The sequence below is a fragment of the Bos taurus genome, chromosome 22 (assembly GCF_002263795.3).
Source record: "Bos taurus isolate L1 Dominette 01449 registration number 42190680 breed Hereford chromosome 22, ARS-UCD2.0, whole genome shotgun sequence".
Classification (NCBI taxonomy): domain Eukaryota; kingdom Metazoa; phylum Chordata; class Mammalia; order Artiodactyla; family Bovidae; genus Bos; species Bos taurus.
In genome coordinates, this window is record NC_037349.1 from 34,668,954 (window position 1) to 34,790,849 (window position 121,896).

General features: G+C 40.6%; 3 long non-coding RNA genes across 3 annotated transcripts; 1 reads left to right on the plus strand and 2 right to left on the minus strand.

The window, feature by feature from the left end:
• Positions 1–53,243: 53,243 nt before the first annotated feature.
• Positions 53,244–70,287, minus strand: LOC132343501 (uncharacterized). The gene is made up of 4 exons (XR_009492369.1): positions 69,987–70,287; positions 68,314–68,443; positions 61,133–61,220; positions 53,244–53,585 (listed from the first exon to the last, which is right to left on the minus strand). It is a non-coding gene; the product is annotated as an uncharacterized lncRNA (long non-coding RNA).
• Positions 70,288–76,484: 6,197 nt separating this feature from the next.
• LOC132343502 (uncharacterized) lies at positions 76,485–120,599 on the plus strand. Its single transcript, XR_009492370.1, has 3 exons — positions 76,485–76,860; positions 118,824–118,941; positions 120,103–120,599. It is a non-coding gene; the product is annotated as an uncharacterized lncRNA (long non-coding RNA).
• LOC112443514 (uncharacterized) lies at positions 79,615–86,930 on the minus strand. The gene is made up of 2 exons (XR_003031916.2): positions 86,547–86,930; positions 79,615–79,872 (listed from the first exon to the last, which is right to left on the minus strand). It is a non-coding gene; the product is annotated as an uncharacterized lncRNA (long non-coding RNA).
• Positions 120,600–121,896: the final 1,297 nt, after the last annotated feature.

Genomic DNA, 121,896 nt, shown 5'->3' on the forward strand with positions numbered 1-121,896 from the left:
CTTTGGACTTGTCACATTTATTATCCAATATGGCAGCTACAACTCCAAGCATCTCAACCACATTCAAGGGTAGGAAGCACCATGTAGCTAAGGTGGCAAAGAAAGAGAAGGACCTTTAATGAGTACAGTGTCCTTGCATCTCTGAACAAACTTTCCCCTAGATGCCTTCTAAGAGATTTCTTTTTCTAATTGGCCAGAATTAGATCATAAGCCTTCCCACTGCCTTGACCCAAGGGATGCTGTGAGAGTATGATTTCAGCTAAAGCTGAAACTCCAATACTTTAGCCACCTCATGTGAAGAGTTGACTCATTGGAAAAGACCCTGATGCTGGGAGGGATTGAGGGCAGGAGGAGAAGGGGATGACAGAGGATGAGATGGCTGGATGGCATCACCAACTCGATGGACATGAGTCTGAGTGAACTCTGGGAGTTGGTGATGGACAGGGAGGTCTGGTGTGCTGCGATTCATGGAGTCGCAAAGAGTTGGACATGACTGAGCGATTGAACTGAACTGAAGATAGACAAGCCCCCTGTGCCTGTAGCATTTGCATTCCACTGAGCAGTGGAATAAATAAATAAGATCATTTCAGGAATTTATATGTGGTTTAGAGATAATAATACATTCCTGCAATTGAGAGTAATAGGGAGGAAGATAACTAAGATTCAATGATCAGCAGCTAAGGAAATGAAAAAATATGCTGCAGACAGGGAGAAAGTGTTTACAAACCTTGTATCTGATAAAGAATTTATACCCGGAATATAGAAAGAACTCTCAAAACCTAACCATAAGGAAACAAGTAATCCATTTTTAAAAATGGACAAAAGATTTGGATAGTATGTCATAGAAGATACATAAATGGAAAATAAGTACATGAAAAAATGCTAAGGTTGAAAAGACCATGAGTTATTAGTGAAATGAAAATTAAAAGCACAGTGAGATATACTACTTTTTTTAAAAACTGACAGTACTGCTGAGGAGGATATAGACTAACTGGAACTCTCATATATTGCTGATGGGAATGCAAAATGGCACAATCACTTTGTAAAATACTTTGGCAGTTTCTTATGAAGTTAAACAAACTAACCTTGTAACCCAGCAAATGCACTCCTAGGTGTTTACTTTAGAGAAATAAAAGCAGAGACTTACACAATAACCTATATACAAACAGACATTTGTTATATCCATTTTCTTTATTCACAGTCACTGCATTCATAAAATTGGAATTAATCCCAAATTTTCTTCAACTGGTGAATAGATAAATAAGCTGTGGTATGTCCATACAGTGGAATATTATTCAGCAACCAAAGGAACTAAGTACTATATCTGCAACAACATGGATGAATCTCAAAGACATTATGAAAATGGACAAAGGCTATATTCTGCATGATTTCATTATGATGACATTTCAGAAAAGGCAAGGGCTAGAGGGACAAACAAGGGGTCAGTGATTGCAGGGGTTGAGAAAACTGTTCTATATCTCAACTGTGTTGATGGTTACCTGACTTACACATTTGTCAAAACTCATGGAATCGTACACTGTAATGGTTGAATTTTGCTATACATCAGTGCCATAGACTGAATGTTTGTATCCCTACCCCCAAAATTTATATGTTGAAACCTAATCCCCCAACGTGATGGTGTTTGGAGGTAAGACTGTGGGGAGGTGATTGGGTCATGAGGGTAGAGACCTCATGAGTGGGGTTAATACCCTTTTAGAAAAGGTTCTAGAGAACATCTATGCAGAGAGAATAGCAAGGACAAATTCTGAAGACAGAGAAAGCAAGAAATGTGGGTGAAAGTTCTGTGGATTGGAAGAATAAAGTGATATATGGTGAAAAGAGCTTCATCTCAGAGGCCCTGTTTGGTAGGGCTATCAGTTTCTACTAAATAAATAGACACTCAGATAATTTGAATTTGGCATAAGCAACAAGTCATTTTTAGTATATCATGCAATATTTGGGATATACTTATACTAAAAAATACTATTTCCTGAAATTCAAACTTAACTGAGAGTCTTGCTTTTTATCTGGCAACTCTTCACCTAAAACTTGGTGAGAATTTTGGATTCTCTTCTGGCTACAGTGAGAAACCAATGGTAGGGCTTAAAGACGCACAGTGGCATGTTGTGTGTTCTACTAAGATCATTCCGATTACTGTGGAGAATGGATTATACAGAGGCAAAGGCATGGCCATTGCAGTGGTCCAAGAAAGAAAGGATGGTAGCCTAGTCTAGTTAGTGTTAGAGACTAAGAAGAATAGGTGGATTGAGGAGAGAAAAATCTAAGGACTTGTTTATAGATTATGGGAGAGAGGGATAAAAGGGAAGAGGAAAATGAAGAATGCTCCTAACATTTTGACCTCAGCCACTGGGCAAATTTTCTACTATCTCATAATAAGAAAGTTTTAAATAGTGTTGACAGTGGGCTATGCTCCCTTCTAAGCACTTTACATGTACAAACTCATTGAATATTAACTCATTTAATCTTAAGTATGACTTAGGCACTTGAGAGAGGGAAAGTTGTCCCTAAGGTACTGAAGGGTTCGGTAGTACGCTGAAGATCATGGAGATAATAGTTGTGGAGTTATGTTTCTAACCATGCAGCCTGGCTTGAGTCCATCCTGCTAGTTGCCACACTCTACTGTCTCTTCTGGTATTGAGCACAGCAGAGGTGCTCAGTAAAGAATTATCGAATCCGTGAATGAATGAGGAAATGAAAGGATGGGTTCCCATGTCTTATGTTGATTTTTATACCAGGTGGCTGTGATGTCCTTATGCCTGCCAGGTAGACATTATCTGTATGCTTTTTTCCATTCTCCACACAAATTTTAATTTTCCCTCCATTCTTTTTCTGGACATCATCCCATTATGTTAATGTTGGATATCATTAAAAGAACTCCTGGGAGGTGTTTTTTAAGATTGAAGCTGTTACTAAGTAGAATTGAGAAACACTTTCCAATGCCCCAAGCAAACTGGCACAGGCAATTAAGTCTGACCTCCAAGAAGGCCACGTTGTATCAAATTCACATCCTGTCCATCATCTACTGAATTTTTCCTCCAGATATGTTCTATCCTGCAGGGTATAATGTGCAGTTATCATCTCATCCTGAGGGACTCAGTACATCCAGTGGGAGGTGATCTAGCATGGAGGTTAAGGCTGCTGCTGTCTGAGTAATCAGAGAGACATGCACTCAGATGATGGCTTGGCTCTGTGACCTGAACGTCTTTGTGCTTAGCGTCCTCATCTGTGTAATGGGGATAGTAGCAGGGCCTGTTTCATAGGATGATTGTGAATGATGAGCAGGAAATACTTTTACCAGTACCTGACTGAATAAAATGCCAAATAAAAAATTGGAATCCATTATATCTAATTCTCACTTAGGAAAAAGCTAGTCATACCAGGCCCACTAGAAGTATCCATCAGATCAAATCAGATCAGTAGCTCAGTCATGTCCGACTCTTTGCGACCCCATGAATCGCAGCACGCCAGGCCTCCCTGTCCATCACCAACTCCCGGAGTTCACTCAGACTCACGTCCATCGAGTCAGTGATGCCATTCCGCCATCTCATCCTCTGTCGTCCCCTTCTCCTCCTGCCCCCAATCCCTCCCAGCATCAGAGTCTTTTCCAGTGAGTCAACTCTTCCCATGAGGTGGCCAAAGTACCGGAGTTTCAGCTTTAGCATCATTCCTTCCAAAGAAATCCCAGGGCTGATCTCCTTCAGAATGGACTGGTTGGATCTCCTTGCAGTCCAAGGGACTCTCAAGAGTCTTCTCCAACACCACAGTTCAAAAGCATCAATTCTTCGGCGCCCAGCCTTCTTCACAGTCCAACGCTCAACATCCATACATGACCACAGGAAAAACCATAACCTTGACTAGACGGACCTTTGTTGGCAAAGTAATGTCTCTGCTTTTCAGTATGCTATCTAGGTTGGTCATAACTTTTCTTCCAAGGAGTAAGCATCTTTTAATTTCATGGCTGCAGTCACCATCTGTAGTGATTTTGGAGCCCAGAAAAATAAAGTCTGACACTGTTTCTACTGTTTCCCCATCTATTTCCCATGAAGTAGTGGGACTGGATGTCATGATCTTTGTTTTCTGAATGTTGAGCTTTAAGCCAATTTTTTCACTCTCCACTTTCACTTTCATCAAGAGGCTTTTGAGTTCCTCTTCACTTTCTGCCATAAGCGTAGCTACAAAATAAGTTCCTTATCTGGAATTTGCCTTGGTTCTCACAAGTCCAACTGTGGGCATGAGGAAAGATCTGTGAGCTTGTTCTTACCACTCTCCCCCTTCCCTTGTCTTCAGAAGCCCTCCTATGGAATCATTTCCATTTCTTAAGACAAATGGACAGGTGTCCATCTGAAGTTATTTAATGATCTTCACACCATCTCTCAGTCCTCTTGTGCCCGCTGCTTAGATTCCATCTTGGCTTCAAAGCAAGAGCACACTCAAGAATTCCTAAGCTGATTGCTACTGCAAGCATCAGTCAAGTTCACATTTCCCATTCAGTTCACCAGTGTGTAAGTGAATCAAATGGGCCTCATCAAAGAATATTCAGATATTAAACGCCAAACAAGGACAGGGAATGAAATATATAGGGTATTTTGTCTTATTACTGGGAGATGCTGGCATCTGGCTGGTGAAACCACTAAATAAAACTCCCCAAGGAGACCTGTATCAGTGTTTTGCATGTGCAAATTAGTGGGACATAAATTCTTCTTTATGGCTACGTTATTGAGGAAAATTATTTCAAAGAGTGTGCAATAGCCAACAAAAATAAATCTTTACGAAACAGGTAAACTTAAGAAACCCTCTGTGTCTAAATACAAGCCCTTAAAGTGAAAATTAGGGATGTTTATTCACTTGACAAAAGGCATTTTTAGCTTCAAAGCAAAGTTTTTCCTAGAATTTGTTAAAGTATGAGGTACTGAAACACAGTTAAAATGTTACCTGATTCACATGAAATTTTCTCTTTTACATCCTGTGTTCTATGTGGACCAGCTCAGTCATCTTTTCCCTCTCAGCGTTGTCCTGCTTTGCAAAATAAGGGGTTTGCATGTGTGCTTAGTCACTCAGTTGTGTCCTACTCTTTGTGACCCCATGGACTGTATGTAGCCTGCCAGACCCTTCTGTCCATGGAATTTTTCAGGCAGGAATAGTGGTGTGGTGGTGTGGATTGTCATTTCCTCCTACAGAGGATCTTTCTAGCCCAGGGACTGAGCCTGAGTCTCCTGTGTCTCTTGCACTGGCAGGCAAATTTTTTAACCACTGTGCCACCTGAAAAGCATTGTGTCTTGCTTTGCAGAATAAGGGTTTAGGGTGAATAATTTCAGAGTTTCATCTGGGAGCAAGATCCTCCATTTATGGGACCGGAGAGTAGTTTAACATATTCATTTTGTTCTATAAATATACATTTTTCCTTTACTTTTTCCCTCATTTAAGCAAGTAGCAGGTTCTGGGCCTCTGAGCATCCAACAGAGCTTTGTGGGAAGGCAGAAAGCAGAGAGAGCCTGTCTTCTTGAGGGCAGAGGCAAAGAGGGCAGGGGTTGAGGATGGGCTTGGAGAGGCATGGAGGGAAGAATGCCATGGGCCAGCAAGAAGAGAGACCAGGGTCCACCTTCCTGGCAGTGCCCTGAAGAAATGGCAGAATCCCAGAAAAAAATGACTCAATGCAGCATCTCAGGCAGTCCAGCAAATCAGCCCTATTTCCCAAGCCTCATGCTGAAGCAGCCACAAGCTTTAGAACCAACCCGTGTGGATGGTGGCAGTGGTATTCCCCAGACTACCTCCTTGGTCTGACAACCAGATGGCCACCCCCATTACACCACTTCTGGCACAGAGTTAGACACTAGAAATCAAGAATGAGGAATCTCCACATGACTGAGATTAAGATTCCCACCAGCATGGCAGGATAAGGGCTCAAAATCAAAAATAAATTGGCTTAGTTAAATAAAGAAATGTGATGTTTCAGAAACACCAAATATAAGGACTAAATTCACATTCACTATATGTCTGTGTGTGTGCGTAGTTGCTCAGTCGTGTCCAACTCTTGCAACTCCATAGACTGTAGCCTGCCAGGCTCCTCTGTCCATGGAATTCTCCCAGGAGTAATACTGGAGTGAGTTGCCATTTCCTTCTCCAGGAGATCTTCCCGACCCAGGAATTGAACCTGGGTCTCCAAAATCACTGCAGATGGTGACTGCAGCCATGAAATTAAAAGACACTTACTCCTTGGAAGGAAAGTTATGACCAACCTAGATAGCATATTGAAAAGCAGAGATATTACTTTGCCAACAAAGGTCTGTCTAGTCAAGGCTGTGGTTTTTCCAGTGGTCATGTATGGATATGAGAATTGGACTGTGAAGAAAGCTGAGTGCCGAAGAATTGATGCTTTTGAACTGTGGTGTTGGAGAAGACTCTTGAGAGTCCCCTGGACTGCAAGGAGATCCAACCAGTTCTGAAGGAGCTCAGCCCTGGGTGTTCTTTGGAAGGAATGATGCTAAAGCTGAAACTCCAGTACTTTGGCCACCTCATATGAAGAGCTGACTCATTGGAAAAGACTCTGCTGCTGGGAGGGATTGGGGGCAGGAGGAGAAGGGGACGACAGAGGATGAGATGGCTGGATGGCATCACTGACTCGAATGACGTGAGTCTGAGTGAACTCCAGGAGTTGATGATGGACAGGGAGGCCTGGCGTGCTGCGATTCATGGGATCGCAAAGAGTCGGACACAACTGAGCAACTGAACTGAACTGAACTCCTGCATTGCAGGCAGATTCTTTAGCGACTGAGCTACAAGGGAAGCCACTAGGACTGAGCTGTGAGGGAAGACACTATATGTCTAGGTCACAATATTTGCAATCTTTCATTCTTTCTAAATCTCCATTAAATTTCTCCTTAATTTTGTCCAGTCCTTTTACTTCTGTCTTTTTAAAACTATACATGTTACATGAAGAATATTGAAATGATTCCCTCCAGGGCCTCCCTCTCAAGGGTTTACAAAACACTGTGAGGCGCCTATAGATGCTGCTGTCTGGGAGGCATTTGGACACTGTGACTCCTTGTTGGGTTGAAGAGGCACCATCAGAGAGGGCTGTTAATTCGTCAAGAAGAGCTTTGTGACTGTCTGGCTATGTGACAATCAGTTTGTCTCTGAGCCTCTGTTCTTAGAATTAAGTGGGGGTAGTAGAAAAAAGAAGAATGAATCATATCAGATCTCCCATGAAAGACTGGGCAGACTGTGCCTTCCACAAGTGCAGCCCTGCCATCCACTCATCAGCACTGTGCCCAGTACTCCAGGACCTGGTTATGTCTGCCTTTTCCTCACCCACATAGGAAAGCCACATGAGTTACCCCTGGCACTCATTATACTGCATAATCCAGCTTGGATACTTTGTGATTCCAGTTTGCCAGGCCTTTTCCTCTAAAGCAATGGTCCCCAACCTTTTTGGCATCAGGGACCGGTTTCATGGAAGACAATTTTTCCACCGACCCGGGACAGGGGATGGTTTCAGAATGATTTAAATGCATGACATTTATTATGTACTTCTGTTATTATTACATCATTTCCACTTCAGGTCATCAGGCATTAGATCCCAGAGGTTGGGGACCACTGCTGTAAAGGATTTTGCTTCTAGCAGTCTTTCTGAGGAAAAAAAGGTTTCATAACTATTTTTCCTTTCCCTTCAAAAGCACTTTTAAATATATGTGTATATAGACAGATTGATTTGATAAGAAGAAAATTGTTATGAAGTCAGGCAGAACTTCCAAGGACCCCAAAAATAGCTGCAAATTTTTTTTTTTGCCCAAATTAGTTGATATGATAAATGAACAGTGAAGTTTGTCCAGTTAGTATGGAAAGCAGTCCTTGTTCAGGCTTCTAGTGAGCAGGGCTCGAGGGAAATCAAGAGGACAGGGGAGTTTCAGGTCCAGCTAACAGTTCTCCAGGCGAGTACCATTGTGCTTCTGTTTCTGGAAACCACACTGGGGCTGGGGGCGGAGGTACTGTTGCTGCCTCCCTCCTCCCCGACTTAGAGAAACAGCTCTGAAGTTGCAGCAACTGGGTCCAGCTGGGATTTGTCAGAAGTCCTGCGTTCACCCATGACCCAGTGGTTGCCTAGCTCTCAGTGGGGAAGGCGGGCAGTGAACGCCTCCTGGGGAGAAATATCCGGTTCCCTGCTTGGACCTAGAAGGCAGACCCCCAGCTTCAACGATGTCTTTGTTATCAGCTCAGACTGGAACTCTGGTTTGCGTTTTTGTGAGCGTGGGACACCTGTGTGCTCGCACTTTGGGACCCCATCTCCTCTGCCAGGAGAGCACAGCCTGGACTCTGAGATCCCTTTACAAAGGGGATAGGGGCTGGGAGGAAAGAGCCCTTTCTGGGCCACCTTGCAGGACCAGCAGGATACCCAAGGGTCTCCTTTGCTCTGCCGCACTCTCCTCAATTCTCCCAGGTCCCAGCGGGGAGTGCACACTCCAGGTATTTTTTTCTGTTTTCTGGCTGCAGCTACACAAGGCAGTTGAATTAGAGTCATGATTGTAATTTAATTTCTCCAGACTCAGAGCTATTTTCTTTCCAAATATATGAGGAGCCAGGAAACGTTCAAAGAACTAGGGAAATCAGCCCAAATTCAGAAAGGTTAAAGAGAAAGAAAAGTCACAGGGTGAATACTACTACTAATATAATCTTTCATAATAATTATAATATCTCATGTACAATGTAATATATACATCATATACCATCACATATGTATTCTTATATGTATAATATATAGTAGTAATCTTATAGATATGTTATATGTTGTAGTAATTATAGTATGGCACATATATATACATATACCATGTAACATGACAATACTCAAAATGTTAAAAAATAATTTTAGTAATATAAAAGTGAAGAAGAACTAAAGAGCCTCTTGATGAAAGTGAAAGAGAAGAGTCAAAAGGTGACTTAAAACTCAGCATTCAAATAACAAAGATCATGGCATCCCATCCCATCACTTCATGGCAAACAGATGGGGAAACAATGGCAACAGTAACATATTTTATATTCTTGGGCTCCAAAATCACTGCAGATGGTGACTGCAACCATGAAATTAAAAGACGCTGGCTCCTTGGAAGAAAAGCTATGACCAAACTAGACAGCATACTAAAAAGCAGAGACATTACTTTGCCAACAAAAGTCTGTCTAGTCAAAGCTATGGTTTTTCCACTAGTCTGTATAGATGTGAAAGTTGGAGTCTAAAGAAAGCTGAGCACCAAAGAATTGATGCTTTTGAACTGTGGTGTTGGAGAAGACTCTTGAGAGAGTCCCTTGGACTGCAAGGAGATCAAACCAGTCAGTCTTAAAGGAAATCAGTCCTGAGTATTCATTGGAAGGACTGACGTTGAAGCTGAAACTCCAGTACTTTGGCCAACTGATGCGAAGAACTAATTCATTGGAAAAGACCTGATGCTGGGGAAGATTAAAGGTAGGAGGAGAAGGGGATGACAGAGGATGAGATGTTGGATGGCATCATGGATTCAATGGACATGAGTTTGAGCAAGCTCTGGGAGTTGGTGATGGACAGGGAAGCCTGTGTGCTGCAGTCCGTGGGGTTGCAAAGAGTCAGACACAACCGAGCAGCTGAACTGAACTGAATAAAAAAAATAAATAAAATTGGAGGACCATCCAAATGAGATCAGGCGTGGTCAGTACCGTATGGCTATAGACTGGATAACCATTCCAAGATCAGAAAAGTTTAAGAGAAAGAGGAGACGGTAAAATAATAATTATTTTGTAATTATTTTATGATAATTTATATTTAACACAGTTGCATATACATTCTGTATCATAGTTATTATTTTATATACTATAACGTTATATAAATATAAGTATATAATTGTTGGCATTATTATTATAATAAAAATAATATTTATTGATTGTTTACCAGTACTTACATCCTCAATCACTCAGCTGTGTCCAAATCTTTGAGACCCAATGGATTGTAGCCCGCCAAGCCTCTCTGTCCATGGAATTTTCCAGGCAAGGATACTGGAGTGGGTTGCCATTTCCTTCTCCAGGGGATCCTCCTGGACCCAGGGACCAAACCCAAGTCTCTTGTATCTCCTGCATTGGCAAATGGATTCTTTACCCCTGCACCACCTTGCAGTGTGCTAAATACTTTACAGGCATTATATGACTAAATTTTTATAATAACCGTATGATGTTCGAGGAAATGGCAACCCACTCCAGTATTCTTGCCTGGAGAATCCCATGGACAGAGGAGCCTGGTGGGCCAGAGTCCATGGGGTTGCAAAGAGTCGGACACAACTGAAGGGGCTTAGTATGCATACGTGCATGTGCAGTATTTTAATTCACATACCATACAATTCACTCATTCAAAGTATATAACTCAGTGGTTTTTAGTATATTCAGAGTTTGCCTCCATAACCACAATCAATGTTAGGATATCTTCTTCATCTTCCCCCAAACCTCTACACCCATTAGAAGTCACTCCCCATTCCCCACTTCCACTAGCCCTAGGCAACCACCAGTCTACTTTTTGTCTCTATAGATCTGCATTTTCTGGACATTTCTTAAGAATCATCATATATGGTCATTTGTGCCTGACGTTTTTCACTGAGCATAATGTTTTCAAAGTTTGTCCACATTGGAGCATGTATCACTACCATATTCCTTTTATGTCTGAATAGTATTCCATTTATTAATGTACCACGTTTTGCTTATCCATTCATCAGCTGATAGGCGTTTGGGCTGTTTCTGCTTTGGGGCTATTATGAAGACTTTTGCTCTGGATAGTCATGTGCATGTTTTTGTGTGGATGTATGCTTTCATTTATCTTGGGGGTACCGTGTTTTTAATCCCATTTCATAGATGAAGAAGCTGAGGTACAGAGATGTTAAGTAACTTGCCCAAGGACACACAGCTAGTTAATGCTCTGAGACTCAAAGTGAGTTCTGCCTGATGCTTTTAGCTGCTCTTCTCTGTTTATCAAAGGCTAATATGTGGAAGGTAGAACTCGTGTCCCTCGGGGCCTCTGGAGAGACACTGAAAAGAAATACAGCAGGAAGAGTTTCTATGCAAGCTGAGGATGAACTTTCTCCATCATGGCTGGTTAGTTAAGCTTGGGAGTGATTGCCAAGGGAGGGGTGGATACCCCTTTTGACATGAAGGATCCTCTGTGGGGATCTTTAAGACATAGCAGGGAGGGATGTCTCACTCCTGGGAATGGAATTTGGCTCAAGGCTGTCCAAATGGCAGCCTTCACTCTGCATCTGGTGTCCAAATGGTGTGAGAGGAGCCAGGCCACGATCCAGGCCTTCCTCACCCTTCTCAGCCTGACCTTACCCCAGCTTCTATTCAGACCCCTGTGCCACAGAGCTGGACCTCCCAGACCTCCTCCTTGTCCATCCCCGACCTTGACCGACCCCTCCCTCTGGCTCTCACTTGGGTGTCTGCAGAGGGAACTGACTGAGGCCAGCGAAACCAGGGCCGGCTTTGGGTGGGGAGAAAGGTGATGAAGTTCAGGGAGGGAGGGAAAGAGATGGGGGGAGGCCAGAGGAGCTATTTCAGAACACCCAGGGCAGGGCAGGGTGTGGAGGGCAGGATCCACAAAGTCTCCCCAGGGGAGTTGATGTTGCTCAGAGCACCTGGCCATAACATGACACCTCTGGGCCTGTGTGGCTTACAGAGCTGGGGCCATTTGAAATATTTCTGTAGAATATGGACTTTCTTCTTAATCTTACCAAAGAATAGACCCTGGATTCTGGAATTGTTATTATACTGATCATGGGAAAAACAAGTCCACAGGCTCTTGGCGGGGGTGAGGAGGGTGGGGGTGGGAGTGTCAAGGGGACTTTAGTTATGAAATGTAGTAGACACAGTTTCAGCTCTAAAATCAGAGACAGAATCTCTCTCTCAGTAACAACCCTAAATAATTTTCTTAACCTTCCAGAGCTTCACTTGCTTTCGTGTACAGTATAGGAGTAAAAGCAAGACCTGCCTTGCAGTTCCTGGCAAGAGTGAGTGAGACTGCACTGCTGGCCAGTGCACACACTGCAACCACACTCCTGCAGGTTATTGTGATGTAGAATAAAGAGGCAGATGATCTGGAGGAGCAGGGGTTTCAACAAAGCTAAAAACAGCTTCTATTCTTGAACTGGAAAGGCAATGGCACCCCACTCCAGTACTCTTGCCTGGAAAATCCCATGGATGGAGGGACCTGGTAGGCTGCGGTCCATGGGGTCGCTAAGACTCGGACACAACTAAGCAACTTCACTTTGACTTTTCACTTTCATGCATTGGAGAAGGAAATGGCAACCCACTCCAGTGCTCTTGCCTGGAGAATCCCAGGGACGGGGGAGCCTGGTGGGCTACCGTCTATGGCGTCGCACAAAGTTGGACACAACTGAAGCGACTTAGCAGCAGCATTCTTGAACTGCTTTTCAGGGCATTTAAAATACTGAGTTGCATTAAGAATAAGAAGAACCATTTTCTATTGCATTTCACAAATTTATTCAACCACAGCAATTTTTGGATCTAACATTCAGGGTAGAGGTTACCAACTGGCGGTCCATGGGTCAGATCTGGCTAACAGATGTAGAGATTTTTTGGCCAGTGCATTGTTGCTTTTAAAAATTTCCTCTTCTCAAGTATAGCAAGATTTCACATACAGATGGCAAGATTACACATAAAATTTGACTTTTCGGCTTCTCTTAAAAAGTATAAAGGTTGGGCCAAGCTGGGTCATTTCCGTGTGGTAACACTTGGCGGGAAATTGGGTAGGCAGAGCTGTGCAGCAGCTGCCTACTTTAGATGGGGTGTGAGCTCTCTGCTCAGTCCACAGCCCCCATGATATCCCAGTCTGCAACTCCTGAGAGTCTATTGCTTTTCACATGCTGAGATGTAGAATGTAAAATAATGTTTGTCCACACGCCCCTTCATTTATGAATTGTTAGACATCTGCTTATTAATTATGTCCATGATTTACTGAATCGTCATTAAAAAGTATGAACCAAGAATAATTTAACAGAATGAGATTCAAAATAAATATGAATCAGAAGTTTTACTCTCCACCCTTCACTCTAGGGGCCACTGAGGCAGCTTCTTGTACAGAATTAGCACCTGGTCAGGGCTCACGACTTAACTCTTACATGTCATTATTGATGCTGGGATATGAAGATGTCTAACTTCTTTGTTAAATAAAAGCTGAACACGGAACCACCATGCCTATAGCCAACCCTGAGCTAAATGTCTTGTGTATCTGAACTCCTCCATCCATGCAAGCAGATTGTGAATTAAGCACTATTTTGCTTTCACTTGACTCTTGACGATTATTTTCCTTTGAACTTTTCATGTTCAGTACCATAAAACAACAGTCTTTGGAATCCAGGATCTGCCTGAAATACTTCCTTAGGTAAATGTCCATCTGTACAAAGAGAGAAATCAGTACACAGCATTTTTTTCAAATATTGAAGTCTTGCTTTAACCAGAAAGATCTGGGAAAAAATTAGACAGCTGTGAAGGGACTCAAAGAGTCTCAAAGCAGTCTGTGTTTTAGTTCCTGAGAGAGGAGCATTATAGTAAAGAGTAACTGCTTGTGAAGTCAACTGAGATTTCTAGATGAAAGGCCAGGCAGAAACATGTTTGACAGTATGATTTACTGTGCCAACTTGGGGCTTCCTTTTCCAAGCTTTCAGCCTCATCCTGTAACTAATTTTGAAAATAGTGGAAAGCTGTGTGACTGATTAATCAGTTTTCTTTTTAAAAATCTAGTAAAGAAGTCAAGTGCAACTAGGTGTGAAAGTCCTCCCCACCCCAGCCTTCACTAGGACATTTTTAAGTGCAGCTTCAGGGGGTCATTGAAGACGTAAGGAATCCAAATTTCTTATAATACTGCTACCTCCAGCAGCAAACACTGAGACTTAGGGCACCATAGACTTGGGCAAATGATGCAACCATTCCAGTGCTCTCTATGACATGGACCCAGACAGTGGGACAACCATATTGTCAAAACTTTGGGCTCTGAATCACCCCGGGTTCCAATTCCCACTCTACCACTTACTAGCTGCATGTCCATAGCAAGCGACTCAGCATCTCCGGGCCTCAGCTTTCTGCTCCGAAATAATAGTACCTCCCTCACAGAGCTGAGAAGAGAAAATGCGTGTAAAGTACTTGCCACAGTGTTTAGGCACACGGAAAGTGTCCAGCACATATTACTTATTGTATTGCAAAAAATGAGTTATTTCTCTTGCTTTTCTGCTCTCATGATCAGAAATGTAGATGTCCTCCTTCAACTCTTTGAATCCCCTGTTTTTCAGCTGTTCTGACCCACGTCTCCATTACGTCAGCCAAGTGTTAGAAACCTTTATCTGTGAAGGGCCAGATACATTCCTTAGTGGACTGTAAATTCTCCATCACCATTACTCATGTCTACCTTTGTCACTAGAAAGAAGCCATAGAGGACACAGAAGTAAATGGGTGCAGCCGTGCACCAGTAAAACCTGACTCACAAAAAACAGGCAGCAGCAGGATGCGGCCCTCAGGCCAAAGTTTCTGCCCTCTGATTTAGGCTGTGTTTCTCCTCCAAAGGTGCACAAAGCAGGCAGGAGAGGCCACTGGGAGAACCAAGTGTTTAGCATGTGTGCTCCAGAAGGAACCAGAGAAAGGAGCCTGGGCTTACGTGGATTGAAGGGAAATGGGAGAAATGGAGTCCTTTCTCCCTGCAGAAAGTTAGCTAGCTTCTCTTTGTACAACAGGACAGTCTCAAAGTAGAAGGAACAATGTCACTGTGTGTGTGTTGGGGGGAGGGGTGGAAACGGTGCTTGGTACAGCATCCGATGCCCGAGAGTGCTCCCCTCACCCCGCTCTAGGCTGTTTGCCCACAGTGCTCAAATCCCTGGCAGCTGGGGTCGGGTAGGGGACGCGGAGCCTGCAAATGTCTGCACCAAGGAAGGTTTGAAATGGTTCTATCGTTGGTTATGCCATATGGAAAAGGTCTCAAATATTCCTAGAAGCTTGCTGAAATCATCAGGAAAGGAGTACCTGAAAAAAATACTTTGTAGCATTTTTGCTTGTCCCACTCTGCCTGCCATACACTGCCTGCCATACACTTTCAGATTCCGCCACCTCTTCTGCAGGGGAAAGTATCTTCTCAAATCATCAGTTCCTACTGAGGGAGATCAGTCATGCCTCTCTTCTGTCTCCATCTTTCTCTAGAAGGAGAGAAGTCTCTTCTCCCCGCATCAAGCTCTTGAGTAGAGAAAGAAATACTTTCACAGAGTGAGTCAGGGCAGCTTCTTCTAAAGGAAGGTACTACCTTTAATGCTCTTTTCTGCTCCACCTGCTCTGTTTGTGAGATCAGGAAAACATTAGGAAGCTCTGAGTGCCTGATTTGTAAAAGTTCCTGAGTTGGGCTCTTTGTGTCTGGGAAAAAGGTCACCAAACTGGGTGGAGGCTTCTTGTGGTGAGATCTGCCTTCCTTCCACTCTTTGCTTTCCTCCAACCAATACTGAACATGTGACATATCTCTATAGTAGGATGCTAGACGTAAGCTGGTGGTGATTTGCTTACTTAAATATGAGGATTTTTTTTTTATTATTCTTAGAAGGGTCTGTGCAGTATTGTGCTGACAGTGAAATTTGGATTCCATTTTAAGTGGAGATGTTTTTCTTTTTCCTGCCATCCTAACTGGGGTAGATGTTGAGGAGATTACAAGGACACCTTGGAGCATGGATTCTGCTTTATTTGATGTGAGTTCAGAGCTTCCCTGGTGGCTCAGCTGGTAAAGAATCTGCCTTCAATGCGGGAGACCTGAGTTCAATACCTGGCTTGGGAAGATCCCCTGGAGAAGAGGAAGGTTACCCACTCCAATATTCTGGCCTGAAGAATTCCATGGATTGTATAGTCCATGGGTTCGCAAAGACTCAGACATGACTGAGCAACTTTCACTTTCAGGTGATAATCAAGCTGAGAAATTTTCAGAAAATCATCTTCCCATCATCTGTGCTGCCCAGATAACAGTTCTGCTTCTTCAAACAAAATTGATAATAGATCAATAGATAGATAAAAGTCATTCAGTTGTGTTTGACTCTTTGCGACCTCGTGGACTGTACAGTCCATGGAATTCTCCAGGCCAGAATACTGGAATAGATAGCCTTTCCCTTCTCCAGGGGATCTCCCCAACCCAGGGATCAAACCCAGGTCTCCCGCATTGCAGGCAGATTTCTTTACCATCTGAGCCACAAGGGAGGCCCCAAGATTGATAATAATAGATGCAATTCCCCTTAATCAGGAGGTTTTGAGACTTGGGTGAGGCTTAGAATCATCCAGGAGGTGTTTGAAAAGGAAAAAAAGAGAAAAGGAAAGTCACTTGGGCCCACCTCTAATTTAATAGGGCTCAGACAGGCCCTCGGAGGCTCTGTCTTTACCATGTACACTGCCCACCCTCCCCACCACTCAACCAGTGTGAATGAGCTAGAAACTGTAGCTGGAGACATACTTACTTAACCTGAGCGTAAAGTTTATAATGAACTAACTCTGAGACATGATTCCTCAGTCCTTAGGTGGATATTAACGAGCTGTGTCTTAAGGATCATTCTCCCCCAACCAACTACTGAAAAATTCTTCAAGGTTGAAATTTGGTTGAAATTCTTCAACCAAAAGGGAAGAAGTCTAACGATTCAAGGAAACTTGAATCTGGTGTGCATTTTCACATACATATCTCATTTATATTTATCTTATTTTTCTGATTGGAAGCCCATGGACTCACAAAATATGTAGATAGATTTTGGGGGGGACTACGAACTTTGAATGGGAAAAGGTTTGTTGTTGTTGTTGTTGTTGTTGTTGTTTTACTAACCTCTTACTAAAATTCAGTATTTTCTTCAATTTTGAGTCAAGATAACAAACTGTTATATCAAAGGTACTTGTGACTTGATCACCAGATGAAATCACAGATATGTTTATATTGCATCACTACTGTTGCACATATCTGAACATATCTGGTCTCATCACTAGTCTGAAATCACAGTAGTCTTCAGACCCACTGCTTAGTCTTCTCATTTAATCTTATGGAAACACATTTTTTTCTTTTATTTACTTATCTGGTCCCATCACTTCATGGGAAGTAGATGGGGAAACAGTGGAGACAGTGTCAGACTTTATTTTTTTGGGCTCCAAAATCACTGCAGATGGTGACTGCAGCCATGAAATTAAAAGACACTTACTCCTTGGAAGAAAAGTTATGACCAACCTAGATAGCATATTGAAAAACAGAGACATTACTTTGCCAACAAAGGTCTGTCTAGTCAAGGCTATGGTTTTTCCAGTGGTCCTGTATGGATGTGAGAGTTGGACTCTGAAGAAAGCTGAGCGCTGAAGAATTGATGCTTTTGAACTGTGGTGTTGGAGAAGACTCTTGAGAGTCCCTTGGACTGCAAGGAGATCCAACCAGTCCATTCTAAAGGAGATCAGCCCTAGGATTTCTTTGGAAGGAATGATGCTAAAGCTGAAACTCCAGTACTTTGGCCACCTCATGAGAAGAGTTGACTCATTGGAAAAGACTCTGATGCTGGGAGGGATTGGGGGCAGGAGGAGAAGGGGACGACAGAGGATGAGATGGCTGGATGGCATCACTGACTCGATGGACGTGAGTCTGAGTGAACTCCGGGATTTGGTGATGGACAAGAAGGCCTGGCGTGCTGCGATTCATGGGGTCGCAGAGTCGGACATGACTGAGCGACTGAACTGAACTGAACTGAATTAATATTTGGCTGTGCTGCGTCTTCGTTGCTGTGCCCGAACTTTCTCTAGTTGCAGCAATTGGTGGCTATTCTCGAGTTGGGATGCATGGTCTTCTCATTGTGGTGGCTTCTCTTGCTTTGGCGCATGGATGCTAGGGCGCATGGGCTTCAGTAGTTGTACCTTCCGGGCTCTGTAGTTCAGGCTCAGTAGTTGTGGTACACAGGCTTAGCTGCCTGATGGCATGTGGGATCATCAGGGAAGTCCCACACTTATTTCTATATCGATTGATTTTAATATATTAAAATACATTTAATACAATTTAATACATTGATAATTTTACTTCAACATGGTTGGTTTTGTTTATAATCCTAGGTGTTTTATGCATTTAAAAATGCAGTTCTTTTTCAATTGAGGTTTAGTTGATTTACAGTTTTATTAATTTCCGCTGTACAGCAAAGTAATTCAATTATACATATACATGCATTCTTTTTTAATGTTATTTTCTATTATGATTTACCATAGGGTATTGAATATAGTTCTCTGTGCTATGCAATAGGACCTTGTTATTTATCCATTCTGTATATAAAAGTTTACATTTGCTAATGCCAATCTCCCACTCCATCCTTCCCCCAATCCATCCTTTCCACTTTGCAACCACCAGTCTAATCTCTATATCCACGATTGTGTAAAAAAACTATTCTGATTCCACTCCTGGGTATATATCTGAAGAAAACAAAAACACTAATTTGAAAAGATACATGCACTCCAAGTTCATAACAGCATTGTTTATAATAGCCAAGACATGGAAGCAACTTAAGTGTCCATCGGCAGATGAATGGATAAAGAAGATGTATTTATATACAGTGGAATACTACTCAGCTATAAAAAGGAATGGAAATTTGCTGTTTGGACCAACATGGTTGGACTTGGGAGATATTGTGCTTGATGAAATACGTCAGACAGAGAAAAATAAATAGTATCACTTATATGTAGAAAAAAATAAACCAGTGACTATGACAAAAAATAAGCATACTCACAGATACAGAGAACAAACTAGTGGTACAAGTTGGGAGATGAAAGAAGGGGGTGGCTAGATAGGAGTAAAGGATTCAGAGGCACAGACTACCATGTATAAAGTAAGAAAGCCACAGGATATATTGTACAGCTTAGGAAATGTATCAGATATTTTATAATAAATATAAATGGAGTATAACCTTTCAAAATTGTGAATCACTCACTGTATTGTAGCCCTGAAACTTAACTGTTACTTAACTATAAATTTTAAACTATATTTAAAATAAAAAATAAATAAAATCCAGACAAGGGATTTATAGGTTTCCTGGACTGCAGATGGGATCTCTGGGAAAAAAAAAAAAATACAAAAAGGTTAATACCTGGTGAGATTATCATTATCACAATGAGTCCTAGAAGATGGCAAGGTGTAGTTACTATCGTCCTCTTTCAAAGGATGAGGAAGCTTGGGGAAGTCAAGTGACATGCCCAAGATGGCAGTAGTGGGTAACAGAGCCCGAGCTCCTATGGGATGCTCAGGGTTCCCAACCGACCACAGTCATCAGTGTGGGAGGGAACACTGGCCCCTCTCTGTGCAGGAGCCAGAGTGTGAATTGGAGCAGTGGGAAAGAAAAAAAAACATTGAGGAATTCTTGCATCTGGGGTAGGCTTTGGAATAATCACCAGAACAGCCAGAGTATGAGTAGAAGCAAAGAGCTGGGCCTATCCGACAGGGGTCCAGTGATTAATTGGTACAGGGAGCACAGCCAAGAGCAGAGAAACCACACCAGATCTCCATCCATTTGTCCATGCCCTGGGGTCAGAGATGGAGCAACTGGAATCTTTTATAAAAGAGGAAAGTGTGGAATGTAGCCATTGGGGGAGTTCTGCAAGGAATTCACAGGTGTTTTCTTATTGTGCTTTGCCCTCCCTGAGGACCTCTGGGTGTGCTGTTCGAAATAAAGAGGAGGGGTGGGGGTGCAGCCAGGCTTTGCTCTGCGATCTTTCATACACCTCCCCGCCCCCACAGTCCTGTATTTTTTATAGGCTACAGAGGTTTCTGTTGAAATTTCAGAAGTCATGTTCACACCACAGGGATCTGGGTCACTGGGAAATCCGTTGGGCTCTTCAGCAAACATCATCAGGCAAATCCAGAGGGTCTTTGGGTCTTTGTGGGGGTCAGTCACTAGGGTCACCCCACTCTAGGCCATGAAGCTGACCTCTTCATCCTTCTTTAAGTCACCCCATCGTGGTTATTCTGTAGATTTGGATTCAAGTGAAGATCAGCAAGCTCTTCCCTCTCTTGAGGAAAGAAAGCTCCAGAGGTTGGTTCAGCCCATTTTTTCCTGTTGAAATGCTGATGAGAGTGTGTTGGTAATTGATACTCAGAAGCATTTAGTGACAGGGAAACACAGCTGTTGCGTGTCCAGAGGTCATTTTTTTCCCCTAACACTTACTCAAATTATGAAATGATGGAAGATTTGCAAAAGTTTTTTAAAAAATAAAACAAGAATCACTTTTAACTCATCACCCAGTAAAACCAATGTTAATATTTTGGTGCCTTTTCCTCTGGCTAGAAAGGTAGACAATTAGGAAATTTCTCTACGTCCGTAATGTAGACCATGTAAAAGTACAACCATTGGATGGATACTCCTCCATCAAGCCGTGGGGAGTCTGTGTTCCTCTCCTGGAACTGAGTGAACCATTGTAACTGTCTTGATAATAGAATGCGTTGAAGTGACATTGTCTGATTTTCAAGGCCAAGTTATAAAAGGCAATACAGTTTTTCCCTGCTCTTTTTCTCTCTGGGGACATTTCCTTTTAGAATCAAGTCACCATTTCATGAAAACAAAACCCCTGCTGCGTGGAGAGGCCTTGTATGATGTTCTGGCTAATGGGCCAGTGAAGCCTCAGTCAAGAGTTGGCATCGACCCCCAGACACATGGGTGCATGGGACTGTAGATTAGGGCAGCCCCAGACCTCCTCTTGAGATTGTAGACCACGCAGAGTAGAGATGAGCTATTCTCAGTCTGCCCTGTCTGAATTCCTGACCCACACAAATTGTGAGCAGCAAAAAATGATGACCATTGTTTAATGCCACTGAGTTTTAGGAAATTTGCTATGTAGCCAGAGTAACTGGAATATTGCTCTAACTCTTATAGCAAGACTGGAATAAGATCTCTGGGACTCTCTAAATGAAGTTTCTCAGTCATTTCTGACTCTTTGTGACCCCATGGACTGCAGCCTACCAGCCTCCTCCGCCCATGGGATTTTCCAGGCAAGAGTACTGGAGTGGGGTGCCATTTCCTTTTCCATCCCCACATTTATTCTGATCCACTCTGGTATATCACCAAGCTTGATGTTTCTTGCATAGGTTTTTCTTTATCCAATTGTGTCAGGAGAACTTTTCCCATCAGTCTTTCTATTCTTTAAGTTTTGTATTTTCCTCAGTTTTCCCAGGTCTTTGCTGGGAATTAAGAGGCTGCCTCAGAGACTGCAAGCCAAATGCTATTTTAAGCCAGATGTTAAATTGGCTTCTTTAAGGAAAGATCTAGCCAGTCCTTCAACAATTATGGACTAAGAAATTACTCAGACCAATACTGGGCTTTGTCCAAGTGAGTTTATTAAGTGAAAAGATGCTGTATGAAAGTTTTCTTAAAAAGAAAAACAAGGAAAAGAAAAAAAAGAAATGCCCCCTATGCTTGAAGTTGAGACCCTTTGAGCCTCTCTGTAATGCTGTTCTCCAGAAAAAGAAAGGGAGCTGGGAAGACCAGCAAACCAAGAGAAAGATATAATGGCTTAAATACTAGGTGGAAAAATAGGCTCATGTTGTCTGATGAGAGATTCAGGATGTTTAAGATCTGCGAACCTAGGGTGTCAAGCTAGTCGCCGACACCAGCGCTTTTGTACCTGTTTTTTGACATTCTTTTCTCAGATATGAAGCTGGCTCATTTCTTTTAGCCCTCTGCTTAAGCATCCTTATAAAATGTCCATAAGGTGATGATATAGTTTAGTTTGGTGTGGGAAATGGGGAGAAGACATAAGAACAACTCTCTCCCATTTGTATAAGGAAAATGTATGTGCCCAAACTGGTCCTTTTAGGGGGACATTTATTTTTGTTACATTGTGTAACTTAAATGTTATACCAAACTACCTCCTGAAACTCTATATATGTTTTTTTTTTTCATATTTACAGGCCATAGGGCTAGGAGGAAAAAAGAAAGCACAAATAGAGGAGAAAAAGGGGTAAAAATTAAATATGTGGATACCCAGGTTTGAATTCTAAGAGATTAAATATTGCTGAGTTAGCTCAGAGTCCCAATCAGAACAGATGACACATGCTGAATAAAATCATTTGGTAAGTTTTTATTTACAAAGGGTCTACTTATGGCGGTGTGGGTGGAGGGTACCACAGGGGATGGTGCAGAAACTGGGGCATGTCTGGAGTGAAGTTGTCACTATCATGGCCTAAAAGGGAGGGTGAGGTTGCTGGAGCTGAAAAAAAGAGACGGTCACATACAACTGCTTCCTGGAGAGCACTGTGACTTTCTGTTGAGACACAGTTGAGGAACTCTCAAAGGAGGCCAGAGAAATTAATAGCCAAATCTCACTCCTCCTTCCTTTCCACCTGCTGGAAATTTCCACTGGCTCTACCTCCCTGGACCCCAGAATCATCAGAGGCTATTGCACAAGTCCACATAGGTCAGCTCCTGAGCAGACAGCAGAGTAAAGAGAGTAGTGGCTCTGGAGAGCAAAAGAGAGGTCTCCAGCACACTTGCCACCCTACACACGTAAAAGTTTTCAAATTTGAGAAAATGCTTGCTTGAACTGCTAAGTGTGATTGTTGTTATTTAGTTGCTAAGTAATACCAACTCTTTTGCTACCCCATGGACTGTAGCCTACCAGGCTCCTCTGTCCATGGGATTTCCCAGGCAAGAATACTGTGGTGGGTTGCCATTTCCTTCTCCAGGGTATCATCCAGATCCAGGGATCTAATCATTGTCTCCTGCATTGCAGGCAGATTCTTTACCCTGAGCCACCAGGGAAGCCCACTAAGTATTATTAGTAATGCCTAAAATGTACAAATTCAACGTTAAACCAAATAAAGTTTTCAGAAAGACATTTACAAGAGCCTAAGATTTATCACTCATCTTCTTGGCTCAAATGTAATTGAGTACTCTGAGTGTGCAGCAATAAACTCCACTCCTATTTATCTTTAGGTGACTGCTCTTCACAGTCAGACTCTTGGGTACTGAGCCTCGATGAGTGATCCTTTTAAAACATGAGTCTGATAATGCCTTCCCTCTGTCAACCACCCCCTTCTCTATGTCTTGGATTAAGAATTAGAGTCTTTATAATGGCCTACAAGACCCTGGATAATAGGCCACTGGTTATTCTCTGAATTTACCCCTACTTCCCTTTGCTCACCTGACTTCAGGCATACTATTTCTGATCTATCAATCATAATCTGCCCCAGGGCCTTTGCACTTGTTTTCACTACTGTTTTCCAAATGTAAGCATGACTCATTCCTGTACATTCATATGTTCAAATATCACCTTTAAAGACCCTACCTGGAAGTCCTAGATAAAGTAGTAATTATAGCAAAATGTGTTTTCCAGAAAGAGCCATACCAATAGTTCCTGTCCCACATGATCTTCCAGAAACTTGCCACTGCCCATCTGCCAACAGGTGGAGTCTGTTTTCCCTCTCCTTAGATGGGACTTGTGAGTGCCTCAACAAATTGATTGTAGTGGAAGTAATTCTGTGAATTTCAAAGGCTAGTTCATAAAAGGTAATACATTTCTTTGGGTGCTCTCTGTTCCTAGACATTTGCCTTTGGAACTCTGCTACCATTTTTTAAGAAAAGACTCTATGCACTTACTGTGTACCTTTTCCACCATTGTATGTGTGTGTGTGTGTGTGTGAGCCAAATTGTTTCTCCAATTCACTAGTCTTAAGATCAATGAAACTGCTTCTAGAAGAAACAAAGAGCTTCTAGAAGCTCTATTTGAGGAATCTCAATTGCCTGTGATCATAATCTATATTGCAAGGTCCTAGACTATAAGCTAGAACTTAAAGCTATAATAGAATTAAACCTGGGAGGATAGGGTAGCCTCTTTTTGTCTAATGAGAGGGATTTGAATTACTGCAGCCAGAGGGAAGATTGTGGGCAGTTTTCAAAAATGGCCTTGGCAATATTTATGGTCCCTCATACTCATTCATAACTTTACCACTTCCCATTAAGAGGTGAGGTCTATTATCCTTTGTTTGGGTATAATCTGAGAAATATAGCATCCATATAATAGAAATTATAAAGTTGTTGAAACATTGAAAAGGAACGAAAATAAAAGAGGATATGTTTATGGATAGGAAGACCCCATGTCATACAAAGTATTAATTATACATAAATTAATCTGTACCTTCAAAAACTGTAATTACCATTTTAATATGTGGCACTTTTCATAAAACTGGCCAAGCTGGTTCTAAAATTCATACATGGGAGGAAATGACCGCAAAAAAACTAAGGAAATTATGAATAAAAATAGAGTAAGATTTAGAGGGAAATATTGTATGGATGTGAGAGTTGGACTGTGAAGAAGGCTGAGTGCTGAAGAATTGATGCTTTTGAACTGTGGTGTTGGAGAAGACTCTTGAGAGTCCCTTGGACTGCAAGGAGATCCAACCAGTCCATTCTGAAGGAGATCAGCCCTGGGATTTCTTTGGAAGGAATGATGCTAAAGCTGAAACTCCAGTACTTTGGCCACCTCATGTGAAGAGTTGACTCATTGGAAAAGACTCTGATGCTGGGAGGGATTGGGGGCAGGAGGAGAAGGGGATGACAGAGGATGAGATGGCTGGATGGCATCACCAACTCCATGGACGTGAGTCTGGGTGAACTCCGGGAGTTGGTGATGGACAGGGAGGCCTGGCGTGCTGCGATTCATGGGGTTGCAAAGAGTCGGACATGACTGAGCAACTGATCTGATCTGATCTGATCTGATATTAACATTATAAAGCTATGGCAGTTAAATATTGTGGAATTGTTACATGGATAGTTGGATACCAATAAAACAGACTAGAGAATAAAGAGATACATACTCATGTACATATGCTACTTGACTTATGATAAAGGTAGCCAGACAGAGCAGTGGGGAAATGAAGTACTTTAAGTAAGCGGCACTGATACATTTGGTTATCTACAAAGGAAAAATTACATCAGAATTCTCCATTCCAGTTTCAGGTGGATTTTAGACCTAATTGTGTAAGTTAAACTAAAATTTTCAGAATAGGAGGATGTCTGAATGACCTTAGGGATTTCCTGAGATGAGAAATCAAAAGAAGGATTTTCTAAACAATACACAAAAATCACTATGAAGGGAAAAACTGGATAAAATTGATTACATTAAAATTCATAACTTCTCCTCATCTAAGGACACCAAAAGCAAGATGCAAAGAAACTTACCCACTAAGAGAAAATAATCTGCAGTGTATATAAACCCTCAAAGGATTAGCATCCAAACTACATAAATAACTCCTTCCCATCACTAGTAATTAGCAAAATGCAAATTAAAATAAAATACTGTTCACAGACCACAAATTGGAAAAAATTTAATCTGTTAATATCAAATATGGGTGAGAATGTGGGGAAAAGAAAAAATTCAGATGTGCTAGTGAGATTATAATAAAGTTGAACCACACATTGTAAACAAGCAGCATTTCTATTTCTAGGCACATATATACAAAGAACCATATCCAGGAATATTTGTAGAGGTGTTGTTTGCTATATGAAAGCATTAGAAACTGCCTAAATGTTTATCAGCTGGAAGATGGAAAAACAAAATGTGATTTGTTCATATAGTGGAATATTTTATAGCAGCTAAAATGAGTGAGTTAAATTAGACATGTAAACATGGATAAATTTCTAAAATATGATATTGAGTAAAAAATATCGTGTTGTAAAATGATCCACACAGAATGATCCACTTATGGAAAGTTTTAAAACATGCAAAATAATACTGTTGTTTATAATATTGCATGTGTAATAAAAATATTAAAACAGACTTAGGAATGATAAAAAACAAAATCCATCTGGGGAAGGAGGGAGATAGAAATAGGGGTACTAGGGAGTCTCAAGCATATTTGTGATGTTTCATTTCTCTAAAAGGAGAAAAAGGGCTATTTCAAATTAAGCTTTCTTTAAGTTTTGCTGTGGGTAAGTGGGCGCCCAGTACATCATTCTCTATGCTTTTCTGTTGACATATATTTTTTTAAAGCTTAATAAGAATCAGAAGCCTCAGTGTGTCCATATGGTTTATTGCCTTATTTGTGGATCTAGCTATACATTTGGTACACAACTTTTGCTGATAATGTTCTAAAGGTATGCATGGAATTCTCTTCTTACTGTTCTCCAAAGTCACATCGACACATCATCAGCAAACCTCTTCATTTTTAAGTAAAATGAGCAATTAGGTTATTCTCCCCTTATAGGGATAGGGTTTTCTTTTAAATTTATCATCAGAAAATCCACTTCCAAGGAGTCCAGTCTGCAGAAGAAAGATAAGATGTCAAGAGATTATCCCCCAAATTGCCTGAAGGCCAAAAAGAAAAGACATACTTAGTATGCCTACAATGGTTAGTAAGGCCAAGTTAAAAGCTTTCAATTTTCCAGCATGAGGAGGGAGATTGAATCATCAAAGGGGATGATCAAGACTTGAATTAGGACTGTAGAAATTTTTGGTCATTGAAAAGTATCTAAGAGGTCATCTTATAGTATTTCCATGTCGGTTTCTACATCTGCATTCACCTCATTGTTCTAGGAGCAAGAGTAATATAGGACCAGGCTTGATTAGCTGGAAGTAACAGTTGGAATTAGCTGGATTTCTAGTTGGGTTAGCTGGAAATAAAGTTTCATCTTATTTATTCATTTTTAGATGAAAATCATAGATGTACTCTTTGACTGTATTCCCTAAAAGTAGACCCTAAGAAAAGGATTTAGATGAAGTTATTTTACTGGGAAGAGCACAATGAGGGAGTAGGGGTGAGACCAAGAAAGGGGAGAAGGTCATCAGAGGTGGGTTAATGAGTGGGTTGATGTCCTGGGCCACTGGGGCTACATTTTGCTGGAGACTCTGAGGGTCTGTATAGAAAACCCTTGAAATTGGCTTGGCAAATTATAAGGAAGCAGGAGTACTTTTTCATCAACTATTTAAGGATTATTCCTTGGGAAAATTAACTCCTTGTACCTTGGCCTGCCACCCTGTGAGCTTGTCAAGCAGACTCTTAAAGGCCACAGAAAGCCCCAGGCTGAGTTCAGAAGCCAGCGGCATACAGGGGAACTTAAGAAAATTTCAAGTGACATCTACCCTGGCAGGGCCAAGGGGAAATGCTGACAGCATGTGACAAAGATATCTATCACAGAGCCAGTATTTGTGTTTTCCAGAACATAGGATGAGTATCACCAGTGGTTTAGGAGACAACTTTAGATGGTTTTGGGTCATGGCATTAAATAATATTTATCAAGTGATGAGGGAACTTTTCTTATTATTCCAAGGCGAATGTTTCATTTTGCTGCTGTTATGGACTGACTTGGGCTTCCCTGGTAGCTCAGCTGGTAAAGAATCCGCCTGCAATGCAGGAGATCCTGGTTCAATTCCTGAGACGGGAAGATCCCCTGGAGAAGGAATAGGCTATCTACTCCAGTATCCTTGGGCTTCCCTTGTGGCTCAGATGGTAAAGAATCTTCCTGCAATGCAGGAGACTTGGGTTCAGTCCCTGGGTTGGGAAGCCTCACCTGGAGGAGGTCACAGCGACCCACTCCATTATTCTTGCCTAGAGAACCCCCATGAACAGAGGAGCCTGGTGGACTACAGTCCATGGGGTTGCAAAGAGTCAGACATGACTGAGCGACTAAGCACAGTACACATGGACTGAATTGAGTCCCTCCCAAGATCATAATTTGAAGTCCTAACCCCCAGGAATCTCAGAATGTGACTAAATTTGGAAATAGGGTCATTAAAGTTAAATAAGTTAAATGAGATCCTCGGGGTGGGCCCTGATTCAATATGACTAGTGTCCTTATAAGAGAAGGGGATTTGCACACACTCATAAGTACAGAGGGAAGACCAGGTACAGACACAAGGGGAGGGCCATGTAGAAGCCAAGACAGGTGTCAGAAGAAATCAACCTGCCAACACCTTGACCTTGGACCCCCAGCCTCCAGAATTGTGAGAAAATAAATTTCTGTTGTTTAATCCTTCCAGGCTTTGATACTTTGTTATGGCAACCCAGCAAAGTAATGCAGTCATGATGGCTTTAATCCATCTCCAGCAGTTGCTAGCTTCGGGTTGAGGAGCGTCAGCCTCGGGCTCAGAATGTTTACTAATGACTGCAATTGGATAAAATGTGCCAGCATTGTCCTGTTCTCATTGATTTATTTTTTACAATTACCCTCAATCTGTGACAAGTGGTACTATCTATCAGCAACAATGTAAAGTTTCTTCTTTAATCTTCAAAGCCAATGTAAAGAACAACATAAAGCAAACAATAGAACCGTAAAGATAGTATGAAATGGCTCAAGTCTGGGAAATTCTGTGAGCTCTGGAGCAGCATGTTCTGATGGATGGAAAGAGTGCGACCTTGCGTAGATCACCTAACCCCTCTGAGCTTTGGTTCCCCTGATATTGACCTCTTAAAGTAGCTGGGAAATTCAAATGAAATGTTTGTCAAGCAACAAGCACTCTGCCTAGAAGTAATAAAAAAAATCAATAAATGTTGGTTCTCTTCCCTTGAAATATGTATAAGTAAATAAGAAATCTTTTAATAGGCCTTTAGAAATCTATTAATTAGGTAATAGAACCCTGCCAATCAGGTGTTAATCAAATCTAGTATAGCTTTCTTTAGAAAATTCCCTTTTTTATAATTTTGTCCCATCCTGAGAAACTGGGTCCTTTTCATATGTTTGGAACTGTTCAGCCCATCTTGTCTGGACTTTGGGAAGATCATGTGAGGTAGCAGGTTTGGAAGTGCACTGGGAAGTCTTCACACAGATGGGGTGACAGTGGGGTTTCCACTTAATCCCACTGTGGCTGTGTGAGTTGATTTGTGCATCTTGGTTGCATTCATTGACATGAACTACAATACTTTAAAACTACTTTTTTCCTATGGCTTTTTCTTTTAATATGCAAAATGTTCACAAGTTTCTTGTCCAAATAGTAGAGCACTGGGGGCCTCACAAGGGCCAGCGGTTTTCAGTAGAGAAAAATCCATCACCTCAGAATTCCTCAGACCTTTATGAGAGGAGGTGGTGAGTCAGTATTCCTAAAACAGTGCAAGTGCCAGTTCTGAGTACAGTGTCCTGTATCTTTCATGGGGAAAAAGAGCAACATGGAAATCCCCAAAGTATGAGCTATTACGGGATTTCTTTCTTGTTGTTAGGATATTTTAAGCTTTTTTTTTTAAAAAGTAGGTTTGGCATTGTGTCCTGAAAAACCCTTACCTGTCAGTAGACTCTTCAGGAATGTTATCTCCTGTCACTTCCAAGAGATGCCTTCCTTTCATGAATATGCCACGCCTAGAGAATACGGGGAAGGGTAGCCCTGGGAAAAAGCGAAGAGGTGGATGCCAAGGTGAGAAAAGAATATAAATAATAGAGTCCTGCCTGGCCCTAGCTTATTCTTGAAATTAATCAAGTCCTGCCAAATGGTAGATTCCTGAGCAAAAGAAACGAACAGTTAGAAAAAGTCTCTACCCTCTTGTAACACATTCTAGTTCAGGATTTTAATCTCTTCCTGCACCACAAATTCTATGGTGGTTTGGTAGAGTCTAGAGATCCTTTCTCAGAGTAGTGTTTTCAAATGTAGAAAATAAAAATACACAGAATTCAAAGAAAAGCAATTATATTGAAAGTCAGTAACTTGCGCTGTACTTGACCCCTATTACTGCACACTCTCTTAGCTGTAGGCTACTTTAAATAACTGAGATAATTATCTCAACCATCACATGTATTTGAAGTTATCTGGTCTTTATTCCTAGACTGCATGCCTGTCCTTATTACAGAAGGCCATGCAACCTTATAGAGAGTTAAGAATTCTTGCGTGAACTATGTATTCTTAGACACTTTTAACAAGCAATAGTCTTGCTTGTTAGTCTTGCTTCTCAGTCTTTCTACATATTGATTAACACTGTAAGTGAGAAATACCAGAATGCAAGAAGCTGTGGTTTCACTGGTAGCTGAATGACAGCCAAGCATAGAGTTGCTCTATAATCAGCCATTTTGTGAGCATCTGTATCCAGGAAGACTCTATCATGGGCCACCTAGCTGCAAGCCCATTGACGACCATAATTTCTAAGCAGTGGGCATAAATGCTACTTTAAGATATTGTCAACAGCTGTAACGTCATGGGAAACATACCTGCAATTTCTTGCTGCTAACAAGTCACAGGCACTGCTACACATTCAGTTTGCTGTCTGTACTTATAATTGAAAGAAACGTTAAATTTCAGTTAGAGGGCAGTAAAAATAAGGATATGATTATTTTGTTTTCCAAGGACTCCTAGACTCCCAGTTTGACTCTAGGAAAGAATCCCTGTGGGAAGGCAGGTAATAAGTAAATAATAACATGCCAACTGATGATCAATATTATAGAGGAAAATAGCTCAAAGTAAGGGAGAAAGAGACAGCCAAGCATGTGGAGGGTGATGAGCCACTCTTACCTTAGGACTGACATTCTAGGATGACATTTGAACAGTGACCTGAAAGGATAATGGAAGTGAGCCCTGTGACCATGTGTAGAAAGAATGTTCTAGGTAGAGGAAGCCCCAAATGTGATCCTACCTCTTAGGGTGTAACCCTTAGGGTGTAACCCTTAGGGTGTAACCTAAGAGGATCCTACCTCTTAGGTTGTTGATTGTATTAGTGAAAGTTTAGTCAGAAAAGCAGAACCCCTATGAATACTTTGAAATAAGGGCTTTATTATAGGAATGAGACTTTTCATATTTGTGGGAGCAGCTGGGTAAGTAAAAGTCTGGCAAGGAGTATTGCCTGTCAGGGCAGAGTCACTAACCAGCCTGGTGTAGGGAATAAGTTGGAGCTGTCATGAGGATCTGAGCTAGGATCCAGGTGTGTGTCCAGATGCTGGGATGGGATTACAAAGAAGAGCTAGCAAAGAAGTCCACAGGAGTCTATAGCCCATGCGTATGTATCCCCTACCTCTGAGTGTCCACAAACGAGCATGTGGAGTTGGACCTGGGGCGGCTGTCAGTCAGTAACCAAGAAAAGCTAGGTGTATGGCAGAGGAGAGTGAGAAACACCTGGAGTCTTCTAGACCCATCTGTATTTGTCCTTCTCCATATTTGACTGGAAAAACCTCCAAAGAGTTGTGGCCACTTTTGTCCTTCTGCCTTCCAGATCTTGCTCAAATTCCTCTCTGGCCAACTCTGACCGAGAACCATTTAGGGAAGAGGATTCTGTGAAAACTAATTCCGGCTTAATCAAGTTGCCAAGATGCAGACTCCCAGATCTGTCAGTGTCAGGGCTGTAGCTCGTGGGCAAGGTGGGAAGCCACCAGATGGTTTTGCATAGAGACATGTGTGCTCAAAGTTATAAAAAATCTTTCTATTTGGCACTACTAAGATCACTGTTTACTATGTGTTTTGCATTCATCTGAGAAATGCAGAAGGTTTTTCTTGTTTCTTTTTTATTTTAACAAGGGTAACCCCAGTCTGAAGCGACTGTGTCTGCACAAAACTCTGAAATTCTGAATTTTCTTAAAGCTTAGAGGAGCAGAGAGGTTGTTTTGAAGTAAAAGACCTACAGCTTAAAAAAAGTGAATCTATTAAAAGAAAAAAAAAGGCTGATATAGCCACTATGGAAAACAGTATGGAGGTTCCTCAAAAAATTAAAAATAGAGCTACTATATGGTCCAGCATTCCAATTCTGGCTGTATAGCCAAAAGAAATGAAATCACTATGCAGAAGAAATACCTGCACACTCATGTTCATTGCAGCATTATTTATAGTAGCTAAGGTATGAAAGCAACCTAAGTGTCCATCAACAGATGGATGGATAAAGAAAATGTGTATATATCTGCATCTGTGTCCACACAATGGAAATCTATTTAACCACTAAAAAAGAGAAGGAAGTTTTGCCATTTGCCACCACATAGATAGACCTTGAGGGTATTATGCTAAGTGAAATAAGTCAGAGAAAGATAAATACTACATGATCTCACTTTAGGTATTTTTTTAAATGTAAATAAAAAATTAAAATATATTTAGTACCTTCTGTGTACCCAGTACTAGGACACTATTCTATTGTATTCATGTTGTATTTATCTTGAACCAAGTAGACAAAAATTGCTGCCCTTATGGAGCTAATACTTGAGTGGGTGAGAGAATAGCATTTTTTAAAATGTTACACAGTATTTCTAAATGCTTTGGAAAAAATAAAGCAGAGTAGAGCAATCAGGAGTCCTGAGGAAGGTTAGGGAGACATAATGCAGAATTAAATAGGTTGGTCAGGTGGTGGGGGCTCCTTAAGACTGAGATGTTAACAAAGCCTTGGAGGAGACATGAAATGAGCTGTGTGACTGGGGCAGAGGGAAGAGCTAAGGCACAGGCTGTAAGGCAGGCACCTGCCTAGGATGTTCAAGAGAGAGCAAGGAGTGAACCAGAAAAGAAATTGAGGTCAGAAGGCACAACATGGTCAGAAGCCTTGAGCCTTGACACCCCTATAAGGACTGTAGCTTTTACCCTGAGTGAAGCAGGGAAGCACTGTGGAATTTGGAGCAGCAGAATAACAGGACAGTGACTGTTGACATGTTTTAGGAATTTTCACCCTGTGAATTCACTTTAATGTATTACATTTTGGAGCTAAAAGGAAGAAGTAACTTGAGCTCATGATTGTTTCCAAAGCCATATAAGAAGACTTAAATCTCTCTAAAAGGAATAGTAGGAATAGAAGAGGAAAAATAAGACAGAGAGCTAAGTCCACAATATCAATCTTAATGTCTTCATCATACTCAGGAAATGAAGACCGAACTGAACTGAGGGCACGCTTCAGATTCCTGGAAAGTATTTCAAATGGGCTGAAGCATTCTTGTTGCAAGATCCTTTGGGGTTTGGAGTTAGCCCAGTCTTGGTTTTTGTGAGCCCAGAAATACCAACTGGGACTTCCCAAAGTACACTTGATGTTGATGAATGATAAAAAGGTCTCTCTGTTCTGTTCCTATGAGTAAAAGGAAAATCCCCCATCTTCAGGTGCTATGATCTGTGGATTGGTTGTAGTTTGTCATGAAAGAGAAGGTCACAGTAGAAAAAGATACCAGCTCTTGTGATAACCAGTTTAGATGGATCTAATCCAAGAGTCAGCCTACAGTCCTTATTCTACCAAATCTATAGTGCTTGAGCCCAACCATTAAATTACAGCAGTTACTTCTCAAGTTGGTCACAACACTAGATTCTTCATGATGAAAGCAACTCAAAGAATGTCCTGAAAAAAGAAAAAAGAAAAAAAAAAAAAAAAAACCTCCCCAGAAAGTCACTTTCCAGCCCTCCACACCATCATTCTCAATTCAGGGCTAAAAAATTCACCATAAACTTCTTTTATATGCAAGAAGGTGAAACCTACCATTGAATGCAGGTAAAAAGTAGAGTAAAAGTACCATTTGGGAAGGCGGTTGAAGAGAGATTGCCCAATACTTGGAATCCACTTTGAGGCTGAGTCTCATCATATATACAGAAATCATATGCAGTCCATGCCCTGAGGCCCTGTGATGAAATCCCCTGTGGAGTAAACAAAAAAAGAATAAGCATCAAGACCCAACAGGACTGACTCAACTGGAATCAGGGGAGGACTGGCAAACACAGCAAAAATCATAATACAGGTCACAAATTCCTCCCTAAGGCTGCCAGTTTCCAAAAGTATAGCCAGAGCACATCAGCATGTTGAAAGACAAGGATGAGAGACTCAAACAATAAGACCTTATTTTAAAGGCATGGCCACCTTCCGCAGCTCACCTACAGAGGTGCCACAGATGGTGAGGAAAACCAAGGTCTTCTACAGGGAAAGTGAGAAGTCAAAAACCTTGCCACGGTAATTTAAAATAATACTCATTATCTTTCCAAATTTTTAAAGAAATATGAAAATAGGCCCTGATTAGCTAAAGATTTACAAACCCAGGCCAAATTCCAACAGTCTCAGCTCCTTCCAGCCAGGTCCAGGAAGCTGATGTACCAGATTTTGGGAAAGGAGCCTAAAGAGCTGGTTTGGAGGTTACTTGGAGCATGGAGTTCACGTGACCTGGTTCTTTAAGAGTCAAAGCCTCATGACTGGCATTTATTTACCTGGGCCTTATTGTTGGATGATAAATTGCCTAATATATTCCTTTCCTAGGAAAGGCAAACTTTATTTTCCTCATTAATTCTTGAAGTGAGAGTTGCTTCCTCACTGATTTGGTCTGGAGACTGATAGAAACACCATCTGGACAAACAATAAGCTTTGTTCTGCTGGGAGAACTCCTCCAGGAAACTCTCCAGACCTCAGTGAGGATGTGAGAACCAATGCTCTGGAATTCAGCTGTGGGGCAACAAACCCAGGGCCCTGAACACGAAGAATGTCCCAAAGGATATCCCACCTCCTGTACTCACACTGGTGGGACTAGGGGAGCCGTTACTGGCCAGGACAATTCCTTACATGCAAGGAGGAACCCCTACCACCTCCAGCAGATGCAGTGACAGCATCTTTCCTCTTGAACTTGGTGGTCATTTTTTGAAATCTCCTTAGAACTTAAGTTGAGTTGGAGAAAATGTCCCCATGAAAAAAACATGCAGATTGGAATTTAATGAACAGAAGTTACTGATTTGGATTTGAGGCCATGCCAAATACACACACCTTCATAAAGCAACATCAACCCAGCTATAAGCAAAAACACAAACACCTAAGAGAAGAGAACTCTTCCAGGTAGAGCTTGAATGTGCCTCTATGCTGACCCACAGCCTCTTCCCCTGATGGGTGATGAACATGGCTCCACTTAGAGGGTCTTCAAGTGATTCTCAAGTCATGGTAAAGGGATTGAACAGCACCCTCAGTGCAATTTTCTTAAGCCTCACTTGTGAAAAAGAGCAACCTTGACTATAAGCAGAGTAAAATAAGATAGGGGCACAACCTCTGGCCTTGTTTTATGAACTCTCAGCTTTTTTTCTTTATATATTTTTGTTGATTTTGATTTTAGCACTTGACCCAAAGATAAGAGCTCCTCTAGCCTAGTGTTGTCAGCCTGCTTTTTCCAAAGAAATTGTTCATTTTATTAAAAACCTTGTCTCAAGACTATCATACTAAGTGGAGTAAGTCAAAGACAAATATGGTATCACTTATATATGGAATCTAAAAAATGATACAAATGAATTTATTTGTATAAATAAATTTACAAAATAGAGTCTATTTCAGTTCAGTTCAGTCGTGTCCGACTCTTTGCGACCCCATGAATCGCAGCACACCAGGTCTCCTTGTCCATCACCAACTCCCAGAGTTCACTCACACTCATGTCCATCGAGTCAATGATGCCATCCAGCCGTCTCATCCTCTGTTGACCCTTCTCCTCCTGCCCCCAATCCCTCCCAGCATCAGAGTCTTTTCTAATGCGTCAACTCTTCGCATGAGGTGGCCAAAGTACTGGAGTTTCAGCTTCAGCATCATTCCTTCCAAAGAACACCCAGGACTGATCTCCTTTAGAATGGACTGGTTTAGAATCTTCTCCAACACCACAGTTCAAAAGCGTCAATTCTTCAGTGCTCAGCTTTCTTCACAGTCCAACTCCCAGACACATGACCACTGGAAAAACCATAGCCTTGTCTAGATGGACCTTTGTTGGCAAAGTACTGTCTCTGCTTTTGAATATGCCATCTAGGTTGGTCAAAACTTTCCTTCCAAGGAGCAAGCGTCTTTTAATTTCATGGCTGCAATCACCATCTGCAGTGATTTTGGAGCCCCCAAAAATAAAGTCTGACACCGATTCCACTGTTTCCCCATCTATTTCCCATGAAGTGACGAGACCAGATGCCATGATCTTTGTTTTCTGAATGTTGAGCTTTAAGCCAACTTTTTCACTGTCCTCTTTCACTTTCATCAAGAGGCTTTTTAGTTCCTCTTCACTTTCTGCCATAGGGGTGGTGTCGTCTGCATATCTGAGGTTATTGATATTTCTCCCAGCAATCTTGATTCCAGCTTGTGCTTCTTCCAGCCCAGCATTTCTCATGATGTACTCTGCATATAAGTTAAGTAAGCAGGGTGACAGTATACAGCCTTGACATACTCCTTTTCCTATTTGGAACCAGTCTGTTGTTCCATGTCCAGTTCTAACTGTTGCTTCCTGACCTGCATATAGGTTTCTCAAGAGGCAGGTCAGGTGGTCTGGTATCCCCATCTCTTTCAGAATTTTCCACAGTTTATTGTGATCCATACACATACACATTGTTCACATATAGAGTCAAAGGCTTTGGCATAGTCAATAAAGCAGAAATAGATGTTTTTCTGGAACTCTCTAGTCTATTTACAAAATAGAAATAGACTCACAGATATAGAAAACAAATGTAGTTACCAAAGGGGAAGGAGGGAAGAGAGATAAATTAGGGAATGTGGGATTAACACATACACACTACTATGTATATAACAGATCAATAACAAAGTTGTACTATGTAGCACAGGGAACTGTACTCAGTATCTTGCAGTAACCTCTAATGGAAAAACATCTGAAAAAGAGTAGATATCCATGTATCTACTGTAAACATGTGTATGTATAACTGAATCGATTGAATTTGCTCTACACCTAAAACTAACACAGCATTGGTACATCAACTATACTTCAATAAAAACATTAAAATAAAAGTTACTTGGTTTAAAAAAATAGTCTTTAAAATCAAGAGAGGAAGAGTGTGAGGAGGAGGAGGGATCATCCTGATCACTTCTAAATCACAATAAATATAATTTATTCTGTCAGCATGTGATTCATAGGACTTAGCATGCACGCGTAAGGCATCTAATCCACCTCTCTCATTTTATGTATGAGATTAAGGGCCAAAGAGAGGAAATAACTTATCTACAGTCATGCATGTTTCTGAATGTAAATAAGTTAAAATTTATTCCCAGCTGCTGATCCCTTATTATTTAATTTCCTGCTCATTGTTTCCATGGGAGTTCATGAGCATCTCAAAATTTGTAATTAAGAAAAAAAACTTGACATGTTACAGTGAAAAAGAAGAAAAATTCAGTTGGACCAGCCACTTCTTACGGGTCCTGGCCTGAGAAAGCTGTTGCACCAAGCCCTGGTTAACAACCCCATCCTTGGTAACCAGATGGCCCACAGGGTCATAGTTGCAAGGACCAGGATGATAACCTCAGTTCCACTTTCTCTCTTTACTTGAAAAAGAAAACAGTAGGATCAGCTATGCCACTGTCTTACTGAGTTATCAATTTTACCTACAAAGATTCCTTGATTTTACAGAAATTGGACTTCATAATTTCAGCTCCCCAGAATATGCAATGGTGGTGTTCCAATGTTATGGAACCAGCAGGTCTTTGGTTATCTAAATATGTGGTTCTCATTTTCCTTGTGATCTGATTATTGGGAAATTCAGCACAATAACATGAAAACATTGTTCACATACAGCATGCCTATTTCTATAGCAGTTTGTCATTATTGTGTGCAGCTGTACATATCTTCCCTCATGTTATCTGAATTAATAATTTTAGTATCTTTTTAAGAAATCTTTTCAACTTCCTAATCATATTCATTAAATAGTTTTTACATGATAGAAGCTCTACTTCTATCCCATGTGTATTCAGAGATCTTTATTGGAAATGAATTATAAGTTCTATTTTACATAGTAAAACTTATCTATCTATATACTTATGAAATGTATATATATGTGTGGAATATATGTATTTCAAAATAGTTGATCTACATCAGGGTTTCTCAACCACAGTACTGTTGACATTTGGGGCTGGACAATTCTTTGTTGAGGGGCTGGCCCCTGGATACCAAAGGACAGTGCATTCCTAAGAAGGTGTGGTACCATTAGGAAATAAGTTCTTTAGAGGCCTTTACACTGAACGACTGTGATTTCTCTACTTCCTGTACTTTATAGGCAAATCAACTGAAAAAATTATATATGTGTGTATACATGTATAAAACACAAAATTTGTCTGTATATTCATTTTTTTTCCTAAAGCAGCTAGGGGGACTAAGGGCATGACTGGCCAACCTGTTGCAAAATACAATATAACCTGGTAGACATTGCACAGATAACCATCAGGGATCAGGTTCTGCATGGAAGGAGAAGGGCTGTTTCAGTTGTAGCTGTGTGTGACTGGTGGACAGATTGCAGTAGTGGGCGAAGGAGTCTCCTGCATGGGGTCCATTTCAGAACACAACCAGTGTTGGATACTCCTAATCCACAAGGTGAAGTGTCTGTGGTGCCAAGTTACAAGTTCTGCAGGGGCAAGAATTAGTGCAGGAGGATTCTTGCCCCACTCTGTTATGAACCACCTGTTTGGCTGTGTGTCTTGTAGGGAGGTGTCAGGTGAGCTTTTGGCTTTTTTCCCCTCCCCACCCCACTCCCAAGTAACTTTGTTCTCTAAGTCTGTGAGTGTTTCTGTTTTATGCAGTCTCCTTGAATCCACCACACTTAGGTGGATTAGAGTTAGGTTCAGCCTCTAGCTCTGCCATATGCTAGCTCTTTCTCCTTAAACAAAATGTTTAACCTCAGTTCCCTTGTTAGGAATAATGCACACATAATAATATTTACTACTTTATATTGCTGTGAGGATTAAATCGGTTAAGCATATGAAGTGATGAGCACAGTGTCACGAAGATAGTAACTATTCAATAAACTTTAGCTCTTTTCTTCCCTATCGACCGAGACATGATTTCCCCCAGTGTTATGAAGGTCAGTACCCTGCACATTGAAAACCATGTCCCTAGGATGCAATATTCAAGCATAATAGGAATGCTATCTGCCAAAATGTTAAGTGAAAGGGAAGTGTCCCCAGATATCAGGCTTCCCGCCATCCCACACTCAACCTGCGTCCAAGCCAAAACAGAGGCTAAGAATTGAAAGGTTTATCTTCCAAAGCTGACCTTTAAACATTCCAAAGGCCCATTGGAAGAAAACAACCATGGAGCCAGGCCATAGCTGTTCCAACTCTGATCTCCAGATGATAATTTCATTGATTAGTGTGTTTATTCCAGTTCCTAAATCTGCTTTGTGTCTTAAAGAGAATGAATACTAAAGATATTCCCTCTGCTGGCATTTGAAGCCTGAAAATTTTATTAAGCTGGACTATTTACTAGTAGAATAATGGAATTTTTGTTTGGCAAAGAAATGTGTCCTGTCCGCTAGGGCAGTAGTTCTCAATGGGGCTTGATTTTGCCCCACCTACCCAGGGGTTATTGGGCAGTGTCTGGAGACATTTCTGATTGTCATAAGTAGGTACAGGAGGTGATCTTACTGGCGTTTAGTGGGTAGAGGCCAGGAATAATGTTACTATCCCACATTGCACAGAACAGCTCCCCACAGTGGATGATTCAGTGGCCCAAAGTGTCAGTAGTGCTGAGGTCAAGAAACCCAGGTCTAGAACATCACAGCAATGCAATTTGCTTTAAGAACTCACATAAAACTTACACAGGGACAGTTAATTTGTCATCCCCTCTGGTCATGTAGAGACTGAAGGACCCAATGAACTTCATTATTTTGCCTATCAGGTAAAATCCATTGTATAGTGTCAGAAGGATGTGGCCAGGGAGTAGAAAGTATCTTCTGGGAAGTGATGCTTTTCCCTCAGTATATACTCTAAAAGTGTTGTCTTTTCAATAGTTTTAAGGTGATGTGTAAGATAATAATGAAGACATAGGAGGAAACCATGTGAAAATAAACTTATGTTATCTTGAGAAGGTAACCAAGGGTGACATCCTTTTTACCTGCTTACCAACCACCAAAACCACCCTGCTCTTCTCCCAAGCATGATTTCCCCGATCCTAGCACCTGAGAGTACTGCTGTTGGCCTAAAGATGTAACTTCTTTAGTCATCTCCATTTGATTAAATGGAAAAAACAGAAGAACAAGTGAATCAGTCACTCAACCAAACAAGCAGTCAAGCAGTGTATCATGACAAAATATACTAGCACTTCATTTTTTTTAAGGTGCCTAAAAGCAAAGCATAAAATGAAGATTTGAAATTTTTAAAAAGACTGGCATATTTTGAAGAATATCTTCAAGTGAAAATGTGGGGGTGGGGGGACCATATAAAGAGTGAGTGAGGGACTACCTGGAAGCATGAGAATAAATGCACTCATGATCCACATGACCACTGGGGTGAGTTTCACAGAAATCATGGTGAACAAAAGAAACCAGATACAAAAGAAAGCATATGGCATGATTCTATTTGTAAACCATTGTTTCTCAACCTTGAAGATACTGACATTTGACATTTGAAGTCAGGTGTTTGTTGTCGAGGGCTGTGCTGTGCATTGTAGGATGTGTAGCAACATCTCTGTGCTTACTAATGCCAGTGGCACCCATTCCCCAGTTTTGATAGCCAATAGTGTGTACAGACATTGCCAAATACCCTGGGGGGGAAGGTCAACCTGAGTTGAGCATCCTATACAAAGCAATCCACAATGTTAGAAGAGTGGCAGGTAGCAGGGAGTGGCCCAAAGGGCAATTTCTAGGGTGCTAGTAATACTTTTTTATCTTGATACTGGCTAATTTTGTGTTTTCACTTTGCTAAAAATTTGAGCCAAGCAATTACATTTTGCACAGGTCTCCCATATATATAAAGTTTGCTTGGAAAATAATTAACAGGGTCATGATCACTGTAGATGGTGACTGCAGCCATGAAATTAAAAGATGCTTACTCCTTGGAAGGAAAGTTATGACCGACCTAGACAGCTTGTTAAAAAGCAGAGACATTACTTTGTCAACAAAGGTCCATCTAGTCAAGGCTATGGTTTTTCCAGTGGTCATGTATGGATGTGAGAGTTGGACTATAAAGAAAGCTGAGCACCGAAGAATTGATGCTTTTGAACTGTGGTGTTGGAGAAGACTCTTGAGAGTCCCTTGGACTGCAAGGAGATCCAACCAGTCCATCCTAAAGAAGATCAGTCCTGGGTGTTCTTTGAAAGGACTGATGTTGAAGGTGAAACTCCAATATCTTGGCCACCTGATGCGAAGAGCTGAATCGTTTGAAAAGCCCCTAACGTTGGGAAAGATTGAAGGCACAAGGAGAAGAGGATGACAGAGGATGAGATGGTTGGATGGCATCACCGACTCAATGGACGTGAGTTTGGGTAAACTCCGGGAGTTGGTGATGGACAGGGAGGCCTGGCGTGCTGTGATCCATGGGGTCGCAAAGAGTCAGACATGACTGAGCGACTGAACTGAACTGAACTGAGAATAGAAAAGAAATTTCAACCACTGATAGGGCTGCTGGAAGGGTCTGTACAATATTGCAGTATTTTCCAACAATACAGCTTTCTTTTCCAATATTTGTTGCTATTTCTGAAGTTTAAGGAAGTTTTTACAAAATGTCATCTGTATGAGAAATTTCCTTGTTCATCTTTAGAGGCAGAAAGTTGGTGAAAAAATAAAAGTGTGTGACGTACAGAGTTCTGGAGCCAGCACATCCTCTGGGCAGCCCCTAAACTTGGCACACTGTCTCTGAGGTGGAGTACCACACACATGTACAGATTACATTGTTGAGATTATCATGAAAGGATTTTGTGTGTCAAAATGTCCCTTCCTTGCTGTGATAACTGCTAGGTTCTTGGGTTACCATTGTCCCTGCTTGTTCTCACAGTGAGTCATTGCTGTGACTAAAACAAAATTCTTCTTTGAAATGTCTCTTTTGATATACACGGACCATTTAAACTTGCCAGGGCCCAGAAATCCTATTGAAATTACCTCAGAGGTTCTTGTGGGAATCCTTTTCTTGTGCAAGAATTTTATTTTATCTAATATTGTTTTAAATAAATATACCAGTGGCTGAAGCTTGGAAATATTTTTTTGCTCTTTATGGATTATCTCTGCAACATAGTAATTTGAATTGGTTAAATTCAGATGGGTTATATCTGACATAGAGGTCACTCTAATTTAACATCTCTGCTAAAGGAAAAGCAAAGGCCATAGAGACAGTGCTAGGGATGGTTTACAATATGCTCAGGACACTATTTTTCTGGAATCCCCTAAAAGAGACATTCTCTCAACTTGCCGAACCCTGTATTTTCTCCATTAGCAAACTAGGTTCTGTAATTGATGACTGATCCAGAATTTCACTGAACTTAAGGACACACATTGGCATAAATATATAATTCAAATGAAGTAGTCTTTGAAGGTTAAAATTTCTAGTGAGAAAATGAGAAGCCACATTATGAGCTATTCTTACAGGGACAGAAACTAGACCATGTGTCCTCTGGGCAAATTATATCTAATTCCCCAAGGTTCTTGGCTGTATTTTTGGAAAAGGACCATCCTTGTGGCTACAGTATTTAGCTCTGGCAAGATTACCGTGTGATACATTTGGGTCAATGTGGCATTTTTGTTCCTTCTCACCACCTCCAGTTTCCCTCTCCTTTTTATTGTCCCTCTCTTCTCTCTCTCTTTCCAGCTGTCTTACTCCTTCCTACCCACCTCTATATCCTTGGTAAAGAGAAAGAGTTTTAATATGTACAATTTTCAGAGATTACTCTCCATTTACAGTTAGTAACAACTATTAGCTGTATTCCCCACGTTGTATAATACACCCTTGGGCCTATCTTAACACTCAGTAGTTTATAGCTTCTACCCCTTTCTTGTCTCCCCGCTTGCTCCCCTCTGGTAACCACTACCAGTTTGTTCTCTTTACCTGCGAGTCTGATTCCTTTTTGTTATATTCACTAGTTGATTGCATTTTGTAGATTCCACATCTAAGTGATACCATACAGTGTGTGTCTCTCTCTTTCTGACTTTTTTCACTTTAACATAATACCCTTCAAGTCCATCCATGTTGATGCAACTGACAAAAATTCCATTCTTTTTTATGGCTCAGTCATATTCCATTTTATATATGTACACCACCTCTTCTTTGTCCATTTGTCTGTTAATGGGCATTTAGGTTACTTCCCTATCTAATTCTGTTGTGAACATTGGGTTGCACGTATCTTTTCAAATTAGTGTTTTGGGGGGTTTTCTGGATATACAGCCAGGAGTGGAATTGCTGGATCATATGGTAACTCTACTGTTAGCTTTTTGTGAAATCTCCATACTGTTTTCTACAGTGTCTACACCAGTTTACATTCCCACCAACAGTCAACAGTGTACCAGGGTTCCCTTTTCTCTGCATCCTCACCAACATTTGTTGTTTGTTTTCTTTCTCATGATAACCATTCTGACAAGTGTGAGATGATAGCTCACAGTGGTTTTGATTTGCTTTTTCCTGATGATTGTTGATGCTGAGCATCTGAAAAAGGCTTTTTTGATAAGACACAGAAACAAAACAAAGGCATGGTAACATCCTATTTTATCAATGCAGTTTCTATAAAAGATGAATCTTACGGCCCATGGATATATTTGTCCTAAAAGATGCTTCAATATAAAGACTACAAAGGACACAAATCAGATATTCTCAGGGACACAATAATCTGCAGTGGTCACAAACCCATTATAGTTTGAGGCCAACCGAGAGGTTAGACTAGGTTCCCAAACTCCTCTATCCGTGGACCATTTTCTATCTTCCTCTTTCCCCTTGTGATATTAGCAGAGTTTGTGTTTGGAGGTCAAGACAACACATTCTTTTTACCAACTATCTTGAATTTCCTCTGCCCTCACTATCAGCTTCCCAAGGAAAACATAGACATTTTTCACAGTGCCTGGAACACCTTCACAGTGCTAGAGTAAATGGCCATCCAAAAGTGTGGAGATGGACTGCCAAGCTTAGGTGCTTTTTGCTGAACTATTCAAGGAATGGGAGGCACAAGAACATGTTTATCATACAGAATTTTTTCTGGACTGGACCATGTGTGTAGACGCCGAATACCTGGAGGCAATTAAGGCTATGGTGATATTAGACAAATACCATTAAAATCTAGTAAACAACCCACCCATTTTTATAAGGAAAAACTCAGTGTAAACAAGTTATTTCTCTGAGACCTGTCAGAATCATTGTTGGCTGTTTGAACAGTTTGTAAAAAAATGGTTTCCACTGGTACTAAATTCTTCTTCTAAAATCCAGACTTGGTATTAATCACCTTCAGAGGCTGCCAGTGGACCAGAGACCCTCATCTTAACCAATTCAGCAGGATAGTAGACAGAATTCCTCTTCCTGTGCCCTGTCAATAGTTATTTTAACCTATTGGCCCGATGGGCACCCCTGTTGATGTTAAGTGAATGCATCACCTAGTTCATTACTCAGAGAAAGAAGAAAAGCTGCCCTTTGCTTTGTGGACTGGGGATGGGACTCAGGAAGATGTGGGTAACATCAACCAGCTGACTTGGAGAATTTTCTTGCAGCCAGGCAGTAGAGATGAAGACCATTCTCTCAGCCTGGGAGGCAGTAGGCGTAGGGGGTACCACACACAGCTGCTCAGAATTTTGCTTGTGTAGCAGTCATGTGGGGCCAAAAAAGCTATTGCACTTTTTGCAGACTCAGCCCCATAAATGGACATTTCTGGCTCACAGCTCTCTGCTCAGATGCTTCCCACCACTCTGACTACAGTTGTCCCCATCACGTCACTCTGTGGGTTGAAGAAAATGTAAGACCTTAGGGAAGATGAAAGAACATCTTTAGGCAAGATGGCTTCCATGGCAGCCTCACAGCTGCCGTGAGGGGGCCGTGGAGATCATTTCAGCACTCGGGAGACCCTTCCTTCTCCCTCCGCCCCATGAGCACCAAACTCACATGGAATCATGTTGATACAGGCACCGTGATCTTTAAAGAAAGTTGTATTTTCAAATGAACATGTGGGAGAAAATATTCTTTTCCTTTTGGAATCTGGCCCCTTCTCCCCAGCCCAGTGGCAGCGTGACTGAGACACACTCATCCCCATCTGTGTTGCAGCTGCCGAGGCAAAGAAAGAGGCTGGGATAGTTTCTAGCACTGGGGCTGCACCAGGCTGAGTTGCTTATGCGTTGCTTTTGGCACTCGTTTCTGTAAGCACTGAACCTATTTTCATGTAAGCCCCTGAGATTTCTTTTTGCGAAGAAAAACATTCTCTACATTCCCGTCTTCATTTGGGCATGAAGAGGGGAACATTCCCTTTGTCTCTAGCCAGTACTGTCGTTGAGTTTAACAGATGTCAGTGAGCACCTGCCACGTGGCCAGACACTGCCCCGTGGGCTGTAGAAGTCTGATGCTGAATCCTTGTCTTCAAGGACCGCATGACCTAGCAAAGGGGACACACCAGTGGCAACTCACTGTAATACAACAGAATAAGTTCCTAATATGTGAGCACCTGAGTGCTGTAGAAGATAGAACAATCAGGTCTATTTTGAAGTGATGAGAAGGTTGAACTCAGGTTGGGGTTTTAGGGGTAAGTGGAAGCTTGCCAAGCAAAAACAATAAGAATAATATGTTTATATTTTTATTATATAATTTGTAACTGTCTGTATCTGTATCCAGTACCCTTTATTGAACACATTTTATACGGCTGGCATTTAGCCAAAAGATTTGCATACATCATCTCATTTATTTTTCACAATAATCATTAAAATAATGAACATATTTCTAATACAGGCACCGATCTACTTTATATATAGACAGAGAAGAAATAGGATGGAATCTTTGAATGAATCTCTATTCTGAGAATCATCAAGAGGAAAATGTTAAACATTTTTCCAGTGATTCTAAATTTGTACTATAAGTAAACTGTGCTTAATATGTGGAAGAATAGAAAAAGAGAAAGGGAGGAAGGAAAAGAGGCAAGAAAGGAAAAGAAAAAGATTAGGAAAGGATATCTTCTTTTTTGTGCTTGGTAAAGATCTACGATGAACTTTTTCATGATCTTTCTCCAAACTGCATAGAATCCTACCGGGGAGCGTCTGCTAGCATAGGCCACATTTGTGCTTAGCTGAGGCCAACCGTCTTAGGCTTCCTTCTGGAATTGACTTTGGGAGACAATATTGTTCTTCAACTGATCTTTAAGACAGTTTGTGACTTGGCTTTGGACTTAATTGCCCTTGGTATATTGGTGACTTTCACCGTTACATCTACAAAGTTTGTGTCTGTATTTGTATTGGCACAAATGGAGAGGATTGAGGTGACTTTGACCATTACACCTAAAAGTTTGTGTCTGTGTATATATTGGCACAAGTATTGGGAGAATTGATGTGAATGATGAAACAATGAGGAAATTTTTTCACATGGTGACTATCACTTCTTTACTGTATAAAAATTATTCTTAGTTTTCTCTCTTCTTTATCCGACTCCACAGTATAAAAACAAAATGAAATAAGAGTATTTTATACTACAGAAACAGGACAATAGTCATTCAGTAGTTTGATATCCTGTGTCTGTTCTTGATTTGTGCTGAGTTGGGAACCAACAAGTTTAAAAAAAATCTCAGTATTCAGTGACTAACCCAAGCCCAAATCCTGCCAACAGGGCAGCCTTCGGAGAAACCACACGACACCTTCAGAAGAGATGTTTAAAATTTGGTAAGCTCCTCCTACCACATGAGACCCCACCCCCCCAGCCCCCCAACCCCACCCCCCACCCCCCCAACCCCACCCCCCACCCCCTGCTCCTGGACAAACTGTTCTTTAGAGTGACAGCGCTCTGGTTGATCCTGACTCTCACCAACCAGTCTCTGAGCAGAAACTGCAGCCTATAGGATGGAAAGCTCCTGACTCATTTTCAAAATCCTATGAAACAAAGTCAAAAGAATCCCTAGTGTCAGTGTTCACCTAAAACAGGCCTTGCACAGAGAGTTCTGGGTCCAGATAACCTAAACAGAGATCACATCTATCTTGAGTAAATCAAAATGTTCTGCCGGGTGAGCAAAAACTATCAGTCTGTAGACATGCCCCCTTCTCTTCTCATCAGAGAATCTCCCCATGTTTCTATATAGAGCAGGTGCAGAGGGTGGAGGAGAGCAGGGGCAGGAATAGATTTTCAAAAGGCAAAGCAAACCTCATTTTTAAAAGTTGTTTTATTTGCTTTTGGTTGTCTTCTATGCAACAACACTGTTTCTTGTATTTTCTTTCTTCTCCCCATTTTGGTTTTCAGTAGTATCCTTTGTTTGTTACCATTTCCTCTCTCTTTTAAGGGATTATTATGTACAAGATTCTGAATCTCAGATTAATTTTTAACAATCCCAAGCATTTCAAGGACACCTGAGTGCCCACAAGGCACAGCTTTGGTGAATCCTTGGCCTCGCCGTGACACTACCAGTTCTGTGGTTCCCCAAGAAGTAAAGTGCATCATTGAGAGAGAAGGGCAGTAGCTTTGGAAGCTCATTTTCTACATATTAATTGAGGTTCTTAAATGTGAGCTCTCATTGCAGGCTCCAGACTCCCCCCAGAATGAAATTACATTGAACATTAAACATTATTCAGAGTGTACGTTCCAGTTTAAAGAAGGGGAAGAAAATTGTTGTGGCAATGCAAATGCCTATTACTATACACATCAAGAATAATAAAAGTAGGTCTTTTAAAGAGCCTTTAAAAAAGAAAAAGGATATAGAAAACAGCTCCCAGAGAAGTAATTTTTCAATTTCCTTGATTTGCTTAGCGGGAAATTGCTCTCCAATTTATTATAATTTGAAAAGACAATGAATTCTTCATTTGGAATTAATATAAAAATGACTGAAATGCATCTTGCTTGTCTTAGAATTTACAACCTGTTTGGATAAAGCATTTTGAGTCATGGATCACTGTTAAAACCCAAGACTTAGTAAAGGCTAGTAATGTTTTCCATATGGTTTCCCTAAATGATAATTATAGCTCATTCTGAACTACAAATTATATACACTAAAAATGTTAATTTAATTTAGGGTTACTGACTAGGTTTTTTTCTGAAAGCAGGTGTAATAGGAATTACATTGTCTGAATATTGTCAGTAACACTAGACATGGTGAATAGATATAACCAAATTATTCCTGAGTTTGACTTTATTTTGTGGATTCTGCTTGCAAATGTTCAGCCTGGTATACATTCTCTGTGATTTATCCTAAAAGGAGAAAACATTAATGAGGGAAATCAAAACAAATGCCTCTGCTGGACTCTCCAATAAAGCTGTTTGAAATGGTCTATCTGGGAGAGAGGATGGGCGTGAATATAAAACTGTGAACCAGTCTCCACGTGACTTCTTGGAATTTCACCATCCATCAGCATTAAGTCAGAAACATTAATAAGTATTGAAGTTGAAAATAACTGCAACCTCTGACTGAAAAGTATTTGCTCATAACCTTTCAGTTAGTTTCTATAATGAAATATGGCAATGAATTAGCCATGATGGCCTGGAGAAAGGTGGTTAATAAGAAAAACTGCATATTTAGAATCCACATTCTTCTCATGTTTATGTTAGTGAATCCTCTTCACTCCCCCCTCCTCCCCACAATTGCCTTTTCATTAATCTATCAGTGCTTACAGTAGAGACAGGTCACTGGAAAGAATTTTAATTAGTCTTTAAATTTGCAAGGTATCAGGAGCCTTAGAAACTGTTAGGATCCAGCGGCTGTGAAACATCAGTGTTCAAGAGAGACAGGGTATACATTGCAGCAGCTGGAGTTCTGCTTGGCTTGGTACTTGGCTCCCCACAGTTACTATGCCTTGAAAGAATCACTTAATCACTGTGACTCTTAGTTCCTTCATCTGTCAAGTGTACGTAATAACAATAACACTTTACATCACAGGTAAGTATAATGACAACAAAGCTTATACAATCTGATACATATAAATAATTTCTAAATGCCTTATCATAGGAACAGTTTAGGGTGCATTTTAAAAATATAGATCCCTAGGTCCTTACCTTGAGCAGTTCCAGTTTCAATGTTCATTGAAGTTTAGTACCTTCATTTTAACCAACAGCCAAGGTGATCCTGAACCACACTTGAAGAAACACTGATTTGGTTCAACACCCTTGTTTAGATGATGAGAAGAATGAGTCCCAGAGGGTGGGGTGCCTTTGTCAAGGTCATTTAGTGATCCACCTGATAGAGATTCTGCATTCTAACATGCTTTGCACTGTAGCTGCCTCCATTTATTGAGTCCTTAGAAGTGAGGTTCTTAACCAGAGGTGCACATCAGAAACACCTAATGGGCCTTTTCAAGTACTCATGCCCAAGACCCAGCCCACACCTGCTCAACCCAATAACAAGTGGCAGCTCTCAGACCTGAACCCAAAGTCCCTGGTTGTTTTATAGGACGAGGTGATAACCCTAGGTTAGCTTCACATGCTTTTCTCACACGGAGCTCAGAACACGTGATTTTTTTTTTTTACTCCAATAAAACTTTATTTATGAACATTGGCATTTGAATTTCATATAATTTTCACATGTCACTATATAGTCTTTTGGTTTAAAAAAAAATCACAAAAAGATATAAAGAGCATTCTAAGCCTGCAGACCTTACAAAAACAAATGGCTGACTGGATTTGACTTGCATGCCATATTTTGAAAAGACAGTGTTATAGATGATAATTTAACACACTGGGGATGACTGACCAGGTAATTTATCCTTCCAGGGCTGTTTTTTTTGTTTGGTTGTTTTTTTTTTTTATTTATTTATTTTTTGGAGGCTAATTACTTTACAATATTGTATTGGTTTTTCCAGACATTGACATGAATCCACCACGGGTGTACACGTGTTCCCCATCCTGAACCCTCCTCCCACCTCCCTCCCCATCCCATCCCTCTGGGTCATCCCAGTGCACCAGCCCTGAGCACACTGTCTCATGCATCAAATCTGGACTGGCGATTCATTTCACATATGATAATATACATGTTTCAATGCCATTATCCCAAACCATCGCACCCTCGCCCTCTCCCACAGAGTCCAAATGACTGTTCTATACATCTGTGTCTCTTTTGCACTCTCGCATACAGGGTTATCATTACCATCTTTCTAAATTCCATATATATGCGTTAGTATACTGTATTGGTGTTTTTCTTTCTGGCTTACTTCACTCTGTATAATAGGCTCCAGTTTCATCCATCTCATTAGAACTGATTCAAATGTATTCTTTTTAATGGCTGAGTAATACTCCATTGTGTATATGTACCACAGCTTTCTTATGGACATCTAGGTTGCTTCCATGTCCTGGCTGTTACAAACAGTGCTACGATGAACATTGGGGTACACGTGTCTCTTTCAATTCTGGTTTTCTTGGTGTGTGTGCCCAGCAGTGGGATTGCTGGGTCATATGGCAGTTCTATTTCCAGTTTTTCAAGGAATCTCCACACTGTTCTCCATAGTGGCTGTACTAGTTTGCATTCCCACCAACAGTGTAAGAGGGTTCCCTTTTCTCCACACCCTCTCCAGCATTTATTGCTTGTAGACTTTTGGATCACAGCCATTCTGACTGGCGTGTAAGGGTACCTCATTGTGGTTTTGATTTGCATTTCTTGAGAAACCTGTATGCAGGTCAGGAAGCAACAGTTAGAACTGGACATGGAACAACAGACTGGTTCCAAATAGGAAAAGGAGTACGTCAAGGCTGTATATTGTCACCCTACTTATTTAACTTCTATGCAGAGTACATCATGAGAAACGCTGGGCTGGAAGAAGCACAAGCTGGAATCAAGATTGCTGGGAGAAATATCAATAACCTCAGATATGCAGATGACACCACCCTTATGGCAGAAAGTGAAGAGAAACTAAAAAGCCTCTTGATGAAAGTGAAAGTGGAGAGTGAAAAAGTTGGCTTAAAGCTCAACATTCAGAAAATGAAGATCATGGCATCTGGTCCCATAACTTCATGGGAAATAAATGGGGAAATAGTGAAAACAGTGTCAGACTTTATTTTTTTGGGCTCCAAAATCACTGCAGATGGTGACTGCAGCCATGAAATTAAAAGACGCTTACTCCTTGGAAGGAAAGTTATGACCAGCCTAGATAGTATATTCAAAAGCAGAGACATTACTTTGCCAACAAAGGTCCGTCTAGTCGAGGCTGTGGTTTTTCCAGTGGTCATGTATGGATGTGAGAGTTGGACTCTGAAGAAAGCTGAGCGCCGAAGAATTGATGCTTTTGAGCTGTGGTGTTGGAGAAGACTCTTGAGAGTCCCTTGGACTGCAAGGAGATCCAACCAGTCCATTCTGAAGGAGATTAGCCCTGGGATTTCTTTGGAGGGAATGATGCTAAAGCTGAAACTCCAGTACTTTGGCCACCTCATGCGAAGAGTTGACTCATTGGAAAAGACTCTGATGCTGGGAGGGATTGGGGGCAGGAGGAGAAGGGGACGACAGAGGATGAGATGGCTGGATGGCATCACTGACTCGATGGACGTCAATCTGAGTGAACTCTGGGAGTTGGTGATGGACAGGGAGGCCTGGCGTGCTGCGATTCATGGGGTCGCAAAGAGTCGGACACGACTGAGCGACTGAACTGAACTGAATAATGAGTGATGTTGAGCATCTGTTCATGTGTTTGTTAGCCATCTGTATGTCTTCTTTGGAGAAATGTCTGTTTAGTTCTTTGGCCCATTTTTTAATTGGGTCGTTTGTTTTTCTGGAATCGGGCTGCAGGAGTTGCTTGTATATTTTTGAGATTAATTCTTTGTCAGTTGCTTCATTTGCTATTATTTTCTCCCATTCTGAAGGCCGTCTTTTCACCTTGCTTATAGTTTCCTTTGTTGTGCAAAAGCTTTTAATTTTAATTAGGTCCCATTTGTTTATTTTTACTTTTATTTCCAATATTCTGGGAGGTGGGTCATAGAGGATCCTGCTGTGATGTATGTTGGAGAGTGTTTTGCCTATGTCTTCCTCTAGGAGTTTTATAGTTTCTGGCCTTACGTTTAGATCTTTAATCCATTTTGAGTTTATTTTTGTGTATGGTGTTAGAAAGTGTTCCAGTTTCATTTTTGTACAAGTTGTTGGCCAGTTTTCCCAGCACCACTTGTTAAAGAGATTGTCTTTTCTCCATTGTATATTCTTGCCTCCTTTGCCGAAGATAAGGTGACCATATGTGCGTGGATTTATCTCTGGGCTTTCTGTTTTGTTCCATTGACCTATATTTCTGTCTTTGGGCTACTACCATACTGTCTTGATGACTGAGAACACGTGATTTTAACTCATATTTGAGTCATTTTCATTTCCTGACCACAGTGTCGGATCATGTACTATAATAAAGACACACATTATTAAATATATTTTTCATTTATTTCCCTTCCCCTCCCACCATGAAAAGCTCTGGCATTAGCCACTGCTCTGGGCAAAGCCACTCCTCCCCAATCTCCCAGGGCTTTTAATACATAGATTGGAGTAATCCACTCTTTCTTAACTGGGATTGCTTTTACCACCTAGGAGATATTGAGCAGTGTCTGAAGACATTTTTGGTTTCACAGCTAAGGGGCAGTGCTACTGGCCTCGAGTGGGTGGAGGCCAAGGATGCTGATAAACATCCTTCAATGCGCAAGACAGCCCCACAACGAGGAATTGTATGGACCCAAGTGTCATTAGTGTGAAAGTGAAGAAACCATAAGCTCATCAAGAGGAAGACAGACTCAGTGAGGAGTTGTCTTTGAGAGCTCTGAGAGCCACTTCTAGAGAGGGGAAACAAACAAACAAAGAAGAACTCACTTGGAAGAGCAAAGAGTGAGGGCAGAAAAGACTGAGCTACCATCTGGGAATATCAAAGAAGAGTCTGGGGAGAACGTAGAGAGTGCGTGTTAGGAAGAAGGAAGTCATGAGCCAGCTTGAAGTTGTGAGAGAGTTAGCATCTGTGAGGAAATGCTGCTTTCATTTAGGAAGTAAATCTTCTTTAAGGTTTCTCAAGAGATGTGAGTTAACATTAGATTGATTTAAACTTCTGGTTTCTTTCAATGTGATACTGCTCAAGACAGGGCCCATGAAGTGCTGGCTTACATTATGGTGTTACCCTTTCTGAAGATGATAAAAAGCATTTTAAATTATCAAAATAATTTTGCTTTTTCTTTATGTAAGCCTTAGATCAACATCGCATGCATATACCGTATATAGCATATATGCTTTTCAGTGAGGAGAAAGGAGCAGGGAGCTCAGAGAAACTGATTCAAAGACCCAGAAAGGCTCTAGTAGCAATTAAGCATTGTGCCCAATATGATTGTTCAGTCACTTTTAAAAATCATTGTCTGTCTGTATTTTAATGTTGTCTCTGCCTTCAAACTTTTACTGTCTGTTTGTGTTGTGACATTGGGGTGTGTTTGATGATTAGTCAAGCATTGTATGGTCATTGAGAAAATTATATAAACATCATCAGGGTTGTTCTCAAACTGGATGCATTTTACTTGTTAGTTTCTGACTATTTTAAGACATCACATGGAGTCTACAGTACTACTCTAGGATCTACATGACATGTATGATGATTTAAGGTACTCATCTGAGAAACTTGGGACATCTTGTGCTTCAGGAATTACCCTGTTTAATGGGGAAGGTAGCAAGCATATTCCCTCCAACTGCAAACCTCCTCTGAAATATCAAAGTTTTCCTTAGTGTTTGAATTGAGTCACATGTCAAGAAAAACACATTGCATTCCTTTGCCATAAGACAAACACCATATGTTAAGTTTATTTTTAAAGGGTGGGCAAGAACAGGGAGACCATGTTCCAGTCTGAGAAAATATTGATGCCATGGTGTCAGCGAGGCAAGTTATGGTTTAATTCATACCTGCGGATTAAAGAATGAAAAATGAACCCACATCCCCAGCCTGACATCTGTATAAATGGTGCACAAGGATGGAGGCCTGTCTACCTTCCTTAATGTTCTTGGGATAAAGTAAATACTGAAGGGCTTGACATCTCTCCTAAGCCTAACAAAGCTGGCACAGCTGGTGCCCAGATGCACCAGCTGGGTGGGTGGAAGGTCCTCAGGGCTGGGGGAAAAGAAGAGAAGTGAGACGATGCCCTGGGGCTTAGGGGACTTAGGAGAAATAGTGACAAATTCCTTTTTCTACCCAGGATTGTTCTTAGGAACAACTTAAAAGTGGATGAAGTTGGAATCTCGGTTGTCCCTGCAGCCACCCCTTTCTGGCCATCCTTTCAGCACACTCCCCATTCCATACCCCATCACAGTTTGGAGTATGTCTTAAAGCTAAAAATGCACATACCTTCCCCCTCAGCTCTTGCCTGCTCCTATTCATCCTACCTACACCTGGACAAGGAGATTTCGTAGCATGTTTGTTATAGTAGGGAACTGGAAACATAAATGTCTAGCAGCAGATGAAATAAAGCATGGCATTTTTATGTTGGTTCCAAGATTTCTTGTTTGTGAAGTGGGAACAGTATTGGCTGCTTATTTCATGAAGTTTCTTGAGGATTAAGTAAGAACAGTTCTTGGCAAACTGTCAACAGTCAATAAATTGTACTTATTATTATTACAGGGAATACTATACAGCTATTACAAAGAATGATCTACGGTTTTTCTGTAGCAACTGATATTAAGGACAGAAGCAAGTGAAAGGCACTGAACACAGTATTCCACTTATACTTTTATTATTAAATTCATAGCAGCACCAAAGTGCTGCTAGAATACAGTTGCCTAGCTTTCAACTCTCATTTTGATGAGCTTCTGACATTCAGTAGAGTGTGCAGAAACAGCATGTGTTCATTTTGTAAAACCTCACAAAACAATACTATACAGTTTCTTTGGATATTTATATGTGTATAAAAGCAGGAAACCACCAGGAAAAGGACAGATCAAACCCCTAAAGAAGTGAAGTGAATAAAATTTGGGGTTGGGTGTGTGTGTGTGTCTGTTTGTGTTTCTTTTATCCTAAAGCATGGAGGTGATAGGGTTAGGGTAGGAGGTAGGAACCATTTAAGTCTTAATTCTGTTTTGATTTTGTACAGGAATACTCATGTGTCACTTGTGCAATAAAAAAAATAGTTTAAAGGTAAAAGGGTAACCTGTGCTCACATGCTCACTTTTAATCAAGTCAGATGTGTTTTTCTTGAGCAGCATGTCCTGAATCTTCAACCTCAGAATACACATGCCATGAGAGACCTTCCAGAACAGATCCCTTGTCTCAGCTGAGGGAACCAGTGGTTTGCTGCTGCTGCTGCTAAGTTGCTTCAGTCGTGTCCAACTCTGTGCGACCCCATAGACAGCAGCCCGCCAGGTTCAGCCATCCCTGGGATTCTCCAGGCAAGAACACGGAAGTGGGTTGCCATTTCCTTCTCCAATGCATGAAAGTGAAAGGTGAAAGTGAAGTCACTCAGTTGTGTCTGACTCCTAGCGACCCCATGGACTGCAGCCTACCAGGCTCCTCCGTCCATGGGATTTTCCAAGCAAGAGTACTGGAGTGGGGTGCCATCGCCTTCTCTGACCAATGGTTTACTTTTCATGTTTTTTTATTGAAGTATAGTTGATATACAACATTGTGCCAGTCTCTGCTGTATGACATAGTGACTCAGTTATACACATCAGTTCAGTTCAGTTCATTTCAGTCGCTCAGTCATGTCTGACTCTTTGTTATCCCATGGACAACAGCACGCCAGGCCTCCCTGTCCATCACCAGCTCCTGAGTTTACTCAACTCGTGTCGACTGAGTCAGTGATACCATCCAACCATCTCATCCTCTGTTATCCCATTCTCCTCCTGCCATCAATCTTTCCCAGCATCAGGGTCTTTTCAAATAAGTCAGTTCTTCGAATCAGGTGGCCAAAGTATTGGAGTTTCAGCCTCAGTCCTTCAGGTGAATATTCAGGACTTACTTCCTTTAGGATGGACTGGTTGGATCTCCTTGCTGTTCAAGGGACTCTCAAGAGTTTTCTCCAACACCACACTTCAAAAGCATCAGTTCTTCGGTGCTCAGCTTTCTTTATAGTCCAACTCTCACATCCATACATGACTACTGGAAAAACCATAGCTTTGAATAGATGGACCTTTGTTGGCAAAGTAATGTCTCTGCTTTTTAATATGCTGTCTACGTTGGTCATAACTTTTTTTCCAAGGTGCAAGCATCTTTTAATTTCATGGCTGCAGTCACCATCTGCAGTGATTTTGGAGCCCCCAAAAGTACTCTTATGTTTCCACTGTTTCCCCATCTATTTGCCATGATGTGTTTGCCATGAAGTGATGGGACCAGACACCATGATCTTAGTTTTCTGAATGTTGAATTTTAAGCCACCTTTTTCACTCTTCTCTTTCACTTTCATCAAGAGGCTTTTTAGTTCTTCGCTTTCTGACATAAGCATGGTGTCATCTGCACATCTGAGGTTATTGATATTTCTCATGGCAATCTTGTTTCCAGCTTGTGCTAAATGTCCAACATTTCTCATGATGTACTCTGCATTTAAGTTAAATAAGCAGGATGACAAAATACAGCCTTGATGTACTCCTTTCCCAATTTGGAACCAGTCTATTGTTCCATGTCCAGTTCTAACTGTTGCTTCCTGACCTGCATACAGATTCCTCAGGAGACAGGTCAGGTGGTCTGATATTCCCATCTCTTGAAGAATTTTCCACAGTTTGTTGTGATCTACACAGTCAAAGGCTTTGGCATAGTCAATAAAGCAGAAGTAGTTGTTTTTGTGGAACTCTCTTGCTTTTCTGATGAGCCAGTGGATGTTGGCAATTTGATCTTTGGTTCCTCTGCCTTTTCTAAAACCAGCTTGAACATATGGAAGTTCATGGTTTACATATTGCTGAAGCCTGGCTTGGAGAATTTTGAGCATTACTTTACTAGCGTGTGAGATGAGTGCAATCGTGTGGTAGTTTGAGTATTCTTTGGCATTGCCTTTCTTTGGGATTGGAATGAAAACGGACCTTTTTCAGTCCTGTGGCCACTGCTGAGTTTTTCAAATTTGCTGGCATATTGAGTGCAGTATTTTCACAGCATTATCATTTAGGATTTGAAGTAGCTCAACTAGAATTCTATCACCTCCACTAGCTTTGTTCGTAGTGATGCTTCCTAAGGCCCACTTGACTTCACCTTCCAGAATGTCTGGCTCTAGGTGAGTGATCACACCATCGTGATTATCTGGGTCATGAAGATCTTTTTTTGTACAGTTTTTCTGTGTATTCTTGCCACCTCTTCTTAATATCTTCTGCTTCTATTAGGTCCATACCATTTCTGTCCTTTATTGTGCCCATCTTTGCATGAAATGTTCCCTTGGTAGCTCTAATTTTCTTGAAGAGAGATCTCTAGTCTTTCCCATTCTATTGTTCTCCTCTATTTCTTTGCATTGATCGCTGAGGAAGTCTTTCTTAACTCTCCTTGCTTGTCTTTGGAACTCTGCATTCAAGTGGGTATATCTTTCCTTTTCTCCTTTGCCTTTCACTTCTTTTCTTTTCATGACTATTTGTAAGGCCTCCTCAGATAACCATTTTGCCTTTTTGCATTTGTTTTTCTTAGAGATGGTCTTTATCCCTGTCTCCTGTACAATGTCACCAACTTCTGTCCATAGTTTTTCAGGCACTCTGTCTATCAGATCTAATCCCTTGAATCTATTTGTCACTTCCACTGGATAATCATTAGGGATTTGATTTAGGTCACACCTGAATGGTCTAGTGTTTTCCCTATTTTCTTCAATTTAAATCTGAATTTGGCAATAAGGAGTTCATGATCTGAGCCACAGTCATCTCCCAGTCTTGTTTTTGCTGACTATATAGAACTTCTCCATCTTTGGCTGCAAAGAATATAATCAATATTTTGGCATATTATATCAATATAATCTGATTTTGGCATTGACCATCTGGTGATGTCCATGTGTAGAGTCTTCTCTTGTGTTGTTCGAAGAGGGTGTTTGCTATGACCAGTGTGTTTTCTTGGCAAAACTCTGTTAGCCTTTGCCCTGCTTCATTCTTCCAAAGCCAAATTTGCCTGTTACTCCAGGTGTTTCTTGACCTCCTGCTTTTGCATTCCAGTCCCCTATAATGAAAAGGACATCTTTTTTGGGTGTTAGTTCTAGAAGATCTTGTAGGTCTTCATAGAACCATTCAAATTCCACTTCTTCAGCGTTACTGGTTGGGGCATAGACTTGGATTACTGTGATATTAAATGGTTTGCCTTGGAAATGAACAGAGATCATTCTGGTGTTTTTGAGATTGCATCCAAGTACTGCATTTTGGACTCTTTTGTTGACTATGAGGGCTACTCCATTTCTGCTAAGGGATTCTTGCCCACACTAGTAGATATATGGTCATCTGAGTTAAATTCACCCATTCCTGTCCATTTTAGTTCGCTGATTCCTAAAATGTCTATGTTCACTCTTGTCATCTCCTGTCTGACCACTTTCAATTTGCCTTGATTCATGGACCTAACATTCAAGGTTCCTATGCAGTATTGCTCTTTACAGCAGACTTTACTTCCATCACCAGTCACATCCACAATTGAGTGTTGTTTTTGCTTTGGCTCCGTCTTTTCATTGTTTCTGGAGTTAGTTCTCCGCTGATCTCCAGTAGCATTTTGGGCACCTACCGACCTGGGGAGTTCATCTTTCAGTGTCCTATCTTTTTATCTTTTCATATTGTTCATGGTATTCTCAAGGCAAGAATACTGAAATGGTTTGCCATTCCCTTCTCCTGTGGACCATGTTTTGTCAGAACTCTCTACCGTGACCCATCTGTCTGGGGTGGCCCTACACAGCATGAGTTAGGAAAGGCTGTGGTCCATGTGATCAGATTGGTTAGTTTTCTGTGATTGTGACTTTCAGTCTGTCTTCCCTCTGATGGATAAGGATAAGAGACTTATGGAAGCTTCCTGATGGGAGAGACTGACTGAGGGGGAAACTTAAAGATTAAAGATTTACTGAGCATGACCCTGCCCATCAGAACAAGACCCAGTTGTACACATGGAGATATTCTTTTTTTTTTTTACATATTCTTTTCCATTCTGGTTTACCACAGGACATTGAATATAGTTCAGTTCAGTTCAGTTCAATCGCTCAGTCGTGTCCGACTCTTTGTGACCCCATGAATCACAGCACGCCAGGCCTCCCTGTCCATCACCAACTCCCGGAGTTCACCGAGACTCACGTCCATCGAGTCAGTGATGCCACTGAGCCATCTCATCCTCTGTCATCCCCTTCTCCTCTTGCCCCCTATCCCTCCCAGCATCAGAGTCTTTTCCAATGAGTCAACTCTTCACATCAGGTGGCCAAAGTACTGGGGTTTCAGCTTTAGCATCATTCCTTCCAAAGAAATCCCAGGGCTGATCTCCTTCAGAATGGACTGGTTGGATCTCCTTGCAGTCCAAGGGACTCTGAAGAGTCTTCTCCAACACCACAGTTCAAAAGCATCAATTCTTCGGCGCTCAGCTATCTTCACAGTCCAACTCTCATATCCATACATGACCAGAGGAAAAACCATAGCCTTGACTAGATGGACCTTCACTGTGCTGTATAGTAGACCTTGTTGTTTATCCATCCTATATATAATTGTTTACATCTGCTAATCGCAAGCTCCCAGTCCCTTCCACCTCTACCAACTCCCCCTTGGCACCTGTACATCTGCTGTCTATGTCTGTGAATCTGTTTCTGTTTTGTAGATAGGTTCTTTTGTGCCATATTTTTGATTCCACATTAAAGTTATATGGTATATGTCTTTCTCTTTCTGGCTTATTTAGCATGATAATCTCTAGTTGCATCCACATAGCTGCAAATAGCATTATTCCATTCTTTTTCTGGTTGAGTAGTATTCCATTGTGTGTGTGTGAGACATCTTTTTCCATTCATCTGTCAGTGGACAGTTAACTTGTTTCCATGTCTTGGATATTGTGAATAGTGCTGCTATGAACTTAGGAGTGTATGTATCTTTGAATTAAAGTTTTGTCCAGGTATATGCACAGAAGTGGGATTGCTGGATCATGTGGTAATTCTATTTTTACTTTTCTGAAGAACCTCTACACTGCTTTCTATAGTGGCTGTACCAACTTACATTCCCACCAGCAGTGTAGGAGAGGTGACCAAGCGTTTAGCACGGGAATGACAAGCTCAAGGTCACACAGTAGAGGGATCTGAGAGAGAAAGAGGGGAACAAGTGACAAGTGGGGTTGTAAAAGAGCTAGTGAAGTTGAAGATCAGCTAAAGTTAAGGGGGCAAGGAGGTTGGAAGAAGAGGGAATGAGTTAGAAGGGTCTTCAGAGTTTTTGTAATCAAGATCCAAAAATATCCAAATCAGCAGGCAAGTTCCTCAGGCTCTCTGCTTCCTATCACTTCCCAGGGAGCTTTTGTATTTGCCTGCTCACCCTCTGAGGCCTTCAGTTGTGTTATTGCTAATAATAGCAAAAGGAGAATTGAAAGATAGCCAGAAAATCTAGAAATATTTATGTTAGAAAAAGATTAAGACCCTCATGAAAGCTGAGGGCCAGATCTCAGAGAAGACCCAGACTCACGGTAGTTTGGAAAGTGTGGGGGTCTGGGGGATGCTGCAAGAGTTGGCAGTACTTCAGAGACAGTGGGACAAAGAGGGGAAAGAGGACTTTCCAAAGTTTTTGTGGGTTTGGAATGTAATCCCCTTTTCATGACATTTCAAAAGACTTCAGTAAAAATTTAAGTGGTTCATTAATATTCTTTGGATGTCACACTTGGTTTTCTGTTGAATGAACAGTAGCCCAACATCCTAAAGTGTGCGCTAAAAATCACCTGTGCTGAGGGAACTAGAAGGAAATACACAACACTCAGAAATGTTGTCAGTATGAGGAGTGGTTTCTGGAACCCTCTCTCCCAGTCGTGCCCCTCAGCCAGCTTCACTCTTTGCTTTCATCCCTTCATCCCTCAGACAGAGGTAAAAAGGAGATGGCAATCAGAGAATGCCCACCTTTGAAATCACTTCTTTCCTAGTAAGGTGAAAAAGGGATTCTGTAACAGTACCAATTGCCCACCAAGAATACACTTGCCTGGCTTTCAGTTCTCATCTGAAGAAGCCTCAGACTTTCAGTGGAATTAGAAAATTAAAATGTGCACAAACAGCATATATGTCATATCATTATGATCTACAGGATAAAATACACATACATAAACACACACACACTAAGGGGAGGGGGAAGAAGATCCATGTCCTTGGTTTGTGCTGGCAGAGTACCAGATGAGGGGCTTTAGGACTTAGTACATTCAGTACCCCATTGATAGAAAGGTTAAGGTTATTCTGCTTTGTGATAAACATCCCCCACAGAATCTTGCTTTCTCTGCCCTTGGTTCCCTTGGCCTGGGTGTTATATACCATATTTTCCAGGCAGATCAGAATATTCACTGACAATCATTTGCCAAAGATTACCTGGGTGGCACCTTCTTGTAAGAATGCAAATGATTCTCCTGAATCCCGCACACGTTGAATGAAGAATAAACAACCTTGTTGAAATCATCTACATAAAAAAAAAAAAGAAAGAAATCATCTACATGACCTGGAATGCTAAAAGCCTTCAGTTTGCTTGCTATAGTGCAAAACTATGAGAAATATTTAATCTTTAAAAATACACAATGGAATCATAATTTTGCTGCAGGTTCAAAGAGAGCACAATATAACGCAATGTATTTAAAATGTAATGGCAGTGTATATTTTCAAAATGCAAACAGCAGAGAGTTTGATGAATAGCTAAAGAGCACCAGACCATATCTTATCCTTATAAAAGTGTCTCCCATGAATGTTAACTGTATCTCTCAGAAAATTCTTAATATGCTCCGTGGCTCAGTGTGTAGACAACAACTCTATAGAAATGTATGTGCCTACCTGGTGTGTGGTCTTTGTCAACTCGAAGTGAAGGTTGTATAAACTTTGGGTGCCCAGCCTTTTACTTCAGAACAAAGAAACAAATCTAAAAGTTTATAGTTTTCCAGACCTCTCATGTACCTAGTGTTTTTTAAAATCTATTTTTGATACAATGTTTTTCTATTTTTAAATAATCAAACCACGTTATTTATAGTTATCTTTGTTTTAATCCATGTTGATGTCCACTTGTATATTTAAAATTCTATTCATTTTATATCATAAAATTGATACATGTTCTTGTAAAAAACATGAATAGAGTGTGTTCAAATACAGGTAAAAAAGACATAAATTTGGGGGGATTTATTCTCTAGAGTCTGGAAACAAGCAGTAGAGCAGCACTAGCCAACAAAACTCTGTTGTGATGAAAATCCGTGTTGTCCAATTTGATAGCCACTGGCCAGCACTGGGTCATTATTGAGTGTTTGAAGTGTAGCTGCTTGGGCTGAGGAACTGAATTTTTAAAAATTTTATGTAATTTTGATTAATCTACTGAGACATTCACATGCGGCTCATGGCTCCCATAGTAGACAGCAGAGGAGTAGTGGGTTTGAATGGAGCAGACTCATGCTCTTCCATCCTAGTATCCTCCTGCTTGTGGCTTCTACGCTCAAGATGTCCTCTTGGTCCAAGATGGCTGTTGGAGCCAACGGTGAATCCACATTCCAGGCAGCAAGAAGGAATATGGACAAAAGGGCTAGTCACTTCCCTTTTAACGAGGATTCCCTGGTGTCCTACACAACTACTTCTAGTCTACAGCTTGCCCAAAACTTAGTCACATGCCTACACTGAGCCACTAGGAGTCTAGGAAAGATTCTGGTTTTTTTTGTTTTTTTTTTTTTGACTGAAGAAGGGATTTGAGGGTAGGCAGTTGTCTCCCTGCCACAAAAATGTATTATTAAGTCCACCATTCCCATCCATTCCTCCATCCCAACCCAAACTCATTCCTAGTCTGCAAAGATAACTGCAATGAATGACACTGTGTAGAACCTTCTGGCAACATCACTTATATACACACATACTTTTTTTAGCATTTTATTTTTTTATGTACTCTCTGCAAATCACATATTGCATTTTTACAACATTTTTTGAGTCACTGATAGAATGTATAGATCTAGATCATTCTGCTTCATCAAGTATACAATCAGTTCTGTGAGGGCAGGCAGTGTATGTGCTGTGCTCATTTTTATGCCCTAGCTGTAGTTGACTGAAAACATTCAGCATAAAAGTATTCTTTTATGGATATATCATAATTTAGTTAACCCATTCTTTCCTCCTACCGCTAAAATAATAACCCTTCTCAAGAAAAAAACAACTTTGCTTTGTGATCTGAGGAGAGCTTTAGACCATTAACTAAATAAGTGCCATCCATCCAATTTCTTGTCTTCCCAATCAACTGCAAAAATACTCTGTTATGATTTGATTGAATTATTGTAACAACTTGAAACTATGTGTCCATGTTTGTCTTACTCCATGGAGGTGTGCATTGACTCAGAGCATCAGTTAAGGGAAAAGTCAAGCTAGTTGAAAGTTCCTTTAGGGAGAGAACCAGATCACTTCTTTGTGTTTCCAGGCATTCTTTTGGTATAGATGTACTCTACAGCTGGAGATAAATGGTTATATAAATGGTTATATGCACCACTTGGAACAGGAGTGCAGTGAATGGATGTTTTGAAGGGCTCTCACCATCCCCAGCTGTGCCAGCCCCTGGGGGATTATTGTGTGAAAAGTGTAGTTAAAGAAACAAACAGTCTGACAAACAGGAAGCAAGCAATAGCTTTGGAAGTAGACAAATCAGACTTTGACTCCTGGCTCAGCCCTTTCTTAATTGTGTGACTAAGAAAGTCACAAAATGTCACTGAGGCTCAATGACCTTATCATTAAAAGCTGATAGTGTCCTTTGCCTTCTAGCATTGTGTGAATCAAATGGAATATTATCTATTGCCTGCCCAAAGCAGGCTTCACACAATCAGAGCTATGCATGTGGATAACATTATGTGTTTCCAAAATACTGGAATGGATCCTAAGAGTCAGTGGATCAATTTCAAGAGGGAGATCATTTAAAAAAATATATATATATATATATATTTATTTATTTATTTATTTGGCTGCGCTAGATCTGTGCTGGCCCTGGGGTCAAACTCAGGCCCTCTACATTGGGAATACAGAGTCTCAGCCACTGGACCACCAGGGAAGTCCCGGGAGATCTTCTTGATGGTGGGGTTGCTCATCAGTATTGAGTAACTCAGACTGATCTGGCCTGAAATTGAGCACATTTTCATTTCTCTATACAGGCATCCTTACAGAAACATAGTCCAAATGAATTTGGGTGGCTCCCTCACTGATGTATTTGGTCCGTGATTTTGGTAGAGGACATAGAGACCAATGCAATGAGCAGGGCAGTAGCAGCCCACCAGACCAGGACTCAGCATCCTAGACTCCAATTCAGAAATATTTCTAAACCAGAATTTTACATTGACCATATGCACCAGAAATCATTAGGCTACTAGCTAAAAATGCAGATTCCTGGAGCCCAGCTAAAAAGAGCAGAATCAGATTTTATGGCAGAGCACATAAAATTAATAAGGTTAATAAGCTTACTAGGTGATTTTTGTCATGGGAAAATTGTAAAACTTTTTCCCCAGAATGATTTAAATTGAACAACAACTAAAGTGAGTAATTGAATACTCCTTAGAATCTATCTTAGAGGTATAGAGATGTATCTATAGAGGTAACATGATTAACTGCCACTACACTGCAAAAGTAAGAACACAAAGATACCCATTTCCTCAAGAATATATCAACAACACAATGTGATGTGAACAGGATGGAGATAAGTAAGCAGTCCACAGAAATAGCATAGAGGAAGAAGTGATTAAATCTGGTAGGAGAAGTTTTAAGAAAGACATGATATCTGGGCTGGACTTTGAAGGATGAATAGAAGTTCACCAAATTACCAAGATGGCAGGGAAGCATTTCTCAAGCTTTAATGCGTGTCTGATACAATCACTTGGGGATCCTATTAATAAAATGCAAGTTCTGTTTCAGTGAATCTGGGTGACACTCTCAGGTGATGGCTTATTAATCACACTTTGAGTAGAGGTAAAAACTCTAGAGGTAAAAATTACATTGGTTATAATGGATCAAATGAAGTTTCCATTTTACCCATAGTGAGGCATGCATTACACATTATGTTGATATTTCCTGACTGTTCTTTTATGAAGAACCAGCTGATCTCTTTCCTTCTGCACAGGAATATCTTCACTAAATACACACATTCCTTAAGCAACCCACCTTGCACCATGGTGTTCCCCATGTAAGAAGCAAGTCACTTCAAAACTCAGCCTCAGCAATTCTGGTCTTTCGGTAAACTGGTCGGTGTTTATTGCCATCTCTTTGTCTGCTTCGGAGAAATGTCTGTTTAAGTCTTTTGCTCTCTTTTTGATTGGGTTGTTTGTTTTGCATATTCAGTTCAGTTCAGTCAGTCAGTCATGTCCGACTCTTTGCAACCTCATAGACTGCAGCACACCAGGCCTCCCTGTCCATCACCAGCTCCTGAGTTTACTCAACTCGTGTCGATTGAGTCAGTGATACCATCCAGCCATCTCATCCTCTGTCATCCCCTTCTCCTGCCTTCAATCTTTCCCAGATTCAGGGTCTTTTCAAATGAGTCAGTTATTTGCATCAGGTGGCCAAAGTATTGGAGTTTCACCTTCAGCATCAGTCCTCCAATGAATATTCAGGACTGATTTCCTTTAGGATGGACTGGTTGAATCTCCTTGCAGTCCAAGGGGCTCTCAAGAGTCTTCTCCAACACCATAGTTCAAAAGCATCAATTCTTCAACAATCAACTTTCTTTATAGTCCAACTCTCACATCCATACATGACTACTGGAAAAACCATAGCCTTGACTAGATGGCAAAGTAATGTCTCTGCTTTTTAATATGCTGTCTAGGTTGGTCATAACTTTCCTTCCAAGGAGCAAGCGTCTTTTAATTCCATGGCTGCAGTCACCATCTGCAGTGATTTTGGAGCCCCCCCAAAATAAAGTAAGCCACTGTTTCCCCATCTATTTTCCATGAAGTGATGAGACTGGATGCCAGGATCTCAGTTTTCTGAGAATGTTGAATTTTAAGCCACCTTTTTCACTCTCCTCTTTCACTTTTAACAAGAATCTCTTTAGCTCTTCTTCACTTTCTGCCATAAGGATGGTGTCATCTGCATATCTGAGGTTATTGATATTTCTCCTGGCAGTCTTGATTCCAGCTTGTGCTTCATCCAGTCCAGCATTTCTCATGATGTACTCTACATATAAGTTAAATAAGCAGGATGACAATATACATCCTTGATGTACTCCTTTCCTGGTTTGGAACCAGTCTGTTGTTCAATGTCCAGTTCTAACTGTTGCTTCTTGACCTGCATACAGATTTTATCAGGAGGCAGGTCAGGTGGTCTGGTATTCCCATCTCTTTCAGAATTTTCCACAGTTTTGACTGTGATCCACGCAGTCAAACTCTTTGGTGTAGTTGATAAAGCAGAGGTAGATGTTTTTCTGGAACTTTCTTGCTTTTTTGATGACCCAACAGATACTGGCAATTTGATCTCTGGCTCCTCTGCCTTTTCTAAATCCAGCTTGAACATCTGGAAGTTCACGATTCACGTACTGTTGAAGCCTGGCTTGGAGGATTTTGAGCATTACTTTGCTAGCGTGTGAGATGAGTGCAATTGTGCAGTAGTTTAAACATTCATGAGCTGCTTGTGTATTTTGGAAATTAATCCTTTTTCAGTTATTTCATTTGCTATTATATTCTCCCAGTCTGAGGGCTGTCCTTTCACCTTGTTTATAGTTCCCTTCACTGTGCAAAAGCTTTTAAGTTTAATTAGGTCCCACTTGTTTATTTTTGTCTTTATTTCCATTACTCTAGTAGGTAGGTCATAGAAGATCTTGCTGTGATTTATATCTTAGAGTATTTTGCCTATGTTTTCCTCTAAGAGTTTTATAGTTTCTGGTCTTACATTCAGGTCTTTAATCCACTTTGAGTTTATTTTTGTGTATGGTAATTGGACGTGTTCTAGTTTCATTCTTTTACATGTAGCTGCCCAGTTTTCCCAGCACCACTTACTGAAGAGATTATCTATACTCCGTTTTATATTCTTGCCTCCTTTGTCAAAGATAAAGTGTCCACAGGTGTGTGGGTTTATCTCTGGGTTTTTTATCTTGTTCCGTTGATTTATATTTCTGTTTTTGTGCCAATACCATACTGTCTTGATGACTGTAGCTTTGTGGTATAGTCTGAAGACAGGAAGGTTGATTCCTCCAGCTTCATTCTTTCTCAAGATTGCTTTGGCTATGCAGGATCTTTTGTGTTTCCATTACAAATTGTGAAAATTTTTGTTTTAGTTCTATGAAAAATGCCATTGGTGATTTGTTAGGGATTGCACTGAATCTGTAGATTGCATCTGGTAGTATAGTCATTTTCACAATATTGATTCTTCCAACCCAGGAACATGGAATATCTCCTCATCAAAGACATTATATTGTCTTTGATTTCTTTCATCAGGGTCCTATAGTTTTCTGTATACAGTTCTTTTGTCTCCTTAGGTAGGTTTATTCCTAGATATTTTATTCTTTCTATTGCAATGATAAGTGGGATTAATTCCTTAATTTTTCTTTCTGATTTTTCACTGTTAGTGTATAGGAATGCAAGTGATTTCTGCATATTGATTTTGTATCCTGCAACTTTACTAAATTCAAAATTCACTGATTAGCTCTAGTAATTTTCTCATAGTATCTTTAGGATTTTCTGTGTATAGTATCATGTTGTCTGCAAACAGTGAGAGTTTTACTTCTTTTTCAGTCTAGATTTGTTTTATTTCTTTTTGTTCTCTGATTGCCACAGCTCGGACTTCCAAAACTGTGTTGAATAATTGTGGTGAGACTGGACACCCTTGTCTTGCTCCTGATCTTAGAGGAAATGCTTTGTTTTTCACCGTTGAGAATAATGTTTACTGTGGGTTTATTATATATGGCCTTTATTATGTTGAGGTAGATTCCTTCTATGCCCATTTTTTGAAGAGTTGCTATCATAAATGGGTGCTGAAAGTAATTTTTAAAGGTTTTTTTTTTTCCTTTTTGGTCTGTTTTCTGTGTCCTTTTTCTTCTTTTCTTTACCACAGCCTCAGATTTACAGTTTTTTCCTTTTTCTGTCCTCAAATTAAGCAATAGTAGAACATCTTTCTCACATAAAAAACCTGGGTGCTCCTCAGTCCTTTCCTTTTTTAGTGATGCTGACAGAGATTGGCTCTTTCTTTGTTCTCTTTGTTACCTTCTAAGAAATTTTCCCTGTAATTACAGCTCTAAGCTTAACCCCTCTCTTGGGCTCCAGGCTATTCTGCCAACTGGCAGCAAAGCATGGAATGGTGGTTATGACCCCAGACTTCAGAGATAGATAAACCTAGATTACAATCCAGGCTCTCATATGAACTCTGTGACCTTATGCAAATTGCTTAACCTCTCTGAGCCTCGGTGTCTTCACAGAGGTATTAGAGGTGAAAGAGGAATAATAAAGGTACCTATCTCAAGAGGGTGTAGAGAGAAAGGAGTCTACAACACTGTTGGTTGGAATGTAAGTTGGTGCAGCCATTATGGAGAGGAATATGGAGGTTCTTTCAAAAACTAAAAATAGAATTACCTTATGATCCTGCAGTCCCACTCTTGGGCATATATCCAGAGAAAAATTCTAACTTGAAGAGATACATGCACTCCAATGTTCATAGCAGCACCATTTACAGTAGCCAAGACATGGAAGCAATCTAAATGTCCTTTAACAAATGGATAGATAAAGAAAATATGGTACATATATGCAATGGAACATTACTAACCCATAAAAAAGAATGAAACAAAATCATTTGCAGCAACATGAATGAACCTAGAGATTATCATATTAAGTGAAGTCAGGCAGAGAAAGACAAATGTCATATGTTATTACTTACATGTGGAATTTTAAAAATGATACAAATGATCTTATTTACAAAGCAGAAATAGACTCCCAGACATGGGTAACAAATTCATGATTACCAAAGGGGATAGCAAAGAAAGTAGATAAATTAGGAGTTTGGGATTTTAACTCTGCTCTCACCTCTAGGCCCACGTGTGGTTCCACCTGCCCACACACCTGCCCCTTTGTTCAATAATGAACAACTATATATATAAAATAAATAGCAAGAACCTACTATATAGCATAAGGAAATATATTCAATATCATGTAATAACCTATAGTGGAAAAGAATCTGAAAAAGAGTATATATGCACAAGAGAGTATATATATTAATAAAAGAGCTATATGTATATATGTATAACAGAATCACATTGCTGTATACCTGAAGCTAGCACAATATTGTAAATTAAATATAATTTTAAAAGTGGTTATTAAAAAAGGTACCTATCTCATGAGCTTCCCAGGTAGCTCAATAGTAAAGAATCTGCCTGCTAAGGCAGGAGACATGGATTCCATCCCTGGCTCTGGAAGACCCCCTGGAGAAGGAAATGGCAACCCACTCCAGTATTTTTGCCTGGGAAATCCTGTGGACAGAAGAGCCTGGCCGGCTACAGTCCACGGGGTCACAAAAGAGTTGGACACGACTTAGCAACTAGAAACAACAACCTGTCTCATAGCATTTATGAAAGTAACAATCAATTCTATGTAAAAGGCACAGTAGCTGGTTTATGATGATTATTCAGGAAGAGTAGCTACATAGTCATCATGCTCACCCACCCTCCTACTGTAACCTCCACCTCACCACCCTGTGCCTACCCAGATTGATGACTTCATGCCCTGGTATCTGCCACCACGCCCCCACCTTCACACGGCTTCTCTCCTCCATACTGTACTACCGTGTGTTTTGCCTGAAATCAACTCCTGCTGTTTATTTCTTCTAAATAATTCAATCATGTTTGCACAGAAAAGCAAGTACACCCACACAGACTACATGTTTGCTGTCTCTCTGTGTTCCATTCAAGCCTTGTGGACAAGCACAACAGGCAAAGCAGCTTAGGGAGAAAAAGTACTTGAACACATTTGCGAAGCAAAGGTGCACCCATGGCAACCCAGGTACACACAGGAAGATAACTGAGATTTATCGGTTAGGAGTCTGACAGCCTTTACTCCTAACCGCATCTGCCTGTCTCATATATCTGAGGTGACTAACTTCTGTTCTTGTCCCATAGTGCCGTTGCTTCCTGCTATAATGACAGCCATCATATAATGACAGTCTTTTCAAAGACTTGCCACTTGTTTTAAGATGGACCAAGGATGCTTAAATAATCATTTTGTTACAAAATCAGTTAAACTGCTTCAACACTTACCTCCGCAAGTATCCCGATCTTCGTATCTGAAGATTCTTTGTAGCACAGATGGTGAAAGGCAGGCTGGTTCAGAAGGCTGGTCTGGCTTTATTGCCCTTTGTCCTGAAATAGACTGTCATGGGTAGGTAGCCAGTGATGGAGAGGATGGGGAAGGTTAACCTCCCTACTTTTCTTGTTCCTATCAGTCTAGGGTAGCTGACGGGTTTTTTTTCCCTAGCCTGGTGCTTCTCAAACTTTCACAAATTTATTGATTCATCAAAAAATGTTTCCTAAAAAAAAAAAAAAAAAATTCCTGCCTGCTTCCTTTGCACAGGAACAGGATCCACGAGGGAGGTGCTGGCTCCAGTGCAGCTCCTGGACTTCTCTGTGGCAGAGGTCCTGGGGGCATCTGGCTGGAAGGGGAGGGCTGGGGCCCTTTCTGGGAAGCCAGAGGTGCACAGCCAGGGTTTCTCCTTTAATTACCTACTTATTTGGGGTGGTCTCAGGTTCAGCTTCTTCTCTGAGGACCTAAAGAGGATCTGAATCCCACCCCCAACCCCACCCCACCCCCGGCTTTGGCCCTGCCCCTGAATGTGAACCATGACAAAGAGGATGCTTCCTGGCAAGGGAGTTACAGTCTTCTGGTGGAAGAAACACACACTAAATGAGGAAGTAAACCCCAAATTGAATAAAGGTGTGAGAAGTGCTATGAGAGGGATGAAGAAGGTAGCGTGATAAAGCATAAGGAGAAGTGCTAGGGGAGGTGACATTTAAAATGGAATTTGAAAGGAAGGGATCAGTCACACAAAGGACAAAGGGGCAGGTGTGTTGGCAGGTGTGTTGGCAGGTGGAACCACACGTGGGCCTAGAGGTGAGAGCAGAAGGGCCTAGGCCCGCAGGTGGGAAACCAGGGCTGAGCAGTACTAGCTCAGGTCAGAGCCGAGATGTACACCTGGCTAAGGGGTTTGTGTTTTATACCCAGTGCAATGGAAAACTGAAGGTTTAAAAAGCAGGACGGCTCCCTGCCCTTTTTTAATTAAATGAAACCTTATTCGGAAGACATATTTTAAATGATTAAAGCAGACCTTTCTGATTGAACTGAGGAAGGGGACCCTGAGCTGGTCTGAGAAGACTTCTCCTAAGCTACTCCCCAGGCACCTCCCTGGCTGTACAGGACACAGTTAACTTTCCATTCCTGGCAAAGGGAAGGCAGTGCTGGTATTGAAGGCTGGGAATGATTTCAGCTAGGAGTGAATAAAAAAACTGGTGTCAGAGGCTGGAGGCCAGGTTCTCTGGAGGAAATGGGTTTGAAATGATGCAGGGCAGGACTGTTACATGGTTTCCGTTAGCATTATTCAGCATCCTCAGCTAGGAGTAGAAAAAGTGGATGGTTAGAGTTAGGCAAGATGGGTGTGACAAAAGCTTTAAGATGTTGGCTACATATCGATCCAGGGTTGTTGAAAAAGAGAAAAACTCAGGAGAGGATTTGAGGAATAAAGTAGGGCAAGAGCATTGAGCCCACGAGGAGGTTTGACTGAAGATAGGCTTGGAAAAAGCATGAAAGATGTCACAGAAGAGATAATCAGGAAATGCTGGTTGGAGATGTGCTGGGTGACAAGATCTAAAATCCATCTTGTGAGTTCCTAGGGCAAGTGAGGGTCAAGATTGCTGGGGCAGAAGAGGACCAGGAGCAACAGGGCTGCTGAAATCATTCAGCTGGTGGTAGGGAGGATGGAGAGGAAAACTGTAGGCTGGATATGAGTGCTAGTTCATCAGCATACTGTGGTAATGAAGGTGGGAAGAGGGTGACATGACTGAGTTACATAGTCGTAAAGAAAAGTTATTTTGTTTTAATTCACCTCGATTAGTATTTTAGACCCTCACAAGTTTACAAAGAAAATGCAATCATTACCTTTGTATCCATCAGTCAGCTTAAGAAATAAAGCTGTATACCAACACCATTGTAGCCTCGTAGGTAAATCCTCATAGATTCATCCCCACTCCTGCCCCTACCAAAGTAACTACTATTAAATAGGTCTTATCATTGCCTATCATTTGTGTTTTTGCTAAATTTACATGTATCCTTACAGCTTTGACTTCCATGTTTTTAACTTTTACAGAGATGATACTGTACATTTTTCTATAATTTCCTTTTATTCATTCAACATTGAATTGTGAGATTCACTCAAGTTGAGATATATATATAAGTATATATATATATGTACACTCATACACATATACACCCACATATACGTATACCTACTTCAGGTTCATTCACATGTAACTACTGCATAGTTTTTCACTATATGGATATAAAATTCATTTCTCATTGTCTTTGGTGAACATTAAGTTGTTTCCCAACTTAGTCATTTCCAATCTTGCCCCGGTTTACACATACCTTGTTGTGCCTCTGGGTGAGAGTTGCTCTAGGCTCACCTAGCAATGAAGCTGTTGAGCCCTAGAGAAAGGGCTTTTTTAACTGACTTGGATACTGCCAAATTGTTCTCAGATGTGGTCATAAACATTTATACTCCATCCAGGAGTCTAAGTTTCCATTACTTCAGATTATCATCCCCACTTGGTATTGTCTAACTTCTTAATTGAGTGTGAAATGGTACTTACTAAGGTTCTGGCATGTATTTCCCTAATTAGAAGTGGAGTTCAGCATCTCCTCATGTTTGGTGTGATGTTCATGTTTCCTGGTCTGTGGATTGCCTCAATGTATCTTGTTCCCATTTTCTTTATATTGTATGATTTACCTTTTTACTAATATATAGCATTTCATCATATATTCTAGACACTAATCCTGAGTGATATATGCACTGAAAACTTCTGTTTTTTTGTTTGCTTTTGCTGTCTTTGATTGACCCATCTTCTTAATTTTTTTTAATTTTATTTTATTTTTAAACTTTACATAATTGTATTAGTTTTGCCAACTATCAAAATGAATCCGCCACAGGTATACATGTGTTAACCCAGACAAATTTATCAAGCTTCTCTAAGCCATATTTTAAAAATTCTCAAAAGAAAAGTTTTAGAATGAATGTGATCTAGAAGCATCCGTGATAAGTTAGGGGAAATCTTTTTGTCATAGGTTATAGAAAGGAAGGATGATGTCAATGTATGGCAAAACCACTACAATATTGTAAAGTAATTAGCCTCCAATTAAAATTAATAAATTTATATTTAAAAAAATAAAGGAATCAAAGAGAGCCATCAGAAAAAAAAAAAGGAAGGATGAGTGAGTGACCTATACTTGAAAAGAAGACTTCTAAGAGGTGAGAGATTTCTAGGAAAAAAAAAAACTAATATAAAGTGATATATTATGTCAAACAAAGAGTATTCTAAGGATTCAAGTTGAAGAGAATTGGCGAGGGACATGCAGGACAAGGAATCTTAAAGAGGAGGTGAAGAATGAGCCAGGTGCAGGTGGAGAAAAAAAAGAAATGTTTGGAAAAGGCTTACCTCTTGGCCAGTGACTCTGAATGCCAGAAATAAAGGAGATAAAAATGAAGAGGGACTTGTATGGATCTCTTCACCACAGGGCTCTTCACAAACTTTACTGTGCACCTGAATTGCCTGGGGATCTTGTTGAAATTCATACTGTAATTCAGTGGATCTGCAGCCCAAGATACTGCATTCTTAACAGATTCCCAAGTGATGCCTGTGCTGCAGGTGTAGGGAGCAGTGAGATTGTGCACCATCCTTTGCAGTCAAAATTTTAACAGCTTTTCTCAAGATAAACTATGTGATCTCAGAAAAAGTATTCAGAAACCAACAGATCTACAGAAAATTTTCTTTGACCTTGCACATTTCTCTCATTCCTTCCTTCCAGAGCACAATCCTTCCCACTCCTTTGCAGTTTCCCAGATCTCGAGACTCGAGTCTTTGAATAACAAGGTAGGAGACCACTGCTCTGTTACAAGAGAGTTGTGCTGACTTTTGGCCTAAGCAGATCCCTGGACAGGGTGACAAGAACTAGGCTGAACTGTCTAGGGCTTTGGCAACTGAGGAAACTGAGCTACCTTAGGCTGATGGTACACAAGTCTTTTAAAAGGAAATGAGATGGACTGGGAGTTTGGGATTGACATGTACACACTGCTATATTTAAAATAGATTGCCAAAAGAACCTACTATATAGTACAGGAAACTCAGCTCACTATTCTGTAGTAAATTAAATGGAAACAATTTGAAAAAAAAATCGGTAAATATATATGTATACCTGAATCACTTTGCTGTATACCTGAAACTAACACAACATTGTTAATCAACTATGCTTCAATATAAAATTTTAAAAAAAAATTAAAGAAAATTTGAGGGAAATGCCTTAAGATTAAGACTGGGCTCCATCAGAGAGGGTGGGGGAGCTAACCTTACTTTCCAAGGAAGCTGGATAGGTCACAAAGCTTATTATAGACAGAGTTGTCCTGGAAAAAGACTGTCTGAAAAATATGACATTCCAGGTGTTTGATTAAACAGTGACTTCAGCTGCTTCAGGCACTGAGGCTAGCTGAATTAATATTCCTATCCTAAGGAGACATTATCATGAATGGCATCCAAAAAAATTCCCAAGAATAATAATTTTTTAGAGTTTATTTTTCCCTGAACTGTAATTATTATGAGCCACTTGTTTGTTTCTAAATAATCACACATTATAAAATAATTTGTATCTATAAGCTACAGTAATGTGTACATTCAGCTTTAGAAATAAGCGGTGCCCAGGGCTTTAAAGAAATGAAGGAAATTGATGTTTTCATTGAGAGTTTGTCATTTACTAGTTTAGTAACCTGGGGGCACAGGCACTTCACTTCTTTGGATCTCAGTTTCTTCATCTATAAAATGAGGGAAATGATGTTAATACTGTCTAAAGATCCAGTCCATGGTTTTCCTTTCATTTAGTTATTTTTGTCTCATTTCGGTGGAAATTTCTATACAGGAACTATGAGTGTGAGCTTTAATGTGCTCATCAAATGCTTGGGTCCTTTAGTCTGACAATCTGGGAAACCGGAGAAAAAAGGAACCATCCCTGAAAGAAGCTGCGGAAATATTCTGGCTTAAACTAGCCTGTTGCTGATGTGCTTGTTTGGTCTGTCCAAGGCCGTTTTAGTTTATGTGAAGAAAAGCTGTAACCAACCCAAGGATTCCAAGATCTCTCTTGGAATTCAACTGATGTAGTTTGAAGGTGATTTTGTTTTCCTCCTTGAAACTGATTATTATTCTGAATAGACTCAGTCAACTGTCTTATTTTCTTGTTATGCTGAATGAAGATGCATCTGTGCACTTGTAGGGTATTTATTGCTTCAGTTATGAATTCAGTTCTCCTGGATATAGCTCCTATATTGGGTCTTTTCCCATTTTTTTCATCTTTTCTTTTTCTTTTCCCATAATCTTTACTGGTGGCTATCAGGACAGTAGCAAAGAGTTGCAAATTGTCTTAAATTCAGTACTTCGTTTGTTTAACATCAACCCCTGGCGTCAGGGGCGTCTGTGTTTCTTCCTGTTTGTTGTTGTCTCTTGTGCAAGAAGGGAAACCAGACCAAGCCCTTGGAAGACACTGAACACCATGGCATGGAAAAGTTTATTGTCTTGTAGGCTCATTCAAGGGTTTCAGACCTTGGAGATGAAGACAGGAATTTAAGTGGCCTCAAAGATATCCCACTTTCAGGAAGACACACGGGTTCAACTGGGAGGCAAAGATTGAGTTTTAGATGATGAGAGCAGCTCTTCTCTTTTGCTACCAAAGAGATTTCAGAACTGGGCCTTCCCATGCGGGAGAGAAAAACACCGGGGAGAGGGGAATTCCCTCAACAATGACCACCAGTGCTAGAATGCTGAGCTGCCATTACAGCTCACGGAGATGTCCAGCTGGAAATATTGAAAAGCTTTTGGTACCCAGTGGAAAACTCCAGAAGGGGTTCCAGGGTTAAGGGTCACATATGTAGCCTTGAAGGCTCTGTGTGACAGAGTTGTTTTTCTATCAGCACTTGACAGGTGTGTCGTGGACAGCACGTCTGACTCCTCAGGGGAGCTGACAAAATGTCAGGGCTCTACGCCCAGATTAGTTGAGCCGTCAGTCACTTCAGGCCCTTGTACAAACAGTTACGAGTCTCTCGGCCCTTCCTTTCCATTCAGGCTTTCTTTCAAGTTAAACAAAGTCACTGACCATCACAAAGGAAATATTCATATCATTGTATGGAGGAAAAAAGGTGCAAAATGGAACTGTTTACTTTGCTGTGTTTGGATTATAAACAAATATTCACACCTGTGCTGGGCCTCTAGCTGATGAAGAACTCAGCCAACTATTTGAAACAGACACATTTTCATACTTTTCATAACTTCCAGTCACTTTCGCTCAGATTGCCAAGACTGAAAATTAAAAGACGAAGAAGAAAAAGAGCAAACATTCTGTGGATAATTAACCACAAGAGGAAAATTGCTAAATTGGTTGAACTTCATAACCAATCTGTGATATAATCATTTCTGTATTCACCAACTTGCTGGAGGTAGAATACCTTTAAAAGGAGTCTTTACACAATTAATGGCGCTGATAGATTGCTCCAACACGTAAAGTGAAAGAGCAATGAATGCATTTCACCACAATATTCATGCCAAGTACTAAAGTTGGAATAAGAAGCAAAGTGAGGAAAACTAACATGATCAATTGAGTAGAAAAATGTGGCCAAATAAACCTCACCAAAGGTAGTCTCTTGGTCTCTTGTTTTTAAGTCTGGTCAGCTGAGTAGCATAGTAACTCCATGGCATCCAAATACTGATTGGGTATCCAACATTCCAAAGTCTGCTGACTACATAGGGACAGCTTCTGTCAACAAACAAATAAGCCCTTTGCTGCTTCAGTCTGTGCAGTTAAGTGAATCTTTTTGAAAGATCTTCAAAGGTAATTGCCTGGCTATTTTTAGAGGGCACTGTTACCTTGCTCAGTTTCCTCTCAGATCTGTACAGAGTTATTTGCTGGATTTTAATTTCCTGGAATTCAGAGTTGGCTTAGGGACTGAGTTAGTTTGCTCAGAGCTGCCAACTGGTAGCCAGACACTACAGCGGACACAGCCAATGAGGTTGTTCGTGTGATGGTGGAGCACCATGGGTGGTCGTCGTGTTCACATGGCTGACTCACCTGCACAGCCCCAGGCAGGTCCGGAAGCAACTGTGATATTTGGCGAATGTTAAAAAAAATAATAATAATACATAGCCATTTTCTTAAATGAAACCTGAAAGATTTGTATTAGATGTTTAGACTGGAAATTACACCCCTGAGTCTTCCTTCTTTCTGTAAACACTAGTTGTGGTTATCACTCACAGAACCATTTTGTGGTCAGTCCCAAGGGTATTGTAAATGAATTTTGCTTGAAATGGCATAAACATTCATGGAGTGAGTGAGGATGAGGCCAGACTCAAAAATGAATGAAGCAGGGATCCTGGCCTAAGTTTTCTTCTACCAGGCAGAGGACCCAACAAGAAAGATCGTTTTTAACGTGAGAGGAGCTATGGAAGTTCTAAAGAGGGTTCTAAGGAGTTTTCTTTGAGGTGAGTAGAAAAGGAGATTGATGAAGAAGAGATGTTAATCCCAAGGCAGGGTTTCTCAACCTCAGCACTATTGACATTTAGAGCCAGAAAGTTCATTGCCGAGGCTGGCCTCTGTGCTGTAAAATGTTGAGCAGCATCCCTGGCCTCTACTTTCTAAGATCCCTGTCACTCACACACACACACACACACACACACACACATATACACACACACACACCTGGCCTCTACTTACTAGATCCCTGTGAGAGACACACATGTGCATGCACACACACACACACACACACCCCAGCTGTCACAACCAACATTTCCTCATTCTATTGCGAAATGTCCCATGAAAACAACAACAAAAAATCACTCCTAGTTGAAAAGCACTCTATGCATTCTTAAAGTTGAACCAAGATGCATGTTAAAAATAAACAATTTCCCAGGCCTCACCCTGACTCTGCTGACTCAATGGCTGCCTAGAAGTGGGACCCAGGAGTCTGCCATTTAGCAAGTTCCCCAAGAATTCTTAGACTCATATAACTGTTAAAACAACTGCAGCCATAAATGCTACCTATTTGGTAAAATAACTCTTCTGATAAATGGATGGAGTATGACTAATGTTTAAGAGTAGCTCTTGGGAACTTGGGATTACATATTTCTATAGACACAATTCAGGTTGATATTCCTATTCCCCTACTGAAGCTTCACAGTGGGGCTTCACAGTGCAGCTTTACAGACAAGGGAGCAATAACTGAATCCCAGCCCTACCATATGGAAGTTGCATAGCCTCTCTGAGCTTCATTTTCTTCCTCTTTGCAATAGAGTTGCTAGAGCTTTCTTGAGGTTTAAATTCTGCCCCCTCACCTTCATTGAGATGAATCTTCTTTTCATTGAAGTTTCAGTTTAAATCTACCTCCTTCATGGGGCCTTTCCTGACTACACAGTGGTTCTGTCACATTACTGGATTTTAATTCTGTGCATAGCATTGATTCTGTTGTTTGTTTTGTTTAAGAACTTGTTGATTATCTCCTCTTACTAGAATAGAAGCTTTAGGAAAGCAGACACTTTGGGTATCTTGTTCACTGCTGTGTCCTTAGCCCCTGGAATGATGTCTGGCACACAGTAAGGTCTCGGGGACTATTGAGTGACTCATGTGCCGAGGACCTTGTACAGTGCCAGGCATTCAATAGGTGCTCAATAAATGCTAGTCATGGTAATTATTTTTATTTAAATTTCTTTGAGATGACACAAGATTTTGATCTAGAAAATCTCCCTCCATTCACAAAGGAGGTGGTAGAGGTCCCATGACCGTGGACTGCTTTTAATCAGGGGTCAAGGAACAAAACTGTTTGGATATTTCAAAATTTCCACTATCATATTTAAGGCTGTTTTCTCTTTCTCTGGGATTCTCTGGTAGCTCAGTCAGTAAAGAAACTAACTGCGTGCAGGAGACCCACACAAGGGTCCAACATGACTTAGTGACGAAACCATCACCACCATTCTTTCTCTAGTGCCAATAAAACATGATTACTTATTTTTAAATGAATTCTGTCGTAGACAGTAATGAGAGATAGAGTGCCTTCTTGATTTCCCTCTTTTCATTGGACCTTTTTTCCCTACTTCACAGATCTCAGGTCACTGATAATTGGCTCATGTTACTTACTTCTAGTGGCCCCAAAGCTAACCTCATTGATTTTGCTTCCATCTCACCTCAGAGCAAAAAACAGAGCTGTAAATCTGAGCCTTGACCTATAGCAAAAAATTTTCCTGAAAGTGATGTTCAAAATCAGCACAGCCAGGAGCCACACACTGTCTTATAAAAAGTGTGGCAGATGTAGGCAGAAGCAGTTTGGTGTTAGGTGTTTGTTTGTTTGGGGGATTTTTTTTTTTTTTTTTTACAACTGTGTCATAATTGAAGAGGATAAAGCAGACAGTACTAAGAGGCTTTTGTTGAAATCTCTGGGACCAATCTGGGGCTGACCTTGAGCTTTAAGACTGATAGCTCTAAGACTATCTTGGAATCAGGGAATAATGTTTATAAAAGTCCAACATGCCTTCCTATTGTTTCCTTTGAATAGGAAAGTCAGAACACATATAATGATATATAAAAACCCCAGAAAAGTTGTACTCGCTTCTTTATTATATAAGAGAAAGGACGTCTGACCATTATTATGCCCACCGTTGAGTATGGGGCTCCATGTTGCTGCTCACTGAGTGAACAGGGTGGTTGTATGAACTGCATTCTTGGCTTGAACATTGGTTTCTGAAATTCACACATGATTACAGCCAGAGTCAGAAACTTGTAGGGAATAAAATACAGTCCATCTTCTGTGGTTCAGGCCCCCATGTGCCATGCTCAGATCTTTTTTCAGCAGAGAAACTAGACCAAAACAAAAGAAACAACTCTGATCCTATTAGCAGCTGTTACTTACTGGCCCTATACCATGTGTGAAGCTCTGAGCTGCAGGCACCGATCATGTCTGTGTTTTCATAGTCAAACCTTCTTCCTCTTTTGTTCTAACAGAAAGGTTATACCTAGAATTCTTCAGTGTTCTCTGTCTAGAAGTTTACTTTGTATAAAGAACTATCCACATAGTGTGGGTAAAGTGTATGTAACTCATAACCTCCCCCAAGATATGGTATGGACTGGAAAGATACATGCATTCGAAAAAGATCATAACAGGCAAAGGATGTGCATTCAGGAATGTTCACTGCATCATTATTTATGTAAGCAAAAAAAAAAATCCAAAATAATTATCAAAGAAGAGACTGGCTAGGTAAATTATGACACATTTCATATCAGCAACACCATGCAGCTATTAAAAATTAAGAAAATCAGTATTAATTGAGACAAAAACATGCCAGGTGAAACCCACATATATGTACATTCACATCCACACATGCATATACGTGCATCTCTATTTATGGAAATCTGTGCACATACAGGTATGGCCAGAGAAGAGCCTTTGAGAGATGGTCACTAAGTCATTCACCCTACTCATCTGACATTAGGGACAGAATGATGCTAGGTGATTTCTGCCTGCTTCTTTGTACTTTTCTACAGTTTTGACAAGTTTTCCCAGTGAGATTATGAATATATATCATTGTTTTAAAAATAGACTTTACTTTTAAGTTTTGGATTCACAGCCCATCACATGCAGCTTCTCCCGCTGTCTACATCCCCCACCGGAGGGTCCATTTGTTACACTTGATGAACCTACACTGACACATCCTTATCACTCAAAGTTAATAATTTACATTAGGATTCAGTATTGGTGCTATACATTCTATGGGTGTGATTTTTAAAAAAAAACTAACAAAATTTAAAGCTTTTATGGATTAATGAAATATTCTGAGTTATTACTAGAACGAAACTGGATGTTTGTGATGTCATCTCCATCGAGCCCCATTTCTTTGCAATTCCTAAATGAAAGTGAGTCATTTGAAGGGGGAGCCTGGTAGGCTGCAGTCCATGGGGTCACTAGGAGTCGGACACGACTGAGCAACTTCACTTTGACTTTTCACTTTCATGCATTAGAGGAGAAATGGCAACCCACTCCAGTGTTCTTGCCTGGAGAATCCCATGGACAGAGGAGCCTGGTGGGCTGCCGTCTATGGGGTCGCACAGAGTCGGACACAACTGAAGCGACTTAGCAGTAGCAGCAGCATTTGAAGAGAGAGAGAGGATAAGTTTGACTACAGCAATATTTTATTTACGTGTATTCTCCTTGCCTTTGGTTTGCTTGAGAAGCTAAAGTAAGTCGATTGTTCCCCACCTTTCCCTTAGACTGTATCCCTGGGATCAAAAGAAACTGAACTTGGAGTCATGGTTTTAGGGGCTGAGAAGATAAGAAAGGGTAATGGCAAGGCAGAAGGAGATGTCTAGTGGGCAGTTCCTAGGACAGAACTTCAAATTGTAGGGGCAAAATTTGAGGTATATGCCATCGTGTTTGGGACGCTAGAAATACCTTGGGTTGTATTTCAGTGGTATCCCCTGCATTCTCTGTCCCCACAGGTGGAAAAATGGGGAGAATATTTGAATATGAAAGCCTTAAACTTAAGATTCTGGAGAGCAGGATATATGTCATATTGTCCTTTTATCTTCCAGATCTCACTTAAAACTTGGCCTTTAGTCAGCAGTGTGAATGGATGGGAGAAGCAAAGAGATGAAAAAGAAAAAGGCAAGAGAGCCAAAGGGTAGGAGGCTTTAGATTATAAAGCAGGTAGCACCCAGTTTGGGAGAAGGCAATGGCAACCCACTCCAGTATTCTTGCCTGGAAAATCCCATGATGGAGGAGCCTGGTGGGCTGCCGTCTATGGGGTCACACAGAGTCGGACACGACTGAAGTGACTTAGCAGCAGCAGCAGCACCCAGTTTTGGGTGAGATCCATTGTTGTTGTTCAGTCACTAAGTTGTGTCCGATTCTTTGCAACCTCATGGACTACAGCAAGGCAGGCTTCCCTATCTTTCACGATCTCCCAGAAGTTTGCTCAAACTCATGTCCATTGAGTCAGTTACGCCATCCAGCCATCTCATCCTCTGTTGCCCCCTTTTCCTCCTGCCCTCAATCTTTCCCAGCATTAGCGTCTTTTCCAGTAAGTTGTCTCTTTGCATCAGGTGGCCAAAATCTTGGAGCTTAAGCTTCAGCATCAGTCTTTCCAATGAATATTCAGGATTGATTTCCTTTAGGATGGACTGGTTTGATATCCTTGCTGTCTAAGGAACTCTCAAGAGTCTTCTCCAGCATCACAATTCAAAAGCATCAATTCTTTGGCACTCAGCCTTCTTTATGGTTTAACTCTTACATCTGTACATGACTACTGGAAAAAACCATAGCTTTCACTATAGGGAACTTTGTTGGCAAAGTGATGAGATCCATTACCTTTTAACCAACTCTCCATAACTTAAAGCTAACTTTGATCACACCTTGTCATCCACATTTGGCTTCTTCCTATACATGGTTCTCCAGTGAAAACGAAATTTATTTGTTCCTCTCTGTTCTCACACAAAATTCCAAATGCTCACCAACTCTATTTCCATTTGAAATGACACCCAAAGTAATTGTTCTTTGCACAATGTTTAAGATCAGGAAAGCCAGCTTCCACTTATAATAGAATTCTCTAAACTTCTGAGCACAGGATGTCAACTCTGTCTCTAGATAGTAATCACCGAGAGCTCTGTGGTCCTCATTCCTGCACTTTTGTTGGGAAGAAGAACAGCAGAATGGAAAGAGCATGGGTTTGAATCCTGCCTGTGTATCTCAATAGTTGTGTGTCCTTGGGATAAGTTATTGGAACTCTCTGAGTGTCCATCTTCTCATTTGTAGAAGGGTGAAAAGAACTGTATTAGATTGGGAGGATTTTATTAAATGAGTATCTGAAACCTGCTTTTTAAATTATTTTCTTTCCAAGCAAAGCTTTATCACCAGAACAGTGAAGGAGGATCCCGTTTTTCAGTTTCTGCATTGCAGTAAAGTAGAGAGAATGGCCAAAAGCTTCAGCCCTTCTTTGAAAATATTTATTTAAAATTTTTAAAAGTCAAGGCTGGGTTTTAAGGAAGGTCTAGGAGGTCTGGACACTTGGGTCTGATGAACTCAGTGAGGGACACCTGGCTCCAAATTTTTACACAGGGAGGTAACTTTAAAAACAATAAAGGCACACCGCCTGCTGATTTCTTTATTGGGAAACCAAGAATTATGTAACTCCACATCATAAACAACCTGCATGTGAAATGCGAAGGCAGAAAAAGGACAAGTTTCATCACGGTTATGGGCATTCGGAGACCTATAACCACAAAGCAAGCACAGGTGAAGAAATACTCAGTTTTAAGGCGGCTGAATGCCAAGTCAAAACCTCAGAGTACACTTGAGGCAGTGTGGTTGTATTGTACAACCCTGCCTTGGGAGAGTGAAAGGGTAGTGCAGTAGGAAGCCTGAAGGGAGGATACTTTTATCTGTCAACAATTTAGTTTATGGAAAGTGATGTCAGATCATTAACTTCGTGGCCATATTGCAGCAAGAGTTACAGAAAGCAGTTACATATTGGGAGTTGATGACGTTATGGGATGAACTGTTGGCTACTTTTTGTTGATAGGGAGAGCAGGTGTATAAACATCCATGAACTTGGCTCAGCGTGAGGAGTGTTTTCCTTTAGAGGCTCTCATTGGGCATCAGAGCATCTTTCCTTTAGACCAGAGATCAGGAAACTTTTTCTGTGAAGAGCCAGATAGTAAGTAAATGTTCTCAGCTTTGCAGGCCATACGGTCACTATCAAAAGTGTTCAACTGTGCTGTCATGAATGCAACCAGAGATAATTTGTAAACGGATGAGCATGACTGCCTTCCAATAAAATGTATTTGTAAAAACAGGTTGTGGGCCAGACTTAGGCCGTGGGCCACAGTTTGCTGACTCCTGTTTTGGACCAGTGGTCTCTATTTTGGTCACCCCAGACCCTGAACTACTTATGTTACCAGCTGACATCATATTCTTCCTATTCAAGAAGAATTAATTTGTCTTTTGAATAGAATAGATTTGTATTGGGTGTTTTTGAATCTGTGACTTAGTACAGTAAATATTCCTACTATAAAAATATCAGAGTAAGACTATCTTTTCCCTTCTGACATTTTCATCCCTTGGGAAATCTTCAGAACATGGCTATAAACCACCTAGTTCAACTTGTATCTCTAGTTTTAATCCCATCTTTCAACAAATTTCCCAAGCACCAATAAACCTTCATCTTTTACACAGTAGAGAGGTCCTGTTTTTTTTCAAATACATTCGTTGAGCAAACTCACTGGTTGAGTTTATCAGGCTATCCATGTGTTCACTGGATGTTAGATGAATGAAAAAGTGAACAAGTGAAGGAGGAAAAAGGAGGACAGAACAAGGAACAAAGGAGGAAAGTTATGGTACATCATTCAGTCAGTGATTTAATGTGTTCTGATTCTTTTACAGGTAGATTTGTAGTCAGGGGCTTCTGGTTATATGTTCAGTTTATAAGATACATTAGAAATAGACTCACAGATATAGAAAACAAACTTAAGGTTACCAAAGGGGAAAGATAGAGGAGAGATAAATTAGGAACTTGAGATCAACAGATACACACTATTATATATAAAATAGATGTACAACAGGGACTTATTGTATTACATAGTGAGCTATATTCAGTACCTTGCAATAACCTATAATGGAAAAGAATGTGAAATACATATATATATGTATACATATACATGTATATATATAAAAAACTGAATCTCTTTGCTATATACCTAAAACATAGTAAATCAACTGTACTTCAGTTTTTAAATTTTTACTCTATATTGGAGTATAGCTGATTTATAACACTGCTACTTTCATATGGACAGCAAAGTGGTTGTTATACATATACATGTGTCTATTCTTTTACAGATTCTTTCCCACATAGATTATTAGAGTATTGAGTATAGTCCCTTTTGATATACTTGTTGATTATTTTGTGTACAATAGTGTATATATGTTAATCCCAACATCCTCATTTATCCCTCCCTCCCTCCTTTATCCTCATTTATCTATCCCTCCCTCCTCCTTTCTCCTTTGATAATCATAAATTTGTTTTCTAAGTCTATGAGTCTGTTTCTGTTTTATAAATAAATTCATTGGTGTCATTTTTTAAGGTTCCATGTATAAGTAGTATATGATATTTGTCTTTCTCTGTCTGACTTACATACTTCAATTTTAAGAAAAAAAGATTCAGCAAAAAGGAGCCAGCCATTCATTCACTCAGCATATACTCATTCAAGAGTGTCAATGTGCCATGATTCAGGGATAGAGTCAGGGATAGAGTGATGGACAAAGTAGACAAAAATCCCTGCCCTCATGGCACTTACATTCTGTTGGCAAAGGTGGCCAATAAACAAACAAGTCAGTGTATGATAAGGTGCAAAATGATTGGCTTCCAGGCTCTCTTCCCAACTATCAGCACTTGCTATTGCTTCTCCCTCATCAAGCATTTGCTAAAGAGCAACCCAAGCCCTCTTTCCCTCCTCTTCCCTCCTGTAGAACAGATCTGTACCATGGTCTCAGGGTAAGGCTGGGACCATAAAGCCGTGAGAATTGGGATAGATTCCCAGACACTGCAATAACGCTCTCTTGCTCTGGCACCAGGCTGGAAGGAAAGAGGTGCTTCTTTCCAGCGATTTGAATTCTCCCAGGCTGGCAGCCGGCAGGGAACTATAAAGTGCTGGTGACAGCTTCAGTAACTAGAGCCAGGGGGCTGTCCTTGACAGCCTGAAGCTCGTGCCATCTCAGGACCATATCAATAACACTACTGCAAACATGGCCGGTGCCCATGGCAATGACAGTCCTGGGAACATCTGCTTTTTCTCTCCCCAAGCCCTAGGGTCTAGAGCCCATGCCTAGAGCCTGGGCTCCTGAGGGGATAAACAGAAAAGGGGATTAGCAGCCAACATGGAGAGAAACAATCAAGGATGTTTGCCGCTATGCTAGCCAGACCAGCCGCTGCTTGTCCAGACAAAGCCTGTTTCAGCTGCAGAGTCTCCAAGGAGAACTATCAGTGCCGGGAGGCAGGAGACCTACGAAGCTGACCTCATCCCAGCCCCCAACGCAGGACAGGGACAGTATCCTGTCACCCAGGGGAGCCCAGGCTAGTTCCAGGAGCTGAGAAATCTTTCAGGGATACGTCTGAAGCATCATATATTCATGAGCTATCTGGTATATGACCACAAAGTCTGTGAAAGGGGAAGAGTCCAGCACAGCCATGTCCCCTCCAGAGAAGGCTCAGCTCAGGGGAGCCGTTATGGACCATGTCATTTCCTGCTAATAATCATATCTTGCCCCTATACATAGAATTCTATGTTTTCCAGAGTACTCTCAATTTCAAAACAAGCAAAACAAAACTTACCATTTGTTGAGGGTTTACTGTGTGCCAAGCAATGTGCTGAGCAATTTATGTCTATTATCTTATTTAATCCACTTGACCATTGTATAAAAGATAGTTATTACTAAACCCACTTTTGAGATGAGGGAACTGATACTCGAGGAGGTTGATTAGACTTACCAAAAGTCAAGATAGCCAGGGCTGGAGCTGGTATTAATATTTAAACCAGGTTATCTGATTTCATCACATGATACTGCCTTATAGTTCCATCATTTCATTTATTCCTTACCACAGCCCTATAAGAGAAACAGATTGTGAATTATTTTCCTGACTTTATAGTCAAGCAAGGTGCCATCCAGTACATAGCCACTAGACCTTTGTGGCTTTATTATTTAGTCGCTAAATCATGTCTGACTCTTTGTGACCTCATGGACTGCAGCATATCAGGCTCCCCTGTCCTTCACTGTCTCCCAGAGTTTGCTCAGATTCATGTCCATTGAGTCAGGAATGCTATCTAACCATCTCTTCCTCTTCCGCCCACTTCTCCTTTTGCTTTCGATCTTTCCCAGCATCAGGGTCTTTTCTAATGAGTCAGCTGTTTGCATCAGGTTGATGACCAAAGTATTGGAACTTCAGCCTCAGTCCTTCCAATGAATATTCCAGACTGATTTCCTTTAGGATTGACTGGTTGGATTTCCTTGCAGTCCAAAAGACTCTCAAGAGTCTTCTCCAACACCACGATTCAAAAGCGTCAATTCTTCACTTAAATTTAAATCAATTAAAATTAAATAAAATTTAAAAATCAGCTTCTTAGTCCCTCTAGCCAATTTTCAAGTGCTCAGTAATCACCTCTGACAGCACAAATAATGAACATTTCCATCTCTGCAGAAAGTTCTAGTGAACAGCACTGACTTGGAACTCTGAGCTGCAGGTCAGCCGTTTCTGAGCTCTCTGCAGTGTGCTAGAGGGTACAGCAATGAAAATACAACATCATTTGCTTTGAAAGGTTACAAATTATGGAGACTGTGAAGATTAAACAATTTGCTGTTAATGAAGACAGAGGCCTGAACTGCATTCACTCTGTCTCCTCCACCACACTGATTCTCAGGCCTCTTAATAGATTAGAAGTAAGATAACTCCAGGTGTCCAAGGTCTTTCTACGTGTACTCTTACATCAAGTTTGTGATGCACTCTTGCACTGGGTTGTCCTCTAGGAAAGTTTGGGTAGAGACAGAAGTAGACAGAAACAGAGAGTTTGTGTTGGGAAAAGAGCATCAAGCTGGGCACATAGAAACATACCCAAGCTATTAGGAAGAGCATTCCTACATACCCTGCAAGTCCAGGAAGAAAAACACCTCTTCTTTCATGGGTCCTGTCTCTGATTAGAGCAAATGCTGGTGGAAAAATAAATCAAAAGCATGCAGTGCTCCCCACAAACATGTAGAAAGCAAACTGCTGACCTACAGAAATGGAGTAACACAGGGTAGCCTGTTAGAGCATGGCCTCTTAGCTCAAATGCCAGCTCCATCTCTTTCTAGCTGTACAGATTTAGGTGAGTTACTCAATTCTTCTCAGCTTCAAGTTCTCTATCCATAAGATGGCAATGATAGTATTCCCTGATTTTAGGATTCTTATGGGGATTAAGTAAATAGGATTTATGAGAATTTATGCAGCATCCACACAGGCCAGCAATATAGGAAACAGTCTTTGGACAGTGAAGCTTTGAGTCAGTGTCAGTGGCTCAAAGCTTTGACAGTGGGAGCTTTGAGTCACAAAAAACTATTGTTCCCATGTATGGAATTTAGAAAGATGGTAACGATAACCCTGTATATGAGACAGCAAAAGAGACACTGATGTATAGAACAGTCTTATGGACTCTGTGGGAGAGGGAGAGGGTGGGAAGATTTGGGAGAATGGCATTGACACATGTGAAATGTCATGTATGAAACGAGATGCCAGTCCAGGTTCAATGCACGATGCTGGATGCTTGGGGCTGGTGCACTGGGACGACCCAGAGGGATGGTATGGGGAGGGAGGAGGGAGGAGGGTTCAGGATGGGGAACACATGTATACCTGTGGTGGATTCATTTTGATATTTGGCAAAACTAATACAATTATGTAAGGTTTAAAAAAAAAAAAAAAAAAAGACGAGGAAAAAAAAAAAAGATTTTTTTTTCAGACCTGTAAATATTAAATTGTTTTTATTTTTCTATTTGATGTAAAACACTGTGACACTGAGCTTAGGGAACTACAGTGAATTACATTCATTTGATTATTCATATAGTTTATTTATATAGTTGAATGATAAAATTTTGACCAAAGAGAGAGTAATAAAGAGCATAGCAAATTGTGGTAAGTTGCCTCATTATTGGCAGTTTATGGAGGCTCAGCCACAAAAGCAAATTTTTCACTCATCAAACATTTATTAATCCCCCTTCCACCTGCCAGGCAGAGATGAATAAGGTGTGACCCTAACCTCAGAGTTCAGGATTAAGTTCAGATGGCATCTCTTCCACTAAACTTCATCCTTCTAAAGACAGATGCCCACCTCCATGCCACCCATCACTTCCTGGGTGTAACTCTAACTTGGAGTTGTGTATTGTTTTGAAACCACCTACTTTTGTATCTGTTTGTTTTTTTTTTTAATCAGTTCTTTGAGCGCAGGGACCTCAAGGTCATCTGTGCCAGTTCACTACCCAGCCAGTACGTGTTGGTTGAACTTAACTAAGTTGGTGGTGCCTATTGAACAGCCAAGTGAAGCTTTAGGCAATTGCCAAATGAAGAAAGACTAGAGAGAAACTAGGGATAGGACCATAAACAGAAAGAGAGAGAAGAGGTAGTGAAAGTATTTTTAAGAGGAAATTAGCATTTTCCTTAAGAAAACTAAACCAATGACTTTAAACCACTAATCTGAAAAGTTTACTTGAAATAGAGTTGAATGTTCCCAACTAGTAGATGGAATCAAATTGAGAGTCAACTGGAAGTGTGATTTCTTCTAATGCTACTTTCTCCAAGGAAGAATGATCATGTGTACCTACAGACTGAGTTACAGCCATCAGAATCATCAGTTGGCCAGGCTCATTCCCTGAAGACTTCTATTTCCATCTTCCTCAAAATCCTTGAGTCTGTCTCTGTTTCAGAAAGCAGACTGGCCTGTGTAACCAGGAAGATGGTCAAGTTTAATCACAAAATAAATAATGGAGAAAATAAGAAGCTTTTCTTATTTTTCTTTTGTAGAGTTGCCTTTAAGAGAAAAATATCAAAACAAGATATTATTGAATTTATAATGTCAGAGGGACAAAATTAACAGATATGAATGTCTTAGGGCTTCCCAGGTGACTCAGTGGTAAAGAATCTGCCTGCCAATAGAGGAAACTCAAGAGACATGGGTTCAATCTATGGGTCAGGAAGATCCTCTGGAGAAGGGAATGGCAACCCACTCCAGGATTCGTGCCTGGAGAATCCCATAGGCAGAGAAGCCTGGCGGGCTACAGTCCATGGGGCCACAAAGAGTCCAACACACTGAGTGAGTGAGCACACACACATATCAAAACAGAGAGCCTTCCGATTATCATGAGCTTTACAGGAATTTCTTTGGGTTATTTGCGAATGGTGGCTCATCCAAGCCATAACAAGAAATAATATGAGAGTTACTATCATTTATCTTTAGTGATCTAACCTCTGACCAGGCTTGCATCTCAGACACACCTTGTATTCTATTGTGTGTTAATAAATTCATGTGAAAAAAAAATCAGTCCTCCAAATTAGTCCTGCCAGGTGTTTCTAAAAAATAGTTTCCATATGACAGCAGCTCTTGTCAATATCTTACTAAAGATGTGAAACATTTTTCAAAAGGTTTTACAGCCCTGGCTTTGTCTAGGGACTCCTCCAGTTTTCCTGTCTCAAGTGATATCATTTAAAACATATGCTTTCTCCAAATGGCTTGTGTGTTCTGTATAACTCTACTTGCGATGCTTCCTGGCCTGTAACTGTGGAAATATTAAATCATTCCACATGCGTATGCATTTGCCTTTCCACATATATTTTGGAACTTTCTTGAGAACTGTGATTGTGTCTCCTTGTGCTCCTCCTCTTCTCTCTTTCACTTTCTTTTCCCTAGAAACATCTCAAAGCTTACTGAGCAATTTCTCCATGATTCTTGGCTAGCTAATTTCCTACTTAAAAAATAAAAGCTGCAAGGTAGTAGCTAGTATGGGCCGTGCATAGCATGAAGTGCTCTTACATGTGTTTTTCCTTTGATCTTTGCAACAATCCTATAAGTATTAGCCCCACTTTCCAACTGTGGAACCTGAGGTTTAGCAAGAGAAGGTGACTTTCCCAAAGTCACAGCTAATGAATGAGTGGCAGAGCTGGGAATCAGACTTGGACTCCCTGTCTCTAGAACCCATGATTACGTGCAGTCACTCATTTTCCATCCTTTTAACTAGCAACTTTTCAGGAGTTATTGCTTTACAGATTTAGAAAGGGAAGTGTGTTCTTTGGGTTGGTTAATCTGACGTTTCTGACAAGAGACCCTGAGTAGAATGCTTGTTATAAAGTCAGCTGAGTCTTCTCTGATCTTCATTTCTAGAAGGTCCTTGTTTCCATTCCCTCTGGAATGGTGCACGTGTGTCACTCTCACACCCAGTCTGGTTGGTCTGTGCAGCCATTCATTAAGTTATCCACCATCTTCTACCTACTTGCTGTTCAAAGTATGGTCCTTCAACCAGGAGACTTAGCGTAAGGTCAGATGTTAGAAATGCAGAGTCATGGGGCCCCCGAGACTTGCTGAATCAGAATTGACATGTGAACTGTATCCCTTTGTGATTCATATGTGCATTAAAGTTTGAGAAACACCACCCTGCTTGTCACTGTCACACAGAGGGGAACTTCTTCTCCTGTGACTATTAGTAAAGAAGTCAAGATGAGTCAGACTCAGATTCAGGTGAATCAGTGATGTCACCACGTGGCCTATCATCACTGCCACCCACCATGTGTTCAGTCTTCTCTCTCAACATCACTTTTCCAAGTTAGTTGAAAAGTCTGTAGCTGGAGAATCATGCATTAGGCTGAAAATGCAAAACCTTGTTGAAAGGTAGTTTTAAAATTCATTGTGCCTTCTAGATCTTGTCCATAACATCCATTGCTGCCAGAACCATAGTGTAGCTGCTAAATTCATGGGACATTTTAATCTAGGCCAACATCAAAACAGAATAACTTTGTTAAAGGAGAGGTGAGTTTAGGATTACAGCCCCTGCATTAAGAAATGCATTAAGAAGTGTTTATGATCTGCATTAAGAAATGTTTATGCCACCCGTCTCCAGCATGTGCCTAATTGTGTTGCTGCTGTGGACAGGCGAAAAGAATGGCCTCATTATTTCTCTTTCTAACCTGTTTGGAGTTATACAGCCTAAACACACTTTGTACTTGCACTGGTTTGAATGCAATGTTATTTTGTAAAATAAGACTAGTGATTATTCTGCAGGGACTTAGCATGTTTTGCATCACCATTTGGACTCTGCTTCTTTTCAAAGAATACATTTAAATTGATTGTATTTCTCCACACTTACATAGTTCAAGTATTTATCAAGCCACATGGCAGGTACAAAACAAGTCAGACATGAATAATTGATCTCAAGAAGAGTCTGTTCTGACTAGAGGAATAAGACTGTACACAGCAAAAAGTAGAAAAGAGGATTTGTACAAGTTGTCCAAAAGTTAGTGTTGCCCTGAAGGGTGACAAGGGCATAGCCATGGTCTAAGAAGGTCTCGTACATAGCAAGCAGAGAGAGGCTTGAAGATAGGAGAGGCAAAGAGTGAAAAAGAGCTTGTTCTAGAAGGAAAATGATCTGATTATACGAAAAAGCACTAATGGGCGTGGAACCTTTTTCACTACATACATTGACTAATGCATCCATTCTTCTGCTAAAATACAAAATTAAAAGATGCATTGAGTTAACCCATTCTCTAGAGCTTTAAATAATAATTTAGAATTACATAAATATATATAATTGTATATTATATAGTATGCATTATATATAATTCCTATAGGTTTATTGATATTTTATAATAAGTAATATGATTAATAATGTTAATAAAGTATAGGTTAATATTAATATATAATTGTAAGTTATATCATAATTGTAACTATATAAGAATATACTTATGTGATATTGTTATGTATGGGCTTCCTGGATGGCTCAGTGGTAAAGAATCCGCCTACCAAGGCAGGAGACATTGCAGGTTCAATTCCTGGGTCTGTAAGATCCCCTGGTGTAGGAAATGCAATCCACTTCAGTATTCTCGCCTGAAGAATCCAATGAACAGAGAAGCCTGGTGGGTTACAGTCCAGAGGGTCACAAAGAGTTGGACGTGACTGAGTCCACATTTTTATGTATATAATAATGTATAAGTAGCATTTTTTATGTCTATCCACATGCCACAGTTGAATACGTCACATTCAATATGTCTAACTTTACAGGACTATTTTAATCTCCATTTTATTGATAGGGAAAGAGACAATTTAGCAATTTGAGCAGTCACATAGTGGGGAGCAATGACTCTCTGCAAACCAAAAAACTGAAGGCAAAGCTATTCTCAACACTGTGTCATACTATCCAGAAACTCTCCATGGTACTGGACCTTGAATATTGTATACTCAGGTGCAATATAACATTAGGATGTCAGGACAGGAGAAGCTAATCTCTTTAAGCAATTTCCATTCTGTGTGGGAAGCCAGGGTATGATGTATAGCACTGAGACTATTGCAGTGGTGGTAACCTCTTTCTGAAGCCCTGAAAGTATATTAAAAAGGCATGGAGGTGAGGTCATTTGGATAAGACTTCTTAGAACTGATTAATTTTGAGGGATCCACTCTCCTAGGCCAAAGGATTGTGACAGATTATTTGCATGGCTGTGTGGCTATGTGGTATGCAAACATCCCTTCCCTAAATGACCCAAAATGCAAGACCCAATGAGAGAGACTTCAGGCATTTGGGAGATAGCATCCATTAAATTCTTGATAAGATTTTCTGAGTGTATGTTTGGATATCTTTCACTGGCTTCTCTTGGAGCTCTTGGGAGGTGGTTTACCAGAAATGATTAAAAGACTGAGTAAAAAATGACATTCACATCTGAGTTTGAGAACTGGCCCTGCCATGGTGATCATGAGATTTGGTTGTTCACTTAAATGCTTGGCCAGTGTCATCACAGAGCAGTCCTGGCCAGCAGCCTCAGCAGCATCTGGGGACTCCTTAGAAAAGCAAAGTCTGAGGGCCCCACCCCATGCTGATGGAATAGAAATCTCTAGGGACAGAGACCAGGGATCTGTGTTTTAACCTTTCCAGGTTTGGGAAACACCATGCCAGACCACACCTTCTACATCTTTAAAAAGGAGATAGCATAGTAATTATGCCCTTCTCACAATATCATAGTAAAGATTAAGGGAGGCAGTATATACATCACATACTTAACGTGATGTCTAAAATAAGCGTGCTTCCTAATTCTTATCTTCGATGGCTTCATTTTATTTCTTGATTCTACTTTAAGGAAAAGTAAGAAACCAGAACCCTAAGCAGCTAGCTCTGTCTGCCATAGGTTTTATTAATAGAGAAACCAATTCTTAGTTAGTGACGAAGTCTTGTCTGACGTCTGCCTTATGTTACTAAGAAAACCTGAACTGTATAAACAGGTTTCTGCTGTGGTCTTTCTTGGGCTCCTGTTTGAAAACCAAGGAGGTCTGTCTGTGCCTGAGTGTTTTACAGCCAGTGCAGAGGCTCCAAGGGAACAGTTCTGATGGATGTGTGTGTCAGATTGCAAAACACCCTGCCTGGAGCCGTTAAACTGGATGGTTTAGAAAACCACCTCCAGGTTTCACATTTGGGAACACAAATACTCGTAAAGGGCAGTGCTTCTTCCCAGGGAGATGTGGCACTGCTTCAGCTCCCTGGGAAGTGCCCATATATATCTGGGGCTGGACATAGTCCCATCGAGGCCTGACGTGACCCCCTGTGGCCAGTTCCAAACCATCTGAATCCATTCTAATTTCTTTGCACCTTTTGTTCAGTATTTATATGCATTTGACCATTCATCTTGCTGATAGACTTTTTACTTCTCATTTGCTTTTTCTCCCTTAGACAAAGGGCAGCAAACTTTTTTATAAAGGGCCTGATAGCAAATATTTTGAGGCCAAAGAGTCTCTATCACAACTGCTCAGTTCTGTCTCTGTAACTCAAAAGCGTCCATAAATAATTCATAATTGAACGAGTATGGCCATGTGCCAATAAAGCTTTATTTACAAAAACCAGAAATGAGCCAGATTTGGCCTGTAAGCTGTAATTTGCTGACTTCTAACTTGGAATCTCAAAATATCTAACAAAAGGACCCAGATGACCAGGCAGAAGAATCCATTCACGTGTAAAGTTCTGGCTTAGAAGTATATCCTGGCATAAGCTGAGCCATGCCTCAATAATGGAAGATAAACAACACTAGCAGCAGTTTCAGATTCTGAAAGTGAGAAAACACCTCTCAATTTAAAAACTTTTAATGAGGGTGTCACCTCATAGTTTGGAACCAATCAAAGCAAGTTCCTAATCTGGAACAAGGAAGTCTTCCTCTGAGCAATGAGATAAAAATGGAGATGCTGGTTTTTTTTTTTTTTAATTTTTGTTTTTGACTGTGCTGGCTATTTGTTGCTGCATGTTGGTTTTCTCTAGTTATGGTGAGCGGGGCTGCTCCGTAGTCGTAGTGCGCAGGCTTCTGGTGGCTTCTCTTGTGGAGCACAGTCTCTAGGGTATGTCAGCTTCAGTACTTGCTGCACATGGGCTCAGTGGTTGTGGTGCATGGGCTTAGTTGCCATGCAGCATATGGAATCTTCCTGGACCAGGCACTGATCCCTTGTCCCCTGCATTGCAAGGTGGATTCTTAACCAGTGGACCACCAAGGAAGCCCAGAAATGCTGTTTAGATTCCTGTGAAGCAGGAAGTTAGGGCTCTGACTTAAACCAGAGGAGCAGAGAGTGAGTACCACTGTCTTACTTTTCTAGAATAGTTCAGGGCACATAACTCCCAGTGTTTAGAAATAACTAAACAACCCCTTATGCAAAGAAGTAACTGAGAGGAAGTGAATGTAATAAATTACTCTGTATTGATGTCCTAGTTCTAAAATAATGATATGAACCTGTCTGTGAGACTGCAGCAGAAGAAACCAATGGACACACATTGTGATCCAGGCTGTTCTTTCATGTGAGGGGTTTTATAGTGCCGGGTATGATGTGAGATTCAGCCTTGTAAGACTTACTCATTTCCAAAGTTGGAATTTGCAAGGTAGCCATTTTTTTAACTTTTTATTTCGTATCGGAGTATAGATGATTAACAATGCTGTGATAATTTCAGGTGACTAGCAAAGGCAATCAGCCATTCATGTACCTGTATCCATTCTCCCGTCAACTCCCCTCCCATCCAGGCTGCCACATAACATTGAACAGAGTTCCATGTGCTATACAGTAGGTCCTTGTTGGTTACCCATTTTAAATATAGCGGTGTGTATGTGTCCATCCCAGACTCTGTAACTAATAGCCCTTACCCCCATCCTTCCTCCCGGCAACCATAAGTTTATTCTCTAAGTCTGTGAGTCTCTTTGTCTTTTGTAAGTAAGTTCATTTGTATCATTTCTTCTTAGATTTTACATATAAGGGATGTCATATGGTATCTCTCCTTCTCTGTCTGACTTATTTCACCCAGTATGACAATCTCTGGGTCCATCCATGCTGCTGCAAATGGCATTCTTTCTTTCTTTTTAATAGCTAAGTAACAGTCCTCTGTATATATGTACCACATCTTTATCCATTCCTCTATCAATGGACGTTTAGGTTGCTTCCATGTCTTGAAAGCAAGGAAGTCATTTGTAATAGATAGCATTGGTTGCATGTCCAGCAGCCACTCCAGTTTTTCCTTTTTTGTTTGAAGAAGAGCTCATAATCATGTTGCAGTGTCTATATTTAACAAAGATAAGTCTATATTGATTTCATTTGATCATGGTCATCTCTTTGGCCGTACCAGTGAATGGTTTATAGATGAGCATGTAACCCAGTGCTGCCTAATGAAAAATAAAAGGCTGTTGGGAAGCTTCTGGTGAAAGTATCTTTTCCCTGAAAAAGAGGCAGAGGGGAAAATGCGTTCTTCTGGTGGCTTTGGAGCTATGGTGGCCATCTTGCAACTATAGGGAAAAGCAGGCTATGGGTAATGAAGCAGAATTAACCCTGGAACTGCCTTGCTTTGAGACGTCTTGCTGTGAGAATAAATGTTCTTTATTGTGTAAACTAACTTGGGTTTTCTGTTTCTTACATCCAGTAGAATCCAAAATGATACATACTCCTATTTGGCCTCTACCAGGTCGTTTCAGGTCTCTCTGTTCCCACTAGGTCTCAAGTACTGTCCCCGCCTCATCTTACCACCTGGTAGAGACTCAGGAATTGTGCTTTATTTCGGTTTTGTTTTTTCATAAACTTATAGCCCTTAAGGTTGAGGTCTTAACCTGTTAGGATTTCACTATGGAGCCACTGGTCACTAAAGAGTTGCAAAACTAGCTATTCATAGGCTGAAGTGATTTCAATTTGTTGTTTTGTTATTATAAGTACCAGTAATAATAATGCTGTGTTTCTTTTTTCATTCATTCAATAAAACTGTCCTTCTCTAACAAAGATAATAGGCTAGTAGATAGTCAAGTAAGTAATCACATACAATATAATGACAGACCTTGGGGAAACTAGTGATTGTGAAAGTCCAGAGGGAGGTGCTGTCAACGGCTTACCCAATAATCATACCCTTTGCATTCTGCCATGCTTGAGGAGACTCTTTCCCTGAAAATGCAGCCTCCATTCCAACTATGGTATGTATTTATAGGCCCCTTCTGCCCAGGGAGATTTTAGGGAAAGCCAAAGCCTTCTGGGAAGGATTTTCTTTGAAGAGTAAGATCATCTTAAACAGGCGTCTGATTCCCTTTGTGCTCTTGGTTGTTTTGTGAGAGGCCACAATTTGGAGCTGAGCAGTATCCATCAGGCAAAAGCTAAGAGAATTACAGAAAAGTTGTATTCAGTTTTCAACATTATCGTAGCACAGAACTAGTCTTTGATCTGTTTATATCCAGATATGTGATATCCAGTTATGAGATAATGCCATTGTATTTCATTATCTGTTACTTATAGCCAGTAGTATGCTAAATGATACAATGAGTATCTAACCTGGACTAAGGCAGACAAGGGAGACTTCCTGGAGGAGATGACTCATGAGCATAGAAGATATGTAACACCTTTTGTAATAGGAGAGATGATAAAGGAGGGTCCAAAGACTTAGAGGAGAAAATATGGGAAGTTTAAAAATTCAAAATAGGTGGTTATTGCTGAAGCATAGCATATTGTTTATAGAGTGCCAAGAGTAACAGCCAAAGAAGTGGTGGGAAGAGCACAAATCATACATGACCTTGTAAGTCATGTTAAGAAATTTTGCCATTATTCTTAAGAACATTAGGAACACAATTGGAGCCTTTCTCATTCTCAAGATGAATCTCTTTTACACACCCAGACCACATTGCTGATTGTTTACTATCAGTTGGTCCTTTAGGGCTTGGTTGTTATTCAGTGATCTATTTCCTCCAGTAGGTTGGAAGATACTAGAGGGCAGAGGCTACGTTTTGTCCCATTTAATCCAACCCCCTCAAACAAATCCTGATAAAGGTTTGTTAAATCAAATTACCTCTCCCATTGTGGTTGATAAAACCTGAACCTATTTTAATGTACTTTGTCTTGCTTGATCCTTTCAGTACCCCCATGAAGCCTAGAAAGAGTGGGAGAGGGGTCCAAGCCACTCACAGCTGGATAGGACAGAACCATACGGGCTAGAAATAGATAGTATCTCTCTTGGTCCAAAGATGCTTTTCACTGTATCATATAGTTTTACCCCACAGCATGTGTTTCCATCACTAAAAGTTTGTACATTAATTCATCTGCTATGAGGTCCTAGCTTGATGAAACTTAAAAAAAAAAAAAAATCCATGTCATCTTTGCCAGAAGCTTTGTAGTGGAAACATCCAGTCACACTTTCTTTTCTTGGGGAGAACTCAGGGTGGCCCTTTGGAGTCAGCAGATGTAAGGCAAGTGTGGTTGGAAAAAGGCCGGCACTCCTCTTGTCTCCTATTCTGCAAAGCTTATAGAATATTTAAGGGCTAGAGGACAAATTTGTGTAGGAACATACTATTTAGGGTATCTGACTACCTGCCTAACTACCTGTTCAGATAAACCTCAGTGGCTCGACTCCATAATTTTATTTCTCACTCACATAAAGATTAGCTTTCAGCGGGGGCTCCATCAGAGACCCAGGCTCTTTCTGTCTTATGGGTCCACCTTCCCCTGTAGCCCTTGGTAGGTCTGAGTCTAGCAGACAGAGGAGGAGAGAGGGGAGCTTTCCATAGACTTGACTTTCACCCATGTTACATTGGGCAGGCCTCAGCCTTGTGACCACACTTACCTGCACAGGGGCATGAGAAATGGAGCACCTGTTTGCACAGAAAGACAGCTTGATGAGTTTGGTAGACCAGTGGTCATCTCTGACTTAGGGACCAAAGTGAATTTTATGACAAATGGTGGTGATACCCCTTACCTTCCGCTGTTCTACATTACACAGTATTTCTGCTGAACTAGGATAGATCAGAGGAAGCTGGAGAGCCTAGAGGAGAATTCACCAAAAGGGATGAGATAGACTTGCTTACTAATTGACTTCAAAGCCAGGGTCATCTTTTCATGGAAGAAAATGAGTTCCAAATATCCTATGTGGCTGAAGTGAAAAATTCCTCCTTATCCAAATGAACAAGTATCCATATAGCAAAAGAGTTGTGTAGAGTTGTGTAGTATAGAATTGTATATATTATTAGGAACCAGCATAGCAACATAACACCACATAACACTGTAAAATGACCCTCTCACTCATTCATTCATTCAACAAAGCTTATTAAGTACCTTCCATGCACCCAACATGTTCTAGGTGCCAGATACAGCTGTCCCTGCACTTAAGCTTAGGTCCTAGAGAAAGAGGAGATAAATCATAAATGATTTCAAGTAGTCATAAGCACTATGAAGAAAATAGAGTTTGGTTACAAGGTTAGGGAATAGAAAGTGATTACAATAGAAGGGACTGGCACTTTTATATGTTGCACAGAACAGGATATGATAAATGTAACTAAGAGAGAGAAGGGCTTCATTTCCCCATTTGTAAGACCAGTGAGACTGCTGCTGGGCCAACTATGGGATGTGCCCTGATAACTGAAGGCTTTTCTTCAATGATTTAATTCTGTTCCACATTCCTGGACCTCTTTCTTTCAAGGGTCACACTATGCAGTAATGGTGACAAAGCAGTAGCCCAGTGGGAGCTCCATGTACAGATGAATGTACATAGGGTTTTCGTGCTATCTATAGGACAGCAATCAAGAAGGACCTCTTTTGTTAATGAACACTCCTACAATTCTCAGACTCACCCCCAGACACTCCTTAGAAATCCTCAGAGGAAAGACAGTGTCATACTTGTACAGTTTGACTAGAAGGAGAGATGTGAAGGTGAAGGAAGGCATATCAGTTTTCCTTCCATTCCACAATTATTTAGTGCTTCCCTCGTGATTCAGACAGTAAAGAATCTGCCTGCAATGCAGGAGACCCCAGGGTCAATCCCTGGGTCGAGACGATCCCCTGGAGAAGGGAATAGCAACCCACTCCAGTATTCTTGCCTGGAGAATTCCATGGACAGAGGAGCCTGGTGGGCTGTGGTCCATTGGGTCACAAAGAGTCAGACACTACTGAGTGACTTTCACCCCAGGTGGCTCAGTGGTAAAGAATCTGCCTATAGTGCAGGAGACACGGGTTCCATCCCTGGATTTGGAAGATCCCTTGCAGAAGGAAATAGCTACCCACTCTAGTGGGTATACCAGTGAGAATTCCAGTGGAATTCTCTTGCCTGGAGAATTCTATGGACAGAGGAGCCTGGAGGGCTACAGTCCATGGGGTCACAGAGAGTCAGGCATGACTTAGCAACTGAGCATGAGCCACAGTTATTTATTAAACACTTTCTATGTATCAGAAACTTTGTAAAGACCTGGAGATCTTAAAAAATAAAGTGAACACAGATGACATAACCCCTGACTTGATACAGCTTTTAGTATCGAGGAAAAGTGAAAGGGCTGGACAGAAAAATCAAAGCTATGCACGCAGATAGTTTTGTGCTCGAACTGAGTACAAGGCACTTTGCCGGATTCCACAAAACAGGGTATTGGTGGGACACGACTTGTGCTGCATCACGTGTCTCGTGAAGACACGGGGACGTCTTTCTTCCTCACTGCACTCCTCCCAGAAGGAACACTGTCTTTCTCTTCCTGTGAACAATTCTGCAGGCGCTTCCCTCCTGAGGGAATTCACCTTCTTTCTGCTTGATGATCGAGCAGCTGGGAGGTCCTGCAGGTCAGTATCCTCACCTTATCCAGGGATCCAGCCCCACCTTGTGTTCTGATCCCTGCCCTCCCACTTTACCCTGTAGCTGCCAGGAAGCACCAGACCCCCTGGGCATTGCTGTCCCAGAGTTAGTCTTGTCGTTATACAGATGCTGTCAGAGACTATATCTGAACACCATGCCAAACAGCTAGTCCAGAAGGAATATTCAGCCAATCTGGTTTGTCAGAAAGCAAAAAAACTAACACATTTGTTTGATTACATTCCTGTAAGAGTTGGTTGGTTTTATTCTGAACAGTATTTGGTCTTGTTAGCTCACATAGCACAGTCCTCATCTCCCTGGGTTACAAGAGCTTACGTAGCAACAAGCACCACAATAAAAATGTGTCTGTTTATCCCCCAAGATCTTCACTTTATCTCCATAACTACACTGGAAAGCACTCGAGGGCATGACTGTGTGATCAGCTCCATTGCACACAGTAGATGTTTAATATTAGGTTGGCCAAAAACTTCATTCAGGTCTTTCTATAACATCTTACAGAAAAACGCAAGCAAACTTTTTGACCAACCCAATATTTGTGTCATTCAGGGTCTTGCCAGCAAAGAGGTGATCTGTTCAAATGAAATCCTTGAGGGCAGTCCAACAGAGGGACAGTTTCCCAAGGAGTAGGCAGGTGTAGAGAAATTGTAGGAGGTCGGGCAGGACCTCAGAGGAGTGACAAGAGAACTGTTGTTAAGCCTGAAAGGACATGTAAAGGAAGTGGAAAGGACAGAGAGAGGTGAGCTACCTTTGTCCAAGGAATACATCCATTATGTGTCAAATCCATAGTGGGAGAGGGGAGGAAATAAACCCTCCACCTCACTCTCCTCTGCCCATCCTGGGTTCCCTACTTGCTAGACTCACCTGGAAACCAGAGAGCACAGAAACCTGTGGATAAGACCCGTATTTGTCAACCTCTGGGAAGACCAAAAAATCTGAAAGTGTAGAAAGTAGACCTAGACAGACAGAAGTTATCCAGCCCAGTACTGTGTTAAGAAACTTGCAGGACAGTTTGATTCCACACCCTCCCTGAATCAGCATCTTACTTTTCAGTGGAAGCAATCATATGGATTCACAGATTTTGGGGCTTGGGGGAACTTTGAAAGCACCAATCCCTTTGGAATGCATAAAACTTCTCTCAAGGATCCTCAGCAAGTGGCCATCCACTTGAATGCCTCTCATGACAGGGAGATCACTACATGTCACAGCCTTCCCGATTAGAAGCCTCCGCAGCCCAGATCCCAGTTTCTAGTTTTACCCCCGGCATCACCAGAACAAGTCTACATCCCCAACTCCCATTTACAGAGAGGGATACTTGAGCTCTAAAACTCTACATTTTGTAATAAAATTTGTGCTGCCATATGATCCAACAATCCCACTCCCAGGAGTGGAGAAAACTCTCCCTATATAGCTTGTATATATGGAGAAAACTAATTCTGAAAGATACACACACCCCAATGTTCATAGCTGCACTATTTACAACAGCTAAGACATGGAAGTAACTGAACCATTCACCAATAGCTGAGCGAATAAAGAAGATATAGTATAAAAATAGGTAACTAATGAGAAACTGCCATATAGCACAGGAAACTCTACACAGTGCTCTGTGGGATCTATATGCAAAGGAAATCCAGAAAAGGGGGAATGCATCTATACATATAGCCGAATCACTGTGCTGTGCAGTAGAAACTAACACAACATTGTAAAGCAGCTATATTCCAATAAAAATAAATTTAAAAAATCAGATCTGCCTCTCAAAAAAGGAAGATGTGGTATATATTGAGTTGGCCAAAAGGTTCATTCAGGTTTTTCCATGAGATGTTAACAGAAAAACCCGAATGAATGTTTTTGCCAACCCAGTACATACAATGAAATATACTCAGCCATAAAAAGAATGGAGTAATGCCATTTGCAGCAAGATGGATGGGCCTAGAGACTCTCATACTAAGTGAAGTAAATCAGAAAGAGAAGGACAAATACCATATGATATCTTTTAAATGTGGAGTCTAAAATACAACACAGAAGAGCCTATCGACAGAACAAGAACAGATTCACAGACATAGAGAACAGACTTGTGATTGCCAAGGGGGAGGTGATGAGGGGAGGGAAGGATTGGGAGTTTGAGATTAGTGGACGCAAACTAATATGATGATGGGTAAGCAACAAGGTCCTACTATATAGCACAGAGAACTGTATTCAACATCCTGAATATACCATAATGGAAAAGAATATGACAAAGACTACGTTTTGTGCATGGTAATCATGTCCTTCAAACAAAGTGGGGAGAAGCTGCAAAGCTTGAGCCAATCTCCCAGGCAAAGGCAGAAGAGAACTCAAACTGTGCAAAGAGAGGGGAAACCATTCTCTCCCTGTATCCTACCATAAAAACATCTAAAATCCACAACACCCTAAATACAAAGATGTGACGATGAAATTGCTAAGCACCGGAGCTGGGACCCTTCAGACAGATTTAATTATATTTCAAAGCCACACACTCTCTTCAGCAAGACAGCAGAAACCAAGAGCCACAGCCAACAGCAACCAGTGTAATTAATAAAACCTAGCAGCTAAAAATACCCTTTGCCAACTCAGGGGACCCCACTGCTGCCTGTCAGTTATATTTCATCTTTTTAAAACCTCAGCCTGCAGAAAGCATTCTGCGTGGAAGGGGCCGGGTCATTTGCAGGAATCACTGTAAAACGTAGACAGTAGTTTATTTGTTAGGCTGGTAACACATGAGAAATGGAGGAGAGGTTTGTTTTCTGTGGCAGTAAGCAGATCAAGCCAGCTGGCATTGTGCCCGAAACAAATAACCAAGAAACAACTAGATCTGTGTGAAACTTGGTGAGAAAGTTTAGAGTTGATGGGACAGGAAAGGGGGGGCTCCAGTGGAAGAGAAAATGGGCAGACAGGGAGGACAAAGAGGTTTTCGAGTTCTCTTATTGGTAAAGTCATCGCGTAGAAGTCTATATGGATTCTTCCTGTCCCCCGATTCCTGTCCCCTGTCTATTTTCAACTGTCAACACATCAGCATTTCACTTACAGCCCAGGATTTTGCTCGACTTCCGTCTCAGCATTTTGAAGAGTTGACATTAAATATGGTTCCACTTCTTGTCCTTCCATTCAGCAGTCACAAACCTAGAAATATCTAGTTAGGAATATGTAAAAAAATAGTTCTGACTGTTACTTTACTGTTGAGTGTGCTAACACCCAGCAACCCCATGAAAAAAGCATCTTTATTAGCCCAGTTATCTTTTTATCATCTGAATCTTTTCAAATTTGCATTCAGTAAACTTCAGTTTTTTTCTCTACAGTTAGTTCTATGAGTTTTCATAAATGCAGAGTCACGTGACCACCACAATGAACAGTTCCGTCACCTCGAAACTCTTCCTTAAGCTAAAACTTGGTAGACTGACTTGCCACACCTAGCCTTGTCCCTTGAAAACCACTGTTGCTCTGTCCCTGAAGTTTTGCCTCCTTTGAAATGTCATATAAATGAAATTGTACCATGTATAGGCTTTTAAGTCTATATTAGGCATATTGCATGAATAAGTCAGAGCGAGCTCAGAGAAGTTCTGTAACTTGCCCAGGGTCACCCAGCTATAAAAGCAGGGCAGAAATTTAAGTGCAAGTCCACTGATCCCAAATCTTGTCCTTTCTCCCCAGTACTGAGCTGGAACACTGCCTGGGCTCAGTTTTCCTCACTCCCTCATTGAGAAGTTGGGGGTGGGGAGACAGACAGTGAAATCACAGTTGCATAAGGACTCGGAAAAGTGTATGGTCCCTGTGTGAAAGCACATCCTTTTCGTATTTCTACCCATCTTTGTCCTCTGTCAGGCATTTTACAGGAGGCCACTTGGGCTCTGCAAATCATCTTATTGAATCAGGTGGCACACCTTTGAACCTGACCATAATCGATCTGCATAAAGAAGCCTGCACAGACACACACACACACACAGACACACACACATACACACACATGCACACACAGGCACACACACTGCTGCTAATGAAAGAAGCATCTCGGGAGGTTAAAGGACTTATCTTGCCTGTTCTCCACAAAAGAGGGAAAGCCACAGATTTATTTAATGGGATTTGGGTTGTGCAGGGGTGTTATGGTCATCTGAAGGGATGTTTCTATTTTCAGGACATGAAAGTGACTGCTATGAAATAAAATTTGACTTGACTATTATGTCACAAGAAGTAAACATCATCTGCTGGCCTGATGGCTTGGAAGCCTCTCTCTAAACTACTTCTGCCAAAGGCTTTGAAATGTTTGCTTTCAGGCTGGATTCAACCATCAGAATATTTAGAGAAGCACATGCCTTAGCCCCACAAAACAGATCTCTTTCTTGGTGAAGATAAACCTGCAAAGCTGTAGCTTTCTCCAGGCCACACAAAAATGGGTTTGATTGCTTCCTCCACTGCTGCTCTGGGTAAATGTTACTGAAAACAAAAGTCTACTTTTCTTCATTACTGCTGTAGGCAGTAGAGTTCTAGAATAATCCCAACAGAGACTTATGAAGTACCTTTTGCTGTATTCCAGAACGATCCAGTGAATGGATAATGCAAACCATATTTATATGTGTGTATAGCAGTGTGACCTTGGGCAAGTTATTTCAACTCTCTGCACCTTGGTTTTTCCATCCAAGAAAACAACAGTGACTTCACTATATCTATACACAGAATGGGTGTGAGGATTAAATGAGATAATCCAAGTAAAGGGCTCAGTATATGACAATTGGCCAATGAATTTGAGTTATTAGAAGCAAACTTATTATTGTTTTTGCTGGTGTCATTATTACTTTTACTATTTCTATTGAGAAAGTTGAGCCTCACTGGTCTGTCTTTGGATTTCTCATGGAAATAGAAACTGGAATCATATTCATTACCTCCAAGGTGGAAAAGGATTAAGAAGGCAACAAAAGAATAAATCATATTTTTACAGTTCTTAAGTATTTGAAGAATTATTTCCTCCATGTTAATTCTTTATAGTAGTCAAAATTCACCTGTAATATAGAAATGCTTTCTCTTTCTTTGTAGATGAGAAAAGTTGGGCTCATAAAAGTTAGGTAAGGTCACCCAACCAGAGCAGGAGAGCTAGGACTTAACTCTAAGGCTTTCATCACCAAAGCTGTATCTCTAATAACATTCTCTAAGCCTTCAGAGCCTCAGCCCTGCATATGACTGTGCTGCTTCTGCTGCTCCTTCAGTATCCTTTCTGAGTTTTAGTCATCTGTAAAACAGCAATAGTATCAGCCTCATGGGGAGTCAGGGAGGTTAAATGTAGAGGATTTGTAGACTGAGTAACAGAGTATTTGACAGTCAGCACCCACTTTGTGTGGGTTACCTAAGCCAGAACAGCCACCATACTTGCAAGGTGGATGTTGAGTTATTTGGATGTTGCTGTGACCTTTGGACGGAAGGTCTAAGGGGTCAGTCGTTTTAAAGCTATGCTTACTTAGATCAGAAAAGTCATTGAGGGTTGAAGTGAACACTGGCACAATGCCTTTTGTGCATATTGATTGACTTCAGTGTGCCCATCTGCGTTCACATGCTCTTTGTTTGCTCTAAAGCATTCCTCATCCCACAGGATCGCAGAAAGAGGCCTCATCTTGCAGCCATCACCGCCATTCAGCTGGCAGAGTGTGCTTTACTCTTCAGTGAAGGCTTAATGGGAAAAAACTTGCTTTACTTCAAAAGTAGTGTGACTCAAAATCTTGGCAAGATTCATGTGGCTCTCTCCCATGAGAGATTTGGGGAGGACTTAATGAAAGTGCAAAGCAGCTTATAAAAGTGAAGATAGACTAAGGGAACAAGCAAGGGGTGGTGTGGAACCTGTGCTTAGCTACTCAGGAGCTGTACCAGCCCAAAGGTAAAGGAGCAAGAAGGCAGAATCTGGTTATCACTGGAATTGAAGACGGGTAGTCTAGTGCCCTTGAAGGCTGCCTCATGGGAGATGGATCATTCAGTGTAAAGACAGCCAACTGTAGAGGGAGGAACAAGGACAGGAAAAGGGAAATACACATAATAGTTTCACTCTCGGACCTCTTGGCAATGTTCTTGATTTGGCCATATTCAACAGAAAGTCAGAGAGCAAGGGAGCCCATTGCTGGAGGCCATGATCAGCTTCCTGAGAGCACAGAGCTTTGTCAAGGTATAGAGTGGATCTGGAGGAGCAAATGGAAAATATCCAGCAAAAAAGATCACTTGATATGGATTTCAAAACCTTTCTTAAATGACTGACTCTCTAGCTCCTAAATTTGGAAAGTATTTTGTTGCTGTTTTTTCTTTTGTTTTGTTTTTTTTTAAGTGAAAGATTATTCAGGGAGATACACATTCCGTATACAGAGTGTGGGCCATATCAGAATGCAAGAGGCACCAGGGTATGGGGTTGTCAGTTTTTATTGGGGTGAATAATATCATAGGGTAATGAGTAGAGGATTTTTCCAACTATTTGGGGGAAGTAGCAGGGATTTCCAGGAATTGGACCACCACCAAGTTTTTTGGATTTTCATAAGTAGCCTCAAAACTGTCATAGTACGGTGGGTGTGTCATTTGGCATGCTGATGTGGAACAGCATGTACTGAGGCTCGAGGTCTAGTGGCTAAAGTCAGCTTGTCCACCATCTTGGACCTAGTTGATCCTAACCAGTCTGTCATGTCCTCAACAGCTATGTCATTCTTTTAAAGGCTGTGGCCCGCCTTCCTGTATCATTCATCACTCAAAGACTTTACTCCCATAATCTTATGAGAAGCAGAGGGCTGTAAAAATGTGTATACCTTAGGAAGCCAATACAGGAAAACTAGCAAACACCCTATAGTAAACCAGACATGGTGCTAGGCAGTTAACAATGGTTAACCCTACATCTGTGAGCCTAGAGTCTCTATCCACTAAAGGAAAGGAGGAAATTAAGCTTGAACTTCATCATTTTCAATATAAACATAAATGTTACAATAATGTGTTATAATGGAAAGCCAGGTTAGGCTTTACATTATTAACATTAGACGGTAGTTAACACTCATCTGAAAGAAGTGATTTACAAGAAAAATTATTTTATAGAATGGAAATCTGATGGAGGTGGGCATAAGGATTGTATAGTGAACGCTAGAAAATAAGGTACAAATGCGAAGTGTTAGCCAAAATGTGTTAGTCTCTGGACCTGGTGGTTGTTTTTTTTTTTTTTTTTTTTTCTCTCCCTGACTAATATCAAACCCTTAAAGTAAGAAAGAGGTAAAATCAAAACAAAGAAGCCACCCGCATAGAAGCACCCCCAAGAACCTGTGTAGATGTATCCCTGACCCTAAACATAAGGCTGAAACCAAAATGGGCCATACATTCAGTGGTCGTAAGATTCAGTGGACAGGAGTTGAGAAAGAAAGGGAGAAAAGGGGATTGGAGTTGGATGGTGGGAGGAAGCAGACTGGTCACTTGTCCTCTCAAATCCCTAAACAAAGGTAGATATTCTTTTTCAGTTTTCAGCTGACTCTGGTCACAGATAGAACACATTTGGCTGCAGTGACAAGGAGCACATTCAGTGTAGTAGAAGTTGGTATTTGGAGTAACCTCTGGTTTTAAAATGGAAAACCTCTCTTATTCAAAAAAGAAATTCATTGACTATTTACTTGGAATTTGCTGCTGATTATATACCTAGTACCTGTGTAGAAAACTTGACATAAACACAAACAAAAATAATGAAATATCAGTTTTTATCCCATCTCAGAAATACTTCTGTGTGTAACTTTTCAGTAAAATTGGAAAAAAAAAAAAACTTTGAAAGTCATTCAGTCTCATCTGATTCTTTGCAACTCTGAAGACTATGGCCCTCCAGGATCCTCTGTCCATGGAATTCTCCAGGCAGGAACACTGAAGCAGATAGCCATTCTCTTCTCCAGGGGATCTTCCTGACCCCAGAATGAAACCCATGTCTCCTGCATCACAGGCAGTTTCTTTACTGTCAGAGCCACCAGGGAAGCCCTAACTTTTCAGGAAATCTCTGTGTGTTTGGTTTGTGTGCCCATCTTTTTCACCTGGGATAGTTTTGAAATTATATAGTACAATTATTTTTTCTTCTTAGTCACTGTCTTAAAGGTTACCTAGTCTGAAAGAATAGGTCTTAGTATTAAAATTCAGTTCAGTTCAGTTCAGTTGCTCAGTCGTATCCAAATCTTTGCGACCCCATGAATCGCAGCACGCCAGGCCTCCCTGTCTATCACCAACTCCCAGAGTTCACTCAAACTCACGTCCATCGAGTCAGTGATGCCATCCAGCCATCTCATCCTCTGTCGTCCCCTTCTCCTCCTGCCCTCAATCCCGCCCAGCATCAGAGTCTTTTCCAATGAGTCAACTCTTCGCATGAGGTGGCCAAAGTACTGGAGTTTCAGCTTTAGCATCATTCCTTCCAAAGAAATCCCAGGGCTGATCTCCTTCAGAATGGACTGGTTGGATCTCCTTGCAGTCCAAGGGACTCTCAAGAGTCTTCTCCAACACCACAGTTCAAAAGCATCAATTCTTTGGTGCTCAGCCTTCTTCACAGTCCAACTCTCACATCCATACATGACCACAGGTTTTTCCTGACCACAGGAAAAACCATAGCCTTGACTGGACAGACCTTTGTTGGCAAAGTAATGTCTCTGCTTTTGAATATGCTATCTAGGTTGGTCACAATTTTCCTTCCAAGTTGTAGAGTTACTTTTTTTTAATATAATCTTCAAATAAAAACAAGCCTTTCCCTGCAAATGATGATTTAGTATACATTAAAGTCAGTTGTAGAATTTATTTTTTAAAATATAATCTTCAAATAAAAACAAGTCTTTCCCTGCAAATGATGATTTAGTATATATAAAGTGAATGGGCCTTGGCCATATAGCTCCTCTGATGATTCAGATCCACATCACCAACTGTGAATCAGTGCATTCTAATAGAAAGAAAAAAAATAGCAATGTATTTGCTGTAATATGAATAGAAAGTCATTTTTAACATAGTATCTGGGTTTGTTGTTGTCATTTTGGGTTTTTTTATTATAAGTATTTTCCTGTATCACCAAATTCCTTTTTATCTTGGTGAAATATACATAGCATGAAATTTATCAGTTTAATCCTTTTTAAGTGTACAATTGCACTCATCTCACACGCTAGTAAAGTAATGCTCAAAATTCTCCAAGCCAGGCTTCAGCAATACGTGAACCGTGAACTTAGATGTTCAAGATGGTTTTAGAAAAGGCAGAGGAACCGGAGGTCAAATTGCCAATATCCGCTGGATCATTGAAAAAGCAAGAGTTCCAGAAAAACATCTATTTCCGCTTTATTGATGATGCCAAAGCCTTTGACTATGTGGATCACAATAAACTGTGAAAAATTCTGAAACAGATGGGCATACCAGACCACCTGACCTGCCTCTTGAGAAATCTGTATGCAGGTCAGGAAGCAACAGTTAGAACTGAACATGGAACAACAGACTGGTTCCAAACAGGAAAAGGAGTACATCAAGGCTGTATATTGTCACCCTGCTTATTTAACTTATATGCAGAGTACATCATGAGAAACGCTGGGCTGGATGAAGCACAAGCTGGAATCAAGATTGCTGGGAGACATATCAATAACCTCAGATATACAGATAACACCACCCTTATAGCATAAAGTGAAGAGGAACTAAAAAGCCTCTTGATGAAAGTGAAAGAGGAGAGTGAAAAAGTTGGCTTAAAGTTCAACATTCAGAAAACTAAGATCATGGCATCCGGTCCGATCACTTTATGGCAAATGGATGGGGAAACAGTGGCAGACTTTATTTGGGGGGGCTCCAAAATCACTGCAGGTATTAACTGCAGCCGTGAAATTAAAAGATGCTTACTCCTTGGAAGGAAAGTTATGACCAACCTAGACAGCATATTAAAAAGCAGAGACATTACTTTGCCAACAAAGATACATCTAGTCAAAGCTGTGGTTTTTCCATTAGTCATGTATGGATGTGAGAGTTGGACTATAAAGAAAGCTAAGTACCAAAGAATTGATGCTTTTGAACTATGGTGTTGAAGAAGACTCTTGAGAGTCTCTTGGACAGCAAGGAGATCCAACCAGTCCATCCTAAAGGAGATCAGTTCTGAGTGTTCATTGGAAGGACTGATGTTGAAGCTGAAACTCCAATACTTTGGTCATCTGATGCTAAGAGCTGAATCATTGGAAAAAACCCTGATGCTGGGAAAGATTGAGGGCAGGAGGAGAAGGGGACAACAGAGGATGAGATGGTTGGATGGCATCACTGACTCAATGGACATGAGTATGAATAAACTCTGGGAGTTGGTAATGGTCAGGGAAGCCTGGCATGCTGCATCCATGGGGTCGCAAAGAGTCAGACACGACTGAGCGACTGAACTGAAGTGTACAGTTCAGTGGTATTAAGAAAATTCACACTGTTGTATAATCATTGAAGAGTGAAAGTGTCAGTCGCTCAGCCATGTCCAACTCTTTGCAACCCCATGGACTGTAGGCCACCAGGTTCCTCTGTCCATGCAATTCTGCAGGCAAGAATACTGGAGTGGGTAGCCATTCCCTTCTCCAGGGATCTTCCTGACCCAGGGATCAAACTGTGGTCTCCTGCATTACAGGAAGTTTCTTTACCATATGAACCACCTTACCACTATCTATTTCAGAGCTTTTTCATCATGGCAAAAAAAAGCTTTACAAATCATGCCTCTCATATCCCCAGCCCCTGGAGAAAAATCATATTTTAAAACATCATTTCATATTAACTACAAAATATTCCTTATATGGATATGCTATAGTTTACCCAACCATTGTTATAACTTGGGACAATTATACTGTTTCCAGATTTTTTCTTTCTAAGACTTACATGAACATTGGGATGGGTGAGTGAATGTGTGTGTGTATGTGTGTGTGTGTGTATGTGTGCTTATGTTTGTTTCTATTTGGTTCTTCTTCATATCTCTTGTTTCTATGCTCAGATGTTCTATTTTTCATTTGTTTCAAGTATATTTGCAATTTCTTATTGGATCATTGTGTAAGAGGTGCTATAAAGTATCACATGATTCCATACTTACATTCATATATATATATATGTATAATTCGTACATAGCATAATAATATATACATTAATTTTATATCCTTGAAATAAACTTAGGGAAGTGAATATATTGAATCACATGTGTAGTATTTTAAAGCTTTAGTGCTCTTAACCAAAAAGACTGATTAAAACTTTGTCTTTATTATTAGAAAGAGAGTTTCATCACATTCCCTGTAAGACCATTTATCATATTTGGTAGATAATTATGTCTAGCAGTTTTAATTTCTCTAAAGCACCTTATTATTAAAGAATTTTTATGTATTTATTAGCCATTTTATTTTGTAAATTATCAGGGTATTTGACTATTTATCTTCTTGAATATTACTGTTCATTTAATCCATTTATTAGGTGAACATATCTGCTGCAGATACTCACAGTTTGTTGTTAGTTATTTTCAAAATATAAAGTGTGAATTTAAGTGATAAAATCTTTAATCTTTGGGCTTGTTGTCTTTTGTTCTTACCTTAAAAATTTTTTTCCCAAATAGAGAGTCAGTAATCACTTATTTTTTCAGATTTTTATGGTTTAACTTTTTTTTCCATTTAACTCTTACATGTACCTAGAATTGATTTTCAGGTTTTGTATTCAATGAAAAGAAAAACTTTTTCCCACAAATAACTAATGCATTACCATATATCTATTTATACAAAAAAAAATCTTCCCCACTGATATATTTTGTTTTTGTTTTTGTTTTTTTGGTCAAAGTATCATTGATTTACACTGTTGTGTTAATTTCTGCTATACAGCAAAGTGATTCAGTTATGTGTATGTATTATATATCTACCATATAAATACACATGCACACGTTCTTTTTTATATTCTTTTCCGTTATGGTTTACCAATAGGACATTGTTGTTTACCTATCCTATCTATATTAATTTACATCTGCTGATCCCAAACTCCCGATCCATTCCTCTCCCCACCCTCCACCTTGGCAACCACAGTTCTGTTCTCTCTGTCTGTGAGTCTGTTTCTGTTTTCTAGATAGGTTCATTGTATTATGTTTTAGATGCCACCTATGTGATATCATAGGTTTTATGGTATCTGTCTTGCTCTTTCTGACTAGCTTCACTTAGCATGATAATCTCCAGGACAATTCACATTGCTCCAAATGGTATTATTTCATTCTTTTTGTGCTGAGTAGTATTCCACTATATATTATGCACCACATCTTCTTTATCCATTTATCTATTGATGGACGTTTAGGTTGTTTCCATGTCTTGACTGTTGTGACTAGTGCTGCTATGAACATAGAAGTGTGTGTATCTTTAGATTAGAGTTTTGTCTGGATATATGCCCAGAAGAGGGATTGCCGGATCATATAGTAATTCTGTTTTCAGTTTTCTGAGGAACCTTACACTCTTTTCCACAGTGGCTGTAACTTTCCTACTGACTTATGATTGTAGATTGTATCTTCAACCTATCCATCTATGTCAGCAATGTGCTAGCTAGATCTGCATCAAGACTACCTATCCTATTTCAATGATTATCTTTTTATTCTTGTACCAGTGCTACACTGTTATTATAATTTCATTAATTTTCAACTTTTAATTTTTATTGTGAGAAATTTTAAGAATATACAAAAGAGATAAAATTATATAGTCTTGTGTATTCATCAAAAAACATTATTTTAAAAGCATGATTTAGAAAAAGCAAAAATGAAATGGCAAAGAAAAAGGAGAGATTAATAATCCTACCATTACATCTTGTTCACTTATGACTTAGTGTCTATCAATAAAATAAGTATAAACTAATAAGCCCCCTGTAACATGATAAAGGAAAAGCAGTTGTTCTGAGAATACTAGCTAAGGAGAGCCAGTGACACAAGAGCCAGAACAAAGACTATATGAGGTTCTATATGAGGTTCTTATATTCCTGAAAGGCATGGAAAAAAGAAAAGTTGTATAAGAGGCATGTGAGTTCATAAGAAGTGATGAACCTTTTCTTTACATGAAATTCAAAGAGGAATGTTTTATTTAAACAGCATGGAACAAGCGGGCAGTGTCCTCCAAAGTAGGACTGTAGAAGATAACAAAGCAAACTTTAGATTACTTTTTCTCTTCTCAACTTTGGATAAAAACCAAAGCCTGTTTTTAATCACTGTCTTGAGTAAATTTCAACCAAGAGCTAAAATAGTATCATCCAGGTATATAGTTTTTTAAAGATGCTTAGCAAATCTAAGATCTTCAGCCATAAGTTTTTAATTAATGGTACCTATGTCATGACTCAGAGAAGGCAATGACACCCCACTCCAGTACTCTTGTCTGGAGAATCCCATGGATGGAGGAGCCTGGTAGGCTACAGTCCATGGGGTCACTAAGAGTCAGACACGACTGAGCAACTTCACTTTTGCTTTTCACTTTCATGCATTGGAGAAGGAAATGGCAACCTACTCCAGTATTCTTGCCTGGAGAATCCCAGGGATGGGGGAGCCTGTTGGGCTGCCGTCTATGGGGTTGCACAGAGTCGGACACGACTGACGTGACTTAGCAGCAGCAGCATGTCATGACTAAAAGACTGATAAACCTATCATTGTTCTTTTCTTAGGAAAAAGCCACCTTGCTTTTGACTGGTAATTCTCAAATATGGTGTAGGGCTTTTTATGATAGGTGTTTAATAGATTTTAAAAAATGCATGGTTTAACAAACTTATGGTCACCAGGGTATAAGCAGGGAGACAGATAAATTGAGAGATTGGGATTGACATATACACTGTACTGTATATAAAATAGATAACTAAAAAGAACCTGCTCTATAGCACAGGGAAACTTTGTTCAGTACTCTGTAATGGACTATATGGGAAAAGAATATTTTTTAAGAGTGGATATATGTATTTCCCATGAAGTGATGGGACCGGATGCCATGATCTTCATTTTCTGAATGTTGAGCGTTAAGCCAACTTTTTCACTCTCCACTTTCACTTTCATCAAGAGGCTTTTTAGTTCCTCTTCACTTTATGCCATAAGGGTGGTGTCATCTGCATATCTGAGGTTATTGATATTTCTCCCAGCAATCTTGATTCCAGCTTGTGTCTCTTCCAGTCCAGCGTTTCTCATGATGTACTCTGCATATAAGTTAAATAAACAGGGTGACAATATACAGCCTTGATGTACTCCTTTTCCTATTTGGAACCAGTCTGTTGTTCCATGTCCAGTTCTAACTGTTGCTTCCTGACCTGCATACAGATTTCTCAAGAGGCAGGTCAGGTGGTCTGGTATTCCTATCTTTCAGAATTTTCCACAGTTTATTGTGATCCACACAATCAAAGGCTTTGGCATAGTCAATAAAGCAGAAATAGATGTTTTTCTGGAACTCTCTTGCTTTTTCCATGATCCAGCGGATGTTGCAGATGGTGACTGCAGCCATGAAATTAAAAGACGCTTACTCCTTGGAAGGAAAGTTATGACCAACCTAGATAGCATATTCAAAAGCAGAGACATTACTTTGCCAACAAAGGTCCGTCTAGTCAAGGCTATGGTTTTTCCTGTGGTCACGTATGGATGTGAGAGTTGGACTGTGAAGAAGACTGAGTACCGAAGAATTGATGCTTTTGAGCTGTGGTGTTGGAGAAGACTCTTGAGAGTCCCTTGGACTGCAAGGAGATCCAACCAGTCCATTCTGAAGGAGATCAGCCCTGGGATTTCTTTGGAAGGAATGATGCTAAAGCTGAAACTCCAGTACTTTGGCCACCTCATGCGAAGAGTTGACTCATTGGAAAAGACTCTGATGCTGGCAAGAGGAGAAGGGGACGACAGAGGATGAGATGGCTGGATGGCATCGCTGACTCGATGGACGTGAGTCTGAGTGAACTCCGGGAGTTGGTATTGGACAGGGAGGCCTGGCATGCTGCGATTCATGGGGTCGCAAATAGTCAGACACAACTGAGCGACTGATCTGATCTGATCTGATCTGATAAATGAAACTATTTTTCTGTACTCCTGAAACTAATACAACATTATAAATCAACTATATTCCACCAAATTTTTTTGAAAATGCATATTTTAAGATTCATGTTCCAGTTAAGATGGAGTAAGTACATTCTATGCTATATCTCCCATTGAACTCAACTGTAAAATATAAGCAGAATGCATGGAGCAGCTATCTGAGGACTCTGAAAAGTAACTAGTACCAGGTAGTTTAGGGAAGGAGACTAGAATTTGAAATGCCACCAGAATAGTTGTGTTAATTATTTTTTTCCCTTTGAACATCACCGTGGCTGAACCCAGTACAACCTGAAACCCCATAGAGAGCCCTGGGGGTACAAAGAGTGCTCCAGAATAAGCCTTCTCCTCCAAACTTGAGAAGAAGGGAAAAGGGACTTATAATGCTGGAGACAGTGTAGAAAATGGTTTTACCTTCTTTTCCTTTTCTTCGTTCATTCCCACCATATTCTGTAGACATTCCCATGATAACAGTGACAAAAACTGGGCCTGGAGCTAGCAGGAACCAAAACTCTAGGGAAGGGCACCTTTCTCTTCAGTGATGGAAATGTGGTCCCAAGAGAGTGGGACAGTGCTTCCATTGCCTTTGGTTCCTCCTCTGTCCTTTCCCACTTGGGCCTAGAACATGGGTCACAAATGTGCAAGACAGAAAGGGTAACTAAAGCTCAACTCCCAGGCCAGAGGCCAAAAGAAGAACCCAAGGCAAATGAAAGCACCTAGGAGATTGGAGAGGAGAGCTCAAAGAAAAACAAAAACCCATAAAGTGGTTTATGAACACGTGGGCTTCCCCTGAGTTATGTATGCAGGAGTCTGATTCTAATCAGCAGATCGAAGACTTGTGAGAACTGAACTAACTGATAGACCGTGGATAGGGTTCCAGACTAACCACTGAGTGATGCAGATGGGGGACAGATCTTAATAGTACTGTAAAGGCTTTGAAAATTAAAAAGATATTAGAAACAGTGCTCATGGATTGAAATTTGTCGTCTGAACCTAACCAGTTTGATTGCCTGCTAAAACAAAAATATCAATAATTTTCATCAGATTCAAACAAGACATAGAATTTTATAATATAATATTCAAAATACATCCAAATTACTAGCCATACAGAGGATGAGAAAAACCTTAAACTGCATGGAAAAAGCAGTCAACAGACCTCAATACCAAATTGATACACATACTGAAAGTATCTGGCCAAGGCTTTATAGCAACTATTATTATATAATGGCAAGAGTGAACATTTTAGAAACCAGTGAGCTACAATGGGCGGGAACGGGCAAGTTTAATTCAGATGACCAATATATCTACTACTGTGAGCAAGAATCCCCTAGAAGAGATGGAGTAGCCCTCGTAGTCAACAAAAGAGTCTGAAATGCAGTACTTGGGTGCAGTCTCAAAAATGACAGAATGATCTCAATTCTTTTCCAAGGCAAACCATTCAACATCAGTTGTTAGAGAAATGCAAATTAAAACCTCAATAAAGTATCACTACATATCTATCAGAATGACTAAAATTAAAATAGAGGCAACACCAAATGCTGGAGAACATATACAGAGATAGGTCACTTGTATATTTCAGTAAGAATGTAAAATGGTACAGCCATTCTGGAAAATAATTTGGCAGTTTCCCAAAAGATTACTTACTATATTATCCCATTGATTAGAACTCTTGAGATGAGAAACTTATAGAAATGGGGACCAGATTACTGGTAGCCCGAGATGAAGAGGATGGAGGTAGGAGAGAAGTGGGTATGGCTACAAAAGGACAACTTGAGAGATTGCTGTGTTGATGGAAATATTTTGTATCTTGATTGTATCAGTGTCAATATTGTGGTTATGACATTGAACTATGGTTTTACAAGATATTACCATTTGGGGAAACTGAGTAAAAAGTACACTGGACCTCTTCATCCTATTTCTCACAATTGTGTATGAATCTATGATTGTCTCAAAATTTAACATTTTTAGTAGTTTTTTTCTCTGTGGCTTCTAGGTGAATGATTTGAAATCCCATGGACTGTTATATCAATGTGTAATTAAGGGTCACTTCATAGTAACCTAGTAAGTGAGTTACTCAAATATTCATTTAAAACCTGATATTCATTATTAGAACTAGATTACTCTGGCTTTTAATTCTGAATTCTTCTAAGAAAGCTATGTGCCAGACAGGGTTTCACAGAGCTGTGAAGCTCTTGCTGTGTGCATAGGCACCATCTAGTCATTGGAAACCCTGAGCTAAAAGAGTAGAATACATTGTACTGTTATCTTATCAGACTATAATTTTTTATTTCTCCTAGTGGTGTTTTATTTTTAATCTTAAATTACTCTTAGTTTAGCCTCACAATGATTAATTGAATTTGTTGGAGTTGCTTGCTTAACTTGATACTGTATAGAAATTCCTGTCTATATAACTATGTCTAGCCAATAAACTTTTCAATAAGTCGACTTGCATGTATTTTTTGTGTTGTGGATCAAAATGAGTCATCCTTTTCTGAATTGCTAAAACCAACCTATACACAATCCCAAAGAAATTGCTCAGACACTGACCCTTCATTGTTATCAAGGAACTATCTTTCCACTGGAAAGATAGGGTGGATGGGCCAGGAGGTCTTTTGCTCCCCTAACCACCCATGGCAAAAGAAGTAATGAAAGCTTTAGCCTTACACTTGTTTGACTACTAATAGTCCTCACTGAATTTAATAGCAAAAATGTCCAGAGCAGGAGAGCGGGCAAATGCAGGTATTATGTTATTGAATGAAACAAGACCCAGATACATTGAACACCAACTGCATAACAGCAACGGTGGCATTGTTATGAATGTTAATGATTCTGACTTGCGTTAATGTCCCTGTATAAGTTCTTCCTACTTCAATCCAAAGATGCACTGTTAAAATCTGTTTTCATTTCTCACAGAACAAAGTGGGCTTTGTACACTTGCTGGTGCCATTTGTGGCAGAGAAGGACTTTCTCGGATTGCTTTGGGATGATGAAGAGCGTGTCTCTCATCCAAAAACTGAAATGATACCTTCAGGTGAGTCCGGAGTCCAAATCCTCAAAGGAGAGATTTAGGAAAGCATGTGAGAGGATCAGGTTTAAACCAAATAATCCCTGAAGAAGAAATTCCATTCAGGTTCTTTCTTTAAAACAGGAAATTAAACAGAGTCATTATAAGGCAAACTCAAGAGAGTGGTAGCACCATCCCTCCCTACTGTTAGTTGCATGAATTTCATTTTGGGTCATCTGTGAATTGAAAACGTGATTTAAATTCGATCCTGGTGACCATAGCTCATTGCACATACAATGATCAGAATTCTAGGCAAAATGCGTCATTTTCAAAACATGTAATATACCTGAAATACAACTCCTTGCATAATTATCAAGATTTAAGTCTCCTGGAGTATTATTTTAAGTAGTTTATTAAATTCACCGGCCTATTTCCAAAACTTAGAGCAATTGAGAGAGCTAGCTTACAGAGCATGAATTCTTTCAAGACACTGGTGTAGTTAACATATTTTATTAAAACTACTTGAGGCAAGCCAAAAAGCTGGATTGGTGAAGCAGGCATTGGTTGGCATACTTTACAGATTTTGTTTTTATTTGTCAGTTTCATTAAGTGAATATCAGCAGAATAGCCAACGCAAGACTGAAACCCCACCCAGTAAATAACTCTTGCAGTTGCTCTCAACCAGGCTTTCTCTGCAGCACTGAATTGTATATTGTTCTTTAAGAACACAAGAAGAAAGACTTCATACACATCAGGGCAGAATGTTGGTGAACATTCCTCTTAAAGCATTAATGGGAATGAAAATGTGTTCCCATTTCTCACAGAAAGTAATCTGATTTAATTAATTAACTTAATTAGCATTACTGATTGTATCGGGAGTTTTTTTTTCCCCCTGTGAGCCAAATGAGGGATTTAGGAGAAACTGGTCAACTCAGTCTTCAGTTGCTTTATTCTAATAGATCAGAGAGTTAAAGTCCTAGAGGTGGGAGAATATTGGCAGATATAGCAGTGCCTGGAATGTTTCAGGAAGAGTAAGAGGGGGCAGTAAAAAGGAGCACAGATGGGTGGGAGGCTGTAGGAGATGAGGCTGGATAACAGGGCCCCACTGCGTCAAGCCTTGCAGCACCAGTATGACGACTTTGTTGTTTTTTTGTTTTTTGTTTTTTTTTTTACTCTGAATGAGAAAAGGAACAATCAAAGGCAAGACTTTCCAGCAGAATGGTGACAAGATCTGGAAATGGAAGTAGAATCAGCATCTCTGGAACCCCAGATTCCCAAATGGAAATCAGGGACTGCTGAGGAGGGGGAGGGGAGCAGATGCTGGGGAGACAGCCAACAATGTGTACAGCACACTCAATTTCCCACAGTGAATGATAGAAAATAAAACAAAGCATGCTTTTGAAACCAGGAATACTCACACATGTGTAGCACATACATGCTCAGAGAGAGAGAAAGAGAAAAATGTTGCATCCCAAATACCTTTGTAGCCACGACAAAGTGAACAAAGTACAGAAACAGAATTAAAAATCACCGAAGTGCTTTGATCAAAAAAAAAATTTTTTTTTTTAAATTAGGGTCACTTTGAGGAGTTCCCACTCCTCAGGAGTACATCTTCTTAGTTCCATCTGTCCAATGTTTCAGGAAACAGTCTGTTTTGGCAGTTAACTGTGTCTACAATTCTTACATAAAATATGTTAAACATCTGTCCCTGATCAATTTAAATATCACTGCCTTTATTGTGTCTAATGTTGGCCCATCAAAATGTAACTTACAAGAGAAGATTTTTTTTCCCCCTACCCAGTCTTAACAACTGCTTCTTTGCAGCATAATCATTCTCTCAGGACTAAACAGGAAATTTTCTAAGTATGACAGTTATTCAGTTTCTTTGTAGACAGGTGACACTAATTTGGGGACCACCTGACTGAATGAATCTGACTCAACCCCTGTTTAAAGATATCTCCACTCCTGTTTGTAGCTCAGAGATAGTTCTTTTTGTCCTCCACTGCAACCCCAAACCCATATTCCATGAAAGAATGAACTTCCATCAATATTAACACACTAACCATTGTGGAATTTCCAGCCAGCCAAAATTCTGATACTCCCAAGGCAGCCCCTTAGGAAAGGTTCTCTATACACATGGCACCATGAATACTGCCCCATTATTGAGTGTCTACTGTATGCCTGGTCCTGGCTGAGCCCTTCACATACAGTAATCCAGCTTCACCCCTTACAGGCGTGCGACCTTGCATAATGTATTTAATCTTTCTGAGCCCCAAATTCCTCCTCCTCAGTAAAACGGTCTTGTTGTAAGAAGTAAATAAATAAATCCATGTGAAGTACTTAGAACAGTACCTGACACATCATACACACTAAATGTGTAGCCTTTGAATTATCTAATTTAATAATCTTCACAACAGAGTTATGAAATAATAGTGTTATCTTCCCTACCTTACTGAGCTGAGCACCAAAAAATAGATGCTTTTGAACCATGATGTTTGAGAAGACTCTTGAGAGTCCCTTGGACTGCAGGGAGATCCAACCAGTCCATCTTAAAGGAAATCAGTCCTTAATATGCACTGGAAGAACTGATGCTGAAGCTGAAACTCCAACACTTTGGCCTCCTGATGTGATGAACTGACTCATTGGAAAACACCCTGATGCTGGGAAAGATTGAAGGCAGGAGGAGAAGGGGACGACAGAGAATGAGATGGTTGGATGACATCACTGACTCAGTGGACATGAGTTTAAGTAAATTCTGGGAGCTGATGATGGACAGGGAGGCCTGGCATGCTGCAGTCCATGGGGTTGCAAAGAGTCAGACATGACTGAGCAACTGAACTGAACTGAACACTTTACTGATTGAGGGTCAGAAGAGATAAAGACAATAGCAAAGATCATTAATAATAATTGGGCTATGCAGGTTATATACATTATCACTATTCTCATTGGGGAACCAGCCTCAAAGAGATTAATGTCACTTGG